The 132,484-nt window shown below is 52.7% G+C and overlaps 3 protein-coding genes across 10 annotated transcripts; 2 read left to right on the top strand and 1 right to left on the bottom strand.

Moving 5' to 3' along the window:
- The first annotated feature begins 10,794 nt into the window (after positions 1-10,794).
- NUMBL (NUMB like endocytic adaptor protein) lies at positions 10,795-43,633 on the top strand. Of its 2 annotated transcripts, XM_033158525.1 has the most exons (9): positions 10,795-11,042; positions 25,781-25,923; positions 28,424-28,498; positions 32,691-32,765; positions 33,061-33,201; positions 34,232-34,436; positions 35,768-36,040; positions 40,401-40,571; positions 42,983-43,633. In XM_033158525.1, the coding sequence occupies exons 2-9, from the start codon at positions 25,798-25,800 to the stop codon at positions 43,582-43,584; spliced, it is 1,668 nt and encodes a 555-aa protein (XP_033014416.1). In that variant the 5' UTR covers positions 10,795-11,042; positions 25,781-25,797; the 3' UTR covers positions 43,585-43,633. The 2 variants fall into 2 exon arrangements, with proteins under 2 accessions (XP_033014416.1, XP_033014415.1); XM_033158524.1 differs by lacking the exon at positions 25,781-25,923 and having other exon boundaries at positions 10,911-11,042.
- A 6,431-nt stretch (positions 43,634-50,064) lies between these two features.
- Positions 50,065-73,893, top strand: DPF1 (double PHD fingers 1). 7 transcript variants are annotated; one of them, XM_033158522.1, is made up of 12 exons: positions 50,065-50,341; positions 54,224-54,384; positions 55,319-55,426; positions 59,074-59,201; positions 59,899-59,988; positions 62,114-62,192; positions 63,440-63,571; positions 69,368-69,418; positions 70,321-70,440; positions 72,564-72,676; positions 73,601-73,682; positions 73,798-73,893. In XM_033158522.1, the coding sequence occupies exons 1-12, from the start codon at positions 50,310-50,312 to the stop codon at positions 73,866-73,868; spliced, it is 1,167 nt and encodes a 388-aa protein (XP_033014413.1). In that variant the 5' UTR covers positions 50,065-50,309; the 3' UTR covers positions 73,869-73,893. The 7 variants fall into 7 exon arrangements, with proteins under 7 accessions (XP_033014413.1, XP_033014410.1, XP_033014408.1 ...); XM_033158519.1 differs by lacking the exon at positions 69,368-69,418 and having other exon boundaries at positions 50,068-50,341; positions 55,319-55,411; XM_033158517.1 differs by lacking the exon at positions 69,368-69,418 and having other exon boundaries at positions 50,068-50,341.
- Positions 73,894-76,979: 3,086 nt separating this feature from the next.
- Positions 76,980-117,898, bottom strand: SIPA1L3 (signal induced proliferation associated 1 like 3). The gene is given in 25 exon segments (XM_033158515.1): positions 76,980-77,618; positions 78,580-78,661; positions 79,658-79,790; positions 84,933-85,076; positions 85,798-85,987; positions 87,479-87,641; positions 89,176-89,400; positions 91,336-91,727; positions 91,824-91,933; positions 92,816-92,967; positions 94,406-94,567; positions 94,932-95,162; positions 100,888-101,162; positions 102,916-103,492; positions 104,534-104,691; positions 107,062-107,165; positions 107,911-108,085; positions 109,105-109,293; positions 112,357-112,413; positions 112,415-112,474; positions 112,476-112,489; positions 116,239-116,673; positions 116,676-117,161; positions 117,164-117,205; positions 117,208-117,898. Coding segments are annotated over 25 exon segments (5,139 nt in total). The 5' UTR covers positions 117,641-117,898; the 3' UTR covers positions 76,980-77,468.
- Positions 117,899-132,484: the final 14,586 nt, after the last annotated feature.

Genomic DNA, 132,484 nt, shown 5'->3' with positions numbered 1-132,484 from the left:
ACCTTTGTCGGCAAGGAAATGTCTCTGCTTTTTAAGATGCTGTCTAGGTTTGTCATTGCTTTCCTCCCAAGAAGCAGGCGTCGTTTAGCTATGTCACTAGCATGTCACAAATGGGGAGGGGCACACAAGTTCAACATTAGGTCGCTTGATCAGACACCTTTCCCAGCACCTCTTATTTGTTGTTGTTGTTGTTCAGTCGTGTCCGACTCTTCGTGACCCCATGGACCAGAGCACGCCAGGCATGCCTATCCTTCACTGCCTCTCGCAGTTTGGCCAAACTCATGTTAGTAGCTTCAAGAACACTGTCCAACCATCTCATCCTCTGTCGTCCCCTTCTCCTTGTGCCCTCCATCTTTCCCAGCATCAGGGTCTTTTCCAGGGAGTCTTCCCTTCTCAATAAAACTCTTTACATCTCCTTGCCCGCAGGACTTGTCTGGAGATGGGCTTTCAGAACACCCGGCTTGCTCAACTGCCTCTGCAGGTGTCTAGTGTTGCCCCCTTGGTCACTCCCTGGTTGGGGGGGGGGTGCCCTGTATGTGCTCTCACGCTTGGTCTCATTATGGCGGGATGCCCTGTTCCTGCTGCCCACGTGATTTCCCGCTTCTTGGTCCATGGAGGGAGGTGGAGCCCAAATTCACCTTTCTTTAAGGGTTAAAACGGCATCGGAATGAGGGGAGTCGGTTAAAGTATGGATTTCCTACAAATTTATAAAGCTAGGTACCTGAGCTGTCAAGTCGAAAGGATACGTTCAGGCATAATATTTGTAACACTGTAACAACTTTAAAGATGTGCCCCCCCCCTTGATATTTCCATAACATTTCTCAGAGAGAGAATCCACCTTGGCAGCTCTGTGGAGGGGTGAGCTGACCTCCAGGCAGAATTAAGAAGGCCAACAGAAGGACATTGTGGTCGTCATTGCAGGGGGTTGGACTAGATGACCCGTGGGGTCCCTTCCAAACACTACAGTTCTACGATACGTTGCTTATTTGTGTGCCACCTTTCCATGGTCAAATCCATGCTCAAGGCGGCTTGCAGCATGAAAAGATTCAAATCGTTGCAAAAATGCAACAAAGGGAGTCATCACGAGCAGTAAATAAAAACCAGACAACCCCCCACTTAAGTCATAATAAGATCTAAAAGTTGTGATACCAAAACACACACACACAACACCCCCCCCCCAAAAAAAAATCAATAGTAGCAAAATTAATATCTCCCAAATTGAAATAATCTGATAATGCTGATAGACCTTACTTGGGCTTTGTTATTTTAACCAACCTACAGCTGTGCTCATTCTGCGTGAATATCTTTTAGTTTAGTTTTTCGTCTTTTAATTTTCATGTGTTTTTATAACTGTTGCGCCTGTTTTAAATACGTTATAACATGAAATTTCTCTCTCTCTCTTACACACACACACACACACACACACACACACAAATTGAATATTGACTCCAACGAAAACCCATAAACGATACCCTGGCCCATGAAATTTCTCTTTCTCTCTCTCTCTCTCTTACACACACACACACACACACACACACACACACACACAATTGAATATTGACTCAAACGAAAACCCATAAACGATACATCTCTCTCTCTCTCTCTCTCTCTCTCTCTCTCTCTCTCTCTCTCTCTCTCTCTCTTACACACACACACACACACACACACAAAAAAAAAAATTGAATATTGACTCAAACGAAAACCCATAAACGATACACCTCTCTCTCTCTCTCTCTCTCTCTCTCTCTCTCTCTCTCTCTCTCTCTCTCTCTCTCTCTTATACACACACACACACAATTGAATATTGGCTCCAGCGAAAACCCATAAACGATACCCTGGCCCGAGAGAAGCTTTGTCTAAAGGACCCACAGCCAAGATGGTCGGGGAAAGTGCTTGCAGCTGGATCAAGCTAAAGGCCCCTCTCCTTTGCTCTGCCAGTCAGATGCCTTTGGAAGTCCACAAGCAGGGCAGGATCACAATAGATCCCCCCCCCAACCAAGCCCCTCTCCATCTGTGTTTCCCAGCAACTGGTATTTGGTGGCATTTTATCCTGGAATCAGCCCATGAAGCCCCCCCAGAGAAGCTCCTGTGAGTCAACACTGCTCAGGAATAATGATAAAAAGCAAATCTCTCACTGCTCTCTAACCAAGGGATCTACATTGCTTCCTCCCCGCTAAGCCCTCGCGAGGAATAAGGGCTCCCACTCCACACCAGCCACTATTTAGTTATTTCATGAAATAACTGATTGCAAAAAAAAGAAGCCCCAAAAGCTCAAAGCAGGGGTCAGCAAACCTTTTTCAGCAGGGGTCCGGTCCACTGTCCCTCAGACCTTGTGGGGGGCCAGACTATATTTTGAAGGGGAAAAAATGAACGAATTCCTATGCACCACAAATAACCCAGAGATGCATTTTAAATAAAAGCACACGTTCCACTCATGTAAAAACATCAGGCAGACCCCACAAATAACCCAGAAATGCATTTTAAATAAAAGCACACATTCTACTCATGTAAAAACACACTGATTCCCAGACCGTCCGCGGGCCAGATTTAGAAGGCGATTGGGCCGGATCCGGCCCCGAGGGCCTTAGATTGCCTATTTTACAAAAAAAGAATAAAACAAGAAAATCAGGGGGGGGGGTGGAATGCAAGAATACATTTAGAAGCCAGTGTGGTGTAGTGGTTAAGAGCGGTAGATTCGTAATCTGGTGAACTGGGTTCGCTTCCCCGCTCCTCCACATGCAGCTGCTGGGTGACCTTGGGCTAGTCACACTTCTTTGAAGTCTCTCAGCCCCACTCACCTCACAGAGGGAAAGGAGAATGTGAGCCGCTTTGAGACTCCTTCGGGTAGTGATAAAGCGGGATATCAAATCCAATTCTAGAAGATACAAAAAGACTAAAAAAAACTCAAACAGGTTAAAAGTCGGACCAGCATTTCTCAGCGTCTTGCGCAAACGAGAGTGTTTTTAGCAGGCGGTGAAAAAGAGTGCAGCGAAGACGCCTGTTTGATATCAAGAGGCAGGGAGTTCCAAAGTGCCACACTAAATGGCCAAGTTCTTACAAGCAACCAGGAGTCAGGCAATCTCGTAGGTAAACTGGTCCGAAGCTTGTTAACGGCTTTATATGCTCATTGTAACACCTTGAACCCGGCGCAGTAGTAAATGGGGAACCAGGGCAGATTTGAAGATAAGGCCTCCCTCCTGCCAGCAATCGTTCTGCAGCCTCCTGCGCTGATCTTGGCTTCTGGGTCAAGTGGGAGGGAAGCCCCGCAAAGGGGTCTCCGGGGTCATCCAGTCCTTGTGCTAGGAGGAGGAAGACTTAAAGGGGCTTGTGGTGGGCCCTGGCTTGGCATGGAACTGGCACACAGGCCTTTTCCTCTCTCCCCGGCAAACCAGTCACTGAACAATATAGGAGGGTTGGCAGGAGATGTGCAGTGCCTGAGCTCAGATCAATTGGGAATGCATTTAAGGCAAGAGCTTTTAATGCCAGATAATCAATAGACCGATGCTGAGCACCCGGTTCTCTTCCAATTGCTGGGTAGAAGGAGCAGCAGGGGCTGGGGCGTTGGCACACGCCAGCAAGGAAGCTTAGCCAACCGGAGGGGGGAGGACTTTTGCTTCCTTTGTGCCTTGCAGACACCCTCTCCTGTGGGTGGGCAGACGGGGGGGGGGGCATGGCAGGAAAACCATAGAATTGTAAAGTTGGAAGGGACACCCAAGGGTCATCTAGTTCAACCCCCTGCAATGCAGGGATCGCAGCTCAAGAATCCCTGGCAGATAATAATAATAATAATAATAATAATAATAATAATAATAATAATAATAATAATAATATATTATTATTATTATTTATACCCCACCCATCTGGCTGGGTTTCCCCAGCCACTCTGGGCAGCTCCCAACAGAATGCTAAAAACACGATAAAACATCAAACATTAAAAACTCCTTCATACAGGGCTGCCTTCAGATGTCTTCTAAAAGTCAGATACAGGTGAAACTCGAAAAATTAGAATATCGTGGAAAAGTCCATTTATGTAAGCAATTGTTTTCATTAGCTACCGGAGTTTAATATATGAGATAGACTCGTGACATGCAAAGCGAGATATGTCAAGCCTTTGCTTGTTATAATTGTGATGATTATGGCACACAGCTGATGAAAACCCCAAAGTTGAAATTGTTAATTTGGGGTTCTCATCAGCTGTACGCCATAACCATCACAATTATAACAAAGGCTTGACATATCTCGCTTTGCATGTCATGAGTCTATCTCATGTATTAATTTCACCTTTTACGTTGAATTACTGAAAGAAACGAACCTTTCCACGATATTCTAATTTTTCGAGTTTTACCTGTAGTTGTTTATTTCCTTGACACCTGATGGGAGGGCATTTCACAGGGCGGGTGCCACTCCTGAGAAGGCCCTCTGCTTGGTTCCCTGTAACCTCGCTTCTCGCAGTGAGGGAACCGCCAGAAGGCCCTCGGAGCTGGACCTCAGTGTCCGGGACTCCGGGCCGAACGATGGGGGTGGAGATGCTCTTTTGGGTATGGCCATCCAACATGAATTACAGAATTGTAGAGTTGCAAGGGATGCAACGGAATTGTAAGGGATGCAACAGAATTGTAGAGTTGCAAGAGTCTGCTGGAAGATACTGTAAAAGAAGGTCCTTCTTCATGCAGCAGGTAGCTGAAGTATGGAACTCCTTCCCACAGGAGGAAGTGTTGGTAATAATAATAATAATAATAATAATAATAATAATAATAATAATAATAATTTATTATTTGTACCCCAGCCACTCTGGGCGGCTTCCACCAAACATTAAAATACATTTAAATTAAAATACATCCTGCTTGCTGGCTTCCCACAGGCAACTGTGAGAACAAGAGGCTCAACGAGATGGTCCTTGGACTTATCCAGCAGGCTCCTATGTTGTTATCTAGCCCACAATGCAGGAATCACAGCCAAAGAATACCGGACAGATAACATTCCAGCCTCTGTTTGGTCTAGAAGCTCCTTCGGACACCAGCGTTCCTTTCCTCTGCCTTCCTCCAACCTTGCGCCTATTCGGCCACTTCCCAGGTCACGGCCGTCTCTTTCCTTCCACGTCCCTCACCCGCAGACCCTTGGACATTCCTCGGATTTTGGGTGCAGGCTCTCATCCGCCCAGCCCAAGCGTGCATGCAGACGTCTCCCACGGCCATATCAAATCTGAGTCACCTTGGCTGGGAGGGTCCCAGCTCTGCCTGGGCTGGAGAAATCTGTCGTCGTTGGCACCTGTCCATCCATCTTGGGAGTCAACGGAGGAGGAGTATAGGCCAAGAGAGCCGGCGTTTGTCCGCACACAGCTTCCGGGTCATGTGGCCAGCATGACTAAGCCGCTTCTGGCGAACCAGAGCAGCTCACGGAAACGGCGTTTACCTTCCCGCCGGAGCGGTACCTATTTATCTACTCGCACTTTGACGTGCGATAGCAGGGGGTTCCACACTGCAGACCACCCCCTCCCCCTTTTCTTGGGCATTGACAGGAGGGAGGAAGTTCTGTCTTCAATTTTCTGAGAGCCCCACTAGGAAAGGAGGTTGACACAAAACGGGCGGAAGTTAATGGGGTTTTTCCTCGTAAGCGAAAGGATGCTTCTGTGTGGGATAAAAGGTAAAGGTAAAGGGACCCCTGACCATTAGGACCAGTCGCAGACGACTCTGGGGTTGTGGTGCTCATCTCACGTTACTGGCCAAGGGAGCCGGCGTACAGCTTCCGGGTCATGTGGCCAGCATGACTAAGCCGCTTCTGGCGAACCAGAGCAGCGCACAGAAGCGCCGTTTACCTTCCCGCCGGAGTGGTACCTATTTATCTGCTTGCACTTTTGAGGTGCTTTTGAACTGCTAGGTGGGCAGGAGCTGGGACAGAGCAATGGGAGCTCACCCCGTCGCGGGGATTCGAACCGCCGACCTTCTGATCAGCAAGCCCTAGGCTCAGTGGTTTAGACCACAGCGCCACCCGCGCTGCTGCTGTAGGGACCCATAAAGAGAAATATTTTAAAAAGGGAAAGTGGGCGTCAAATGAACCGGCCATCAGGTTCAGGGCTTGGCAAAGGAGCAGGAGGGAGACAACAGCTACGACTGCCTCAGAAGGTGGTGACTCTCTTTCATTTCAAGCAGAGGTTGGATGGCCCTTCCAGTGGTTTTTTAGATGCACTGCAGGGGTTCAACTAGGTGGTCCCTGGGGGTCCCTCGCAACAATACATTTCTCTGACTTTACTATTCCAAACCATCTTTTCAGAGTTGTTTTAAAGTGCTTTGAGAAGCAGTCCTTGTTAAGATACCATAAAGCTCTTTAAAAAGTGCCATGGCTGCCCTGGTCCACACGCTTATTTGCAGTTCTTTGCTGGGATTTCGTGCCTGACCCCTTTCCCTCCCCAAGAAGCTCAACAAGTGTGGCTCCCCCCCCCAAAAATAGCTCAATATTTTTGCCCCGGACTCCTAAAAAACATGGCTTTCCCCTCCCTAAAAAAGCTCAACAAGAAGCAAAAAGGTTCACCAACTTTCACCTGAACCCCCCAAAAGGGGGTAGATCACTGCCAGTTTTTAACTCAGTGAGTAGATCACTCTCTCTTGGAAGCTGGCCACCCCTGTTCTAGGAGATCTCTATTCTGCAGTGCTTAAAGCGGGGCCAGAGAAAGTGGAAGGCTTTTCATTCCCCACCCCGACTTTTCCTCCAAGGAGCTGAAGGCGTGCAGAGCTCCCCCCCATATTTAATCCCCAAGCCACAACCACCCTGTGAGGTTGATTTGGCCGAGAGGCAGTGGCCGGCGCCCCCAAGGTCACACACACCCCATGGAGCTTCATGGCTGAGTGGGGATTCGAACCCTGGTCCCACAAGTCCTCTAACCACTACTCCACACTGCCTCTCACAGGTTCTCCTCCACAGCTCTGCTTCCTCGCCTGGCCTTGCACTTCCTTGCCCCTACACTGCCTTGGAGGGAGGAACCGGACGGACCCTTGGGCAAATTCTGCCCCGCGCCCCCCACCCCATGCCTGGGGGGGCTTTCCCTCGCTGTGTTTGATCTCGCCGGGCTTTTCCCTTTGAGTGCTTTCGGACCTTAATCCTCGCCGGATCCTCCATTCACAAACTAATCCCATGATCTGGGCAAGTGTTGCTCCAGGATTTAGGATTTTAAGCGTCCAGCTGTTCGGAAGGGAGGCTGCGAGCTGCTTTGCAGGGCCGCCAACACTTTAGGATATTATTTATCGCGTGTCACTGATGTGCACCATCGCGTTTCCCCAACCTAGTGCCCTCTGGGGATGTTTTGGACTACGACTCCCATCAGCCCCTGGAGCAACATGGCTGTGCTGCCTGGCTGGGAGCAGCGGTGCAAAACATCTGGCCGACTCCAGGCTGGAGAAGGGGGGGGGCTTTGAGGAGCAGCCTAAGAAGCATGGCAGATCCCTGCCCCGAAGAAGAGATTACTGCAATGTGCTCAATGTGGGGCTTCCCCCCTGTTTGATCTGGAAGCTATGGTTAGTGCAGGATGCTGCAGCGCAATTGCTGACAGGAGCGGGAGACCTTGTCAGCGTGCAACACCTGTTCTCAGAGATCAGAGCTGGTTGCTGATTTGCTACGGGGCCAAGTTCAAGGTGTTACGTTCCTGCTGCATTGCAGGGGGTTAGACTGGATGACCTTTGGGGATCCTTTTCCAGCTCTACGAATCTGATTCCACACATACTTCTTGGCTAAGGAAGGAAGGAACGCCAGCCAGTTCGCTGGCCCATCGCTCCTCGGCCATACCGGAAGGCGTGGTTCCCCGGCGCAGCAGCCTTGGGTTCAAATCCTAAACCCAGGCCAAGAGCTCCCTTTTGCGCTAGGAAAACCTGCGGGGTGGTCCCCGCCACATCCACGGGGCTCCCCCAGAAACAGGCTCCCCCCCCCCTCCGTCTACAGCTGCTCCTCTTTCCAGACGAATGTCCTTGAGCCATTCTGCAGCGGCTCCAACCCCCTGGCAGGGTTGGACCAGGCAACGGGCGCCTGAAGTGGGCAGCCAAGTTGTGGTGTGATTGTGAATCGACTTCAGATTCAGCCTGGAAGTGAGCTCAGCTCCCTTTGCACCTTTCGCTCGATCCAGAAACTTTTCTGCTGAGCAGACCTGCCTGGGACATCTTCTGCAACCGGACGCCCCTCTTTCCACGGCAGAAATGGAGGGGACGGAATAGGATGTTCCTATTTTCCAAAATATGGTCTGAAGCTCAACATAAAAAAAACTAAGATCATGGCCACTGGTCCCATCACCTCCTGGCAAATAGAAGGGGAAGAAATGGAGGCAGTGAGAGATTTCACTTTCTTGGGTTCCATGATCACTGCAAATGGTGACAGCAGTCACGAAATTAGAAGGCGCCTGCTTCTTGGGAGAAAAGCAATGACAAACCTAGACAGCATCTTAAAAAGCAAAGACATCACCTTGCCGACAAAGGTCCGTATAGTTAAAGCTATGGTTTTCCCAGTAGTAATGTACGGAAGTGAGAGCTGGACCATAAAGAAGGCTGATCGCCGTAGAATTGATGCTTTTGAATTATGGTGCTAGAGGAGACTCTTGAGAGTCCCATGGACTGCAAAAAGATCAAACCTATCCATTCTCAAAGAAATCAGCCTTGAGTGCTCACTAGAAGGACAGATCCTGAAGTTGAGGCTCCAGTACTTTGGCCACCTCATGAGAAGAGAAGACTCCCTGGAAAAGACCCTGATGTTGGGAAAGATGGAGGGCACAAGGAGAAGGGGACGACAAAGGATGAGATGGTTGGACAGTGTTCTAGAAGCTGCCAACATGAGTTTGGCCAAACTGCGAGAGGCAGTGGAGGATAGGCGTGCCTGGCGTGCTCTGGTCCATGGGGTCACGAAGAGTCGGACACGACTGAACGACTGAACAATTTTCCTAGGAGGGAGTGGAATAGGAGAAACTTTGGAGGGGATGGACGTAGGACGTCCCTCTTCTCATCAGAGAAACCCTGGAGGGAATGTGGAACACGGATCCTGCCCAAACTTCCTCTCTTTGCAGTTTTGGCTCCCCAGGTGCAGCCAGCCAGCTTCCCCCCCTCCCTTCCCCGCCAGTACACAGCTGGATTCAATGTAAGCATCCTCTTCCGGAAAAAGGAACCGCAGCTCCCAAAAAGAGAGGCGCATTTTTCCACTGCAGAGACGCTTGAAAACGCCAGGGCTGCCAACGGCTCCCTTTCTCCTCTTTCCCTCCCAGAAAAAAAGCGTTTTTGGGACAGTGGAACGGAAGAAACCCTTTTGCACTTTTTCATTTCTTTTCACTTTTCATTCGTATGCAGTCTTTCTATAACGCTACACGCGAGGCGGTTTGCAAGCTGGGGAAACCACGGAACGTGCGTCAAAGAGTGTTGGGGCTGGACGGGAGAGGCAGATGGACGGGCCCCAGGGTTGCAGAGTCTGCCCTAGTGGCAGCTGGAGAGGGCCAGGCCCTTCCTAGCCTTTGCCCCCCCCCTCCTGGCCTGGCACGGGTGGGGCTGGCGCAGCCTGTTTGTTTTGAGAGCAAACAATTCCTTCCCTTCCATCCTTTGTGGGACCCGCCCTGGCCGACAACAGCGGGCAACACCCAGGGGTGGGTGCCCTGCCCAGGCACAGTGTGGGAGGCTGCACATCTGGGGACGAAGCTCGGGGGAGGGATTACACCCATCCTTCCGCCTGCTCTGGCCTGGCATCTTTTTAAGGGTACCCGGTTTCTGCCCAAGGGCAGGCGAGCAGAGCCTATGCTGAAGAACCCCACAGAATGGACCTTCCTTGTCTCCTTTTTTTAACCCTCTCCCCCCAGCTGCCAGATTTATTTGTTTTTATCTCATGAAATTTATACACCGCACGATTTTTATTTTTTTAAACCTCAAAGCGGTTTACAAAAAAAGGATACAAGAATAAAGTTACCAATAAGAAGCATTTAAGGCCTTCGGGATGTTAGAACAGCGATAGATGAAAAAACAGACCCAAACTCGCATCCGCTTTTTAAGCTGCTGGGGCGCTCATCCAAGCGAGAATGTTTTAAGTAGGCGCTGTATCAAGAGGCAGGGAGTTCCAAAGGTTCTGGTTCCGGCAAACACTAAAAAAATAAGGGTTCGGAAAAGGGCGATACGCCCATGAGGGTCACTCTAGGCGCGTTGTCCACAAGGCAAGTACAGAGCTTGGCTCCAAGGAAGCACCAAGGTGGGGTTCATTGCACCCCCTTTGCCCATCCAGATCCAGGCAAGAATCAGGAAAAAGCGGCGGGGCAGAGAGGATACAGGCGTCGTCCGCTGCGTTTTGCTGTGAAAGGGCTTCTGCGAGCATGTGCAGAGTGCCTCCCTTGGACCAGCCTTAAGAAGGAAGCCGGCGGGGCTTGCAAACGGGGTCAGGGAGCCTTGAACCCCGGGCACCACTCCGCTTTCCCTTTCATGATGCGGGGCGGAGGGCGGGGCTTAAGGCAGGCAGAGGATTTGCATAGTCGCATCACGACGAGGTGGGCGGGCTAGCGGAGGGACTAATTTGCATGCGGGTACGCGCGCGGACCAATAGCCTGCCTCGGTGGGTGGGGTCGGCAGAACTTTGTAAATAACACCGGGCGGGGAAGGGAAGGAAGGAGAGCGAGAGAGCGCGGCGGTGACGTTTTTACTTTTGCATATTCAGGAACGCGGAGCCAATAAAAATCAGCGGAAGGGTGGGAGGCGGAGTTTTGCGGCGAGAAAAGAGCGCCGGCGAGGAAGGGGGCGTGTCCTCATTTGCATATCGAAGAGCCATGGGGCGGGGCCGAGGCCAGCTGGACTCAAGGCGCGTGCGCGGAGGAGCCGAGGCAGCGGTGAGACGAGACGGGGCGTCCGCAGCGGAGAGAAGAGGCGGATCGGGAGGATCGGGCGGGGGGCTGGCGGAGGAGCAGCAGCAGCAGCAGCAGCAGCAGCCGGGGAGGGGCGGCCCAGGGCGGCAGCAGCGGAGGAGGAGGACCCGCGCCGGGCTCACCGTGGATGCGGAGCCGGGAAGAGGCGGCGGTGGAGGCGTCGGAGCCCCGCCGCACCCGGGTAAGGCGAAGTGGGCAGGGATGGGGATGCAGGGATGGATGGGATGGGGCGGGGGCTGGGAGGGGAGTCTCCCCTTCTCTCTCCCTCTTCTTTTTCCGCGCACCAACGACGCCCCCCTCCTCCCGCGACGCCTCTTTCCGGGGAACCCCGCCGCCCCCGCCATTCCGCATCCCTCTCCCGCGCCCCCTCCCCTCCAAGAGATCCCTCCCTCCCTCCCTCCGCCTCCCACCCCGCGTCGAATGACAGCTGCGAAGGGCACAGGCCCTCCTCTTGCTGCCCCCCTGGAGAAAAAAAAGCAGCCCTGCTCGGAAATCAAAGCGGACGGAGGGGAGGGATCGCATCTCTCCGCCGCCCCCTCCTCCTCCGGGGTCCGCTCCTTCCGTCGGCAGGCAGCGGCGCCCCCGGCTGAGCAGGGCCGTTCCCCTTCTGCCTCGCCGGCCCCCCGATCGGGCCTCGCGGGATCGTGGTCGGGGAGGGGGTTGGGAGCAGTTGCCCCACCCAGTACCACTGGGCCGGGAGACGGAAGAATGGGGCTCCCCCCTCGCCAATACTTCAGGATCGACGTAACTGGGTGGGTGGGGTTAAGAGGGATTGCGCAGGGCCAGTCGTTTGGGGAGGGGGCCTTCTGGAAACCTTGCAAGCGCCGACCGTCCCCTCCCCGTTGTTACAGAGAGATTCGGAATGCATTTCCCCCGCGGATGCCAAGAAAAGGCCCATGGGGACATTTGGGGGGGGCTCTCCCCCCCTTGAGAAGTGCACAGGTTGGGTAACGGAAGAGGTGGTTTGTTGGGGGGGGGTGTCAAAGTCAATGAACCTTAAGGGGGAGAGTCGTAGGGAGTTGGTTTCCCCTTTGGAAAAAAAAAATGATGTGATGTGTCCTGCAAATAAGTTGGGGAGCATCCATCACCCCCAAATGGCTAGTAGCATCGGGTGGAGCCCCTCAATTTCTCCGTTCTTGGCTGAAGGGAACAGATTGTTTTAATTCTGTATCCATATATATATATATATATATATATATATATACACATACATACATGCCTGGGAGCCTGTTTGCACCCTTGGCAGGCATGTATTTAAAGGAAGAGGTTCTGGGGTCTCCCCCCCCCCCATGACTCCTTCGGGGCCTGTTGATGACTGCAGGTGACTCCTGGTGCGAGAAAGTGAGTCCTGCCTTCCTGCCTGGCAGAATGAACATCTGGGTCTGATCTCCACCCCAACAGCTGTATTCGGAGGAGGCACGTGATTCGGAGTGGGGAGCTCCCTCTGCCCTCCAAGGCTTGACTTTTGAAAGGATCTGCAGTGTAGAGCAGGTGATACCCGGCCCTTGCAGTGGGCAAAGGGTTCTGGGTGCTAATGATGCTTCAGTGTTCCCTGGGCAGAGCACCAATGCAGATCCTGCCCTCTTCCCCTGGGTGCCGGGTGCCCAGGGCTTGGGGGAGATTCTGCCTTGGCTATTTTGAGCCATTCTAGAGCCCCACCCACCCCTGGTTTTATTTTCCAGCTTCTCAACTTGCTCCCCCCCCCCCCAAGATAAGCTTTGAGGTCATCTTGTCCCTAGCCCCTCTGTGCCCGGGACGTGCTTTGTTTAAAATGCTGTGCCTCAGGTTAGATGGCAAGATAAGAGCATGGCCACATCTGAACATGTGCAAAGTGAATTTCTAATGCCCACCGACCCTGGTGCACCTGGGACTTCCGAGTGTCTTACTTCCAGGTGTTCCTTCTTGAGCCTCAGCGTTCCCCGCTCCGCCCCACCGCAGAGACCATCTCTCCTTAAAGGCCAGCTCAGGTTTGGATGTTCATGTCAGAGGTGGAGAGCAGCTGCTGCTGCTGCTGCGAGTCGGTGTAGACAACACTGCTTTGTATGGAACAGGGGCCTGGCTGGGTTTAAGGAATCTTCCAGCCTGCCTCTCATTTTTCTGTAAAATCTTAGCCAGGGGAAAGAGAGACTTGGAGTGGATTTGGAGAGCTCAGTAGCTTCTCGAGCAGAGCCTCGAGAAATGACAAGCACTCGTCAAGAGTGCCTCTGAGCACATTCAGCGCTCTTTTCCTTTCTCCGCTAAACATCTCCTTGGGCTCTGCTTGGAGGACGTTCTTCCTGTGGCACTTCCAACTCAACATGCTGCTTTTTAGAAGAGGAAAAAACTCTCTGAGAATCTGCCTCTCCGTTCCACCCCAACCAGTCATTTCAGACTCTCTGGCTTCGCTCACTTCCAGATGCAGACAGACATTTGTGCTGCATTGTGTGTGTGTGGGGGGGGGTGCTGCTGCTCCCCACATTAGAATATAGGACGAGCCCGCTGGATCAGTTCAAAGGGTCTAGTCCAGGATCCTGTGCTCAGAGTGGCCAAGAGTCCTCTCCCTTCCTGTGGCTTCCAGCAACTGAGATTCAGAAGCATTGGAGACAGAGCAGAGCCACCGAGAGGCCTCTCTTCCTCCTCCATGAATTTGTCCAGTCCTCTTTTAAAGCTACTTAGGCAGGAGGCCACCCCTGCCTCTTGTGGGAGGGAGTTCCACAGTTTAACTCTGTCCTGCATTGAAGGAGGACTCCTTTTAATCCGTCCTGAGTCTTCCAACGTTTCTGCTTTGCTGGCTGTCCACAACTTCTGGCCCTATGAGAGTGTGATTTAAAATCTTTCTGCTTTCTTTGAGCCATGCATCATTTCCTGCTGAGTCCTGCCCCCGATGGCTTTGTTGGGGATAGCTCTAGATTCCAGGAGGTATCTAGTCATAATCCAGCAGATCCCTGCCTTCTTGGGGTTGGAAGGATCTCCCTAAGGTGGTGTTGGTGTGTGTGTGTTTGGGGGTGTTCCAGTGGAGGTCAACATCTGTCCCCAGCCCCCAGGATCCCTCTGCCCCATGGAGAGGGGGAAACGTCACTGCCAGAGCAAGTTGCCTGAATCCTGCCCCACTTGGGCATGCCATGCCTGGGCAGTGCCAAAGGTGGACCACCTTGGGGATGTGACATACCTGGGACCACCGAGTGCCTTTTTCTTGAAATAGGCATAGCCTGCCTGTGGGAGAATGTCCCCATAGACCAGGAGGACGTTCCCTTAAGGCCAGGTGTTTGTGGGGCATTACCATAGGGTGCTGCCTCACCCCATTGTCACCCCATTGATCCACCCAGCTCAACATTGTCTGCAGGAGGAGCGAAGGGGTTCCTTTGCCTCTCCAGAGGTTGATGGCTTCCCAGCCTGGTGTGACCATGGATGTGGCACCCAGGAATTTCTGCAGTGGTCTCCACAGGTACCCCAGCCCTGGTCTGCCCTGGCTGGCAGGGGCCCCCTTGAGTTCCCGGGCAGGGAGATTCTCATCCCGACTCGGACGTGATGTTGGGCATTGAGTCTGCGCCCTGCACTCAGGCGCTCGGTTGCTTCGCTATGGACCTCTTCCCGAACGGAGAGGGAGAAGCATTTTGCACATGCCCAGAGGTACCCCAACAAGCCCTGGCACTGAACATGAAGGGGGCTCCTGAGCTGCATTGGAGCACCCCGAAAAAGGCACTTTCCCTCCTTGCAAAGATGCTCTTACTGTTTGGGGAAGGAAAAGGGAATGAGCAGAACAGACTGCGATTGATCCAGGCAGGGCTTGTCTAAGGGAGGTCCCAGGTGTGGCCTTGGGTTGCGGGGGGAGGCCTTTTATCACCGTGCGAAGCTACTCTTGAGTAGACTGGAGCAGCCCAAGGCCCTATGGCAAGAGCTTCCCAAGACCCTTTTTCCAGAGGGCCAAAAACTGCATAAGAGCCAGGTGTGGCTTTGCTGCTTATGGGGCAGTTCCGAAAGGACCCCCCTGCCTTGGTTGGCAGCTGATGGGTTTTTTTTGGGGGGGCGGGACATCTGAGACTTGCCATTCAGGTTACTCAGAAGCCTGACCTTGTGATGGGTGGATACTGGCTGTGATTTTCCTGTGCTCTGGCAGGGCCAGGCGCCTGGCTCAGCTGTGTGTACATCATCCTGCCAGAGTCGGGGACCCTCCTCTTCCAGGGGGCAGGGGATTGTTTCCCTGCCCCTCCCATGTCTGGAAGCAGAAGGGCAGCTGAGTTCATGGCTTCCCAGACCACGGGGCAGAGGAGGAGCCGTCAGGAAACTGGGAAATAAGCCGCAATTATTGCTGCCCATTAAGGAGGCCCAATTAGCTCCGGAGAGGCGCAGCTGCTGTTTCCTTGCTGCTTTCCTCCGCAGGGGGAGCGGAAGGACTCCTGGGGTCTCCCCTGGTGACGCGAGGGGAGACGGGAGCTAGGATTCCTGGGTTCTCTGCTGAGGGGGGGGGGTGCGGTGTTTGGACAGGCCAAGGCTGCAGCGCAAGGGCGGGGAATTCGGCTCCTGAGATTTGCTGGGTCTGTTTGGAGCAGACACAGTGGGCGGGTGGGGAAGAGGAGTCTGTTCCAGTTTGGCAGACAGTGCATGTGAGTCATTGGGCATCTGTTTTGCAATTATTATTTTTTTGAAGGGGGGGTGGGTGGGGGAATTGTCCTCTCCCTAACCCTGTGGGGCTGGTCAGTCTTGTTCCCATTTTGCAGACGGGGGTGATGAGGACTGTCGTGGCTTCTCCCTTTGGGGGCACGGCCCGTTAAGAGCCTGGTGGATCAGGCCAAACAGAACTGTCCAGCGTCCTGTTCTCAAGGGGGGGGGGGCTCTGCCAGGCGCCCCTTTTGGGAAACCCGCAAGCAGGAATTCAGCACGGAAGCGGCCAGCCTTCCTGTGCTTTCCAGCAACTAATATTCAGAAGTATTGCTTCCTCTGGCTGGGAAGGCAGAGCACAGCCACGGTGGGTAATAAAATCGCCGTCTCCCCTTCCGTGAATTGGTCTCACCCTCTTTTAAAGCCATATAGTTTGTTCAGGGCCATCACTTCCTCTTGTGGCAAGGAGTTCCACAGTTTAACCCTGTGCTGCATGGAGAAGGACATTCTAAACGTCCATTGTGTTGCTTCTCCCTCGGTATTTCCCTTAACCCAACAACCCCAAATGCTGCAACCTTTTTTTCCTGGGGGGGGGGGATCCCTCTGTCTCCCCCATCGCCTTGTTCCATTTGGCCGCTCCTGTCTTCATTTGCAGCCCCCACCCACCCGCTTCCATGCCGGGGGAGGGGAAGCTTCCTGTAATGGGCAGCCTTTTGTGTGCCAGGCTGGGTGGGGATCCCTGCAGATCTTGCACGCCTGGTCAGATGTGGGGCTGAGTCCCCATGTCATCCTCCTGAAAGTGGAGAGGAAGCTAAGGCAGACTGAGACTCTCCCCCACCTTGTCCTAACTGGGGGTCTCGTATGGGAGAGAATCTCCCTGCCATGGGGCCTGCGTGTCTGCCACCCTCTTCCAGCTGACTCAGCTTGGCTCCAGGAGCCCTTCCATGGGTCTGTGATGGCTCTAAGTGGCTCAGAGGTGATGACCCTCCGGGTCTCCATGGGTGGCAGGGAGCCTTGTGCAATTGGGTATAACATGGGTGGGTGGGATGAGAGACCGTTTCTGGGGCAGGCTGGGGTAAGGCGCGGCGCCCCTGGTGAGTTGGGAGGTGCCCAGGTTGCAGGGTGTGTGTGTGTGTGTGTGTGTTGCTGGTCTGTGCCAGCCCAGAGTCACCACCGAGTTGCCTTGATCCAACGGGGTGTGGGGTTCCTCTGATCCACAGTGGCGGAGGGGCTCAGTCGCCAGAGCATGAGACTCTTAATCTCAGAGTCGTGGGTTCAAGCCTCGCATTGGACAAAAGATTCCTGCGTTGCAGTGGGTTGGACTAGATGACCCTCCTGGGTCCCTCCCAGCTCTGCAATTCCAGGATTCTGCCCTTCACTTGTGCTGCTGTGAATGGAAGCTGGAATCTATCCCTGACCTGAGGGAGCTGTGGCCTTTGCCCAAGGCAGTGTCTCTGGTCTGGCTGCCAAAAGGCGAAGGCTGGAAATCCCAGGCGTGGATCTAGAGGGCGGGGGGCCACTGCCCCCACAAGAGGGTGACGATGCTGAGAGGGGAAGCAGCGAGCTCAGAAACAGAACAGCTGCTCTGCTTGCAGAAGGTGTCGGGTTCAGTACCTAGCAGCCTTGCCAGGTACGGCCAGGGATTGCTCCCTTGTCTGAAACTGTTGCTGCAAGTCAGAGTAGGGAATACTGAGCTGCATGGGCCGATTGCCTGGCTCTGTAGAAGGAAACTTCATGCGTTGATCCTTCTCCACCTCGTTACACTCCAAAGAGCGCAAAAGAGAAACAGTTGGCCTCAGAGTTCCTGGATTTTAAGAAGTTTTTTTTTTTTTTGAGGCTGGGTTCTGCCAGGGAACTGAGCAAATATTCTACGTTTCCGAGCACAATTCAAAGTGTTGGTGCTGACCTTTAAAGCCCTAAACGGCCTCGGTCCTGTATACCTGAAGGAGCATCTCCACCCCCATCATTCAGCCCGGACACTGAGATCCAGCGCCGAGGGCCTTCTGGCAGTTCCCTCACTGCAAGAAGCAAAGCTACAGGGAACCAGGCAGAGGGCCTTCTCGGTAGTGGCACCCGCCCTGTGGAACGCCCTCCCATCAGAAGTCAAGGGAATAAACAACTACCTGACATTCAGAAAAAACCTGAAGGCAGCCCTTTTTAGGGAAGTTTTTAAACTGTGATATTTTAAATGTATTTTAATGTTTGGTGGAAGCCGCCCAGAGTGGCTGGGGGGACCCAGCCAGATGGGCGGGGTACAAATAAATTATTATTATTATTATTATTATTATTATTATTATTATTATTATTATTATTATTATTATATTGTGGAAAGGTTCATTTCTTTCAGTAATTCAACTTAAAAGGTGAAACTTATATATGAGATAGACTCATGACATGCAAAGTGAGATATGTCAAGCCTTTATTTGTTATAATTGTGATGATTATGGCGTACAGCTGATGAGAACCCCAAATTAACAATTTCAACTTTGGGGTTCTCATCAGCTGTGCGCAATAATCATCACAATTATAACAAGCAAAGGCTTGACATATCTCGCTTTGCATGTCACGAGTCTATCTCATATATTAAACTCCAGTAGCTAATGAAAACAATTGCTTACATAAATGGACTTTTCCACGATATTCTGATTTTTTCGAGTTTCACCTGTAATAGCTTTGCTTCAGCCCAGGTCCCCTCCCTCCTGGGCTGCAGGGATCATAAAGTCACAGAACCTTAGAGCTGGAAGGGACCCAAGGGTCATCTAGTCCAACCCCATGCAATGCAGGAATCTCAGCTGAAGCATCCATGGCAGGTGGCCATCCAACCTCTGCTTTAAAACCTCCAAGGATGGAGAGTCCACCACCTCTCGTGGGAGTCTGTTCTACAGCTCTTACTGTCAGAAAGTTATTTCCCCTGAATGTTTAGTCGGAATCTCCTTCCTTGTAACTTGAAGCCACTGGTTCGAGTCTTACCCTCCAGAGCAGGAGAAAACAAGCCTGCCCTCTCTTCTTCCATGTGACAGCCCTTAAGATATCTGAAGATGGCTATCCTTATCTCCTCTCAGTCTCTTTTTCTCCAGGCTAAACATACCCACCTCCTTCAACCATTCCTCATCAGGCTTGGTGAGAGATTTCACTTTCTTGGGTTCTATGATCACTGCAGATGGTGACAGCAGTCACGAAATTAGAAGACGCCTGCTTCTTGGGAGAAAAGCAATGACAAACCTAGACAGCATCTTAAAAAGCAAAGACATCACCTTGCCGACAAAGGTCCGTATAGTTAAAGCTATGGTTTTCCCAGTAGTAATGTATGGAAGTGAGAGCTGGACCATAAAGAAGGCTGATCACCGAAGAATGGATGCTTTTGAATTCTGGTGCTGGAGGAGACTCTTGAGAGTCCCATGGACTGCAAGAAGATCAAACCTATCCATTCTCAAAGAAATCAGCCCTGAATGCTCACTAGAAGGACAGATCCTGAAGTTGAGGCTCCAGTACTTTGGCCACCTCATGAGAAGAGAAGACTCCCTGGAAAAGACCCTGATGTTGGGAAAGACGGCGGGCACAAGGAGAAGGGGACGACAGAGGGTGAGATGGTTGGACAGTGTTCTCGAAGCTACTAACATGAGTTTGGCCAAACTGCGGGAGGCAGTGAAGGATAGGTGTGCCTGGCGTGCTCTGGTCCATGGGGTCACGAAGAGTCGGACACGACTGAACGACTGAACAACAACAATTCCTGTGATTGGGACACTAGACTTCTGTTAATGCAGCCTAGAAAAGCACTAGCCTTTCTTTGCTGCAGCTTCACTCTGTTGTGTCAGTGGGAGGGAGGTGGCAACACCCACCGACAGCACTGCAGGGTTGTTGTGTTGCAATGGGGGCAAGGAAGCTGAGCGGGAGCCTGGGCTGGGCTGAAGGGGGAGAGCAGGAGAGGACACAGCTGATCTCCGCGTCTCCAGGAAAACTCTCCAGCGGAGACATGGATAATGGTGGCGCTTCTCTCCCTCTCCACCCCCCACCTCACCCCCCCTGCTTTCTCCTAGAAGGCTGAGTGATGTGCAGAGAGGATGAAAGCCGATAAAAGCTGTTCCGTTAATGGGCTAGGGCGGAGGAGGCAGGCAGGAAGCCAGGAGAGAGGAGCTGGTGTGGTGCAGGTACCAAATGCAGGAAGTGGCCGGCTTGGAAGAGCATCTGCTTCCACGATCATGTTGTTGTTTAGTCGTTCAGTCATGTCCGACTCTTCGTGACCCCCTGGACCAGAGCACGCCAGGCACTCCTGTCTTCCACTGCCTCCCGCAGTTTGGTCAGACTCATGCCAGTCGCTTCGAGAACACTATCCAACCATCTCGTCCTCTGTCGTCCCCTTCTCCTTGTGCCCTCCATCTTTCCCAACATCAGGGTCTTTTCCAGGGAGTCTTCTCTTCTCATGAGGTGGCCAAAGTACTGGAGCCTCAACTTCAGGATCTGCCCTTCCAGTGAGCACTCAGGGCTGATTTCTTTAAGGATGGATATGTTTGATCTTCTTGCAGTCCATGGGACTCTCAAGAGTCTCCTCCAGCACCATAATTCAAAAGCATCAATTCTTCGGCGATCAGCCTTCTTTATGGTCCAGCTCTCACATCCATACATTACTACTGGGAAAACCATAGCTTTAACTATATGGACCTTTGTCGGCAAGGTGATGTCTCTGCTTTTTAAGATGCTGTCTAGGTTTGTCATTGCTTTCCTCCCAAGAAGCAGGCGTCTTTTAATTTCTTGACTGCTGTCACCATCTGCAGTGATCATGGAGCCCAAGAAAGTAAAATCTCTCACTGCCTCCATTTCTTACCCTTCTATTTGCCAGGAGGTGATGGGACCAGTGGCCATGACCTTAGTTTTTTTGATGTTGAGCTTCAGACCATATTTTTCGCTCTCCTCTTTCACCCTCATTAAAACGTTCTTTAATTCCTCCACGATCATAGGAGAATAGAATCGGAAGGGGCCCCCAAGGGTCCTCTAGTCCAACCCCTCTGCAATGCAGGAATCACAACGGAAGAATTCCTGACAGGTGGCCGTCCAACCTCTACTTGAAAGCCTCCCAGGAAGCCACCAGGAAGCTCTTCCTAATGTTTAGTCGGAATCTCCTTTCCTGCAGTTCGAACCCATCGTTTTGGCTCCTCCGCCCTGGAGCCACAGAAAGCGAGCTTTGCTCCAACTTCTTCCCCATGCGGCTCCTTCAAGTATGTCACCTCTCCTTCCTGTACCTGCGAGGATCTGCATGGACCATCCTTCCTGGGGCTCCTGCAGCACCAGATGTCAGGATTTGGCCCCAGGAAAGACTGGCAAAATCTCAAGCATAACAGCAAGCATGCACAGAGTGCCGGGCAGGTGTGGAGGACTCCCTGGTCCTGAATGGGGTAACTGTACCCCTGAAGGACCAGGTGCGCAGCCTGGGAGTCATTTTGGACTCACAACTGTCCATGGAGGCACAGGTCAATTCTGTGTCCAGGGCAGCTGTCTACCAGCTCCATCTGGTACGCAGGCTGAGACCCTACCTGCCCACGGACTGTCTCACCTGAGTGGTGCATGCTGTACTTATCTCTTGCTTGGACTACTGCCATGCGCTCTACATGGGGCTACATTTGAAGGTGACTCGGAAACTACAACTCATCCAGAATGCGACATCTAGACTGGTGACTGGGAGTGGCCTCCAGGACCATATAACACCGGTCCTGAAAGACCTACATTGGCTCCCAATATGTTTCCGAGCACAATTCAAAGTGTTGGTGCTGACCTTTCAAGCCCTAAACGGTCTCGGCCCAGTATACCTGAAGGAGCATCTCCACCCCCATCGTCCAGCCCGGACACTGAGGTCCAGCTCCAAGGGCCTTATGGCGGTTCCCTGCCTGTGAGATGTGAGGTTGCAGGGAACCAGTCAGAGGGCCTTCTCAGTAGTGGCACCCACCCTGTGGAACGCCCTCCCAGCAGGTGTCAAAGAAATAAACAACTACCTGACTTTTAGAAGACATCTGAAGGCAGCCCTGTTTAGGGAAGTTTTTCATGTTTGAATTTTTATTTTATTTTTACTGTTCTGCTGGGAGCTGCCCAGAGTGGCTGGGGTATAAATATTATTACAGGTGGGTAGCCGTGTTGGTCTGCCATAGTCAAAACAAAATAAAAATTTCTTTCCAGTAGCACCTTAGAGACCAACTAAGTTTGTTCTTGGTATGAGCTTTCGTGTGCATGCACGAAAGTATCTGAAGCAGTGTGCATGCACACGAAAGCTCATACCAAGAACAAACTTAGTTGGTCTCTAAGGTGCTACTGGAAAGAAATTATTATTATTATTATTATTATTATTATTATTATTATTATTACTACAGTGGACACTCGCGTTACGGACGTAATCCGTGATGGAGGCATGTCCGCAACCCGCAGCGTTCATATCCTGCATCACCATGTCTCCGCACATGCGTGACACAATCTGGCGCTTCTGCGCATGCGCGAAACACAATTTTTGGGGGTGGTGTGAGGTTTGTGTGTGACCCTCCGCAGAAAGTTCTGAGTCTTGCTGTTGACTCCTGAAGAGGCAAGCTTGAGCCCCCGCACGTATTCCACCTCACTCTAGCTTCTCCACCACCTCTTTGGTTTTGTCCTGGGCTTGAAGGTCCCTGGAGGAGGAGAACCTCCCCCCCCCTTTAGAGGGGGCACATCTGAGGACCCCCCCTCTCCCGGCCCACCCTCTTTGCTTGTCTGGGACTGGCTCCCATCTGCTGAGCCAGCGGCTGGTGGCAGCTGAGGAAACAATCCCGCCATCCCCCCCACCCCACCCCACTCCGCCTTTTGGCCAAATGTTTGCCCAGCCCCAGTACAGCTGGTGTGCTTGGATGGGGGCAAAGAAACCGGGGAGGGGGCTTGTGAGGACACACACACAGCTGTTGGCTCCCCAAACCCATTCAGGGGCAGCTGTCTTGCCCGACAACGGGTTTGCGGGGGGGGGGGCCCTCTGCAGGATGCTCTTTTGTTTCAAACAGGTCTGCTGCAGCTGTTGCAAGGGAAAGTTTGACTTTGCAAAGAGAGAGAGAGAGAGAGAGAGGTGGGGGGCTGCCTTTAAACCAGCCCCCCTCCCCATTCCCTGTAGAATCTGCTTGGGGGGTATCCATTCATTTTCTCTGCTCCTCGGCGCACCCCTTCCCCACCCCCCATCTGCACAAGAGGGGTCAGAGTTACGGGGGGGGGGGAGCTGTACCAGCCCAGTGTCTGTACCCCTTTTGTGTCTCTCCGCAGCCGGCCGTCTGGTGGGGGTTGGGGGGAAAAGATTGGCTTTGTGGCCATTGTGTGGGGCACACGCGCATCACACAAAAGAGCACACTCGCCTCCCCCACTCCCCCCCCGCTTGTCCTCTTCTGTTGTCTTCGTCTGTGCTGGCTATTTGGGTGGGTGGGGGGTGCGTTTAACAGCTGGCCGGGGCCATCTGTGAGATGAGAGGAGCCGTGGGGTGGCACCGGTGGGGAGGGAGGTATCTGCAAGCTGCAGAGAGGCTGCTGCAGCAGGCAAAAGGGGCCTCTGTGAACTTCCCCTGCAGCTCAAGAGGAAGAGTGAGGATCCGTGGTTTCCCTCTGCTGTCGGGGATGGACTGGATGACCCCCCGGGGTCCCTTCCAACTCTGCAGTTCTGTGAACAATCATTTTCTGGGATTCCTGCTAGATGGCGAGACGACCCATCTAGTGTGATGCAGCAGCTAAAAAAGCCAATGCAATTCTGGGCTGCATCAATAGGAGTATAGCATCTAGATCAAGGGAAGTAATAGTACCACTGTATTCCGCTCTGGTCAGACCTCACCTGGAATACTGTGTCCAGTTCTGGGCACCCCAGTTCAAGAAGGATACTGACAAGCTGGAACGTGTCCAGAGGAGGGCAACCAAAATGGTCAAAGGCCTGGAAACGATGCCTTATGAGGAACGGCTTAGGGAGCTGGGTATGTTTAGCCTGGAGAAGAGAAGGTTAAGGGGTGATATGATAGCCATGTTCAAATATATAAAAGGATGTCATATAGAGGAGGGAGAAAGGTTGTTTTCTGCTGCTCCAGAGAAGCAGACACGGGGCAATGGATTCAAACTACAAGAAAGAAGATTCCACCTAAACATTAGGAAGAACCTCCTGACAGTGAGAGCTGTTGGACAGTGGAATTTGCTGCCAAGGAGTGTGGTGGAGTCTCCATCTTTGGAGGTCTTGAAGCGGAGGCTTGACAGCCACCTGTCAGGAATGCTTTGATGGTGTTTCCTGCTTGGCAGGGGGTTGGACTGGATGGCCCTTGTGGTCTCTATGATTCTATGACCCTTGGGGAACCTCCTGACTCCACAATTCAATGACTTGAGAAGGAGCCTTGGCAGTTAGTGGAGTTGGTGATAACGCACGGGTCATGGGTTTGAGCCCCGTGTGGGTGCATTTTCCTTCATTGCAGGGGGTTGGGCTAGATGACCCATGGAGCCCCTTCCAGCTCCCAGGATTCTGTCATTCTAAACGGGAGCTCGCAACCCCGTCGGATTTGGGGTCCCTCCAGGCAGCAGCAATGCTCCGACATCGCGAGCCGGCTGAGACCCGTGAACTTACAGCGCGCAGAGAAAAAAGCAAGTGAGAGAAAGCGGAAAGAGAAAAGTTGCTCTCCCTCCCTCCTTCCTTCTTCACGCAGTGCAAACTGTGGAACTCCCTGCCACAGGAGGCAGAGATAGCCACCAACGTGGGACTAGGCAAATTCATGGAACGATGCTTCTGAATCCCAGTTGCTGGAAACCGCAGGAGGGGAGAGAACTCTTGTGTTCGGATCCTGCGTGTGGGTTTCCCTTTGAGGCCCCTGGAAGAAGAGGTCGCTGGGCCAGAGGTGCCTCCTTGGGCCCGATCCAGCTGTCCTTCTGTCCAAGGCCTCTTGCTCAACTCCTGAGTGATGGCTCTTTTCGGCTTCATGGCCTCTCCCCACCTCCACAGGAAATCCTACCCTCGATCCACCCCAGGGGATGCAGGCTGCGGCTTGGAGCCCTTTGTGGAGAATGTGGGGAAGGAGCTGACCCCTTTCCGGGGGGGGGGGAGTAGCTGGTGGCACCCAGCCCCTTTCGTTGCAAAGATGGCTGCTTTCCCCACTTTGGTGGGGCTCCTATGTGCTTAGCAGCCGTGCTGCAGGCAGAAATTTGCTGCCGGGGCAGCAGAGCCCCCTCCAGGAGGAAAAGGGGCAACCCTTTCCCCCTCTCCCTGCAAAGTTTAATATTTGCAGGTTTAATGCTCAACTGTGGCAGGGGGCTTAAGCACATCAGGAGTTCAGTGCTAGGACTTGGCCTTGTGAGACTGCTCCTGAGCACATGGGAAGTGCCTTTCCGCCAGTGTATTTGAAATTTGTCGGGCACATTTTATGCCCGGCTACCGGCCACTTGCGACCGAGCGAAGGTGCCCAGGTGTCAGGATGTCACCTGACACCTCCACCACCTGGAGGTGCCTGCCTGGGGATTCTACGATCCCAGGCCGTTTTCTCACACCAGCGACGCACCCCGTCGAATTCGGTCCGTGATACTTCATCTGCGCCTTCTGAACGGATTTCAGGAACCCAAAAGTCATATGGAAAAGTTCGGCTTTCGGGCCGAATGGCAACTAGCCATTCCGTTTTGGCGACTGGAAATCCTGATTTAAGAAGCCACTTTGGGACCTGCATTAAATACCTGAGTTTCTAACCGTCTCCCCGCCTCTGTCTGTGCATCTCTGGGTCTTCCAGGGTCCTAGGTCTCCCCCTAGCAGCTCCCGCCTGGGCTGCAAGGACACTCTCTCTCTCTCTCTCTCTCTCTCTCTCTCTCTCTCTCTCTCTCTGTGGTTTTTCCCATTTCCTCTGCCTGCGTTTGAGGCGTCCCAGTTAAATCAGCCAGGACAAGATCCGGGGGGGGGGGGCGCAGCATGCTCAGAGATGGTTATAAAAGCCCCGGCCTCCTCCTCCCTGCCTCCTGATGCTCCTTTGATCTTAGGGAGGTGAAATTTGCTGCAGATTCCCCCCCCACACATTGCCGTGTTTCAGTTCCTGCTCCTCTTTCTTCCCTTGAGCATGTAGGATATTCTTTGTGGGCTTAGAGACGGCGGCCGGGTGGGTGGTTGGGTCCACCCCCACCCACCCCTCACCTCCCATCTGCCCGTGAGACGTGGGACACACGGTACGGGACCCCTGGGGTTATGATCCCTTGCTCTGCTTGGGTCTCCTGCGATTTTGGTGAGCTGCATTCTGGGGGGTCGTGGCAGCAGCCCCCTCCCTGCTGTGATTCCTGCCTCCCTCTCTCCTCTGGGGTCCTCAGGGATGCTGAGCCCGGCCTTTTCCCTCCCTGCCCCCTTTTGCAGGCCCAGGGGGGTCAGCGATGAACAAGCTGCGGCAGAGCCTCAGGCGGAAGAAGCCAGCCTACGTGCCGGAGGCCAGTCGCCCCCACCAGTGGCAAGCTGATGAGGAAGCCGTCCGGAAGGGGCGATGTAGCTTCCCAGTGCGGGTGAGTCTGGCGAGGGGCGCCCGGCGGGGGGGGGGGGCAGCTGGAGGGAGCCCAAGGAAGGGGGTGCCTGTGTTTCAGCTTATTTCGTGAGATCTATACGCCGCTTGTTTCGAAGGCGGCAGCTCAAAAGCCGTTTACAGGAAGAATGAAACGATCTGTACAAATACCTGTATTCGGCAGGTGAAATTGGGCAATGAATGGAAAACGGATTAAAATAAGTATCGGGAAGGCTTTTCCCAAACGGAAATTGTTTTTATGTGTGTGTGTGTGTGTGTGTTTTGCCAAGCGCTGCTAATTGTATGGCAAAGGCTCCCTCCCTGATATCAAGGGGCAGGGAGTTCCACAGGGTTGCGCTGCCACACTCAGGATCAAGTACTGTTAGTTACCCTTTGAATCTGGTCCTGTGGCAGATCAGGAACCAGCGTGGATCTCTGGGCAGCAATGCTTTGACGTGAGTGACAGGGACTTGCCCCCCGTCAGCAATTGTGCTGCAGTATTCTGCACTGCCTGCAGCTTCCAGGTCCGGCGCAAGGGAAGCCCCACAGAGAGGGTTCTGTGGCAGTCCAGTCATGAAGAAACCCGTGCATGAACTTTTGTGCTCAGGCTTTCCTGGTCCTGGAATGGTTTCGGGTCCCTTTGGGGAACTTTCATCGCTTTGTCGGGTCTGGATCCCAGCTCAGCCTGGGATTTCCCGAGAGCAGCTGCCCAGGCTGTCTACCAGACCCAGCGTCTTTCCTATCTGTGAAATGGAAATATCAGTGGCGACCCTGAGTGATGGTCAGGGAGGTCAGTCCAGCCGCCTGGACTCTGCTCTAGGAGCATGTGTATGTGTGTGCTTGGGGAGGAGAATATAAAGAAGTGTGCCTCTGAGCATGTGCAGAGTGCCCATTCCTCCACTGTGAATTGCCAGAGTTTGGTTTTCAAAGCAGGTGGGAGCTCCGTTATGGGCCATTCCATGAAAAATGAGCCTGATAAGAATGCTAGATGAGCGCTGGACTTTGGTGAGGAAGATTCCAAACGTGCAGCCTAACCATTTTTTTAAAAGCTAAAGACAAAAGAAGTTTATTTTATGGACCTTCTTTTCAAAAGTCCACCCACGTCGTCTTCACAGAAGTGTTCAAGTTAAAAGTTTTCTGATGATTGTCCCACCCGTGACAGCATTTTTTCCTTTATTTTGTATGGTTAAACTTAACTTCTTAAACTTAATTCCTGATTGCATAGTTGTAACCAATAAACATTGATTTAAACCGATATGCTGTTTATAATTGATTCACTTCCCAACTCACAGAGTTTTCCCATAAATCAAACTTATCTCAAGCTCCATGTCCTTTTTTTGTCCCACCCGTGACAACACTTTTAACATTTAATAAAATTGTCAAAAATATCCATTAAAAATAATAAAAAATTAGTAAAATGTTCAGTATCTTATTATGAACATAGTTTAAATTTTGGTTGTTAATTTTTATGTATATTTACATTGTTACATATGTGTGAATACCAAAAAACATGGCCAAAGTGTCCCACCCGTGACAATGGAATGGCCCTTATCCAAATATCCATCATGGATGTTATTTGGGGTGTATGTGGGTGGGGGTGTGTGTGTGATGCTCACGCCTGTCTTCTCGGCCTTTGACTAGGGGGGTGGGGGGTGTTTGGAGCAGGAAGCGACAGCCGTGCTTCTTAATTTATTTCATAAATTTTTACGCTGCTTGATTGTTTTGAAAAAAATGGAGCGGTTTGCAAAAATAAAATAAAATAAGATAAAGCGACAGAATTATCAGTAAGAAGGATGAATAACAGTTTAAGACTTTTGAAAAGTTTTAAATACCCTTAGACCAGGGGTGGCCAACTCACAAGAGATTGCGATCCACTCACAGAGTTAAAAACTGGCAGTGATCTACCCCATTTTTTTTGGCGGGGGGGGGGTTTCAGGTCAAAGTTGTTGAGCTTTCTTTTAGGAGGGGAAGCCCTGTTTTGGGGGGGGTCAAGGTCAAAGTTGTTGAGCTTCCTTGAGGGGAGCCAGTGATCTATCACAGATGTCCAGTGATCTACCGATATATTTCGATCTACCTGTTGGAATGCCTGCCTTAGACTAAAAGCAGGTTGAAGCTCTCGTCAACCTTGGCAGGTTGTCTAAACAAAAATGGGTTTAAGCAGGTGCTGAAAGGAATACAGTAAATTATTATTATTATTATTAGTTAGTTAGTTAGTTTGTTTATTAGCACCCCGCTCATCTGACTGGGTTTGCCCCAGCCGCTCTACGCAACTTGTTGTCAAGTGGCAGGGAGTTCCAAAGTGTAGGTTCAACCAGAGGAAAAGATGGATTTCTTGGAGCAGGTTTCACGTGGGCCCTGTAACAGGGCCAGCTCTGCCGATCCGGGGTCGCATGTGGGGGAAGGAGATTTCACGGGTGAACTGTTCCCAGGTTTAAAGGGCTTTATACCCTAATGGCGGCACCTTGACCCCGGTCCTTGTCCTGAGTCCCTCCTTTCTCCCGTAGTACCTGGGTCACGCCGAAGTAGCGGAGTCTCGGGGGATGCACGTTTGCGAAGAGGCCGTGAAGAAGCTGAAAGCGGTGAGTTGCTGGGGGGTCTCGCAGGGGTGGGTGGGTGGGGGTGGGTCTGTGCTGCCTCTGGGGCTCTCCAGGAAACGCATGGGGAGGGGGCAGAGAAGAGACCTGGGATGCGGAATCGTGGAATTGGAAGGGACCCCCAAAGGTCCTCTAGTCCAACCCCCTGCAATGTGGGGAATGGCTCATGCGTGTTTCGTGGCGGGGGGTGGGTGGGTCTGGTCGCTGGCCTGGGAAGCAGGACCTGGACCATTTGTGCCGAAAGGGTCACAGCAGATCTGTGCAGGGGTTGCCAAATGAACTCGTCATCATCAAGCAGATGTTTCAAAAGGGAAATTAAAAAACAAACAAACAGGGAGAATGCTTAAAAATTAGCTCGGTGCATGTTTTTTAATTTTTGCGATTTGAAGGTTTCTATCTAGAACAGTGTTTTTCAACCTTTTTTGGGCAAGGGCACACTTGTTTTATGAAAAAAATCACGAGGCACACCACCATTAGAAAATGTTAAAAAATTTAACTCTGTGCCTATATTGACTATATATAAAGTAATTCTCTTGAATAGGAATCAAATAAACACATTTTTTCCCACGGCACACCAGGCAACATCTCGTGGCACACTAGTGTGCCGCGGAACAGTGGTTGAAAAACACTGATCTAGAAAGCAGAGTTTGCCCTCCTTGTCCTTCTGGACGGAGAGTTGGGCAGGGATGGGGAGACTCCTGTGCCCTCGTTAATTAGAAGATTGAATTTTGCTCTGATTTTACATTTCTATCCTACCTTTCCAGCAACAAACGTTGAGCTCAGAGTGGCTCCCAATGATCATGAAAGCATTGAAGAAACAGCCAACATTGCAATCACTGTGCTATCAAACACAATAACACAATAACCAGGCAGAGGGCCTTCTCGGTAGTGGCACCCGCCCTGTGGAACTCCCTCCCACCAGATGTCAAAGAGAAAACCAACTACCAGACTTTTAGGAGACATCTGAAGGCAGCCCTGTTTAGGGAAGCTTTCAATGTTTAATAGATTATTGTATTTTAACATTCTGTTGGAAGCCGCCCAGAGTGGCTGGGGAAACCCAGTCAGATGGGTGGGGTATAAATAAATAATAATAATTATTATTATTATTATTATTATTATTATTATTATTTATATATATATAAATACAGCAAACAGCAAGCAATTCATTGAAATGATTTTTGCAGTTCAATACAGTCTTAGCCATTTGAAATATCAGAAAGCCTCAAAAACCATTCATCGAAACGATTAACACAGAGCTAAAGAAACCAGAGTGAGTTGAGCAGAGGAGCTTTAACCATTTGCGTTAGTTAAATCTTCCAAAATGTAGAGGCAGTGTCGCGTAGTGGTTAGTGTCGGGCAAGGACCTGGGAGACCAGGGTTCGAATCCCCCACTCGGCCACGAAGCTCACTGGGCGTGGCCTTGGTAGGCCAGTCCCTGCCTCTCAGACTAGCCTACCTCGCAGGGGGGTTGTGGGGATTAGATGAGGACAGGGAAGACCATGTCTGCAGCCTTGAGCTCCTTGGAGAAAAAGGTGGGATGTAAACACAGGTGGTGCTGTGGGTTAAACCACAGAGCCTAGGGCTTGCTGATCAGAAGGTCGGTGGTTCGAAACCCCGTGACAGGGTGAGCTCCTGTTGCTTGGTCCAAGCTCCTGCCCACCTAGCAGTTCGAAAGCACGTCAAAGTGCAAGTAGATAAATAGGTACCGCTCTGGCAGGAAGGTGGAACGGCGTTTCTGTGCGCTGCTCTGGTTCGCCAGAAGCAGCTTTGTCATGCTAGCCACATGACCCGGAAGCTGTCTGCGGACAAACGCCGGCTCCCTCGGCCTATAGAGCGAGATGAGCGCCGCAACCCCAGAGTCGTCCACGACTGGACCTAATGGTCAGGGGTCCCTTTACCTTTACCTTTTAAACACAGTAAATTGAGAAAACCTCACAGGACGAAATCCATAGTATTATTGAAGAAGGGAGAGAGAGGTTGGGGGGTTATGGAGGCAGCGGCAGGAGGGGCCACCCTGTGCAGGTGGAGGTGGGGGCTGCCCTCCTGCCTGAGAGTGATGGTGGTGCAAGGCCTCTGCTGCCCCCTGCAGCTTTTTAAAAGTAATAAGAAAGGAACAAGCATTTTAAAGGTAAAGGGACCCCTGACCATCAGGTCCAGTCGCGGACGACTCTGGGGTTGCGGCGCTCATCTCGCTTTACTGGCCGAGGGAGCCGGGGTACAGCTTCTGGGTCATGTGGCCAGCATGACTAAGCCACTTCTGGCGAACCAGAGCAGCGCACGGAAACGCCGTTTACCTTCCCGCTGGAGCGGTCCCTATTTATCTACTTGCACTTTGACGTGCTTTCGAACTGCTAGGTGGGCAGGAGCAGGGACCAAGCAACGGGAGCTCACCCCCTGGCAGGGATTCGAACTGCCGACCTTCTGATCAGCAAGTCCTAGGCTCTGTGGTTTACACCACAGCGCCATCTGCGTCCCCTGCTGCCCCCTGCAGCTTTTAAAAGTAATAACAAAGCAACAAGCATTTTACTGTATTTTAATTTTAAAGAGTGGATCAATTTTTAAATTGGGAGATGCCTTCTTAGTTAAGATCTAAGCAGAGTCAAGCCAACCGGCTTCTTTTAAACCCAGTACTTTGTGTTTTAAAACCTCCATTCTGTTTCAAACCCTTTCCCTCTCCCTCTCTACCCCCCCCCCATAAATGTACAGTGGTTCCTTGGTTCCCAAACTTAATCCGTTTCGGAAGTCCAGTTCCAAAACCAAAGCGTTCCAAAACCAAGGCGCGCTTTCCCATAGAAAGTACCGCAAAACGGATTAATCCGTGCCAGACTTTTAAAAACAACCCCCTAAACAGCAATTGAACATGAATTTTACTATCTAACGAGACCATTGATCCATAAAATGAAAGCAAGAATCAATGTACTGTACTATAAAACAAATGAGACAGTATTGTAGATGATAAAAATTAAAATTAATTTTCCCCCCCTTACCTGTATTGATTTCCGCAGTCACACAATCAATTAATCAATCAATCAGTAGCTGAACTGGGTTCCACACAGTCACAAAAACGAATTGATCGAAAATCTTCAAAAAGAAAAACGCGAAATAAACAGCAAAGACAGAAGCGCCAAACCGAATCAGTTCTGGAAGTCCATTTGACTTCTGAAATGTCCAAAAACCAAGGCGCAGCTTCTGATTGGTGCAGGTGCCCCAGAAACAATAGCGGACAGCCACATCAGATGTTCGGCTTCTGCAAAACGTTTGAAAACCAGAACACTTACTTCTGGGTTTTCGGAGTTTGAGAACCAAGGCATTTGAGAACCAAGGTACCAATGTATACCCAAAGGGCCTTTTCACACATGCTATGGGGCACAGGCTAGTTTTGCCCTTGAATGTGTGCTCAGCCAGGGGGGAAGGAGCAGTTTGCTGTCCTGGGATCAGCAAGACAGACATGTTTATGTGCATCTAAACCTCAGGTGAGGGACGCGGGTGGCGCTGTGGGTTAAACCACAGAGCCTAGGGCTTGCCGATCAGAAGGTCGGCGGTTCGAATCCCCATGATGGGGTGAGCTCCCGTTGCTCGATCCCTGCTCCTGCCCACCTAGTAGTTCAAAAGCACATCAAAGTAGATAAATAGGTACCACTCCGGCGGGAAGGTAAACGGCGTTTCCGTGCGCTGCTTTGGTTCGCCAGAAGCAGCTTAGTCATGCTGGCCACATGACCCGGAAGCTGTACACCAGTTCCCTCGGCCAATAAAGTGAGATGAGCACCACAACCCCAGAGCCGTCCGTGACTGAACCTAACGGTCAGGGGTCCCTTTACCTTTACACCTCCGGTTGGCATATTGTGCCACGCCCTTTCCCCAACATCTGGTGCCCTCCAGATGTTGCCATCCACTCCTCCCTTTGGCCCATGACCTTCTGCCCCGCTGGCTGAGGCTGTTGGGAATTGTCGTCCAGAACAGCTTTGTGGGTGGGGGGAGATTGTGACCTCTGTTTGCAGCCAGCGGGCAACAACCGGTGCCATCTCCGAAGCCCAGGAGGGCAGAAGCAAAGAAATGCATTCTATCCTCCCTGCACCCAAAAAAGGGAACCAGAGAGCCTGAGGGGCTGTAGCAAGACTGGCGAGGTGGAGTTCTGTTAACTGTCCTGCCCTCCCTCTCGTTGCCCCCCCCCCAATAGAGCGGCCGCAAATCGGTGAAGTCCGTGCTTTGGGTCTCGGCGGATGGCCTGAGAGTTGTGGACGACAAGACCAAGGTACGTAGTTGCTGTGGCTCAGCAGCAGAGCGCCTGCTCTGGATACGGAAGGTTCTGGGTTCGAGTGAGGCTCTTTTCGGCTTCCCGGGGGAGCCCCGGAAGCTGCCTTCCGCTGGCCCGAGGGCTCCTTGCGCTCCAGCATCAAAGCGGTGATGTGGAGGAGCTTTTGCCTTGGCGTGGGGGGGGGGGAGAGAACAACCCCTGGGCATGCGCAGAGAGCGCCTTCCACTCGCATGATGCAAACTCTCCCTTCTGCAATGTCACGGCTGCCCCTTTCCCTTTTCCCTCCCGCCAGGATCTGATCGTGGACCAGACGATAGAGAAGGTCTCCTTCTGCGCCCCGGACCGCAACTTCGACAAGGCCTTCTCCTACATCTGCCGGGACGGAACCACGCGGCGCTGGATCTGCCACTGCTTCCTGGCGCTGAAGGACTCGGTGGGTGGCGCCGGGGGGGGCCATCGGGCAGGCGGGGCGGGCTCACACGCAGCTCTTAACGGTTTCTGATTTTATTGCATTGGTACCCCACCTTTCCCCCCCATGGGGCTCACGGTGTGGTTTGGTTTCGTTCTCGCTTTATTACGCATTTTGTGTTCTCACTTTGCATTTTTAGGTTGTGAAATATAAACTTAATACATGACAACAACAATAATAATCACAGAATCACAGAATTGGAGAGCTGGAAGGGACCCCAAGGGGTCATCTAATGCAGCTCCCTGCAGCAACAGCAATAATAATAATAATAATAATAATAATAATAATAATAATAAAAATGTACATGGTTATCTTCCTTCCTCATTTAACCCTCACAGCAACCCCGTGAGGTAGGTCAGCCCAAGAGGCAGGGACCGGCCCCCAAGGTCAATCCGTGAGCTTCATGGGTGGGTGCGGGGATTCGAACCCAGGTCCCAGTCTGGCACTCTAACCACTGCACCACCGCTGCCACTCCCCCCCCCCGACCGGCACCGCCAGAATCATAGGTGCTGTTCTGGGTGTCCTCCTGCAATGGGCGAAGCCTCAAGAATCACTTCGCTGCCCCTTGGCCACCCCCAAAGTGCCTGCTCGCCCCCCGAGGGCAACCCTAGAGCTGTGCGGATGCCGTGGGATCCCCTTCCCCTGTGAGACCCATCTTGTCATTTGGTGAAAAGGACCAGCTTCTCTTCTCTGAAGAGAGTCGCCATCTCTCTCATCCCAACCCACCTCACAGGGGATTAAATAGGGGGGGGGGCGTTCTTCAGCAAATGTCCCATAAATTTGCCTAGCCCTTTCTCAAAACTGTCTAAGTGAGCGGCTGTTTCTGCGTCTTGTGGCAGGGAGTTTCGCAGGTTATCCACAGCCCAGCATTTGGCGTGGTACGTGGGCACAGGTCGCAGGGGCCCGCCTTCCTCCTCTGCCGGTGCGAGGGCCGCCCCCCGCCGCCTTCCCTCTGGGCTGCTCTGACTGCCTCGTCCGCCTCTTCCCCTCGCAGGGAGAGCGCTTGAGCCACGCCGTGGGATGTGCCTTTGCCGCTTGCCTGGAGCGCAAGCAGAAGCGGGAGAAGGAGTGTGGCGTCACGGCCTCCTTCGACGCCACCCGCACCAGCTTCGCCCGCGAAGGCTCCTTCCGCCTGCCGGGACCCCCTGCCTCCGCCAGCCGACCCTCGGGAGCAAGGCCCCCTCAGGACAGGAAGAAAGGTAAAACCCCGGCCTAAGAGCAGGATCAGGCCAAGAGCAGCCCATCCAGTCCAGCATCTTCTTCTCACACTGGCCAAATACCCCCAAAGAACCGAGGAATCTAGATAGACTGCCTCTGCAGCTGGGGGTTCCATAGGAGCATCAGAAGAGCCTGGCTTGCTGGATCAGGCCCATGTACCATCGAATCCAGCCTCCCGCTCTCACAGTGGCCAACCAGATGCCCATTATGAGAAACCTTGCAAGCAGGATTCGAACACAAGCCCTCTTCCCTTCTTTTGGTTTCCAGCAATTGTCGTTCGGAAGCATTGGCCGTATTTTTCGCTCCATAAGACGCACTTTTTTCCTCCTAAAAATTAAGGGGAAATATCTGTGCTTCTTATGGAGCAAATGGTGGTCCCTGGAGCCGAATTGCCCAGGGGCCAAAAGCAGATAGTGCTTTTTATTTTACAAAGAGAAAAAGGGGTGTTTAAAGGACCCTGCTCAGTAGCTGATCAGCAAGAGATCGGGAGAGAGATAAGAGTCCCGGCTCCCTTTTAGCCCCGCCCTCCATTGTTGAATGTGCTGAAGAGGGAGGTTGTTTGTTTCCCCAGCGACATGTGACTAGCTGATTAGATTATCTGTCTGGAAACTGTAGAAATGGCTCCCTTTCCTTCAGAAGCTGCAGAAATGTGAGTTGAACCCCATTAAAAATTTTCCCCCTTTGCAAAAGGAGCTTTGCTTTTCTCCCTTTGCAAAAAAAGCTGCAAAACGTTTAGCTGATCCTCAGAAAAACAGGACTTTTCCCTTTGCAAAAAAAGCTGCAAAACTTTTAGCTGATCCTCAAAAAAAACAGGGCTTTTAGAGGATGAAAACCAGAAAAATATTTTTTTTTCCCCTTGTTTCCTCCTCTAAAAACGAGGTGCGCCCTATGGTCCGGTGCGCCCTATGGAGTGAAAAATGCGGTACTGCCCCCAACTGTAGAAGCAGAGCCGAGCCCTTGAAAGGCCTCTCCTCCTCCGTGACCTCCTCCAGTCCTCTTTCAAAGCCATCCCTGCCTCTTGTGGGAGGGAGTTCCACAGTTTAACTCGCCACTGGGTGGAAAAAAGCCTTCTCGTTTATCTGTCCAACCATCAGGTTCATGGCAGAAGTTCCAGTCTTAGGAGATGGCGGAGGGGAATAAAAAGCTCCCTCCCCAAGACCCCAAAATGTGGGCACTTCAGGGGCGGGGGGAGGAGGTGGCAACCAGGGAAAGCTGTGCCAAGACTCCTTTGCAAGAGAAGCGCGAGGTCCTGGATTCGAATCCTCTCCACCCCGGAGACTCCTCTAAATCTTTGCTTCCCCCCCCCCTTCAGCCGAAGCTGCGACGGTGCCTGCGCCCCCCTCCCCAGCTCCCGCCCAGCCGGGCAGCGCCTCCCCCCCGCAGGGGGCCACGTCTCCGGAGGAGAAGGCCGAGGTGGGGGGCGCCCACGCCATCCCACGGCGGCATGCGCCCCTGGAGCAGCTGGTGCGTCAAGGCTCCTTCCGGGGCTTCCCCACCCTGAGCCAGAAAAACTCTCCCTTCAAGAGGCAGCTCTCCTTGCGGCTAAACGAGCTGCCCTCTACCCTGCAGCGCAGGGGGGACGCAGGTGAGGAACGGGGGGGGGGGGCGGGCGGCAGAGGGAGGTGAAGCGCGCCTCGAGAGACCCTTTGGGTGCAAGGGTGTCATTCCATGGAGGTTTTCAAATGCGCTTCCTAAATGGAGCTTCCACATGCCATGGCAGTCTACCCTGTGGTTACCCTGGTGGGATAAACGATGCCAGGGGCGGGGGGCAGGTGTAAAACAGTTGTTGTTGTTGTTTTTGTTTCGTTTTTGGAAATAATTCTTTTCTGTTTCATTTTGTACCGTATATCAGGGGGGTGGCCAACTCTCAAGAGGCTGAGATCTGCTTTCAGATTTAAAAACTGGCAGCTTAAAGTTGTTGAGCTTTTTTTAGGGAGGGGGAAAGCCCCATTTTTTTAGGGTACGAAGGGGTAAAGGCACTCACAAAAAGATGTAAGTTACAGGTAGGTAGCCGTGTTGGTCTGCTGTAGTCGGAACAAAATAGAAAATAAAAAATTCCTTCCAGTAGCACCTTAGAGACGAACTAAGTTTGTTTTTGGTATGAGCCTTTATGTGCAATCACACTTCTTCAGATACACTGAAACAGAAGTCACCAGACCCTTAACATGGACACTGGTACCAGAGCCTGCAATAAATCCAGATGCCAACTTTGCTGCCACATAAACCCGGACAACACCATCACTGGCCCCAACAACATCAAACATACCATCTCAGGACTATTTAATTGCTCATCTTCCAACATTGTGTATGCAATCAAATGCCCACAGTGCCCTTCAGCTCTCTATATTGGACAAACAGGCCAAACCCTACGCTGAAGGATAAACGGACATAAATCTGACATCGGGAATCACAAGGCAGAGAAACCAGTAGGAGAACACATCAATCTCCCAGGACATTCTATACAAGATCTCAAAGTAGCTGTCTTATTACAAAAGAATCTCAGAAATAGACTGGAAAGAGAAGTTGCTGAATTGCAACTCATTTCAGACCTAAAACCATGGAGAGACCTGGTCTGAATAGGGACATTGGATTCTTATCTCATTATACATGATACATTACACATCTCACCCCTTGCTTTTTCCTGTAAGACCAATTGCAGTCGTTAACGGTCGTCAACATGTTTTCCACACCCATCAGCCAATCACCCATTCCCACCACCCTTCTGAGTAATACCCTTCCCCACCCTCTCACTATATATAAGGGTCTGGTGACTTCTGTTTCAGTGTATCTAAAGAAGTGTGCATGCACACAAAATCTCATACCAAGAACAAACTTAGTTGGTCTCTAAGGTGCTACTGGAAGGAATTTTTTAAATTTTGTTTCACAAAAAGATCGCTGTGGATGAAAACAGCAACACAGAGAAAGCTCCGCCTTCCAGAGAAAGGGAAAGGTAGCCAGAGATCGACCGCGATCTACCAAAAACTAGCGGGGATCCATCAGTAGATTGCAATTGACCTGTTGGACGTCCCTGCCATATCCAGGGGCGTAGCAAGGTAAATTGGTACCCGGGGGCAAAAAAAAATTTGTCGTCCCCCCCCCAGGCATGGGAAGGTCAGGTGGTACCCGGTGTGGAAAATTTCTTGTCAACCCCCCATTGATTTCCCCCCCCCACAAAAATGGTTTTACGTTATTTCATATTTTCTTACAAAGGAATAATAACAAGTAATAATAATAAAAAACTTTTATTTATATCCCGCCCTCCCCGGCCGAAGTCGGGCTCAGGGTGGCTAACATCAGATACATAACATTGGTATAAAACCAAACGATAATTAAATTACCTCCTAAAAAGATCTCAGAATCAAATTAAAGTCTAATTAGATGGCTTTCCGCAGGGTTAGGGTTGGGAATAGTAAGTGCTCCACTGAACGGAAATTTCAGCCTTCACAACATAGGAAAACAGCCAAGTAAACAGCTATTTTGGTGGAGGAGGGTCAAGATACTAACCGATATTGCATGAAATTTCATATATAGCTATATAATCCCTTGTATAGTAAGGGAGCAGGCATTTTCAAAAAAAAATATCAAAAAAATTGTTTCTTGATAATTTGTCACCCCCTCCATTATGAAACCCGGGGCGGCCCGCCCCCCTTGCTACGCCCCTGGCCGTATCTAAAGCAAGAGGGAACCGTTATAACAACAGATCAAACTTAGCCATGCCCCTCCGCGCTTCGGGGTATATTACTTGCAAGATTCACAACAGATAAACATATTTTTTTTTTGCTTTAAAAAGAGGGAGAAAATTAAAAGATGGGGGGGGGGAAACTAAACTATAAAACAGGAACGTAAACTGAGTGCGGCTGCTCGGGGGTTAAAATAAAGTCCAGGTCGTGAAAGATGAAAGCAAGAATAAATATCTTCCGATAAAGAATATCGGTGCTACAGGGTCATTCAGTCTAGTTTCCCAATTTGCCGGGATTTTGAGAAGGATTGGCTTGAAAATGGTGCTTCCCTTGTATGCGTATAATAAGAGAAATGAAAATAATATAAAAAGGCCCTGGAGGTTCTAGTCCCTGTCAAAATCTCAAAAGAATGCATAATTTTTTCTGTTCCAGGGCAAGTGGCCCTAAACGTCCAGCATTTTCCATAGAGCTGCAATGACTGTTTGAGCTTCCTGTGTCACACATAAGACCAATTATTTTGACAATACATCTCCATTAATTAATGCCAAAAAATTAAAATCCTGAGTTAGCATTTCTCATTTATACTTGCTGTCTTTCTGCCGGCAGGTGAAGTCCTTTTTATTCCGACAGGGATTTAGGAACTGCCTGGTTTTTTTTTTGCTGTGATGTTTAAATTGCTCTCATAAGCTGCATTTTTAACAGATGTTTAAAATTTATATTGCTTTAATTCTGTTAGTTTTCAATTACTTTTTTAATGGTGATCTGTGTTTTTAGCTTTTTTCTACCTTGGTTTTTGTTTTTTTTTACCTGTAAGCTGTCTTGGCAAAAAAACAAAAACAAAAAAAGGGTATGAATTTGGTTTTTTTTATTTCATAAAAGGTATGCACCGCTCGATGGTAGAAAGACAACCTCGGCACGGTTTACAAAAAGCGATACAATTATCGATCTGATTTCCCCCCCCCTGACAGCCGTAATTAAAAACATACAAAAAGTTAAGACTTAAAACATGCATCAAACATCTACAGGTGAAACTCGAAAAATGAGAATATCGTGGAAAAGTCCATTTATGTAAGCAATTGTTTTCATTAGCTACAGGAGTTTAATATATGAGATAGACTCATGACATGCAAAGCGAGATATGTCAAGCCTTTGTTTGTTATAATTGTGATGATTATGGTGTACAGCTGATGAAAACCCCAAAGTTGAGATTGTTAATTTGGGGTTCTCATCAGCTGTACGCCATAATCATCACAATTATAACAAATTAGTAGACATGAAGCCCGTTAAATTAAGGGGCTCTAGAACATATGTGGACTTCAACAGATGGACAGAGTATGCCGCCCCCTCCTTCTTTAAGCGGAGCTCGGGGGGGGGGTCCGTCGCCTCCTTCGGTCTCCCCCCTCCCCACTGAGGGGAGGCTGAGCGCGCCTGTTTCTTCCTATCTCTCCCCCCTCCCCACGGCCCAATATATCAACCCCCCCCCCGTCTGACTGTCTCTTTCTTTCCCCCTGTAAAGGGATGGGAGCCTGCCGAATCCTCCTCTCCCCGGCCGTGGTCGCGCGCTCGTTACCTGCCAATGTGCTCACAAAGCGGCCGCAGCGCCCACCCCTGTCACGTGACTCCTCATCTCTGCCCTCCCCTCGCCTCGTTCCCACGCGTGTGCACTCTATCCCGCCGTCTCTCCCTTGTGGCCTGCACAGCCCCGCCCTCACCATTCTGCGCTCTGCGGGGTGGGCTGTTCTGGGCTGCTCCCGGGCCGCTAGGCCTCGGGGCTCTGGTTGTAGCAGCGGGAGCGGCAGCGTGGTGTCCATTCTCGGCCTCTCCTTGGCCTCTGGAGCGCCGGCGCACACCCGCCGCTTCAACAGTTTCGCCCATCTCTGCGTTCCAAGTCCCAACGGCTGTCCATGGGGCACATGCGCAGTAGCGCAAACCCACAGACACAGGGACTGGACGCAGAGACACTTGGACTTTATTATATAGGATAAAGGCTTGACATATCTTGCTTTGCATGTCATGAGTCTATCTCATACATTAGTTTCACCTTTTAAGTTGAATTACTGAAAGAAATGAACCTTTCCACGATATTCAAATTTTTCGAGTTTCACCTGTAGGTAAGGCTTGTGGGGAGACCGAGGTCCGGGGGTTTGTGTGTATTGTCGGAGGTGGGGGCCCTCTTGATGGGGATGCTAGATGGGAAATGTGGGGCGCAAGCTGATTTTGGGATTTCTGAAATCCCTTCCTCCCTCCCACCCTCCCTCCCTCCAGTCATTGAGCTCGACTCGACTCCCAACGGCGACTCCGACAGCATCACTGCCCTCTGCAGCCAGATCGATTCCTCGCTCACCCAGCCGGCCGGGGAGCCCCCCAATGTTACCCCACTTAACGGCACCCTTGGACCCACGGCAGCCGCAATGCCCATGGAAGGGGGCAGCACAGGTATGTTGCCACCGCCCCTCCCCAGAAAGGCCTCTGCCCGACAGACTGGGAGGTGCAAAACCTGGCTTGACTAGCAGCACGGGGCGAAAGGATCTTAGGGGTTTTAAGAGACCACAAGCCAGTCGTGAGATGCAGCTGCAAAAAAGACAAATTCTATTCCAGGCTGTATCGAGTGTCCTGATCAAGGGAAGTCAGAGTCCCACTCTCTTCTGCCTTGGTCAGACCACACCTGGAATACTCTGTCCATTTCTGGGCACCACAATTTAAGGATATTGACAAGCTGGAAGGTGTGCAGAGGAGGGCAACCAAGATGATCAAGGTCCTGGAAATAGGGTTGCCAGGTCTGCTTCCAAAAAATAGCGGACAAGCGGGTGTTTTTTTAAATAAATAAATAAATTAAATTATATATTTTCTTACAAACATTTTAACACATATTAAAATACCATTTCATCATAAAGCATTTGAATAAAAATATGTCCACTATTTTGTGGGGGGGGAATAGTGAACATGATGTGAAAAAGTGGACTGTCCACTCAAATAGTGGACACCTGGCAACCCTACCTGGAAACTAAGCCTGATGAAGAACGGTTGAAGGACTTGGGCATGCTTAGCCCGGGAAAGAGGAGACTGAGAGGAGAGATGAGAGCCATCTTCAAATATCTTGAGGATATGGAAGAGGGAACAAGCTTGTTTTCTCCCACTTCGGGGAAGGGGAGGGCGCTATCCTGTGGCTTCAAGTTGCAAGAAAATATTGCAGATATTAATAGTTTGCAGCGCGGATGCATGAAAACCGACTCCTTTTGCGCAGACCCATCCGTTTGTTCAAAGCTTTGCTTGCAGAACTTGCTTCAAAACTGCACGACAACGAAAGACTAACACAGACAAACCCAAAGGGTGCTCATCAATGGCTCCTCTTCACCCTGGAGAGAAGTGACTAGTGGGGTGCCACAGGGTTCTGTCTTGGGCCCAGTCTTATTCAACATCTTCATCAATGACTTGGATGATGGGCTTGAGGGCATCCTGATCAAGTTTGCAGATGACACCAAATTGGGAGGGGTGGCTAATACCGCAGAGGACAGGATCACACTTCAAAATGACCTTAACAGATTAGAGAACTGGGCCAGAGCAAACAAGATGAATTTTAACAGGGAGAAATGTAAAGTACTACACTTGGGCAAAAAAATGAAAGGCACAGATACAGGATGGGTGACACCTGGCTTGAGAGCAGTACATGTGAAAAGGATGAGTCAACAGTGTGATGCAGCAGCTAAAAAAGCCAATGCAATTCTGGGCTGCATCAATAGGAGTATAGCATCTAGATCAAGGGAAGTAATAGTACCACTGTATTCTGCTCTGGTCAGACCTCACCTGGAATACTGTGTCCAGTTCTGGGCACCACAGTTCAAGAAGGATACTGACAAGCTGGAACGTGTCCAGAGGAGGGCAACCAAAATGGTCCAAGGCCTGGAAACGATGCCTTATGAGGAACGGCTTAGGGAGCTGGGTATGTTTAGCCTGGAGAAGAGAAGGTTAAGGGGGGGATAGGATAGCCGTGTTCAAATATATCAACGGATGTCATATAGAGGAGGGAGAAAGGTTGTTTCCTGCTGCTCCAGAGAAGCGGACACGGGGCAATGGACTCAAACTACAAGAAAGAAGATTCCACCTAAACATTGGGTAGAACTTCCTGACAGTGAGATCTGTTTGACAGTGGGATTTGCTGCCAAGGAGTGTGGTGGAGTCTCCTTCTTTGGAGGTCTTGAAGCGGAGGCTTGACAGCCATCTGTCAGGAATGCTTTGATAGTTTTTCCTGCTTGGCAGGGGGTTGGACTGGATGGCCCCTGTGGTCTCTTCCAACTCGATGATTCTATGATTCTAGGGCTTCCGAAACTTGGGTGTCCTGCTGTTTTCAGACTACAGCTCTCATCATCCCTGACTGGTGGTCTTGCTTGCTAGGGATGATGGGAGTTGTAGTCCAAAAAAACAGCTGGGCGCCCAAGTTTGTGGAAAACACTGTACTAAAGGCAGCTCCTTTTCAAAATGGAGGTTTGCAACCAAATAGCTTTCGTCACATGTTCAAGGGTTTGAGAGCGGAGACAGCTAATTATGCGCCAGCTAAACGCCGGTGGGATTTCCCCAGAGTTAGCAAGCAACACACGAGCCAGGCACTCTCCAATTCAGTGTCGATACCACGCTCGGCAGAAAGGAGATGTCCAACCAAACATTCGACGTCCTTGGAGCTTTTAAAGCGCAGGTTGGGTGGTCATCTGCCATTGAGATTCCTGCCTGCCCAGGGGGTTGGGCTAGATGACCCCTGGGGGACCCACCCCCCCAACCCTACGACTCTTCCTCCTCCTCTCCCGTCCTCCTGGACTCAGCTGCTTTTCTCTTCTCCCTCTTGCCCTCTGCAGGTCCCTCTGCCGGAGCCCCCGTCACCCCCCCGTTCCAGCCGGGCCACAAGCGGACACCCTCCGAAGCCGAGCGCTGGCTGCAGGAAGTGGCCAAGGCTGCGAAGGCCCAGCAGCAGCAGCAGCAGCAGCAGGTGCCCATGGCTCTGCCCCCTCCGCTGCCCGCCTTCCCCCTCAGCTACGACCTGGGCATGTTTGTGCCGCCCCCTCCTCAAATGCCGACAGCTTTCCTCCCCATGGGCTTGCCCTACCCCCCGGGGATGCCCTACGCTGCTGCCGCCGCCGCGCCCGGCATGCCCGTGGTGGGCATCACCCCCTCCCAGATGGTGGCCAACGCCTTCTGTTCTGCCACGCAGGCGCCCGCCACAACCTTGGGGGCCAAGGCCAGCCCCTTCCCGCAGAACCTGCTGGGCCCGGCCCGGCCCAGACCCAACAGCGGCTCCTGGCCCCCCGAGCAGAGCCTGCCGGCGCCCCCCGCCCCCCACCAGGACCCCCCCACAGACCCCTTTGAAGCACAGTGGGCAGCGCTGGAGTCCCGGGCTCCTTCTGCCACCCCGAACCCCTTCTCCGGCGACCAGCAGAAAACCTTCGAGATCGAGCTGTGACCGCCGCGTTTTAGCAATTGGACTGCCGGGGGGAGGGGGGGCCGCCCTGCTCTCCTTTCCGGCCCCCTCCCCGCCACAAAGTCTCTCCTGCGGGTTTGGGGTGGGGGTGGCCAGCGTTCTCGGGCTCCGTTTCCCATAAGCCCCAGGGGCTGGCATCGCCAACGGCCCGGGGATTTTGGGAGCCCCCCCTGTAGGCTTTTTGTTGCTTGTAGCGGCTCTGGAGGGATGTCCCTCCTTGTCTGGTTGCGGGGGGGCTTGGTTTATTTCTCTCTTCCTCCCCAGAGGAAACAAAAGAGGGGGCCAAGGTGCGGGTGCAGGGGGGGGCCCTTCTCTTGCCATAACGTCCGGAGTTTTTGCCCTGCCCCTGGGCATTTGGGGCGACGGTGGATCCAGCTGGCCTGGGGGCCGCCTCCCTCTCTCTCTGTGCTTCCTTTTCTCCCCTTCTGTTGAGCAGCCCAAAGACTCTCTTCCCTGGCTTCTCCCCACCCGGCTGCCTTCTGCAGAGCCCCCCCCGCCCCCGCCCCCCTATATAATCCATTCCTCAGGCAGCACCTTGCAGGCAATGGAGTCATTCTTTGGAGGGCTCGAATCCCTGCAGCGGGGAGTTCCCCAGCTCTCTGAGCCACATTAAAAACGCCTCTCCTCGCAGCCCAATGGCAGCAAATGCCCTGAAGCAGAATCCTTCCTGGGCAGCGGCAGAGACACCGTGCGAGTGGCAGAGTCGTGACCCATTTTGGGTGGTGCTCAGGTGGGAGTCAAGGCCCCCCAGTGGCTGGAGTGGGGGGCGGGTGTGGGAACCCTGCTTCTTCCTCCCTTACTGCTTAGTAGGCTTCTGTGCATTGCAAGGGGGGGGTGCCAATCTCACCTGGCACAATATTTAGAGCTGATCGTGCCCAAGCCAAACGGTTTTAAACTCACCTTTGTCTGGTGGAAACTTGCGGTGCTTTTTAAACGACATTCCCAGCTACGAATGGCGCTCGGATTACAGGGAATCCGTGGGGCGAGGCGACTGATTTTTTTCGAAGCTGCCGATTTTTAGAAATCTGCCCGATCGACAATGACTTGGATAAAATTGGTGGGAGATTTGGGCTGGGCTGGATTCATAGCTGTCAACCTTTCCTGTTTTTTAAGGGAAATTCCCTTATTCTGAATTGGATTCCTTGCATGAAAAGGGTAAAGTTGACAGCCATGGCTGGACTTGTGGGTTTCCTACCTTCCCCCCCCTTAATAATTGGATCTCCGCTGGATTTTATTTTGGAATGGGGGGGGGGACGAGGATAAAAGCCCCCTAGGATGTCAAATTATATTGAAATTGGCAAGGGAACCGTGTTAATTTTTTATTTATTTTTTTAACCGTGCCTCAAAGTCAAATTCCAGTACTGGAACTGAACCGTTTCAAAACGTGGTTTGCAGCAACCCTCCCACCCCCACTGCCCCCCCAGTGGTTGTGCTGCAGGAAAAGTGTGAATGTTGAGAGAGGGAGTGGCGGGGGGGGGGGCGGATTTTGGCTCTGCAGCTGCAGAGAGCCAGGCATTTGGGGGTGGGGGTGGGAGAGAGGAAGTACGATGGAGCTGGACTGCCTCCCCCCCCCAAAGAAAACCAGATGTTGGACTGCAGGTTCAGTTTAAGAAGAATCCAGCCACGCTTCTGCCGTTTGGGGTCTGTGGCACCCCCCCCCCTTCCCAAGGCTGCGATGGAGCTGGTGAGCCTGGTGCCATTTGCATGGGGTGGGGGGGCACACATCACGCTTGATGCCCCCCCCCCAACTGAGTAGGCATTCCTTCCTCTGCCCCCTCCCACCTAGAGAGCACCTGGGTCACATACAGGGTGGGTGGGTGGGTGGGTGGAAGGGGGCTCTGGTTCTCCTTGCCCCCCCCCAACTGCCTGGACACAGAAAATCCCTTCCCTCCTCCCGCTTTCTATTTTCTATCTTATTTCCAAATGTTTTGTATCTAAGAATTCCACATATTTGTATTATATAATAAATTGCAAAATAAAGCCAGTAATATAATATCCCTATTTTGAGCGTTGTATGTTTATGTGGGGTGGGGGTTGTCATCGTCGCCCCCGCCCCGCCCCCAGGGAGCAGCGGGAGGAACTTGGAGGGGCGCTGGACGTTTTGTAGAATTAATGCTGTTTTTTCCCCATTTCCAAAATAAGGAACTTGTACAGGTGAAACTCGAAAAATTAGAATATCGTGGGAAAGTCCATTTATGTAAGCAATTGTTTTCATTAGCTACTGGAGTTTAATATATGAGATAGACTCATGACATGCAAAGTGAGATATGTCAAGCCTTTGTTATAATTGTGATGATTATGGCACACAGCTGATGAAAACCCCCAAAGTTGAAATTGTTAATTTGGGGTTCTCATAGAATCATAGAATCCTAGAGTTGGAAGAGACCCCAAGGGCCATCCAGTCCAACCCCCTGCCAAGCAGGAAACACCATCAAAGCATTCCTGACAGATGGCTGTCAAGCCTCCGCTTCAAGACCTCCAAAGAAGGAGACTCCACCACACTCCTTGGCAGCAAATCCCACTGTCCAACAGCTCTCACTGTCAGGAAGTTCTTCCTAATGTTTAGTTGGAATATTCTTTCTTGTAAGAATGAGCTCTGGCAGGGAAGGTGTCAGGAGGTTCCCCAAGGGTCATAGAATCATAGAGACCACAAGGGCCATCCAGTCCAACCCCCTGCCAAGCAGGAAACACCATCAAAGCATTCCTGACAGGTGGCTGTCAAGCCTCCGCTTAAAGACCTCCAAAGAAGGAGACTCCACCACACTCCTTGGCAGCAAATTCCACTGTCCAACAGCTCTCACTGTCAGGAAGTTCTTCCTCATGTTTAGGTGGAATCTTCTTTCTTGTAGTTTGAATCCATTGCCCAGTGTCCGCTTCTCTGGAGCAGCAGAAAACAACCTTTCACCCTCCTCTATATGACATCCTTTTATATATTTGAACATGGCTATCTCATCAGCTGTATGCCACAATCATCACAATTATAACAAATAAAGGCTTGACATATCTCGCTTTGAGAAGAGAAGACTCCCTGGAAAAGACCCTGATGCTGGGAAAGATGGAGGGCACAAGGAGAAGGGGACGATAGAGGATGAGATGGTTGGACAGTGTTCTCGAAGCGACTGGCATGAGTTTGGCCAAACTGTGAGAGGCAGTGGAGGATAGGGGTGCCTGGCGTGCTCTGGTCCTTGGGGTCACGAAGAGTCGGACACGACTGAACGACTGAATAACAAATATCTCGCTTTGCATGCGATGAGTCTATCTCATATATTAGTTTCACCTTTTAAGTTGAGTTACTGAAAGAAATGAACCTTTCCACGATATTCTAATTTTTTGAGTTTCACCTGTAGGTGAGCTTGTAATTTTTTGCTTTTCAAAAAGCTTCTGGGCATTTTGGAAGAGGAGAGCAGCTGGACACACACACACACACACACACACACACACACACAGTTGCACAAACACACCGCTTTTCGTTTTTATCCTGCAGCATGAAATGGGTAACGAATCGCAACAGTTCCCACAAAAATTCACGTGAGCCTTTTAAAAGCCATGATGGAAGGGGCAAATGAGCTTCTCGTCCCCTGCGTTGGGTATCCTGTGTACATTTCTGGCCGCTTCTCTGCCAAGAAAAAAGAAAAAAGGATGTCGTAGGAGTTGGGAAAAGTTAAAAAAACGGCAAATGTCCCTGCACGACTCCCTGTGAGGAAAGGTTGCAGCGTTTGAGACTTTTTGAAGATAAGGCAATTAAGGCAACGGGTCAGTAGTATATCAAATTATGCCTGGAATGGAAAAAGTAGAGAAGAGTTTTTTCTTCTTTCTCTCAAAGCATCCGTACTTCTGAGCAAGCAATGGAACTGAAGGCTGGAAGATTCGGGAAAGATGGAAGTTAAAACTGTGGAACTCCTTCCCACAAGAGTCCCAATAACTAGGATGGCCTTAACAGAGGATTGGGCAAATTCATGGAGGGCTTGGGGGGGGCTACAGGCCAGGATGGCTCTGCTCTGCCTCCACGGTTGGAACAAAATAAAAATTTAAAAATCCTTCCAGTAGCACCCTAGAGGTCAACTAAGTTTGTTCTTGGTATGAGCTTTCGTGTGCAGCCATGCTTCTGAATCCCAGTTGCTGGGGGCCTCAGGAAGGCTGAATGTCTTCCTTCTCTAACCCTCCTCTCAGGTTTCCAATAACGGACATCGGGCTGGACACTGGGAGAAGAGGATGCAGGCCTGATCCTGCTGCAGACACTTCTTAGGTTCTTAAGCACAAAGTTCCTTGGAAGGAAGTGTGCCGCTTATTGGTTTATTTTACGGCTTGGTTGTAAGGGAAACCTCAAAGCAGTTTGCAAAAAGACATTAAAATCAATTTTTGAACATATGAAAGCAAAAATACTAAAACGAGTTGAAGTGACCTCAACCTGGGGCTCTAGAGGGACGGAAAGCTAGCTCTAGAACTCCTTTTCCTTTCTCTCCCCCCCCCCTTAAATCTTTTTATTTATTGATCTTTACATTGCAATTTTTAGATTTAAACGTCAACACCATCATTTAGTATTCCCAGAATCCTTTGACTCCCCTCCACCCCTCCACCCTTCCATGCTTACCATTATCAATCTCTTTTCAACTGCTTCACTTATTTTCTCCGTTTTTAAAAAAATAAATAATCCATTTCCCCCATAATTTTTAGTACATTACAAGCGTCACTCAAATCCTGCCAAAGTTTTTAGCTGTTTACAGTGTTCCCTTAAAAACATTGTAAATTTCCCCCATTCTTTCTTAAAGTAGTTCTCTTCCTGGTTTCTGATTTTCCCGGTCATTTTTGCCATTTCGGCATATTCCATCTTCATCAACCATTTGTCTCTGGTCAGGACTTTTTATCTTCTTTGCCTCTCTGGGCCAGTAGTATCCAAGCTGCTGTCATTGCATAAAATAAATAGTATTTTCTGCTCCTTAGGTATCTGTGCACCCAAAATTCCTAATAAAAAAGCCTCAGGTCTGGAACTCATTTTCCATGCCAGCAGCTTGCCTCTGAGGATATGCAGAGTGCCCACAGGCAGAACCAGGCAACCTTGGACGTCTCTCTTCAAGGCTTTTATGTCTCCTTTTGGGTGGTCTTGCCCCTAGTCCCCACATTGGCATCCTGCAGCCCCCTACCCCATAATGTGGGGCTCCCCACCTAGCAGGGGCCTATGTGGGCAGTGGGAGAGGCTCAGCTGACCCTGAAACAGGAGTGGAAGGACGCTGGCAAGGACTCTGAGCATGTACAGAGTGCTGGACCCTGAGCAGCTCTTAAATTTGCATTTGGAGCACACACAGGTTGGCTTGAGCTGCGGGACTTCTGTTTTAGAAATTTGACAGTGGGATGGCATGTGCCCCCTCACCTTCAGAGTGACCCCAAAAGAATATATGAAGCGGCTGCATACACACAAATATGACCCCCTCCATTAAATTCCTTCTCCCCACGCAGCAGAATCTAGTTCTCGAAGGAGGCTGAAGATGGCAGCGGGCGGGTTGGGGGGACGGTTTCTCCTGCAGCCCTCCTGATGTTGCTACTGCTCCCAGAATCACCCCTGACCTTTGACCCTGCTGGCTGATGGGGGGGTCCAATTACCTATCTAGGGCCACAGGATTCTGTAGGGAAATGCCCTCATCACCTTGGGGTGGGGGTGCTAAGGAATTATCCATGCACAGGCACGCCCCCCCCCATCTGTAGGCAAATTGGGCAGTGTGTGATGGTTTCAGGAGGTCCTGCCCCCAACCCCAGCTCCTGCTGCTTCTGTGCCTGGGCTCTGAACTGGGGAGGGAAAATGCACTCTGCACTCGATTAGGAGCACCCTCGTCTTCAGCGCAGCTTCCCCATTTCCTGGGTTGGGCACTCCAGAGAGGTTGGTGGGGCTGGGGTGGGGTGGGGCGCGGGCGCTAAGCCTGGGCATGGAATTAAGGCGAGATTCCAGAATCCCCTTCGAGATACCAGCACACACACACACCCCAGAAATAATAATAACCCCACACAGAGAGGGCTTCTAGCTTGGAGATTCCTTCCATCCCTCCTACATCCCAGTAATTGATGATAAGAAGCCCGGCCCCACATCTGTTTCTGACCCCCGCACCTGCTCTGAGGACGGGGGAGAGATGCTTCTTGCAACCGCTTCCCTTGAAACGCAATTGCACAAAAGTGCGCGCTAACCAGATGCAAACTGCATTTTTATTTATTTATTTCAGTGCAATTTATACGGGGAGCTGCCACCCCTCCTCTCTCCTTCCCCCCCTTTTTTTTTTGCATCCCGCACCCAACCTCCCTCTCAGCTGTCAAACGCAAGGCCCTCTGGGAGCTGTAGTCCCCTGGTGGCAGCCGCCTGGCATTCTCCCCCCCCCCCGCCGCGGCTTGCAAAGGAAGGAGAGAAAAAATAATAATGCAAAACAGAAAAAAGAAAAAGAAGTAGGGTGGGGGGGGGAAGAGGAGAGGAAGGTTTCTGTGCAACCCTGGGACTACATTCCCCATGGTGCACCGGGGCTCAAAGGAGCTGGGCTGTGATTGGGCCCCCCCTTCCTGCAGGCTGCTGGAGAATGAATAAAATTGTACAGTATATTCTGATGTGAGAGGTTTAAAAAAAAAAAAACCAAAAGAAAGAAAGAAAGAAAAGGAGAGAAAAAAAAATTCTCTCTGCTCCTCCAACCCGCCAGCCCTGGAAAGCAGAGACACCTCCGCACCCTCCCAAAATGGCTACAGCTGTGCACAAGCCTATCAAATGGTGAGTGGGTGCCCCACATCTGGGGGGTGGCAGGTCCCCCCTCCCCCAGGCATGGGGGGCAGGCGAGCAGGGAGGAGAGGGATGGATGGCTCGCCTTCCCCGTCTCCCCTCGGCGCGGATGGCTTTGCATGGAGAGCGGCGGGCAGCCGAGGGGCTCAGGCGTCGCGGCTCCTGGTCCTTGCGAGGGAGGGAGGGAGGGAGGGAGAGAGGGAGGGCGAAGGGGGGCGGAGTGGGGGTGGGTGAGGGGCTCTGGATGGGAGAGGCCGGCCGGGCTTCCATTGCAGCCACACGGTGCAGGTGGGGGGCGGCTGCCGATGCTGCCGCCGCCAGAGGGGCACGTCGGAGATGGGCGCACCGGGAGAGGGTGCCAGCCTGCGCGCGCCCCTGTACAAAGCGCCCGGCGGTTGTGGTGGCGGGGGCGCCTTGGGGAGAGACTCCCCGGGGGGCAGCAGCGCGAGGATCCTGAGCGTGCAGGGTGCCCTCCGCGCGTGTTTGTGTCTGGGCGCCCTCCGCGCGTGCCAAAAGGGTCTTGCACAACCGGCAGCTGGGCATGCACGGGCTCCAAGGGAACAGGTGTGCGGAGGTGGGGTGGGGTGGAGGGGTACACCTCGGCCGCCGCCCACCACCTCTGCGCCCCTTCCCGACTGCCCCTGTTGTCAGAGGGTCTGTGTGCAAAGCATCTGGGGTGGGGTTTGTTTTTCTTCCCTCCCTCGGTCCCCCACCCCCCAACCGTCCAGGATGCAGGAGCTAAAGGCCAGAGCCCCTTGGGCTCCCAGTCCCGGTGTGTGTTGAACAATTGCTAACATTTTAATGTGAAGGTCTGGTTTCCAAAATAATAATAATAATAATAATAATAATAATAATAATAATAATAATAATAATAATAGTAATGGGGCAGACCTGGGTGCCAAGGCTGTGCCCAGAGCGCACCCCTCTGGATTGGAAAGCCAGCCTGCTCCTCTGAGGCGCTTGTGGGATGGCAGGGATTGGTCATTGGCGAGGGGAAGGCCCTCTGTGTATGGGCAGAGACACTCTTATCATTACTGTGAGCTGTCCTGAAGCCTTGTCTTGAAAGAAGGGGGAGCTCTCACACAAATCCACCCCTTGGGGTACCAACCAGTCTGCTCTTCCTGGACCCCTTGCTTTGCGTTTTGTCATAGAATTGTAGAGTTGGAAGGGACCCACAAAGCACATCTAGTCCAACCCCCTGCAATGCAGGAATCTCGGCTAAAGAACCCCCTGACCTCTGTTTAAAAACCTCAAATGAAGGAGGGTCCACCACCGCCTTCCTAGGGAGTCAAATGGCTCTTACCAACAGAAAGTTCTTCCTAACGCTTCATCGGAATCTCCTTTCTTGTAACTCGAATCTATTGATTCTGGTCCTCTGGAGCAGGAGAAAACAAGCTGGCTTCCCTCTTCCGTGGGATAGCGCTTCAGATATTTCAAGATGCCTACCCTACCCACTCTGTGGGTTAAACCACAGAGCCTAGGACTCGCTGATCAGAAGGTCGGCGGTTTGAATCCCCGCGACGGGGTGAGCTCCCGTTGCTCGGTCCCAGCTCCTGCCAACCTAGCAGTTCGAAAGCACGTCAAGTGCAAGTAGATAAATAGGTACCACTCCGGTGGGAAGGTAAACGGTGTTTCCGTGCGCTGTTCTGGTTCGCCAGAAGTGGCTTAGTCATGCTGGCCACATGACCCGGAAGCTGTACGCCAGCTCCCATGGCCAATAAAGCGAGATGAGCACCGCAACCCCAGAGTCAGACACGACTGGACCTAATGGTCAGGGGTCCCTTTACCTTTTTACCCTACCCGCTCTCAGCCTTCTCTTTTCCAGGCTACACATCCCCAACTCCCTCAACCGCTCCTCATAAGGCTTGACACCTTCCCTGCCAGAGCTCATTCTTACAAGAAAGAATATTCCAACTAAACATTAGGAAGAACTTCCTGACAGTGAGAGCTGTTGGACAGTGGGATTTGCTGCCAAGGAGTGTGGTGGAGTCTCCTTCTTTGGAGGTCTTGAAGCGGAGGCTTGACAGCCATTTGTCAGGAATGCTTTGATGGTGTTTCCTGCTTGGCAGCGGGTTGGACTGGATGGCCCTTTGGCTCTCTTCCAACTCTAGGATTCTATGATTCATTCTGTACCCCTGTCCTCAATTTGTGGCAAGTGGTTCCACAGGTGAAACTGCCTCTCCCCCTCACCTGCCTTGCCTTCCTGCAGTACGGAGAGGGATGCTCCTCAGACACCCCCATACACCCCAGGCCCGCTATTTCCTGATGGCTCCATCAAGGCACTTCTTCTGATGCAGTGCAGAGTTAGACTATGGAACTCCTTCCCACAGGAGGCAGGGACGGCCACCAGCCTGGATGTCTTTAGAAGAGGATTGGCCAGGATGGCTCTGCCCTGCCTCCAGTAAACGCTTCTGCAAACCGCAGGAGGGGAGAGGGCTCTTGTGGTCAAATCCTGCTTTGTGGGCTTACTACAGGCATCTGGTTGGCCACTGCGAGAACAGGATGCTGGACTCAGTAGGCCACTGGCCCCATCCTGCAGGCTCTTCTCAAGGGCGCATATGAGGCTTAGTGGTGTGGGCCCCGGGGCACACATTTGCATGATGTTTGCATATGAGAAGTTATACATATAGATGCAATTTCCGGCTGACTTTCGGGGGGCGGGGGACAAATTCTGGCTGGCAGGGCATCCTCTGTGCTATGGGATGGTGTCCACAGGTTTTTCTGAGCCTGGGACTCTGAATGTGGTGGATTGGGCCCTCCTCTGCTCCACCCACGATCTGTGGCTTGTGTGCCCTGGAAAACCGAGAGGCCTCTGTACGGATTAAGATGGCTTTTTGGGGGAGAGGGGAGCTGCCTCTCTGGCCCTGGGCTTTAAAAAAAATGTTGCTTATAGGGCATTTTATTTTGGAAAAAAAGAGGGAACTGAAGAGGAGATCTGGGCCCCTTGCAAAAGGCCAGAGTTTCAGGTCTCCTGAGCTACCCCCTCCACAACATCCCTAGGCCCCCACATGTTCTTTGTTACTGCCCTAGAACCAAAAAGGGATGTGGGTCGCCTCCCCTCCACCCATATCTATGTTTGCAGTTGTTTATTCGGAGAGAGTCTGCCTTGGGATTGAGCATCTCGCTGCAGTGGCGCAGCCAGCTAGGCTCTTTGGGCTTTTCAGTGTTTTGCAACCAGATTCTTGCTGGTTTGCGCTTGATCTTCCCTGAGGCTTCTTTTGGTAGATTTCCAGGTCAAAGACGTCTCCAGGTTTTGCTGCTTTGCCTCTTTGTCAGCAAACGTGTGAGGGGTTTGGGGTTGAGTTTCTGTTGCTTCATACGTTTGGCCTTTAAGTAGGGCAAGAGAAAAACGTTCAAGAATGGAGCAGCCGGTTCGGCCCAGAACTTTTTGCCGGAGCTCAGCTGCAGTTTAATCGGCATGAGCTTTGCAAGAGCTCAGCTGCAGTTTAATCGGCATGAGCTTTGCAAGAGCTCAGCTGCAGTTTAATCAGCATGAGCTTTGCAAGAGCTCAGCTGCAGTTTAATCAGCATGAGCTTTGCAAGAGCTCAGCTGCAGTTTAATCAGCATGAGCTTTGCAAGAGCTCAGCTGCAGTTTAATCAGCATGAGCTTTGCAAGAGCTCAGCTGCAGTTTAATCAGCATGAGCTTTGCAAGAGCTCAGCTGCAGTTTAATCAGCATGAGCTTTGCAAGAGCTCAGCTGCAGCTCTGCTTGAGCTTGCCAAGCAGAAAACACTTACGCCTTGTAAGGTGTAAATATGACAACAACAACAACAACAACACCATCATCATCAACAACAACAACAAGAAGACAACTGTCCCAGTGATCTTGGCTCTTAAGAGAGGTGTAGAAACGCGGGCCTTTCTCCTTACAGTTTAGGCGAAGATTTCTACCGGGAAGCCATTGAGCACTGCCGCAGCTACAATGCCCGGCTATGCGCAGAGCGGAGCATGCGCCTGCCTTTCCTCGACTCGCAGACGGGGGTCGCCCAGAACAACTGCTACATCTGGATGGAGAAGACTCACCGGGGACCAGGTACGGGGTCTAGGGGCTGCGGGTGCTCTCTGAGGAGGAGGGCACCCTGTGCTGGGCGTTGTACATAGAGCAGACCCTTCTCTGGAGGCCTGGGGGGGGGGGGGTCCGCATGTGTGTCCAGAGGAGGGGGGGGGAGAGGGAAAAAGGAATGTGCAGCTGCCACGAAAAAGGCAAATTCCATGCAAGGGATACTTAGGCAAGCAATTTAAAATAAAACTGCAGGTATCGTAACAAATCTATTGTGTGGAGTAATGCATTTGGAATACAGTAACCAGATCCAGTTCTGGTCGCCTTGACTCGAAGAGGATATTGCAGAGTTGGAAAAGGTTCGGGAAAGGGCCACCGAAATGTTCAAAGGGGCGGAGTGTTTGGGACTCCAAGAAAGGTGGCAACGTTTGGGCCTTTAGTTGGGAGAAAAGTAAACTTGTCATGCTATGGAGTTTTCCTCCCTCTCTCCTAATGCTGGAACTCCAGCGGAGGTGAATGTTGGAAGATTCAGGGCGAATAAAAGAAAGTCTTTCTTCACGCAGGACAAAGCTAACCTGTGGAACTCCCTCCCACAAGAGGCAGGGATGGAGGGCCATTGAGGACTTCCATCCAGGATGGCTCTGCTCTGCCTCCCCAGTCGGAGGCAGCCATGCTTCTGAATCCTAGTTACTGGAAACCGCAGAAAGGGAGAGTGTTTCTCTTGAGTTCAAATCCTGCTTGCGGGTTTCCCCCTGTTCAGCCTGGGCTAGATGGGCCCTTGGCCAGATCCAGTAATCCATTCTCATGTTCTTAAGGAACTGCGTGAAGGGGAGGCAAAATGCAGCCAGGAAGCTGAGAGACAGAGAGAGAGCTTTGACCTCATATGGACTAGAGGCTTGAAGGTGGCATTGGAGAGATGCAAAGTTTTGTGGGTGGGTATTTTGCCGCTAACCTGCCCCTCCCTTAGGGCTGGCTCCGGGCCAGATCTACACTTACCCAGCTCGCTGTTGGCGGAAGAAGCGGAGGCTCAACATCCTGGAGGATCCTCGCCTGCGGCCTTGTGAGTTCAAGATTGGTAAGGAGGGGGTGGGCGGGCGGGGTGGGGTGGGGGTGTGCCAGGGGCAAGTGTGGCCTCTGCGCCGTGGGCCTGTAGATCCCGAAGGGGTCCCAAGGGTCATCTAGCCCAACCCCCGGCAGGGCAGGAGTCAAGGGGGATGGGGTGTGTGTGTTTGTGTGTGTGTTTGGAGAGGGGGTGTCCGGGTGCCCCACCAGGAAAGTAAGAGGCCAGCGCTCCTCCCACACTACGGTTTAAACTAGGCTTCAGACTCATAATTCAGAGGGTCAGGACAAGGAGGCTGCAGTCCAAGTTGGGGTGCATCTGAAAATGTAAGGTTGTTGCAGATCGGAAGCGGAGCAGGGGAAATTGTAGCTAAAATACAGTGCCAGAAGGTTCTCGCCATTATTTTGGGCCTTTTAGCAAAGATTCGGGAAGCCTATGGCTTCTCTCCATTCCCCAGACGCTCAGTTAATTCCGCAGCGTCTCTTGGGCATGCGAAAGGTCTGGGAGGAAGGCGCCTCTCCGAGACCCTGGGTAGCCTGCCATGTCCGTGTCCAGCAGGGGGACTTGGGGGTCCTCAGCCCCAGAAGGAAGCGCAAGAGCGGCCCTTGAGACCCCTTCCCTAGGCTGCACACTCTCTGGCCCCCCGGCCACACCCCTCTGTGCTTTACCTTCAGCCTGGCTGGGATGTGTCCTTCACCTGAGACTTTGGAACTCCCTGCCTCTTGACATCAGGCAGGTGCCTTTGCTCTATTCTCTTTGGCGCCTGATTTTTTTTTTTAATTGTTTAGGCTTGCCTACCCAGATATCTAGAAGTTACCCGAGTTTTATTTCTTTTTGGCAACCCGTCTTCCTGCGTTTTTATTTATGATCTCAATGTTTCGTTTTATATTTTGGTAGAGGTTTTCTCGCAAGTAAGCGGCAAATCTAAATGTTGTTAAATGAAATGAATAAACGATGCATTTTGCTTGCCTAGATGGATGCTGGAAACGCAGTGGGGGGTTTTTTGGGGGGGGCAGCCTGCTTGTAGAAAACTGATTGTACCTTGGAAAGAGCTCCTCCCACTTTTGCCTCTGGCTCCGCCCACCAGGAGTACATGCCTCCCTGGAAGATTTCCCCAGAGGAAATGCATCCATTGCCTGTTCTACTCAAATGGGCTCCTCACCCCTGGTGTAGGCAATGGGGTCTCCCCTGGTGGATCGGGGCACACAACTTGCCTGCAAGCTGACCCAAAGGCAGGTGTCAATTGAGCTGTGCAATGTGGAGCAGGAAACGGGGAAGGGGTCGGTGGGCTTCCAGCACATGCCTGGCTGCAAGAGGGGTCTGCAAAGGCCGACTTGGTCCAAGGCAGCTCCCATACACGCAGATGTTCTCTGCAGCCTCAGGGAGGATTTTTACCAAGGCACCGAAAGTCAATTTGGACCTTTGGTTCCTAAACTTTTCTGGGCCTACTTCGTTCCATGAACTCATCTCCAGTGCCCTCCACCCTAGAGGGGAAAAAAACCTATTTGGAAGATCAGATTCAAAACAGCCACGATTAATTGCACACTTATTCAAAATGCGCTTGCAGTCGGTCCGACAAAGCTGGTGAAATTGAGACAGCGATAAAGGTAAAGGGACCCCTGGCCGTTAGGTCCAGTCACGGACGACTCTGGGGTTGCGGCGCTCATCTCGCTCTATAGGCCGAGGGAGCCGGCGTTTTTCCGCAGACAGCTTCCGGGTCATGTGGCCAGCATGACTAAGCCGCTTCTGTCGAACCAGAGCAGCGCACGGAAACGCCGTTTAGCTTCCCGCCGGAGCGGTACCTATTTATCTACTTGCACTTTGAGGTGCTTTTGAACTGCTAGGTTGGCAGGAGCAGGGACCGAGCAACGGGAGCTCACCCCGTCGCGGGGATTCAAACCGCCGACCTTCGGATCGGCAAGCCCTAGGCTCTGTGGTTTAACCCACAGCGCCACCCGCGTCCCTTTGAGACAGCGATATTCGCTTTTTAAAACTTTGCATTGCAGGGGGTTGGACTAGATGAGCCTCGGGGGTCCCTTCCAACTTTACAGTTATATGCTTCTATGGTTTTATGTTAAATTAACTGTAGAACTTTTAGAAGACACCTGAAGGCAGCCCCGGATCGGGAAGTTTTGAATGGCTGATGTTTTATGATGTTTTTATATCTGTTGGAAAGTGCCCTGAGTGGCGGGGGCAACCCAGTTGGATATCAGGAGTACAAATAATAAAATGAAGAAGAAGAAAATGATTAAATTTTACTTCTCCAGCCCCTGTTTGCCTCCCCCTTGCCTCTAAGCGTCCCTCTAGGTAATAATAGAATTGTAGGATTGCAGAGCTGGAAGGGACCCCCAAGAGTCATCTAGTCCAACCCCCTGCAGTGCAGAAATCAGCTCCACCCCAGGGGTGGTCTAGACCCTTCCCCGAGCTGATGGCCTGCATGAGATTAGGATGACCGCTTCCCCCAGCCGGCCCCCAGGTGGCCACTGGCTAGCTGTGGGCTAGTGGGAGTTGTAGTTTGCCACCTGGGGGGGCGCCCAGGTTGGCCGGAAGCCAGCCTGGAGAGTCGGGGGTCTGCATATGTGTGATTGTGTGTAGAGCATGGGTAGGCAAACTAAGGCCCAGGGCCTGGATCCGACCCAATTGCCTTCTGAATCCGGCCTGCAGACGGTCCAGTAATCAGCGTGTTTTTACATGAGTAGAATTTTATTTAAAATGCATCTCTGGGTTATTTGTGGGGCATAGGAATTCGTTCTTTTTAAGATAGATAGATAGATAGATAGATAGATAGATAGATGATAGATAGATAGATAGATAGATAGATAGATAGATAGATAGATGATAGATAGATAGATGATAGATGATAGATAGATAGATGATAGATAGATAGATAGATTGATAGATGATAGATGATAGATGATAGAGATAGATAGATAGATAGATAGATAGATAGATAGATAGATAGATAGATGATAGATAGATAGATGATAGATAGATAGATAGATGATAGATAGATAGATAGATAGATAGATAGATGATAGATTGATAGATGATAGATGATAGATGATAGATGATAGAGATAGATAGATAGATAGATAGATAGATGATAGATAGATAGATGATAGATAGATAGATAGATAGATAGATGATAGATAGATAGATAGATAGATAGATGATAGATAGATAGATAGATAGATGATAGATGATAGATGATAGATGATAGATAGATAGATTGATAGATGATAGATGATAGATGATAGATGATAGATGATAGAGATAGATAGATGATAGATAGATAGATAGATAGATAGATAGATGATAGATAGATAGATGATAGATAGATAGATAGATAGATAGATAGATAGATAGATGATAGATAGATAGATAGATAGATAGATAGATAGATAGATAGATGATAGATAGATAGATAGATAGATAGATGATAGATGATAGATGATAGATGATAGATGATAGAGATAGATAGATAGATAGATAGATAGATAGATAGATAGATAGATAGATAGATAGTCCGGCCCCCCACAAGGTCTGAGGGACAGTTGACCGGCCCCCTGCTGAAAAAGTTTGCTGGCCCCTGGTGTAGAGGGTCTGTGTGTTGATCAGATCCACGCAGAAAGGATGAATTGGGGATTTCTCTCCTCCCCCAGACTGTGAGCCCCCCTTGAAGAAGGAGGGGGGGCTTCCCGAAGGTCCCGTCCTGGAAGCCTTGTTGTGCGCCGAGACGGGAGACAAGAAGCCGGAGCTGAAGGAGGAAGAGCTCATGCTAGACTGTCCGGTGAGAGAAGCAAGAGCCCCCCCCCACCCCCCACCCCAACCGCCAGACCCATGGCTCAGCCCTAAGCATGCCTAGTCGAACTGTGGAACCCCCTCCCACATGAGGCAGGGGTGGGTTTAGAAGACGATTGGGCAAAGTCGTGGAGGGGGAGAGGGCTGTGGGTGGCTCCTAGCCAAGATGGTTAGATGCTTTGCCACCGCAGATGGAGGCAGCAATGCTTCCGAATGTCAGTCGCTGGGAACCACAGGAGGAGGCAGCGCTCTTGTGTTCAAATCCTGCTTGCAGGTTTCCCACATAACAGTCATCTGGTTGGCCAGTGTGAGAACAGGATGCTGGACTACAGATGGTCCAGTCACCAGGATCGTATTATGTTGTCGTGGAACCTCCAGCTCCAGAGGCAGTCTACCTGGATTCCTAGGTTCTTCGGGGGCATTTGGTCCCTGGGAGGACTTTCTGGATCAGGCCAAAGGGGGGGCCCCATCTAGTCCAGCCTCCTGTCCTCTCAGGGACCAAATGCCCCAAAGAACCTAGGAATCTAGGTAGACTGCCTCCTTGGGTGCTCATGAAGAATCCAGTCAGCGCCAGCGGTCATTGGGTGGCCTGCCCCCTGGGGCTGTTGTGCTGTTGACTGCGAGAGTAGGGGTCCCCCCACCCCTCTCACTTCTCTCTCTCTCTCTCACACACACACACTTTGCAGAAGGCGCCGATTGGGGAATTTCTCCACGACTTGGATACGGATGACCTGGAAGACGACGTCCCTCGCCGGAAGAACAAGGCCAAGAGCAAGGTGGGGCAAGGAAAGCGGCCAGGCGGCGGCGGGGGGGGGGGAGCTTGTAACCTTCTCGAGTCCCAGCCTGAAGAGCCAGCAAGACCCTTCACTGTTAAAGCAATGACGGCTCAGCGAAGCCTCCAGAGACAGGGGCAGTCTACCTGCAAGTGCCCAAGGCAGGGCCTCAGCAGCAGGGAAAGGCCAAGGTTTGCTTGGGGGCTTCTCAGAAGCAAATTGCCGGCCCCTGTCAGGAAAAGGAAGCTGGGGCAACTGGCCTTGCTTCTGTCCCACTCCTGCTTTATGGTCGCGGGGATCATTGACAATTGGATCGTGTGAGGATGCAGGCCCAAGTGCCCCAGAGCGCATGCAGAGTGCTGCCGTCTCCCCTCACCCTCTTCCCGGAGCAGAGGGCAGGGCAGAGAGCAGAAAGCACCTGCTCTGCAATGCAGGCGGCATTGGGATCGACCCCCGCCGGCCTCTCCAAGGCTGGGAAAGGGTCCCTCTCTGAAGCCCCTGGGAGCCTGCTGCTGCCGGTCAGAGTAGATGACCCAGAGTCGGAGGGAACAGTGTCGTGGCTCAGTGTAGGGCGCTTTGGGTGAGAATCATAGATTCGCAGAGCTGCAGGAGGCCCCATGGGGTCATCTAGCCCAACCCCCTGCAATGCACGCTGGGCCGGGGGCAACCTTGGGAGGGGGGCACCTGAGGATTTCCGCCCTCCCCAAAGACAGGCCTGCAAAGCAGCTGCCAGCTGTGCTGGGACAACAGGTGCAAAGCTCCTGCCAGGCGGATGCACGCCCCTCTCCTTTCTCCTCTTGGCTCCAGAAATTTGGGGCCCTCAAGCACAGTGCATGTTGTGGGGGGGGCCCTGACTAAGGCAGCCCCCTGTGAAAATGAGGCTCCTCATCCGCCGCCACTGAGCCTCTGGCCCTTTTTTTGTGCAAAGTGGGCCTGGGAGGCACCCTAATCCCCCCACTCCTCCTCCTCTTGCAAAACCAGCCAAAGTAGGTCAGCCTCTTTTAGGATTGGCGTCTGCTCAAATCACATTCCTTAATCTGTGTTTAAAGCTGGAAACCACAGAGGCATGTTTTTGGATTTCCACAAGATCAGGCTGAATTTGCCTTTTGTTCTGACCCCCACACACCCACCCCACCCCGGCCGCCTTGTTATTTTGCTCGACTTCTGCATTTCGACCTTAAACCAACTTGCAGTTCGGCTCTTGCAAAGCTCAGGCTGCTTTATCTCGTTTCACCTGAAGCTCAGGGAATTCGGGGCCGCCTGCTTCTGCAGCTCAGCTCTTAGAATCCTAGAGTTGGAAGAGACCCCCAAGGGCCATCCAGTCCAACCCCCTGCCAAGCAGGAAACACCATCCAAGCATTCCTGACAGATGGCTGTCAAGCCTCCGCTTAAAGACTTCCAAAGAAGGAGACTCCACCACACTCCTTGGCAGCAAATTCCACTGTCCAACAGCTCTCACTGTCAGGAAGTTCTTCCAAATGTTTAGGTGGAATCTTCTTTCTTGTGGCTTGAATCCATTGCCCCGTGTCCGCTTCTCTGGAGCAGCAGAAAACAACCTTTCTCCCTCCTCTAGATGACATCCTTTCATATATTTGAACATGGCTATCATATCCCCCCTTAACCTTCTCTTCTCCAGGCTAAACATACCCAGCTCCCTAAGCCCTTCCTCATAAGGCATTGTTTCCAGGCCTTGGACCATTTTGGTTGCCCGCCTCTGGACACGTTCCAGCTGTTGCCGAGTTGGTTGGGATAATTGCCGGGGAAACTTTGCAATGAACCATTGAAGCTGGGTGCTGAACCGTCTGAAAGACCCTTCTTAGGTTCTTATGGAGCCTCCAAGCCCAGACGCAGTCTATCTGGATTCTGAGGCTCTATGGGATATTTGGCCAGTGTGAGAACAGGAGGCTGGACTAGATGGGCCTGAACCAGCCGGGTAATTTCATGTCCCCATGAGCTCAATGCAGACAAAAATGGCCGATCCGGGCGCAAGGCGGAACCCCCCTCCCCTCCGAGACCAAGCTCCCCCTCTCCCTGTCCGCCATGCCCATGAGGTCTAGGAGCTTGCTTTTTATTTAAAAACAGAATGTGTCAGCACTGAGACCAGCCTGTCTCTCTTCCCCACGCCCAGGCCTACGGCATCGGGGGTCTGCGGAAGAGGCAGGACGCGGCGCTGCTGGAGGACCGAGACAAGCCCTATGTCTGCGACAGTGAGTGCCCCTCTGATGGCGGTTTTGGGCAAGGGGGTGGAGGTGGGTCACAGTGGGGCCGGGTGAGCGTTCCTGCTGCCGCTTCCTGGCTCAGGAGAAGCAGCCACCAGGGATTAGAGGAGGGGGCTGGCTCAGATGGCAGGAGGCTGGCGTGGCAAACCCGCTTTTGAGCCTGGGGCAGAGCATGGGGGGCTGAATGGGCAGCTCTGTGGGTCTGGGGGACTTTGGGGTGGAAGCAGGGGGTGGGGGAGCTGTGCCCAAGAGCCAGGGATGATATGGAGGATGTGGGGAAGCTGCTGAGTGGAGACAGGTCTTGTCCGCATGTAGCTCAGAGATCTGTCCTGGTTGCCAATTTGCTCCTGGGCCGAGTTCCAGGAGTTACTCTTAGTATATTGGTTGTAAGTTGCTTTGGGCTAACAAATTTAATAAACATATAACTGTAAATAAATAAGACCCCCCTTAGTACATACTTGGGACCAGTTTCCTGTGAGACTGAATTGGCCCTGCCACAAAAAAACCCCTTCTGCATTTGGAAGGACTCCATCATTTAGTGTGGCAGCACCTACACTTTGGAACTCCCTGCCTCTTGATATCGACCAGGCGCAATCTTTGCAAACCTGTCTGCATTTTATTGTTTTTATCCTTTAGTAAAGCACTTATAGAGGTTTCTTTTCGCAATCGAGTGGTACATGAATTTTATGAAATAAAGAGATAAATAAGTTGTCGTCCAGGAAAACCTGGAGTAGACCCCTTACTGGGAGATGGGAGTGGGGTGGGGAGGGGAATTGGGGACAGGGCTGCATTAGAGGCAGGGGGTGGGTTGATGGGTGACCCTCTTCCAGGGGGTTAAGGGCGGGGGTTGCCTCTGCCAGGGGATGGGACCCCACCCCACCCCATCCCGGTTTACCCATTTTGAGAAAGTCCCCTGGGTGCCATCTCAGTGGCAGAGCACATGCTTTGGATGCAGAGGGTTCCGGGTTCAATTCCTGCCGGCATCTCCAGTTACAGATGGGAGAGAGAGCCCAAAGTTCTGGAGAGTTGCTGCCGGCCAGTGTAGGCAGCACTGAACTAGATGGACCAGTGGCATAAGGGAGCTTCCTACGTTCCTGTGTGCCCGGTGGGTTCTTTTCACCGGCCGGGGGTTCTTGAGCCGGGACTCCTGCATGGCGGGGCAGGGGGGTTGGGCTGGATGACCCTCAGGGGTCCCCTTCCAGCTCCACAATCCTACGCTTCTTCTTCCTTTTCAGTCTGTGGGAAGCGCTACAAGAACCGCCCGGGACTGAGCTACCACTACACACACACGCACCTGGCAGAGGAGGAGGGCGAGGAGGGGCCTGAACGCCACACCCTCCCCTTCCATCGCAAGAACAACCACAAACGTGAGTGACCCTCCCTGGCCACCTCTCCTTTGGCCGCAGTTCATCCTCACATTAGATGCCTTTGCATTTTTTGGGGGGTGGGTGCAGGGAAGGACCCCCAACTGCCTCGCTAGGCTGCAAAGGACAGAAGGACAAGGAGGATTATAAAGATAATTAATGAATTCCGCTAGAAATTAGCATTTAGCCTGCAGCTCAGCAGCAGAATATCCGCTTTGCATAGCTTTGAGAGTGTGGGGCAGTGGTTAGAGTGTGCAACTAGGACCTGGGAGGGATCAGGGTTCGAATCCCCACTCGTTGGCCATGAAACTCCCCGGGTGACTAGAGCAGTCACTGCCTCGCTCGGCCAAACCTGCCTCGCAGGGTTGTTGTTGCTGCGGAGATTAATAGGACTTGGGAAAGACCATGGTTCAAGTCCCCCCCCCCATCGGCCATGAAGCTCCCTGGGTGACCTTGGGCTAGTCACGGTCCCGCTCGGCCTAACCTACTTTGCAGGGTTGTCGTGAAGGTGAAACGGGGAGGAGGAGAACCCTTGGAGAAGAGAGTGGGGTATAAATGCAACGAAGGAACGAATGAGCAGGCCTCCAGCATCTCCATCTAAGGAAAGGGCTTTGGTCTGAAACCAGGAGAGCTGCCACAGGACTACATCTCCCATCCGTCTCAGCTGCGGTGGCTGTGGAGGATGGGAATTGTGGTCCACAGCATCTCAAGATGTTCAAGAAGGATACTGACAAGCTGGAACGTGTCCAGAGGAGGGCAACCAAAATGGTCCAAGGCCTGGAAACGATGCCTTATGAGGAACGGCTTAGGGAGCTGGGTATGTTTAGCCTGGAGAAGAGAAGGTTAAGGGGTGATATGATAGCCATGTTCAAATATATCAAAGGATGTCATATAGAGGAGGGAGAAAGGTTGTTTTCTGCTGCTCCAGAGAAGCGGACACGGGGCAACGGATTCAAACTACAAGAAAGAAGATTCCACCTAAACACGAGGAAGAACTTCCTGACAGTAAGAGCTGTTCGGCAGTGGAATCTGCTGCCAAGGAGTGTGGTGGAGTCTCCTTCTTTGGAGGTCTTTAAGCGGAGGCTTGACAGCCATCTGTCAGGAATGCTTGGATGGTGTTTCCTGCTTGGCAGGGGGTTGGACTGGATGGCCCTTGGGGGTCTCTTCCAACTCTATGATTCAAGGGCACCAGGTGGGCAGAGGTTGCTGAGAATGCCCAGCCGGATGGACCAACACGCACGAGCCTGTCTGAGAAGCGAGCCAAGAGACACTGCTGCCTCTAAATGGTGCCAAAAGGGGAATATTTTATCCCTATGGGATATGCCTTGGAGGACTTGTGGTTTTGATGCCAGCCTCGGGGGCAGTGGGTGTTCCTGAGGCTGTTTCCTGAGCAGGAAGCTTTTGCCCCCTCTTGCTGGCATGACCCGAAGGCCTCTTCCTCTCTCCCTGTGATGCAGGAGACCGGGGCAGCCTTGCTCAAGGCGTGCCCCAGTTCGATGCCAAGCCCCCTCGGGCGCAGGAGAGGTCCGCCTTAACCATGGCAAGGCGTTGCCAGCTGGTCTGGCTCAGCAGCAGAAGCCCTCAGCTAAGTGGGTGCCTGCTGGATGCCAGGCAGCTTCCGATCTTTCTTCCACGCCAGAGATCCTTAGGAAAGGAGCTGAAAGCAATGCAGCCCATTTCACAACGCCGCCCGTTATGCAATGCTCCGGCGTGAAAACGTTTGGGATGTCCCGTGTACGGTCCTGGTTGCTTTGCCTCCAAAGCGGAGCCGGAATAGATTAGGAAAAGGGCAGCTGAAAGAGGGTGGAGCGACTCCCCTGCGAGGAAAGGGTGCCACGTTTTGTGCTTTTCTGGTTTCAGAAAACTGTGATAAGTTTAAACAAAATAAAAAATAAAATAAAAATCCTTCCAGTAGGACCTAGAGACCAACTAAGTTTGTTCTTGGTATGAGCTTTCGTGTGCATGCATACTTCTTCAGATACACTGAAACAGAAGTCACCAGACCCTTATACCGTATTTTTCGCTCCATAGGGCGCACCTCGTTTATAGAGGAGGAAACAAGATAAAAAATATTTTTTTCCAGTTTTCCTCCTCTTAAAAGCCCTGTTTTTTTTGAGCATCCGTTAAAAGTTTTGCAGCTTTTTGTGCAAGGGGGAAAGCCCTGTTTTTTTGAGGATCAGCTAAAAGTTTTGCAGCTTTTTTGCAAAGGGAAAAGCCCTGTTTTTTTGAGGATCAGCTAAAAGTTTTGCAGCTTTTTTGCAAAGGGAAAAGCCCTGGTTTTTTTGAGGATCAGCTAAAAGTTTTTCAGCTTTTTTTGCAAAGGGAAAAGCCCTGTTTTTTTGAGGATCAGCTAAATGTTTTGCAGCTTTTTTTGCAAAGGGGAAAAGCAAAGAGCAAAAGCCCCGTTTTTATGGGGTTCAATTCACATTTCTGCAGCTTCTAAAGGAAAGGGAGCCTTTTCTACAGTTTCCAGACAGATAATCTAATCAGCCAGTCACATGTCGCTGGGGAAACAAACAACCTCCTTCTGCAGCACATTCAACAAAGGAGGGCGGGGCTGAAAGGGAGCCGGGACTCTTATCTCTCTCCTGATCTCTTGCTGATCAGCTGCTGAGCGGGGTCCTTTCAACACCCCCTTTTCTCTTTGTAAAATAAAAGGCATGATCCTCTTTTGGCCCCTGGGCAATTCAGCTCCAGGGACCACCATTTGCTCCATAAGACGCACAGATATTTCCCCTTACTTTTTAGGAGGAAAAAAGTGCGTATTATGGAGCGAAAAATACGGTATATAGTGAGAGAGTGAGGAGGGGTATTACCGGTATTCAGAAGGGTGGTGGGAATGGGTGATTGGCTGATGGGTGTGGGAAACCTGTTGATGACTGTTAACGGCTGCAATTAGTCCTAAAGGAAAAAGCAAGGGGTGAGATGGCTAAAGATAGCTTTGTCATGTATAATGAGATAAGATTCCAATGTCTTTGTTCAGACCAGGTCTCTCCGTGGTTTTGAGTTTGGTCATGAGTTGCAAACTGTGATAAGTTTATTACTTTTATTATTAGTTCATAAAATTATGCACAGCCTGGAGGCAGCAGATACAGAAAAGTTTCTCTCCCTCTCTCATAACACTTGAACTTCTGGGCATGCAAGGAAGCGGAAGGTGGGAAGGTTCGCGACAGGCTTCTTCTTCATGCAGCACAGAGTGAAGCTGTGGAACTCTCTTCCACTGGAAGCAGGAATGACCACCAATTTCTGCCCTCCACAGTCGGAGGAAGCAATGTTCCCGGGTGCCAGTTTCTGGAGACCGAAGGAGGGGAGAGTTGCTCTTGTGCTCGGATCCTGTTTGCGGGTTTCCCATAATGAGCATCTGTTTGGCTGCTGTGAGAACAGGATCCCGGACTGGCTGAGCCTATGCAAGGCTCTTCTGATGTTCCAAACACAGCTGCATCCAAAATGGCAACAGTCTTTTAGAAACACAAGCTGCCATCTCAGCTCCTTGGCTCCCTGCTTCTTGCAGAAGCTCCACCTCTGCTAGGCTGTTGCATGTTAAGATTTTACATACATTTGGTTGAATTAGCATATGCAAAGTGCAAGTGCTGGGTGTCTTCACACACACATCGATGCCTTGAGATGTTGGCTGCACTGCTCCTTTCCCTTCCTCTTCCTTGCTCCTCCCCCCACACTGAGTGAGGGTCTTCATTTTTAATACCCCCCACCCACCTGCCGATGATGAGGTTGCCACGGCAACCTGGTGGGTGGAGTTGGCAGGTATAATATTTCCCCCGTTTGGTCTGATTTATCATTTCAATTAAGTTGGAGACGCTTGGAGGAGCCTTGCCGTTGGTGGGGGTTGTTGTGAGGAGGGGGCCTGGGGTGGGGGTGGGGGAGATAGCCCTGAGGGAGGGAGCAGCTGATCTGCAAACAGGGGAGAGGCAGAGGAGGTCATGTCTGGTGCTGGTGCTTCTGATGGGTGTGTGTGTGTTGGGGGGCACTAAGCTGCCCCCTGAAGGTAGACTGAATGCACATCCTGGAGCCAGCTCCAGGGGGCTGTGGGTGCTTTGCCACCCACAATGATATATTTGTGGGGACTGCCCCCCCAAGTCAATGGGCAAAGCTGAAGCCCTTCTTTGCAGGCACCCACAATCTGCAGCATGAGGGGGCGGCTATGCCGGGGTGGGGGTGCCTTTGTGTGAATGCACACAGAGGTCCGGCTTCCAAAGGCTCAATTTGTGTGCAGGCACACAAAGGCCTCTTGATTCTGAAAAGTCTCATGTGTATGTTTGTGTGAGAGAGAGTGAAAATCCTTCCTTGGAGGTCAGAAATGAAAAACAAGGGGCATAGGTGTTTATAGACACAGAGAAGGCCTTTGACAATGTTTCATGGACTTTTATGAAGAAGACAATAGAAATGATGTACCTTGGGGAGGTATTTGGCAGAGGTATTGAGGCAATCGATTCAGAACAACAGCCCATGCTGATTGTGAGCAATGTGATAACTGAAAAGTGTAAAATGACATAAGGATGTCCCCTGTCACCGTTATTATTTATTTTGCCCACCTGTCAGTGGTCCTTCAGCTGCGATCCCTGCATTTCAGGGGGTTGGTGTGGATGACCCTTGGGGGCATCTTCCAACTGTACAATTCTATGATGCCATGAAAACTCTGTGCAGCTTTCTGAATATCCAACGCTCTCTGTGTTGTGTGTTGTGTTGTGTTGTGTTGTGCTGTGTTGTGTTCTGTGTGAGAATCTTTGTCCCATCGGCTGAGTCCCATCTCTGTGAATCATGAGATTGAAGCAGTGTGCTCTGTGTGTTGTGTGTTATACATGTGATGGAAGGGAAGTTTGTTTTCGGGGAGGGGACGGACAGGCGCATAACACACCCCAGCAACTACCTAGGAATCTGCTGTCTATTGGGCCATTTAAAATTGCTGTGTGTGAGAGAGCACTGAGGCAGTGTGTGTGTGTGTGTGTGTGTGTGTGTGTGTGTGTGTGTGTGTGTGGTGCATTGCTAAGGGAGACTGAATGGAAGTGATTTTTCCCCTCCCCCCTTTTTTTGAGGAGGGGGGAACATCATGATGGGGGCATGAACCGCACAAGGAAACAGGGTGTGGTTGGCGGAAGTCTAGCTTTCTAAGCTTGGGGTGGAGAGAGAGAGAGAGAGAGAGAGAGGAGTTCTCTCCTGCCCCCCCCCCCAACTAACATGCATCCCATCCTTTTTTTTTCTAGACAGTTGCCATGGCGACCACCAGTGCATACTGATGTAGTTGGATCTGCACAAAGAGCAGGAGATTGGGGGAAGGGACTCTGGTTAGCACCACAATCTCTGGAGAAAGGGGGCCAGGATGCCTGGGTCCCCCCCTCCCCCCCTCGGATGGTTGGAGGGTGGGCAGGAAGTTGGCCCATTCTGACCCAGAGGGCTGTGCCTGCTTCTCTCTGGGCCTTGGAGACTCAATCCTAGAACGGATTTTGCCTGTTTCTTAGCTGCCAGTGCCTCTTGCACACACACACACACACCCCAATTACGGTGCCAAAGGCTCACTTCCGTGCTCCTCCACCCCCAAACCCCTCCATCCTTTCACAAAGCTACCCCCCTTTTTTACATATTCATTTATTTGCTTGTCGAATCCAAAGATGCAGATATATATATATTATTTTTTTTAAAAACCAACAGATTCCTTTAATGGAAACCCGACTGGCTTCTTCTCACGCGGCTGGTTTTGATGAGCTCCATTTTTATTTGCTTTCCCCTCCTGCTTATTTCCATTTATATATATATATATCTTTTTGCATGTCTGGCTTCCTCCAGAGTTTTACAAAGAGCTGAACTGGGTCCCCGAGAACCAGCGCAGGCACACAGGTAAAACCATCCCTGTGAGGCGGGGAGGCAGGAGGCCGTGGCAAGTGTGCCTGGGTGCAGCTGAGGCGTCCAGGTTCCAATCCTGGGGGGGGGCACCCTTTTCTTGCCTCGGTTCCCCCTTCCTCACCCTGCCAGCAGCTTCTCCAGGGTTGTGGTGAGCCACCTGCGGGGGGGGCTCTTGTTTGAGAGAGCCCCCCCCCCCGGAACCCAAACCCAAAGGCTTCCTCCTTCTGCAACCAGGAGAGATGAAATTCCTCTGTCTGGGGGGTGGCCACTCCCTGCTCTGCTGAATTCATTCCGCTCCTGCGATTCTGGTGCATTTCAAATTAATTTGGGCCAAAGATGGGTTGCAGGGCAAGGGGGGAAGGGGGCCTTGGGATAGCTCGGCCTTGAGGACTAGACACTTAGGGGGCACAGGTGACAAAACTGAATCTTGCATGGGCTGTACAATCCTTTGTGATGGATGCATGTGTTCATGGGCTTTGCTGCCCCTGCATGTACCTGGGGCGGGGCAGAAGCCCACACCTGCCGGCTTGCTGACAGTCTCCGTGTGAGGGTGATGATGGCGCAGTGGGGCGTTTGTCATGTGTGACAGGAAGCGTCGGCCCCCTTTCCCCAGCTGCATGTGGACCAGGTGCCAGCAAAAGTCCTGCATCGCAGGGGGTTGGACTAGATGACCCCGGGGACCCCTCCCAGCTGTACTATTCTGTGATGCTGCGAAAACTCTCCATGCACTGGGAGGAGGAGGCGAATGTGTGTGCAAGCAGGCAGGCAGGCAGGAGTGGGACTCCCCCTCTCCTGCCTGGGGGTGGCTGGGGGAGGGAGGGGGATGCTGGGGTGCACAGGGGGGCCTGTGTGGCTCCCCCCCTTGATTTTGGCCTCTCCTTGCTGTTGTCTTACAGCTAAGAAAGCACCGGACGGCACAGTCATACCAAACGGTTATTGTGATTTCTGTCTAGGCGGCTCCAAGAAGACCGGCTGCCCCGAGGATCTCATCTCCTGCGCGGATTGTGGCCGTTCAGGTGAGGCCGTGGCGGCTGGTGGGCGAAGTAGGGGGGGGAAGGGCTTGGCCCATGCGGGGCGGAGCGGTGGGGGAACCTGCCTCCAGGGTATAAACGAGGAACGAGTTGGAAGGGACACTCAAGAGCCATCTAGTCCAGCCCCCTGCAAATGCAGGAATCGCAGCTAAAGAATCCTTGACACTCTAACCTCTGCTCTGAAACCTCCCAAGAAGAATGGTCCACCAGGACGCAGAGCGTTTCTCAAGCCACAGGTCTCACCCGCAATCAGGAGGCAGAAAGAAGATCCCTGAGCACGTGCAGAGTGCCATGGTGGGTGGGCGTGTTCTTTGAGGTGTGTAGCTTTGCTAGAGACAAGCAACGTGGCCCAACACAGCTCTGGCACAAAGGGCATTTGTCAGCTTGGAAAGAAGCGACCCACTTCTGGTGATCTGTGCTTAGCCAAAGTGGACTGGCTACTGCTGTGTTTTATACATTGGGCTTCCCTTGAAGAGTGTCTGGAAACTTTGAGTGGTGCAGCTGAGGGCAGTTAGGTTAACTGGGACATGAGGTCAGCAAGCATCTCCCTCCAGCATTCAGGAGCCATTGCTTGACCCCACACGATAATTTGGGGAGGTAAAACTGTTAGAGATTTCAGAGTTGCCTACGTGCAGAAATTCATCTGTCTATCTCCAAGCAATTAACTAGTTGGCAGAAAGCCCAGATCTGCTCTCTCTCAGACCCTTGGCAACGACCTGTGATTGGTCAATGAGTTCCTTAAGAGTGAGCTCTGTGTGAGAGCTTGTTTGTGTGTGGTTAGTGTGTGGTCAGGTGTTGGTGTAGAGAAAGTGGTCCGTATAGAGAGAGAGAGACAGAGAGGAAAAGATTTTATGTTTTGTTTCTTTTATTTGTAAAGTCTGTACATAGTAGCTTATATAAATGCTGTATATAGTTATCCAGTGAGTTGCTGAGTTCCTGCGTTGTGCTGTCCAGTTAATTACACAACAGCCAGAAGCTTACAGAAAAGTCTGCGTCTAACTCTGCGGTGTCCAGGAATACGTTATACTCCTGACACTAAATCTTAAGAAAAACCACTGCCGGCCTGGAGCCTCTGGATCGGGACAAAGGAGGTCCATCCAGTCCAGCGAGGTGCCCCTTATGGGAAACCTGCAAGCAGGACCTGAGCACAAGAACCTGGTCCTTCATGAAGGAGCCTAGTCCTCTTTTTAGAGCCCTCCGAGCTGGTGAGCATCACTGCCTCCTGCAGCAGAGAGTTCCATAGTTGGATTCTGAAGAAAGGCTTTATTTTATCTGAATCAGGCAGAAAAAACTTCTCTCGCTCTCTCCACGTTATCCAAGTCATGCCTGATTTTATCTGCCTCCATCATGTCGCCTCATACTTTCCTCTCAACTAAAAAGCCCGAGACGCTGCAGGTTTTCTGGAGGAGTTGCTCCCTCCGTTTTCTGAACCATTCCCACCTATGCAACATCCTTCTTGAGTGCGACTAGAAATGCACGCTTTCGGACAATAGGCATTAGACCTGGGAGTGTGGACTCCCTCAGAAGGTGGTAGACTCTCCTTCGCGGGAGGTTTTGAAGCAGAGGCTTTTTGGGCATCTGTCAGGAAGGCTTGGAAGTCTTAAAGAGCTTTTAGGGAAGTTTTTAAACTGTGACTTTGTATTGTATTTTGGTATTTGTTGGAGGCCGCCCAGAGTGGCTGGGGAGACCTGGCCAGATGGGCGGGGTATAAATAATAAATTATTATTATTATTATTATTATTATTATTATTATTATTATTATTATTATTATTATTATTATTATTATATTTCCTGCAATGGACAGCTGGCCCATTCCTTCCATTTATAGTCTACCTTTACCCCCCCAGAAGCCCCTTCCCCTCCTCATTTACTCATATGATCCCCCCCAACAACCCCCCTGCAAGGGAGGTGAGGCCGAGAGGGGCAGTGACCAGCGCAAGGTCACCCCCCCAGTGAGCCTCACTCAGAGCCGAGTGGCGGGATTTGAACCCTGGTCTCTCCCACGTCTTAGTCTTGACGCTCCAACCGCTGCACCCGCTGGCTGGCTGGCTGCTCCTGCGTGGACTCACCCGCTGCTCTCTCTCTGTCTGTCTCTCTCTCCCGCGCAGGGCACCCATCCTGCCTGCAGTTCACCGTCAACATGACAGCTGCCGTGCGGACTTACCGGTGGCAGTGCATCGAGTGCAAGAGCTGCAGCCTTTGCGGCACCTCCGAGAACGACGTACGTGAGTCGGCCGGGCCTGGATCTGACCGCCTCCCCCCACCCCACCTCCCCCCACCCTTCCAGGAGCTCAGCAAATGCCGGGACTCCCCTCCCCATCACCTCCCCAGCCCCTGCCTTCCCGTCCTCCAGAATGCCTTTTTGGAACAAACTTAGTTGGTCTCCATAAGGTGCTACTGGAAGGATTATTATTATTATTTAATTGGGATTGATCGCCTGCCCTTAAGGAGAGCCTGCGGGACCAGGCCAGGGGCTTCTCTAAGCCAACACCCTCTGACCACCCAGGTGACCCTTATGGGAAGCCTGCAAGAAAGCTTTGGGTGCAAGAAAACGCTGTCACTGGTTTCCCCGCAACTGAGATGCAGCAGTACTGCTGCCTCCAGCTGTGCAGGGCAAGGGCAGAACTTCGCGGCTCACAGCCTTCCAGGTCCATCTCTGCCAGGAATTTGTCTCCGCCTCTTTTAAAGCCAGCCAGGTGGGGTGTGTGTGTGTGTGTGACACCCTTGCCTCCTGCGGAAGAGAGTTCCGCAGTTTTAACTCTGCGCTGTGCAAAGGACTTTTTTTTTAAAATTATCTGAATCTTTTCCCTTGTTCCTTTGGGGAAGAAGTACAGTTTAGGGGGATGGAGACCCCCCCTTTGCCTGCAGAAGCGCCCCCCCTCCCCGCTCCCCCCCCCCGGTGGAATCATGGAATTGTAGAGTTGGAAGGGGCCACTCGGCGGGTCATCTGGCCCAACTCCCTGCAAGGCAGGAATTCTTTTGCCCAAGGTGGGGCTTGAACCCGCAACCCTGAAGATGAAGAATCTGATGCTCCTCTAACTAGCTGAGCTCTGCCGGGAGATTTGCGTTTGCGGAAGACCCGATTCTGCCTGAAATGAGCCTTGCGGAGCATTGTTTCCCATGCCCTCCTCTCTCCCTGCTGCAGGACCAGCTGCTGTTCTGCGACGACTGCGACCGGGGCTACCACATGTACTGCCTGAGCCCACCCATGGCTGAGCCCCCCGAAGGTGAGGAGGGACCCCGCCCTAGGCGAGGCGGCTTGGTGGGGAGGGGGCAGGGGGAGCTCCTCGGAAAATGCACCAACCCACCCCCAAATCTGATGCTTCTCTGCCTTTCTTCCAGGAACCTGGAGCTGCCACCTGTGCTTGCGGCAGCTGAAGGAGAAAGCGTCTGCCTACATCACCCTGACCTAGGCTGGGGGGCCCGTTGCCCACCCCCTTTCCCATCCTCGCTCCCCCCTCCCCTCCTCCGTGCCCTTAGCCGCGATGGTGCTGAGCCCTGCCAGGCCTCCTCGGGGCGTTTGTTGCCCTCTCGCCTGCCACAAGAACCTTTTCTTCTCCCCCCCCATCTCCTCCCCCCCCCCCACCCAGCGGGGACCAAACCCTGCCTGCGTCTCCTTTTGCCGGCTGTCACCAAAACTCGACTCAAAAGCCATACAAGCCGGGGGTAGGCAGCTGGCAGCCGCTCCTGGCCCTTTGATCCCCCCCCCCTCTTCGGCTGCCTGGGATGGGAAGCCCTTTGCCCACCCTCTAGATGCATGTGGAAGTGGGCAGGTCCCCCCCCACCCCGCAAGACAAGCCCCTGGGAGGATGAAGCCCCCTCCTCCCTCATTTGGGCTGCGACCCAGTTCTCTGCTCCCGTCTCTTTCGGACCTGGCACAACCTCCGAAAGGAAGTCAGGCGGCAGGAGGAGTTAAGCTTTTCAAAGGCCAGTGGAGTGGAGGGGGGGCAGGATGAAGAGCAATGGTTTTGGGGGGGGCGGGCAGGGGGTGACTGGCTGCAGCAATGGGAGGAGAGAGGGTCACAGCTCGAGCTGGCAGGGCTAAGGGGAGGGGGGTCGTAAGGGGTGGGTGGGTGATGCTCAGCTGTCACGAGGCAGGATTTTTTTTTCAGTGTTGCTGGATTTTACAAATGGGGGGGGGGGAATGAAAACTTGAAGGGGGGGGGGAAATACCCCCGGAAAAGGGGGTTAGGGTGGGGGAAAACTACAGTTCCCCCAAAATAAATAAAAAAATGTGTCTGGGTTGGGAAGAGGCAGCCTCAGGGGCCACTAGAGGGGCTGTTCCCACTAAGCCCCCCCCCCTTGTGTACATGGTGTTGTTCTGTTGCCTGCATCTGCTAATGTGCTTGGATCGTTCTGTGCATTAAATGTGGTCTGAATTACAGCTCCTGCGGCCGTTGCTCCTTCTTTTGCCTCCTCCCCTAAGTCATGGTGTCAAGTTCCAGGTGTGTCTAGACTGATGTCATTGGGGGGGGGGGGTGGAGAGAGAAAAAGATGGAGGGGCAGCCCCCCCCCATCCCACAAGGCGCTGCCATCATCCTCATCCTTGCACCTGGCAAGGTTGGTGCCTTCTAGCAAGAGCTGTTGCCATGACAACAGGACAGGAAGAGGAGGGTGTTTGGGTACCAGGCTGAAAATGCTGTCCCCCCCCCGCCCCCCTTTGCCTTGACACTCAGGCAAAATCTGGGGACTCCGTGCAAGAGAGAGAGAAGAAGAAAAAGGAAGGAAAAGAGAAAGGAGGGGGGTGCTCAAGGAATCACACAGGGTTTTCTATGAAATGTTTGTTTTATTTCTCTCCTTCCCCACCCCAATACCCAGAGGTGTTTCCCCCCCCCCTCCAAAGAAACTATCATTGAGGATTCCAGAGAATTATACTGGGGGATTTATTCCTTTTTTTTTCTTTTTACAAAAGGCTGGTTGTTGTTCTTTCCTATCAGCAATTTTTAAGACGAAAAAAATAATAATTAAATAAGACAAGATCTGATCCCAAAAAGATTCTTATAAAATTAACACAAGAAACAACTCACACAACACGACTGACAAAAAAAATAAAAAATATGAAGGCAAGCCTCCCCACTCCTCCCAACCACCCTGGAGGGGGGGGGGGGAGGCCCTCCCATGTCACAGAGAGGAACGCTAAAGGATAGATTTATTCTTTTTTAAAGTGGGAACGGGGGAAGACAATAATCCGTACAAATTGCAGTGAGATACTGGTACAAAAGTAAGGAAGAGTTTTGGAGAAGGGGGGTGCTGCCTGGAGGAGCCTCGTGGTGATGTGGAGCCGGGGGGGGGGGGCTGGGCTTTGCCACTTCTGGCTGGGACTCGCCCTGGCATCTGCACCCCTAAGTTGGCTCTGGAGAAGGTGGAGAAGACTTCTCTCTCCGCCAGGCTCTATGGCTCTATGGGTGGGGGGCAGGGGGGGCAGGCTCCTCAAAAGGCTGAGCTGGGAGTGCAAAACGGGTAGCACCCCGGGGAGTTAAGACGACCACGGTGCAGGTTCCTGGGATGCTTCGTCGTGTTGGCAACACGCAGCTCGGAGATTCTCTCCCACTTTCCTGGCTACCCTGCCCTGCCCCTGAAAATTTTTTTTTGCCCCTTGCAGCAATTCCAACGGACCTTGGCCCACCCCGCACGGAAGGGCAGGTAGTGGAAGGCCTTGTCGTCGTCAGGGGAGGAACACGGCCTGAGCCAGGAAGCCCCCACCCCCTACCCCTGGGTGGGTCTGGGGTTTGCATAGTTCAGACGCTGGCTTGGCAACTTGGCGAGGGGTGCACAACATCACAGTTCGGGGCGTCCCGGGACCCTGCGCCCTACGCTAGCAGCCAGAAGTGCCCCCCCTCAGGCTTCCCTTTCTCAGGCTGGAAGAAGTCGCAGCCCTGCTGGCCCCCGCCAGGCCTCCAGGACACCAAGCCCAGCCGGAAAAAGGGGTCTTGTTCCTCCTGCAATGGACCCCTCCTGCTCAAAGCACCCCCAAAATGGCTCTGCTGGTCCAGACCATGTGCTTTTAACACACAACAACAACAACAACAACAGCAGCAGCAGCAACCCTGCAAACAAAGAGAAGCTGCAACAGGGTCTGTGTTTCAGAACCACGACGTACCAACTGCCCGCAAGCACTTCCTTATTGCTGAAGAGTTGCTCAGGCACAGGGGTGCCGGGGGGGACGGGGACGGCGGCACCAGAGGTGGGAAACGTGGGAGGCCCCGATTCCCAGGCGGAGCTGGAGGGAAGGGTGGCCCCCCAATGGCAGGACTGTCCGTTGCCACACAAGGGAGGCAAGCGCCCCCCAGGCCAGTGGGGCAGGGGCACCACTCCTGCCCCGATGCCCGGGACCATCCATGTCCCCCGGCCTCCTCCCCACCTCTGCTGCCGCTGTGCAACCGTGGGGGCAGTGTGTGTGCGTGTGTGTGTGAGTTCAGAGGCATGCACAGAGTTCTCCAGAGGGCGGGTGAGTGGAATTACAAACAGTACCATTTATACAAATATAGTGTTTTATAAAGAACATATACATTTAAACTTTTTAAAACTTTTTTTTAAACTTCCTGAGCCACTCCCATCCTTGCGTTCTCTAGAAAATAATTTAGTCGTGAGAAAGTGCTCTTTTGAGATTCTCGGTGGTCTCGCTTGAGGGGCCCCCCCCTCCGCCAACGCCCCGAGTCCGTCGAGCGCAAAGGCGCCCCCCTGGTGGCGAGCCAGGATGGGCAGAGGCGGCCCCCTTCCCTGCTCGGAGTGGGTGAGCCCAGGTGCCCATAATCGCAGTTCTCTTGGCAAACGGCCAAGGAAGCACCTGAGAGTAGACGGTGGCAAGAGGTGCCCTGGGCCCCGAGCACCACGCCTGGCGCCAGTTTGGGAAGCGGGCACTCAGGAGGGCAGTGGGAGGAGAGGGGGCTCTGCTCCCTAAGGAAGAAGGGGAGAGGCTGGCCAGGGCGCTGTTGGGGTCCCGCACCAGAGGAGCCACCGCCGGCAGGCCCCCCCCACCTCTCGCTTCCAAGCAGCCCCCCCTCTCCGGCTGCTCACAGCTCCTTCTTCTCCACCGCGCTGGAGAAGATCTCGGCGAACTTCCGCAGCTGCTCGTTGGCCGTCTGGGACTCCTCCTGCAGGCGCTGGTTGTTGTGGCGCAAGTTGGCCACCTCTGCCTGCAGGACCACCTTGTCCTGCTTCTCCTGGGAAGAGAGAGGAAGGTGGGAATCGGGGCAGCTGGAGGGGTTTGTGCGCAGGAACAGCCTGCGGGATCAGGCCAGGGGTCCACCTCGTCCAGCATCCTCTTCTCAACAGGGCCCAAATACCCCCCCCAGAAAACTTAGGAACGCAGATAGACTGCCTCTGCAGCTGGAGGCCCCATAAGAGCCTAAGAAGAGCTTGGCTGCTGGATCAGGCCATCTATATCCAGCATCCTGTACTCACAGAGGCTAACTTGATGCCTTCAGTGGGAACCCCGCTAGCAGGATCCGAGCACAGGAGCAATCTCCTGGGGTTTCTAGCCCCTGGGATTCAGAAGCATGGTTGCCTCTGGCTGTGAAGGCAGAGCAGAGCCATCCTGGCTAGGAGTCACCCAAAGCCCTCTCTTCCTCTGTGAATTTGCCCAATCCCCAGTTCCACAGTGTAACTAAACACGGTGTGAATATGTCTTTCATTTCGTCCTGAATCTTCCGTGAGTTCTGGGGAGAAGCCCCCTTCCTCTCCACAGAGATCAGGAGGCACAAGAGGCTCCCTCGGAAGGTGGGGGGGGGCCCTCTCCATTGCTGGAGCTTCGATGGCCATCTGTCGTGGACACTTTGGCTGCGACGACTGCGTTCCAGGGGGGTCAGACTAGATGACCCCTGGGGTGCCTCCCAACTCTATTCTATGAAGCAGGATGCAAGCATGGCGGCTCAGAGTCCAGCCGCACCACCGGATGAGAAGAGAACCCAGGAGTCCGGGCTCCCTCCTTGTCCCTTGACTTTCTGGGGGTTCTTCTGCTGTCCCCCACCCCCAAGTAAGTATCACAACCAAACATCCCTTGAAATGAGGAGGGCATTTCAGGTGGGGCGGCTTCGCCCCAGGCAGTCCCAGGGCCTGGTGGGAAGAGAGCCCCCCACCCCTTTGAGCCATCCCCTGGGAGTGGGGGGGGGGTGGCAATCTTACTTTCTGGAGGTCGCAGTGGAGCTGCTTCAACATGGCCTCCAGCTGGTAGACTTTGCCTGTCAGGTCCGCAGAGGGCTCCTCGCTGCGGAGGGAGGGAGGGGAGAGCAGAGCGTCAAGAGGCAGCGTTGCGCAGTGGTTAGAGCATCGTACCAGGGGCCTGGGAGAAACCAAGGGTCCAAATCTCCCTCACTTGGCCATCGCCAAGCTCAACTTTTCTCAGCCCATCCTACCTTGCAGAGTGGTTGTTGTGTGTGTATTGGGGGGGGGGTGTTAAATGAGAAGGGAGAGGTCACCTTGAGCTCTTTGGAGGAAAAGGCAGAATATAAAGGGAGCAAATTAATGGATGAAATAATTGGGGAAAACGGGGGCATAGATCCCTCCTCGGACGACAGGAGCAAAAGGGGCCGCACAGCCACTTCACATAGTTTGGGGGGGGGACGTACGGCTGGAATCCAGATTGGAAGAGGCCCTTCCTGGCAGCTCTCCAGGCTCTGTGGAAGGACCCCCACCCCCTTCTTCCTGGAAGGGCCCAGATGCATTTGGAGGGGAGGGCAAGGCAGCTGGGATGGAGAAGGTAGGAAGAGGGAGCAGGCCAGGAGGGAAGACGGCAAGCGAGTGAAGGCATCTCAGACCCCCCCCCCCCCCGGTGTGAGAACAGAACCCCCTTGCCAAGACCCCCAGCCACACAGCCGGTGCCCTGAACCCAAAATGTCCAGAAGCAGGTTGAGATGGAAGCGCTCCCCTCCCCCAAAAACAAAAAAACAGAGCTGTGCAAAAAGGGCAGCCCATCATTTTAGTTTGATTCCCCTCTACCCTGGGCATCCAGAGAAAGTGTACCTGCAGCTCCCCCCCACACACATTTTTTGCCCTCCCCCCCCAAGACCTTGCTCCCCCAGTGCCACAAGGAGAAGCAGGAGAGGAAGCCCAGCATACCCCCCCTTGCCCCCAGACCTCCAAAGGGCCCCAAGTTCAGTGCCAGAAACACTGCTCCTGGCTGGGCGATCGGAGGCCTTCCCCAAACATAAAAGCGAGGGGTTGGAGGAAGGGGCTTCTGCCGGGAGGGGGGGGTCTCTCTCACCTCATGGTGGGTGTCGTGCGGGGCGTCAGCTGCCTCTCCAGGCTCAGGTGCCCCAGGACGGGGCTGTGGGCAGAGGGCACGTCCGGGCTCAGCGTGGCGTCATGCAGGGAGAAGAGGGAGACAGCTCTTTGCACTGCAGGAGGAACAGGAGAAGGGTTTTGCAGCGCGGCCAAAGTAACAGCCCCCCTACCCCTTCCTGGCAGAGCCCATCACACCTTTTTTTCTGCAGGCACAGGTGCTGCCAGGGCTATGGGGCAGAGAGTCCCCCTGGCCCCTGCCTTTGCATGCAGCAAACAGCGGAACTCTCCAAAGGCCGCGCTCTGCCCTCCTGGAAACGGCAGGAGGAGCGGGGGACTCTTGCGCTCAAATCCTGCTTGCAAGTTCCCCACTGGGAGAACGGGATGGAGGATGAAACGGACCATTGGCCTGATCCAGCCGCGCTAATCTTATAGACCTATGGAACCTCCAGGTCCAGAGGCAGTCTATCTAGAATAACGTTTGAAGCTTTCTTATGTTTTTATATGTGTTGGAAGCTGCCCAGAGTGCCCAGATGGGCGGGGAATAATAATAATAATAATAATAATAAGAAGAAGAAGAAGAAGAAGAAGAATAAAATTCACAGGTTCTTAGGGCCAGGTGATAACCCACCTGGTGCCGCTGCCGGAGCGGAGAATGGACTCCCAGCCCATTTTCCGAGGCTGCAGTGCTGGGGCTGCAGGTGCAGTTGGCCCAGCCTTGCGGGGCTCAAACCGGCCGGGCGACACACTGAGCCCGGCCCTTACCTGGCAGGCAGCCACTGGGATTTGTTGCTGCCGCTTCAACGGGCAACTTGGGATTCGGGTTCTGCAACAGCTCTGGGCCTGGAGGAGTCAGGGCGTTTGCACCCTCCGAGCTCAGGGCAAAGGCCGGGGCTCCCGTGCCCTGGTGATCACAGCGCCGCCTGCCTGGAACCTGCTGCCACCACCAGTGAGCATCAAAGAGGCTTGTAGGGAGGGCTCCCCCCCCCAGCGCTTGCCCTCCCCTCTCACCCAATTAGCCGCTTCTTCAGCAAAGCCTCTCGCCACCCCAATTCAACACGCTCCCCCCCCCCCCAGCAACTGCCGAGCTCTCCCACTCCCCCAGCGCTGTGGTCAACCCCTCCCTTCTGCCTTTCCCTCAATTAAAACAGCCAAGTGCTAATTAAGGCAGAGACGCTGAACTTCCAAGGCACAAGAGCCTAAATATAGAGAGCCTGAAATGTCAAGAGGCAGGGAGTTGCCGGGGTGCGTGGAATGGCGGCCATCGGCCAGCGAAGCCTCGGCTGAGATTCCTGGGTTGGACTAGATGGCCCTTGGGGTCCCCCTTCCAGGGGGAAATGCTGGGGGGAGGCAGGCGGGGGTCCCTGCTCCCCAAAGCACCAGATAATGCTGGGGAGAGCCCAGCAGTGGGGGAACAGAGCACTCGTTGATGGCGCCCCCCCCGGCACCTGGCCAGCTTTAAAATCTCTCTCCCCACGGCCTTTGTATGCCCCACACCCATGGGTGCTGTGCGATGCCAGGCCCCCAGGACCAGGCGCAGATGCCACTAGCTTTGTGCCCGCAGACCCCTGGGCTGTCAAAGCAGCATCGCCCTGAAACGCTTTCAGCTGCCCGTCTCCTGCCAGGCCCTGAAATGATGGGTCAACACCCTCTCCGTTTTCCAAGCCACAGGGCAGAAGGGCAAGGGTCTGCTGCAAAGGGCAACAAGAGAAAGGGCCCCTCTCACCCTCAGTGGCCGCAGGGCACCCGAGGGAGACCGGGGTGCTTCCTGGAGGGCTCTGCCCGCTCCTACCTTTCCCCGCCGGGCTGCCGGGCACCAGAACAGAGCTGGAGGCACAGGGTGGGCTGAGCAGCGTGCGGCCGACTCCGGAAGCCGAGGGCCCGTCTCCCTCCTCTGTGCTCGGCCGAGTGGCGGCTCCGCTCTGGTGTCGGGAGGCAGGCAGGCAGGGAGGGAGGGAGGGAGGGAGGGTGGGGCCGGCGTTGTGACGCAGATGGCAGGCCTGAGCAGATTGCCGAACCCCCTCCCTACCCCCCACCCCCCTGGCCGGCAGGGAGGTGGCTGATCCTCCTTGCTGCCAAGGGAGATCCCTGCCGGGAGCCGGGCCTTGCCTGGGCACGCAACCGCCCTCCGCCCCCCCCCCCTGCCCTACTTTCAGCTCAAGCAGAGCCTCTCGAGCCGCTCTGCTCCTCCTCCAGCCCAAAGGAAAGCAGGTCACGGAGGCAGGCAGCTTTCCCAAGGGCAGAAACCGCAGCCAGATCCTCATTAGCTTGCCTGGCTGCAAAATGGAAGCAGCCGTGCGAGGGCCCAGAGAGGGAGCGGGCTCAGGGTGCCCCAAGCTGCTCACCCGGGTCACTCACGACCCACGGCGGCATTTTACGTATTGCGACTTGGCTGTTACTCCTCTACCGGTTGTAATTTTGCAAGCAAATTTCTGATATCTGGGTATTCGAAAGGAACGTGGAATATTGCTCCATTTGATGTTGTTTATTTGAAAATTATACACACACATACACCATCAAATGGAGCAATATTCCACAATATATATGACTTCATGTGCACCAGATCGGAAGCTACAAGGCGCGCCACCCTCGCTGTACGTTTCATTGTGCTTCCCAGCTTGTGCATTATGGAGAGGAAGTGTGCAAATTTAAACTGAAATGGAAGCGCTGGGGCTTTGCAGACAAGAGGCTCAGCCGAGAGGCCAGCAGGGGTGGGGGCTAATCCAGGGGTGTGGGGGCTAATCCAGGATGCTGGCGACCAGGAAGGAAGGGGCGAGTGTCTGGGGAGGCTAAGACCAGGGCAGACGGCAAGCGGAGACCCCCGAGGCACAGAGTGCCTGGGATTTTTCTTTCATTTTTTTTCCAAGGGGGAAACTGACTCTCTCTCTCTCTCTCTCCCGCCCCCCCCCCAAATCCATTACAAATGCAGTGCCTCTTTCCCAGATCCAAGCACGTTTATTCATTCGGGGTTTTTTTTTTCCTTTTCATTTCAGGAAATTTACACACGGCTTGATCGTAAAACAAAAAGCCCTCAAAGCGGTTTTTACAAAAAGAGAAGGAAAGATAGAAGCGTAAAACCGAGAAGAGATTGAAACGGAAACAGACTAAAAACAGGTCAAAACTCACGCCAGGTTTCTAAGCATCTGAGTGAGGATTGTCTAAACAAAGATGTGTTTTAAGCAGGCACCCGAAAGGAAGGGCACTGCTTGACATCAAAAGGCAGGGAGTTCCAAAGTGCAGGTGCGGTCAGACTAGAAACGACCGAGCTCTTACAAAGGTGGAGCTGGTGTTACCTGGCACCTGTAGCAGCGCCCGTTCTGCAGATCCAAGTGGTTGAGTGGGCATGGACGGGCGAAGGCCACCTCGTAGGTAAACTGGTCCCAATTTGTCGAGGGGTTTCTATACAGACAGTTAACACCTTGAACTCGAGCCAGGAGCAAATGGGCAGGGGCGTAGCAAGGGGGGGGGACGGGCCGCCCAGAGTTCCAGGGGAGGGGGGGTGATACTTTGCCCCCCCCGCCCCACCGGGCGAGCCCCGAACGGGGGCATGTCACCTTTTCCCCCTTCCAGCGGCTATTTTTGGCGCGAGGGGCGGGCCGGCGAGGAGGGGGCGTCACGCTTGTTGCTGGCATGACACCCCCTCCTCGCTGGCCCGCCCCTCGCACAGAAAAAAAAAAAGCCGCTGGAAGGGGGAAAGGGGGAGGAAAAGCAGGCGCTTGAACGCCTCCTCGCTGGCCCGCCCCTCGCGCCGGAAAAAAGCCGTGGGAAGGGGGAAATTCATCAGCAACTGCGCCGCAACATTCTGCGCTGACTGCCGCTTCCAGGAATGACTTAAGACAGGGGCGTCCAACTTCCAAGAGACTGCAATCTACTCCCACTATAAATAAACTGGCACTGATCTACCCATTGGATTGACCAGAGTTGTTGAGCTTTTTTTGGGGGGGAGGATTGGGGTCATGCGATCGACCGGGGACGCCCCGCGATCGACCGGTAGATCGCGGTCAACCTGACTTAAGAGATCCCTAGAGCTGCCCTGGCAGGCCCTGAGGGGTCTGGAGAGCTCAGTCTCCATCCACCTTGGCCCTCCGTTTCGACTTTGCAGACGAGCCTCCTTCTCCAAGCAACGGCTTCAGGCCTGCGCCGCCAAGAAGGCGGCAAGGGCACCAGGAGAGGGTGGGGGGGGGAAGGAAACTCCCCGCTAAGCAAAACTGGGGCTGCAGCAGCAGTTTCCTGGGACTTGGGGACACCCCTTCTTCCCCTCCCAGGCTCTCAAAATGATGTGAGTGAGGCGCCCAGGAAGAGCCACAAGCCTCCTAGTTCAGCTGATGGAATCACAGAATTGCAGAGTTGGAAGGGAACCCCAAGGGCCATCTAGTCCAACCCCCTGCAAGGCAGGAAGCAGGCAGCTGTTCATACTTAACAACACGAGGCCAGTTTAGCTGCAAAATCTTCCTCGCCCCCTGTGCACCCACTCGACCGCTTCCATGGGTGCAACTGGCCCTGCGATGGGGCCCACATAATTCACCCCCAACCCTCACTTTGAGACCCGAAGGAGTCTCAAAGCGGCTAACATTCTCCTTTCCCTTCCTCCCCCACAACAAACCCTCTGTGAGGTGAGAGGGGCTGAGAGACTTGAAAGAAGTATGACTAGCCCAAGGTCACCCAGCAGCTGCATGTGGAGGAGCGGAGACACGAACCCGGTTCCCCAGATTACCAGTCTACCACTCTTAACTCCCTGCCTTTTGATGCCAGGCAGGTGCCTTCACTGCACTGTTTTCAGCTAAAACCGTATTTCTGCTTAGCCAAGTCTGTCTGGATGCTTGGAAAGTTCTCGTGCGTCTTTTAGACTATTGTCATTCAAACTTTTTGAAAGTTTGCTCTTTAAAAGAAAAGCTCTTAGTGTAAGCGACAATCTTATACTTTCATCTCTTCTGTAAACGGCTTTGATAACAATCAAGCAGCGCATAAATTTTAGGAGTAATCCACGAAAGAAGGTGCTCAGGTGCAGCCAGGAGCCTCGCAAGGCCACAAGCCGCTACCAGAAGAGAACCCAGGAACCGGCTTGGAGACTAGAGACCCTGCGCCAGCCAAGCACAGGCCCCCCGGAAAACCTCTGCCCCAGTGCAGGGAGGGTCAAGCCCCCTGGCAACCACTTCCACATGCAGGCATCTGGCCACGCTCCCTAGGGAGGCGGAGGGGTTAGTGGGGGGGGGGCAGGAGGGAGGGGCTCCGGCCCTTTCACCACCGGCCTTCCCTACCTTCATATGCCTTGGCTGCGTTGACCAAGCTGGACCACTCCAGGCCGGCGGCTGTGTCTGGAAGGGGCATCAGACCCGGGTCAATGCGCCGCAGAGGCTTCTCCCGCACGTCCGTCAAGGAGAGCTCAGAGGCCGAAATGGCGCCTGCAGGGAGAGCAACGGCCTCGTCAGACGGCTGACAACACCTCCCCAGACAAGAGCACCCCCTCCATGCCAAGCGTGCCCGGTTTGGAGGCCCTCCGTCGGCCCCGGCCAAGTGGAACCAGAGCCAAGACACAGCCTCTCCGGTCAGCAGTGGAGGCTGGGGTTTTGGGGAGCTAGTGGGGGGCAGTGTCAACTAGGCCCCGGGAGAGACCAGGGTTCAAATCCTGCCACATGGCCAGGAAGCTCTTCGGGGGGGAGGGGGCTTTGGGGCCAGTCGCTGCCTCTCTCGGCTCAGGCTACCTCCCAGGGTTGTTGTTGTTGTTGTGATTAGAGGAGGGGTGAACCATACACACCACCTCGCCTCTGGGGGGGGGGTTCCCTCTTTGGCTCACAATAGACGGGGGAAGGTTTAAAAGGATGCTTGGCCTGGAGAAAGTGGACAGAGAAAAGCTTTTCTCCCTCTCACAGTGCTCGAACTCGTGACATCGACGTAGCACAGTGTTAAACTGTGGAACTCCCTCCCACAGGAGGCAATTAAGGCCACCCACTTGGATGCCTTTAAAAAAGAGGGTTGGGGCAAATTCACCGAGGAGGAGAGGCCTTTGGAGGGCTCCCAACCAGGATGGCTCCGTTCTGCCCTCCACGGCCGGAGGCAGTGAATGCTCCCGAAACCCCGGGAGGGGGAGCGCTGCTCTTGCGCTCCCCAGAAAGCAGAACTCACCCTTCCTCTCCGAGAGGCCCCCGTTGCTGGGGTGCTGCTTCCGCACGGGGAGGGTGCTGAAGGTGCTGGTGAAGAGCACGTCCCCCGGCAGGGGCTGCTCGAAGCCGTAGGCGCTGGCATAGCTGGGGTCCCGCCTGCCACTGCACAGGCTCTCGTCCGACAGCGTCCTCTGCAGGGTCTTCTGGGGGGACTGAGGGCAGGAGGAGAGACACGGTAGTCAGAGGAGGCTCGGGAGAGGAAAGACGCGCCGAGACCGGGGACTCTCTTTCTCCTACAGGGGCCAGAGAGACGCTCCTGGGAGGCCCCATGAGCAAAGAGGATGGAGAGCAATTATAGAGCGGAAAGGGACCCCTGGGGGCAATCTAGTCCAGCCCCCTGAAATAACGCAGGAATTACAATGGACAGAGGGCTTAGAAAGGAGAGTCCCGCACCTTCCAAGGGAGTCCGTTCCACTGTCAAAACGGCTCAGAAAAGTCTTCCCAAAGAATTCCCTTTCCTGTCACTGGAACCCCTTGGTTCGGATCCCAACCTCTGGAGCCGCGGAAAACAAGCTTGTTCCCTCTCCCATGGGACAGCCCTTCGGGTATTTGAAGAGGGCTGTCACCTCTCTGTAATCTCAACTAAAGCATCTGTGCCAGGTGGCCATCCCTCACGAGGATTAAGTTTCCAGTCCCTTGATCCTCTTGGTCACCCTCCTCTGCACACCTCCCAGTTGCCAACATCCTCCTTAAATTGTGGGACCGGCGCTAGGGCTTCTTGTGCCCTAGGCGAACCACCTTCTGGCACCCCCCGCCCTCCCCCCTCCGCCAAATCCTGCTTTAGTGGGAGGTGGGGGGTGGTGGAGAGGCAAGCAGCATTTTCTCTGCTGTAGCAGAGAAGCTCTTGAGAGTCCCATGGACTGCAAGAAGATCAAACCTATCCATTCTCAAAGAAATCAGCCCTGAGTGCTCACTGGAAGGACAGATCCTGAAGTTGAAGCTCCAGTACTTTGGCCACCTCATGAGAAGAGAAGACTCCCTAGAAAAGACCCTGATGTTGGGAAAGATGGAGGGCACAAGGAGAAGGGGGCGACAGAGGATGAGATGGTTGGACAGTGTTCTCGAAGCTACTAACATGAGTTTGGCCAAACTGTGGGAGGCAGGGGAAGACAGGAGTGCCTGGCGTGCTCTGGTCCATGGGGTCACGAAGAGTCGGACACGACTGAACGACTGAACAACAACAACAACAGCAGCGGAGAAGCTGCTGCTCGCCCGCCCCGCCCAAGCCTGGCCAGCGCCCCCTCCATTTTGGCGCCCTAGGCAATTGCCTAGTTCGCCTAAATGGGCGCGCCGGCCCTGCCCAGAACTGGACACAGTATTCCAAGTGTGGCCTGACCAAGGCAAAATAGAGAGGGACTACGACTTCCCTTGTTCCGGACACTAGACTTCTGTGGATGCAGCCTGGAATATAGCATTCGCTTGTTTTGCTGCAGCATCACGCGGGTGACTCGTGCCAAGAGCTCCGCCTTGCTTCCTAGCCTCTGGGAAGGTGGCACGAAATAGCGGCTGGGCCCTCCCCCCCCCCAGCTCTCCATTTATTCATTTCCCTGCAACGTTGCAAGGGCGCTGAGCAAACCACGCAGCGTGTTTCGTGTCTGCTGGACTCTGCATGCCGCCAGCCCCCTCCTTCCTCCCAAACTCACCAAATCTCTTTCCTGCTCGGCGGAGCCGCCGTCCATGATTATCAGCTTCTTCAGGTCGTCCTCAATGGTGGACTTGTAGGTCTTGCGTGGGGAGCGCAGGTCGCGCAGGGAGGCCCTCAGCCGCGGCTGCCCAAAGACGTTCTTGGTGTTCAGGTCCACTTGCCTGGGTTTGGGGGGGGAGAAAAGGGGGTGATGGAGAGGAGAGGCTGCGGCATTCGGGGCTTTTTCACTTACGGGAGAGGCAGCATGGCAGGGGGCAAGTTTTTCTCCTAACAGTCAGTCAGTTTTGTTATGGCAAAAGCCAGCAGCACAGAAAATCATAAATCCAAACACTGAAAAATCGGCGACGCCACCACCAGAGATAAAACAATTACACAAAGGAACTTTACAATGTGTTATTCAATAAAGGAGATTTACGCTTCTCAATAGCTAAAGTGCAGAATTTAGCCACATCATAGGATACTAGACTTGAAGAATCCTCCAGAAGATATTTCGGGGAAGGATTCCAAATAGTGTTGTAAGGGCGTAAACTTTGTTTAAAAGGGGTAAAATAAACCGAGCACGTTCTTCACTATAGAATTCGCAAAATGAAAGGATGTGAGTAACGGATTCTACCTTGTTAGACATGCAGGGAAAGAGACGCGCATGCATTGGAAACTTCATGAATTTGCCATACAGCACTGCTGAAGGCATTGCTCCTAACAGTAGAACTCAGGGAACGCTCTGGGAGACTTAGCACAGGTGAAAGGAAGCCCTCCTTCAAGCCGAGTTAATCTGTGGAACTCCCTGCCACAGGAGGCAGCGATGGTCACCGGCCTGGGTGGCTTTAAAAGAGGAAGGGACAGATTCGAGGAGGAGGAGGAGGAGAGGGCTATCAAAGGCTCCTAGCCAGGATGGCTCTGCCCTGCCTCCACAGTCGGAGGCAGTAAATTGCTCCCAAACACCAGTCGCTGGAAACCACAAGGGAGAAGAGTTTCTGTTGTGCTCAGATCCTGCTTGAGGGTTTCTCCAAATAGGCAACTGGTTGGCCCCTGTGAGAACAGGATGCCCCATTTGGTCTGATCCAGTACATCCTCCTCCGCAAAGGCTCCCCCCCCCCGGACTTCACTGGCCTTTCAGAAGCACACCTCAGGAGCATAGCTATCACCTTTCCCCTTTTTTTGCAGGAAATTCCCTTATTCCAGTGCCGTTTCCCATTGCAAAAAAAGGGAAAGTTGACAGCTATGGCTGTTTCCCAATGCAAAAAAAAAAAAAAAGGTTGACAGCTCTGTTTAGTAGCCACCTGGTTGACCATGGTGGGGAGGGCTCCCTTCCCCCCCCAGCAGCCCCCCCCCACCCCAGATGCAGTCCAAACTGCAGAGCAGCAGGACTGCCTTCATCCGTCCAACAGGAGCTGATCCATTGAAGGGCTGCTATGCTGATCTGTCTCCCTGCCCCCCAACCCCAGGCAGGAGGGCTGGCGAAGGTGCTGCACATGCTCAGAGGCCCTCTCCTCTTCAGCTCTGCCTTGCACGCTCCAGGGGCGAGTCCTAAACAGACCTCAAAAATCAAGCCCAGCCAAAACAGCTTCGGATGTGCCTCCCTCTCCCTCCCCCCCCCCCCAGCAGAAGGAGAAGGCAACAGGAGAGAGAAACAAGAGCCAAACCAGAGTGGAGGGTTTCCCCCCCCCTTCCGCTTGTACCAGGCCCCCTACTCACTTCTTGGGGTCTGCAAAGGCCGTGGGCCTGGCGGGGGTCTCCTCGCCCCTCTTCCACCCGGCCGGGAGGAGCTTGCTCCTGCTGCTCTGCTTGGAGAAGAAGGACTTGGGCACGGAGGCCGAGAGCTGGAAGGAGCTGGACTGTGGCATGTGGGGGGCCCGTGGGGCGTCAGCCGTGGGTGCCTTGTACACCTGGGCGGGGTACGTGGCCCTGCCGCTGCTGTGGCTGAAAAACGGAGGAGGCTCAGTTCACCATGGGGAGGTGGGGTAGGGGGACACAGGCATAGAATTACAGAGTTGGAAGAGACCCCAATGGCCATCCAGTCCAACCCCCTGCCAAGCAGGAAACACCATCAAAGCATTCCTGACAGATGGCTGTCAAGCCTCCACTTCAAGACCTCCAAAGAAGGAGACTCCACCACACTCCTGGGCAGCAAATTCCACTGTCCAACAGCTCTCACTGTCAGGAAGTTCTTCCTAATGTTTAGGTGGGATCTTCTTTCTTGTAGTTTGAATCCATTGCCCCGTGTCCGCTTCTCTGGAGCAGCAGAAAACAACCTTTCTCCCTCCTCTACATGACATCCCTTTATATATTTGAACATGGCTATCATATCACCCCTTAACCTTCTCTTCTCCAGGCTAAACATACCCAGCTCCCTAAGCCATTCCTCATAGGGCATCGTTTCCAGGCCTTTGACCAATTGGGTTGCCCTCCTCTGGACACGTTCCAGCTTGTCAGTATCCTTCTTGAACTGGGGTGCCCAGAACTGGACACAGTATTCCAGGTGAGGTCTGACCAGAGCGGAATACAGTGGTACTATTACTTCCCTTGATCTAGATGCTATACTCCTATTAATGCAGCCCAGAATTGCATTGGATTTTTTAGCTGCTGCATCACACTGTTGACTCATGTCAAGTTTGTGGTCTACGAAGACTCCTAGATCCTTTACACACATACTCCTCTCAAGCCAGGTGTCACCCATCCTGTATTTGTGCCTTTCATTTTTTTTGCCCAAGTGTAGTACTTTACATTTCTCCCCGTTACATTTCTCCCTGTTCTCTAATCTGTTAAGGTCATTTTGATTGCCAGACACACAGCTCCCTTGCAAGAGGGCAGCTCTGTGGGGAGACGCCATCTAACCAAAGGGGTCTTGCTTGTTCAGCTGCTACCTGGGACCTGGCGTGCTTGTGGGGAATGGCCACCAGGGGGCAGGAGGGGCTGCTGTTTTAGGGCGCCCATTTGGGGGTGATTTAGGGGATGAGGTTGGGTGGCGCAGGGTTAAAAAACGTGATTTCCATGGTGCATGTTTTAGCATCATCATTACTATATTTGTTTACAGCTAAAGTAAGAACAGCCACAAAAGCAATAGTTGAAAACAATTAAACGTTAACAGAATAGCTGTATCTGTATAAAAACATGCAGAAATCATGACAATGAAAACATCATCCCCCTGCTTAATGCCCCCCCTCTAAGATGTCAAGGGAATAAATAAATATTTGACTTTTAGAAGACACCTGAAGGCAGCCCTGTATAGGGAACTCCTTAATGCAGTGTTTTTCAACCACTGTTCCACGGCACACTAGTGTGCCGCGAGATGTTGCCTGGTGTGCCGTGGGAAAATTACTTTATATATAGTGAATATAGGCACAGAGTTAATTTTTTTAACATTTTCTAATGGTGGTGTGCCTCGTGATTTTTTTCATGAAACAAGTGTGCCTTTGCCCAAAAAAGGTTGAAAAACACTGCCTTAATGATTGATGCTTTCTTGTGTTTGGATTGGGTATTATTATTATTATTATTATTATTATTATTAATAACAACAACAACAATAAAATTAAAGGGGAGAAGGGAAGTCCAGGAGATTCTTTGGAATCTTGTTTCTGTTTTGTATGTTGGATATGTGACTGTAAAAGTTTGATCTGAAAAACCAAATCAATAATAATAATAATAATAATAACATTGAATAAATAATAATAATAATATTATGATTGTCGTCACCATTATCACAGCACCAGCCTTTCCGTTATCCGAGAGGGGCAAGAAGGCCTTGCAGAGGGTTGGACTAGATGAAACCTGGGTTCCCTTCCAACTCTACAATTCTACGGTTCTAGCAGGAGCACCTGGGAGAGAGGGGGCCAGCCCCAGAGAGGCCCCGCTCACCTTGGCTGCTTGAAGTGGTGGTTCCCGCTGCCGCCCCGGGCAGCCCCTCCGGAGCCCACCCCAAAGGCCTTGGGGCCATGGTAGCCCCAGCTCTGCCCGCCAGAACCGACGGCCGGAGACGCGTCCCTGCGCTTGCCGCTGCCCGCAGCCTCGTGCAGGGCGCCGCCGAAGGGAGGAGGCGGGGCCTTGGTGGCGGGCTTGTCCCTGCGCGAGGAGGACTTGGCGCTGGTGGCGTCGATGCCGCTGTCGCTGGAGCCCCCCTTGGCCAGGGGGTCCGGGTCGGCCTCGGCGGGGTCGGGCGTGTCGAACCAGCGCTCGTCGCTGTGGCTGCTGGAGGCGTTGCTGGAGAGGGTGTTGCTGCTGGAGTGGCTGCTGGAGTACTGGCCCTCGCCCTGGAAGCGGGGAGAGGAAGGGCGTCAGGCGCGGGCCTGCAGAGGGAGGGAGGCCTCTGCGGGGAGGGGGTCCCCCCCGGAGCCCACCCAGCTCACCTTGGAGTGCCGGTTGGGAGAGTCCTTGCCCGCCAACTCCTGCCTGCTCGGCCGCTTGCCGCCCGACGGTGCCGATGCCCTGGGCTGTGCCGGCACGTGCCAAAGAGGCTCTGCCAAGGTCAAGGGAGTCACACCTTCAGAAAGAGCCCCTTGTTGCACACACACAAACACACACACACACACACCAGCCTGCCACCCTCAGGGGATCAAGGATTCCCCCCCCCCCAGCAGCCACATGCCCCAGCGACTTCCAAGAATGGATTTCTGGCTGCTAGATCAGGCCAAGGGGACCCATGCAGCCTAAGGGGAAGTCCCCAAGCAGCATTCGAACGCAAAACCCTCTGCCCTCCTGCAGCTTCCAGAAGCTGGCATTTGTGAGAGGGGCACCCTTCAGCCTTGTCCAAGGCGTGAGAGGAGGGGCTGAGGCTCGCCGGTGGGGGTGGGGGGGGGGCACGACTGGCCTGGGCTTCTCTCTTGAAGCCTCCTTTCCTTGCCCAGAGGATAGGGCAAGCGCTGCCGACTCGACCTCATGGGATGGGCTGCTCCTAGGCCAGCATAGAGCTAGGAATGACCATTTATCACATTGGGACCCCACCTTTCCCTTCCCCTTTATCCCCACAACAACCCTGTGAGGTTGGTTACATCCCCAAATCACTCACATGGGAGCATAGTCTCAGCCTGCAGGTGACCGGGGGCGGGGGGGGCAGGCAAGTGAACACCCCCTTCCTCCCAGCATCCTTAGATGAACCACCAGAAGCCTGACCCAAATACCTCCCGCCTGCCCGCCCCATGGCTGCGTCCTCAGAAGCCCCAGGGAACAGTGTCTCTGGGTGCACCAAAGGCAGCTATGAGACACCCGCCGGGGTTTCTTGAGTTGCGATTCCTGCAACTCAAGGGGCTGGGCTAGATGACTCCTGGGGGTCCCAATTTTACGATTCTATAAACTCAGTCCCACAACCCGCCGCCCCCCTGGAAGCCCCGCTCCCGCTTACCAGGCTTGGGCCTCTCCATGGTGCTCTCCTGGCTGGCCACCCCGCCGGAGGAGGAGCAGGAGTCCCCGTTGGAGGCTGCCTCGTGGGCATAGGGGGGGTCGATGGGCATCAGGGGCCGCTGCGTTTGCGGAGCTGCATACCTGTGTGTGGAACTGGGAGAGAGAGGAGAGAGGGAATGAGGCAGGCGGCAGCTCAAGATGGCAAACTGAGGCTGGGGGGGGAGGTAACACCACCCAGCCTGCCTCCCATTCATTAGCAGGTTTTAAAAATACCAAATTTGTGGCGGGGGGGGGGGGAAGAGGGAAGGAGGGGAATGAAGACGCACAGCTCCTCAGTTCGGTGGCAACGGAGGCACAGCCCAGAAGGTGGGGGGGGGGGGGGAAGAGATGCAGAAGGGACAAGGGGAGGCCCGGCACACAGCCCCCCCAACCACTGTTCTCCAGCCCCTCCATACCCCCAGAGCAGCAACGCTCCACGGCCAGACCTCTTGGGGCAGGAGCTCCAGTAGAAGACTCAAGTCCCAAGAGGAAGAAGATGCCCTCTTCCCTAGTCAGGTGGGCAGGGGGCAGCAAGGGCACCCCCCCTCCAGACCCTCCCTCCTCTCTCCAGCTCCAGAGGAAGAGAGAGCAAGGAGAGGTTGCGGCAGGGCCAGGTTGCTGAGGCCCTGACGGGTGCCCTGCGAGGGTCACCACTGCACCAAGTGTGCCAGCTGAAGGCTAATGCCAACCAGGTTGGATGGAGTGGCACCAACGGCCCCCTGGGGAAAGGGAGAGGATGCTCCGCCGGGAGCTCCTCTTGGGCACCATGCCAGGATGCCAGCCCAGTGCCACAAGCTCAGCCTGCTGGGCCTTTGCCTTGCCCTTCCTGGCTCAACCCCTTCTCTGCCCTCTCCGAAGCAGCCCAGGCCAACCCATCGCTCCTCCACACGCCAAGCGCTGCCCGTCTGGCTAATGCCCCCCCCACCCATCGGCAGGAGCTGCGTCCCTCGTGCTCAGGGTGGGGCCTGGCACCGAAGCGCCCGAGTGGTTCTGCAGCGGGCACCGTTTGCACGGAGTCGCCACGAAGGGGAATAAAGAGGGGGGGAAAGGAGAAGGAGGGTAGAAAACGCCCATTCCCGGCTGAGGCCCAAACACCTCCACCCGCCCGCTTCGCAGGGTATCACAAGGTGCCAGCCAAACCTTCTCTGCCACTCGGCACCTTTTGTCACACGCTGCAGTGCTAAGAAAAACCTGCGTCAACCAAGGAAGTCGCAGGAAACAGGTAGGGGCCTCTGCACCTCTGCTGCTTCTTGTCCAGATTTCTTTCACAGCCGCTGGCCATGCAGGGTGGAGGGTGCTGCCCCCTGCCCTGCTGCCCCCCACCCCACCTGGCGAGATGCCCCTGCTGCGGGGGGGTGGGGGTGGGATCTCCAGCAGCCTGGGAACGAAGGCCAGAGCTCCCAGGACTGGGGCCCCAATCTCTCTGCGCTGAGAACCGAACCCTCCGCCTTTCCCCACTCCCCGCAGGGCCTTGCCCGGTTGCCCCCTGAGAAACGGGCGTGCAGAGACCCCCCCTCGGGGTTGCGCCCACCCCCCCCACCCCCGTGCGTACCTTTCTGGAGATGGCTTGTAGCGGGCGTAGGCCGCCCCTGCCGCTGCCCCCGAGGAGCCTGGCATGGAGAAGCTGCCCGAGGGCTGCCGGTAGGACAGGATCCTCTCTGCTCCAGGCTGGGAGGAAGAGAGCGCCTGGGGGGTCTCCGGGAAGCTCACTGGCCTGGAGAGAGAGAGAGAGAGAGAGAGAGAGAGAGATGCATCAAGAGGAGGAACTCCAGCGCTCTCCTGGGTGCCCAGCAGCGCCCCGGCAGGCAGCTCCGTGGAGCCACACATGCGCCTGACACCGGAGCCTCTTCTGAACGTCCTCAGCCGAGAGATAATGGAGCAATTAGCTGGGAGAGCCTGAGTCATGACCCACAGGGCACATGCGCTCTCTGCGGCAGGACCGTCCAAAGGGCACCGGCGGGCGGAGGTTGGATGCAGCAGCAACAGGAGGGAGAGGCTCTTCCTTGGGCTGCCAGAGGGGCAGAAAAGGAGCAAGCCAAGCGCCCCCCACCCCCGACCCTCCTCCTCCTCCTCCTTACCTCTTGCCATGCAGGGGCTGGGGCTCTCGGTAAGGGGCCACGGCGCTCTGCTTCGGGGTCCTGGTCAAGGACTGGGACTGACCGTGGCTCGGCTGCGAGGTGCATTGGGTGGCAGAGCTGCCCCACTGCCAGGCGGAGTTGCTGCGGTAGGGGGGCCGGTAGCCCACCGGCAGGCTCTCCTGCTCCCCCTTGGTCTCCAGGGTGCTCATCTTGAAGGACTCGGCCCAGCCCCTGCAGAGGGAGACAGCAGAGCAGAGGGGCGGTGAGCAAAGCTCTCCGCCATCTGCACGGCACGGGGGCTGGGCTAGATGACCCTCCGGATCCCTTCCGACTCTTCCTTTAGAGCCATCAAAAGTCGGCCCTCACGGCCTCCACCAGGCCAGAGGCAACGTAAGCAGATCCAAAGAGGGCCCGTCCAGCCCCGCATCCTGACCTCGTGGTGACCAGATACTCCTAAGAACCCAGGAATCGTGATAGACTGCCTCTGGAACTGGAGGCTCCACAATAACGTAATAAGAAGAGCTCGGCTGCTGGATCAGGACCAGACTCCTATTTTCACAGGGGCCAACCAGATAACGGCAAGTTAAACCGGCAAGGTAAATCCGAGCACAAGAGCCCTCTCCCCTCCTCCTGTGACTTCCAGCAACTAGCAGTCAGGAGCATCGCTGCCTCCAAATGTGAAGGCAGAGCACAGTCATCCTAGCTAAGTGCCATCGACAGCCCTCCCCGCCCCCCATGGATTTGTCTCGTCCTCTTTTAAAGGCTGGTGGCCATCCCTGCCTCCTGCGGGAGGGAGTTCCACAGTTCAGCACTGAGCTGCATGAGGAAGGACTTTCTGTTATCTGAGCCAATACACATGGCAGGGACTGCCAAGACGTGTGGCTTATGAAACAAAGAGAGATGTGCTTAGAGAGATGGTGGGGGGCTGTGCTCATTGGCACCCCCCCAAACACACACCCGCCTGATGTAAGAACTTCCATGCAATTCTCGGAAGCAAAGAATCATCATGCTGAGTCAACCTTTGCAAAGACCTCTTGCCGTTACTCACGCTCCACTCCCCCCCCATCTCTGGGCTGCCCTCCAACTCCAAAAGGAGCCCCCCCCCTCTTTTCTGGATCTCTCTTGGGAGACCCCAGGAGGGTTCGAGGCCAGCGGACACCTCTGCATCCAAACCAGAACTTCCAGCGCGGCGGGGAAGGCTGGATTTCAGAACGGGAGAGACGGCCTCGAGGGCCAGGCTCCGTCGGAGGATGGAGACACCCTCCCGCCTCGTGGTGGGCTTCCCCCGGCCAAATGGGTCAGCACCCATCCCTCTGGGGTGCTACAGTTTGCTCCGGGGGGGGGGGCACAGCACATGGAGCTGCCGACTTCACTCACCCACGCAAGTCTCTAGCAAAAGCGAGCATCTGATTCCTCCCTCCGCCAAGCTACGCAGCTGGATCTCCAAAAAGCAGGATGAAGTCACCGGCAGCAAGCCTTGGCAGGGAGAGGCCCCCCCCCCCGGCAACACCTAGCGCCGGAGCCTGCTTCAAGGGCCCGACAGGACCAACCCGCTCAAATTTCAAGGCCGCCAATACCTGCCTCTGCTGGGGGAGCCCCGATGCCTACCCCCTTGGCTCCGCGGAGAGGAAGGAAAAGCCGCAGCCTCGGGGTCAGTCCAGCCATTCTGCTCTTGCGCACAATTTGCGCACAACCGGCAATTTGGTTGGGAAGGCGGGAGGAGGGCGGACTTTGCCGGCGAGCCGAGGGGTGCCTCAACTTGCTCTCCCAACCACACCTGGCGAATTAAGACAGGAAGCTGGAGAGGCCAAGGGCACAGCTGGGGCTCGCGAGGATGCCACTTAACTCTTTGCAGGCTGCGGCAGATGCATCCGCCTCCTCTAGAGGAGGTGAGTAACGGCAGCCCACTCGTGGGCGGGAGCGGAAAGGGGCCGCGCAGGGCGGAGAACTCTCCCCCCAAAAAAGGGGTGTCTGGGAAAAGCCAGCATGAAACGCTCGCTCTCGCTGTCCTCACCCCGGCAGCCCCGCTCTCTGCAAACGCAGCTTTCCGCACCCAAAGTGCCTTAGGAGGGGCTTAAAAAAACAGGAACCGCAGAGCTCGCCTTCACCCCTTGCTGCGGAATTCCCTCCCCACAGCTTCCGGCCGGATGCTGAAGTCACACCTGAGATGCGTGCTTGCAAGGACGCACCCTCTTCCCATGGCCATTATTATTTGTTCTGGCTGCTTTTAATTCTGGATTTTAAAATGCCGTAAGCTGCCCTGGGGACGTGCCGGTGAAGGGCAGGGAATAAACCTACGAACAACCACAACCACAACAACAACAACAACACTAATGTTACAGATGGGAGACCGAGTTGGCGACGTGCCTGTGGTCAGATGTGGCAAAGGTGACATGCAACCCAGAAACACCCCCCCCACACACCCTCACCCCCAAAAAAGGTCCATGTGTAAAACTCTTCCGCACCGCTTGGCAATAAGCGTTCAGATGCTGTTTAGCGCAAGATCAATGTCACAAGAACCAGAAGTAACTCAATCTCTACCCCCCCCCCCCGCTGACTTTGGGACGTCTCGCTCACCAGAATAAGAGTGGGTTCAGTAAGAAACAGGACAACCACCACCAGTGTTGCAACGACCCCCCCCCCAAAAAGCAGCCACGGAAGAGATCCTGGGAGAGATGATGCGCCCCAGGGGCCGGGCTCTGTGCTGCCCCCCCACACCCTGCACTTGAGCCGGGGACTGTTCCCTCCTGCTCTGGCGACTGGGAGGCCAGAAGCGGATCTGAATCCTGAACCGACATCTGAAACGGCTCCTCGCTCTCCTTCCCCCAGACTCCTCCGGCGCAAAACAGCTGTAAGTCAGCATGGTTACGTTCCAGCGATGCAGGGCGCGGTCCAGATTCCACCCCCCACCCACCCACCGGGATCCCTCATTCCTGAGCAATGCAGTCAGTCCTGAGTAGGGTGTCAGCACACCCGTCCTCGCTCTCTATTAGCCTCTGCTCCTGGGAAACGGGCGGGAAGCATCGTCCCAAGACGGAATGGCCGAGCCTTTGGAAGAACAAGCCTTGTTGGAGCAGGACCAGCAAGGCTTCTGCAGGGTCGAGTCACGGAATCCTAGAAGTGTAGAGTTGGAAGGGAACCTTACAGCCATCTAGTCCAACCCCCTGCAGTGACTAACCACTGAAGGAGCGTCTCCACCCTCATCGTTCAGCGCGGACGCTGAGGTCCAGCTCCGAGGGCCTTCTGGCGGTTCCCTCACTGCGAGAAGCGAGGTTACAGGGAACCAGGAAGAGGGCTTTCTCGGTAGTGGCACCCGCCCTGTGGAACACCCTCCCTTCAGGTGTCAAAGAGATAAACAACTACCTGACATTTAGAAAATACACGAAGGCAGCCCTGTTTAGGGAAGCTTTTAATATTTGATGTTTTATTCTGTTTTTCAGAGTGGCTGGGGAAACTCAGCCAGATGGGCGGGGTATTAATAAATAAATAAATTATTGTTGTTGTTGTTGTTATTATTATTAGGTTCTGTAAGCATATGGAATGGGGTGATGCAGGAAGTACTGCATGCTTAAGACTCTCCAAAAGCCACTGATCAAGTCCCTCACCAAAGACTCTTGAGCAAGCGTAGCAAACACAGATTAACAGGAGAGGGCCTGTCATGGGACTCAGCTCTACAGCTGCAAATAAAACGTTGTAAGTGTGTTGCAAAGTGCAATAAACAAATGCAACACTAGTTGGCGACTGTTAGCCTTATGGCAAATTCAATACATTTTTCAATATGTTTTTTTAAAAAAGCATTTCCACAGTGTTTTTTTACATGTGTTTTTTACCATGGGACGCAGGTGGCGCTGTGGGTTAAACCACAGAGCCTAGGGCTTGCTGATCAGAAGGTCGGCGGTTCGAATCCCCGCAATGGGGTGAGCTCCTGTTGCTCGGTCCCTGCTCCTGCCCACCTAGCAGTTCGAAAGCACGTCAAAGTGCAAGTAGATAAATAGGTACCGCTCCGGCGGGAAGGTAAATGGCGTTTCCGTGAGCTGCTCTGGTTTGCCAGAAGCGGCGTTGTCATGCCGGCCACATGACCCGGAAGCTGTACGCTGGCTCTCTCAGCCAGTAAAGCGAGATGAGCGCCGCAACCCCAGAGTTGTCCATGACTGGACCTAATGGTCAGGGGTCCCTTTACCCTTTACCTAGATTCCACCATGGACTGGTAACTGGTTAAGGAACAGGAGAAGCAGAGAACACGATGGAGGTATGTGGAAAGTGGAGTTCCTCAAGGATTGCTTGGGCCTCTGCTTGCTAACTTGTTCACAAATGACCTGGAGTTGTTGGAGGAGAGCAGCAAGGGGGCCAGATTTACAGATCACCTACCGGAACAAAAAGGTATCACGAGGAATTGGAACTAGAGGAATGTGAAGCCCATTGGCTCAAAATATTTCCTCACTTGACATGTGTGTAGGTAAGGGAGCTGGAACTGGGAGTGACTGACCAGGAATGAGATTGTGGGGTTGTACTGAATTAGCAAAATCCAAACGTCGACCCAGCCATTCTGACTTCCTCCCACGAAGCTTATAGCAGAGATTAGATGATAGTCTTTACTGAGTCTTTATCTTCACCGAGTATACGTTCTGATTGGTTTATGGGGCACTTAGACAACACTGAGCCTCCATCCTGCTTCTTTCCTGATTTCCAGGTTCCACCACCACCCCATCGCTCATCCACCCCCCCCCCCAATTTCTCAGTCACTTTCCAAACTGCAAGAAGTCTCTTTTGAAACATGGATCTGTTGCGCCAGGGAGACAAAGGCCACAAGACTCCCCTCTCCCTGCTGCTCCACCACTTTAGTCAAGGGGTGAGGTCAAGCGACTACCTCCCCACACACCCTGAGACCTCCTGGGCCTGAGGCAACTGGGACCTCAGGGCAGGGGTAGGCAACCTAAGGCCCGTGGGCCGGATGCGGCCCAATCGCCTTCTCAATCCGGCCCATGGACGGTCCGGGAATCAGTGTGTTTTTACAAGAGTAGAATGTGTCCTTTTTATTTAAAATGCATCTCTGGGTTATTTGTGGGGCCTGCCTGGTGTTTTGACATGAGTAGAATGTGTCCTTTTTATTTAAAATGCATCTCTGGGTTATTTGTGGGGCCTGCCTGGTGTTTTTACATGAGTAGAATGTGTCCTTTTTATTTAAAATGCATCTCTGGGTTATTTGTGGGGCCTGCCTGGTGTTTCTACATGAGTAGAATGTGTCCTTTTTATTTAAAATGCATCTCTGGGTTATTTGTGGGGCATAGGAATTCATTCATTCCCCCTCCCCCCAAAAAATATAGTCCGGCCCACCACATGGTCTGAGGGACGGTGGACCGGCCCACGGCTGAAGAAAGGTTGTTGACCCCTGCCTTAAGAGTGAAGGCTGGGCAATTAATATTAACAGTAGTAGCAAACAGTTACCCAAGCCTAAATGGATATGTTGCTTCAGGCAGAATTGAGCGTCCACCGCAAAATCAGCCACAAGCCTTGCCCATCACCCACGGGGACAGTAATGGAGACCCGGGCACAAACCCAATTGATGCTGGGACTCCAACTCCCATCAGTCCCAGCTGGCATGGCCAATACGGGAGCTGTAGTCTAACTGAACTTCAGGACGGCCACAGCCCATTGGCTCCTTGGGAGCAGACGGGCTCTCCTCCACCGGAGGCTGCACAAGCTGTTTGCCAGGGACCCCATACCAGCCTCCTGCCTTGCAGATCAGGCACTGACAACACGGCTTCCACGGCCCCTGCCAGCTCTGCGATGAGCAGCAGGAGCAAAAGCGTGCAAAGTGGGGTCCATGCGAGGCCACTCGATGGGCATGGCTGCGTCCTCTTGGCACAGCACAATGGTTTGGTACAGAAAAGACAGCTGTGTGGAGCTACAGGAGTAATTTTGCCAGGTGTTGGACGCAAAGCCAAGCCGGCGTTACCTGCGAGGGACGCCGTCCTCGTGCGGAGGGACGATGACCACCTTCACCGTCACGGAGGTGCGCAGCCAGTCGATCATCTGGTCGTGGCTGAGCGTGACCACGGCCACCTTGCAGATCTCCACCAGCCGGCTGCCCTGGCGCAGCCCTGCCTGCCAGGCAAAGCCGTAGTCCTCCACCTCGGCCACCGTCCCATCAAACTTCACGTGGAAGCCCAGCTGCCCCAGACCGTTCCTCCGCAGCGTCATCTCCACCGTCTCGCAGCCGGAGGTCATGACCTAGGGAAAGAGGCGGAAACGGACAAAGAGGCGCGGAACCGTAAGGGACGCCGGGGCTCATCTGGTCCAACCCCCCCCCCAAAATTGCAGGGATCACAGGGAAAGAATCCCCAACAGGTGGCCGGTCAACCTCTGCTTAAGAAACTCCAATGAAGGATAGCCCCCATCTTCCAGCAGCAGGGGGTGAAATTTTTCGTAGGGGAACAGTTACGGCCAGAGGCGCCGGTTTGCGAGGACGATGGGGGGGACGATGGGATGGGAAGGAGACACCGGGCTTTAACACTTTAATTTACTGGGTAATTTACTGGGAACAATTAGGGGATCAGCCTAGCCCCCCCCCACCAACTGCATGCCTCTGCCGCCTTCCGAAGGAGTCCCGTTCCACTCTGACCATCGCAAAGTTATTCCTAAATTTTACTCGCAATCTCCTTTCCTCCCCCCCCACCTTAAATTTATTTATATTTTCCAGGTTTATACATTTCATTAATTTTACAATCATTTTAACAATTCAAAGCTTGACTTCCTTCCCCCTCTCTCTGCGGTTCCTTAATTTTTTTTAAAAAAAATCTTCTGCATATCCAAATTCATTAAATTTGCTCGTTTAATTACCTACTTTAAATATATATACCCTTATGAAAAACTGCAGGTATATTACAATAACCCTGCCGATGTTTTTTTTTTTTTTGCCTGCTTGCAATTTGTCTGTAAATATTCAACAGACCATTTCCATTCTTTCATAAAACGTTCATTGTCTTGATTTCTCTTTTAACGGCTCTGACCGCCAGGAAGTTATCCCTAAACTTTAGTCGCAATCTCCTTTCCTGTCATTTGAATACGCTGGCTCAAGTCCTGCCCTCTGGAGCAGGACAAAAATCGCACTTCCTTTCAGATATTTGAAGAGGGCTCTCTCTCTCACACACACACACACACACCAGGGTGGATTTGATTTAAATCAAACTGATTTAAATCACGATTTAAATCACTAGTTAGTAAGGCTCAGGGTGGATTTAAATAAATTTAAAAAATCAGATTTTTAAAATTTAAATCGGATTTTTTTTTTAATTTAAATCCGCCCTGAGCCTTACTGACTAGTGATTTAAATCGTGATTTAAATCAGTTTGATTTTGGAAGAAATTCAAAGACTATTTGAAACGACGTGAAAAGATAGACATTTGAAATTGAAATCAGAAAGACATTTTAGGCTACGGTATTGTTAGGAGATAATTGAAAATAGGATATAAGAAGTAGTTATAATTATGTTATGTGGATTTTATTAGGATTATAATAGAGTTAATTGTTGATTAAGGTTTTTAATGATAAGATTAGGTGAGAAAGAGGGTTTTATAATGTTACAAAGTTACTAAAGAAGATTAGAAATGAACGCAGAAGAGAGGACGTGAGGAGGTCCCAATAGTATGTTATGATCAAGATAATTTAGTTAGAATTTTTGTATTTTTTGTATTTTTGTAGTTTTTGTTTTGTTTGTGATTGTTGTAGTTTGTTTTATTGTATTTTGTATTGTTTGTTTTATTGGAAAATTGAATAAATTCTCTTTTAAAAAAAATCAGTTTGATTTAAATGAAATCCACCCTGTCACACACACAGTCCTCTTTCCCCCAACTCCCTCTACCACTCCTCCTAAATAAGGCTTGGTTTCCAGACTTGGTTTCGAACTCCCCTCCGCTCCACGCAAGCAAGCAAAGGGCCCAAGGATCCAAGGGTGCTACCCTGACTCAATGCGGCCATCACTGACCTTCAGCCGCTGCACAATCTCCTTGATGTCCTCCGGGTTTCCCTCCAGGGCCCGGATGAAAATGTGGTCCCCGCGGCCGTAGAAGATCTTGATGCTGAACGTGTCCGGAGTCCACCCGATTACATCTGCGCAAAAGCAGTTGAAGACCACCTCCTTGGTGCCCAGGTCCAAGAGGACGACAAACTCGTTGGAGATGCCCAGGATGCACTCGATCTCCAGCCCCTGGGTGTAATCCTGCGCCTGCACGTGCCACGCAATGGCCCCGTCGCTGTGCTGCTCGGCCCCCGGCCGGGCTTTCGTCTTCTCCTTCTTCTTGGAGGCCAGCGAGATGAGGTTGAACTTCCCCGTGGAGTCGATGGGCGTGCTGGTGACGCAGTTCTCCGCCAGGTCCTTCAGGTACTCCTGCCGCGTCCGCGTGGCCATCGTGTGGAACTTGTCCGACTTGTGGGCCGCGTTCTCGGCGTTGATCACCTTGGCCAGCAGGAAGTCCCGGAAGACGTCGGATTTGTGGAAGGCGGCCCGGCTGGGGATGGCCGGCCCAAAGGGAGGGACGTCTTTGGAGCGGGTCACCGCCACGCTGGGGACACGGAAGGAGAGATGGGGGGAAGAAGAGAAGAAGAAGAAGAGGAGTTTGGATTGGACATGCCGCTTTATCACTACCCGAATGAGTCTCAAAGCGGCTAACATTCTCCTTTCCCTTCCTCCCCCACAACAAACACTATTTGGTGGTGAGTGGGGCTGAGAGACTTCAAAGAAGTGTGACTAGCCCAAGGTCACCCAGCAGCTGCATGTGGAGGAGAGGAGACGCGAACCCGGTTCCCCAGATTACGAGTCTACCGCTCTTAACCACTACACCACACTGGCTCTCAGCTTGGAACAAGCAGAAGGCAGGAGCCAGCAGGCAGTAAATCACACCATGGGAGTTAACTCGCTATTAGCAAAAACGCACACAGGCTTGTGATTCCTGGGCTGGACGTTGGGGTCCCTTCCAATGCTATGATTCTATGACTTGGCTGAGGGTCATGCCTCATGAGCCCAGCAGTTTATCCCTCGTAGGTCTTGCCCCATGGATCAGTTGCCCAGACTGAAAGTTCCCACCTCCTCACAGCCGTCTCAGTCTCCACCTCTCCAGCGTTCTCCCCCAAGCAATCAGAGGCTTAGCCTGCATGAAGCCAACCTCCTCTCCGCCCTTTTAATGCCTCTCCTGGTTCTGGGGGACCAGGGAGGTCACAGCAGGAGGGGGAGACACCCGGGGCACTTCACCAGCCGAACTCATCTCTGCATATTCTCTTGCCTCTGAATCTGGACCTCTTGCTGCCACAGACCCTTCCTGTTCCAGCTGAATGATGTCGTGATGACCTCATGTGACGGGCGGAAGGGAGGCCCCGCCCACGCGTCAAATTTGGCCCTGGTCACTTCAAAAGCTCACTTGGCCCATAGGATAAGCATTCCTCCTGACTAGCCTCAGCTCTGCCCCCCCCCGGCTTCCTCCCTCCTGCCAGAACCTTCTAGAAAGACTGTTGCAGGGGGTTGGACTAGATGACCCTGGGACCCATTCCAACTACACCAGAGAGTCTGTGGGATGAGCCTGGGACCCCTTTCGGGGAAGGGGTGTTACCTGTAGCAAACGTTCTCTGTGCAGGGATTCTGGGCCCGGACGATGATGAAGACATGCTGGAAATGGGACCGGATGTTCTGGGGGGTAAAGGGCAGAGCCCCCGGCTCCTGGAAGATGATGGTGACAATGTCGTTCCCAATGTGCCTCTTCCTGAGCAGCTGGCGGAGGAAGGAGGAGACGGACAGTTATTCATTTGAAGTGTTCCTCAAACGCATTTTCATCCAGACCCGGGGCCACGTGTGCAAGCAACGCAGTCCGATCGCATCCTGCATGGAGGTTTGTGCCCAAGGGTTACACATATGCGGATGAATGCACACACTCAAACTACCCCTGTGCCAGCGTCCCCGAGCTTCTATCTGGAGCAGGCCTTGCCCCCAAAAGCAAGGCAGAGAGCTTAAAAGCTCGCCTTGCACCATGTGCTCCAAGCACAAATAGCGCTTTTAAGCAAACTCTGCCTTGCTTGCATTCATAGAATCCAACCCCCTGCCAAGCAGGAAACTGTCCAACTGTCCAACAGCTCTTACTGTCAGGAAGTTCTTCCCAATGTTTAGGTGGAATCTTCTTTCTTGTAGTTTGAATCCATTGCCCCGTGTCCGCTTCTCTGGAGCAGCAGAAAGCAAACTTTCTCCATCCTCTATATGACATCCTTTGATATATTTGAACATGGCTATCATATCCCCCCTTAACCTTCTCTTCTCCAGGCTAAACATGCCCAGCTCCCTAAGCCGTTCCTCATAAGGCATCGTTTCCAGGCATTGGACCAATTTGGTTGCCCTCCTCTGGACACGTTCCAGCTTGTCAGTATCCTTCTTGAACTGTGGTGCCCAGAACTGTACACAGTATTCCAGGTGAGGTCTGACCAGAGCGGAATACAGTGGTACTATTACTTCCCTTGATCTAGATGCTATATTCCTATTGATGCAGCCCAGAATTGCATTGGCTTTTTTGGCTTCTGCATCACACTGTTGACTCATGTCAAGTTTGTGGTCTACAAAGACTCCTAGATCCTTTTCACATGTACTGCTCTCAAGCCAGGTGTCACCCATCCTGTATTTGTGCCTTTCATTATTATTTTTTGCCCAAGTGTAGTACTTTACATTTCTCCCTCTTAAAATTCATCTTGTTTGCTTTGGCCCAGTTGTCTAATCTGTTAAGGTCATTTTGAAGTGTGATCCTGTCCTCTGGGGTATTAGCCACCCCTCCCAATTTGGTGTCATCTGCAAACTTGATCAGGATTCCCTCAAGCCCATCATCCAAGTCATTGATGAAGATGTTGAATAAGACTGGGCCCAAGACAGAACCCTGTGGCTCCCCACTAGTCACTTCTCTCCAGGATGAAGAGGAGCCATTGATGAGCACCCTTTGGGTTCGGTCAGTCAGCCAGTTACAAATCCACTGAATGGTAGCATTGTCTAGCCCACATTTTACCATTCAACCATCTGGCCTCCGTTCGTGTAAGGCTCACATTGCACAAGTAAACTAACAAGCTCCCAACAAAACATTAAAAACGCAGTATTGAAAATACAATGAAACACCAGACATTAAAAACTTCCCTAAACACGTAAGGTACTGTACTAGGACAGTAAGAAAGCAACACGTAATGGAAGCCGAGAACAACGCCCCAAATCGCAATAGACCTCTTTGTCCAGATGTGCCGGTGGGAGGGAAGAAGAGAGCAGAAACGCTCGAGGGGTCTCAGGCGGTGGGCAGGGCAGCAGCAACACGGAGGGCATCCCTGAACGCAAGAACACATTTGGGCACCCAGCCAAGGGGAGCTGGGTATGCGACAAAGGGGGTGGGATTGCTAGGACCCCCCGGAAGTCCACAGCCACCTCCTCAGAACATGTTCAGCATTCAGGGGGACCCAACGTTTTCATTTCAGTTCAAGAAGGATACTGACAAGCTGGAACGTGTCCAGAGGAGGGCAACCAAAATGGTCAAAGGCCTGGAAACGATGCCTTATGAGGAACGGCTTAGGGAGCTGGGTATGTTTAGCCTGGAGAAGAGAAGGTTAAGGGGGGATATGATAGCCACGTTCAAATGTATAAAAGGATGTCCTATAGAGGAGGGAGAAAGGTTGTTTTCTGCTGCTCCAGAGAAGCGGACACGGGGCAATGGATTGAAACTACAAGAAAGAAGATTCCACCTAAACATTAGGAAGAACTTCCTGACAGTGAGAGCTGTTGGACAGTGGAATTTGCTGCCAAGGAGTGTGGTGGAGTCTCCTTCTTTGGAGGTCTTTAAGCAGAGGCTTGACAGCCACCTGTCAGGAATGCTTTGATGGTGTTTCCTGCTTGGCAGGGGGTTGGACTGGATGGCCCTTGGGGTCTCTTCCAACTCTAGGATTCTATGATTTCATTTCCTGTTTTAATTTGCACACCGCTTTTCTTCTACGTTGCTAGAACGCAAGGCGGTTTTTGCAAGCTGCAGAACCGACAAAATAGCGAAGATCCTACATAACAATCTGATCAAATAAGTCATTTAAAAAAACATCCGCAACCCCCGCTTGCGTGGAGCCTATCCCTTACCTGCTGCCTATTGTTGGGGGTGTAAGGAAGCATTGTGGAGACGTGGAACATGATCTCGTAGCCCTGGTAGGTGGTGTAGAGAGAGTGGGTGCCCGTGGAGTCGGCTGCAAGGCAAAAGCAGTAGAAACAACAACAGACAGTCACCTCAGATACATGGTGAGTACATGAATTTTTTATTGTATAATTGAATTTTTATTGCATAATTGAATTTATATCTGTAGTGAAGTTGATGGTTTGTATTGTTGTTACCAAAGAAAAGTCCAGACCTTGAAGAAACCGTTGGTGAAACGGGAAGTTTGAGCCACCCGTCGGGAGAACACACCCACACGTTGGAGGGATTCTGAATAACCTTCCCCAACATTGTGAGGGTGGACCTACGTGTCTGATAAGACATTGCTATACCATCTTCATCATTATATCGAACATTATATGGCACTTTGTATTTTTGCACTTTGTAAATTGCACTTTGTACTAGCACTTTGATGATTAAAGCATATATAGGTTTGCCTCTGATGAAATATTTATAAATGCCCTTTGCATTGTGATATTGTCAGTTTAGTTTCATATTTATGCAATTCTTCCAGTGATATACACGGTTTTGTATTTTTTTCTGAGGAAGGCAAAAGCAAGCAGGAGGGAGGCTCAGGAGGGACTGGCAGCGGGGACCAGTGGGTGGATAGGAGGAATGGGCTGGGCGGCTTCCTGGTAGCCTTCACAGCCTCTCCCCACCCCCCACCCCCACCCCCAAGCAGCCAGAGAGAGTTGGGGAACGGGAGGTTTCAGGGGAACAGAGAGCAGCCGGCCTTCTGCCTGCCCCCCCCACCCCAGCAAATGGCCGGAGAGACCTACTTTTGGTGTCCAGCTGGGCGGCATACTTGTCGAAGCCCCTGAGGCACACCTTCTCCCCCAGCAGCGCCAGGAACTCCTCAAAGGCAGGCCCGGCCTCTTCGTTGTTGTACATCTCCTCCTCGGAGCTCTGGTCGGCTTTGCAGTACAGGACGCCCACCTTGTGTTTGCGGCAGAGCTGAGGGGGCAGGAGAGAGAGAGGGAGAGGGAGGGAGAGACAGCCGGGTGAGAAGCGCCAAGCAGGGGGAGCCCACTGGGCAGAGGCATCTCGCTGGAGACACTTCCCGTGCCACGAGTCGCAGGATCCGGCCACGACGTTGCCAGCCTCCTTCTTCCCAGACTGGCAGAAGGGCAGTAGCAGGGAAGGGGAGCAAGCGTGTCCTCAGAGGAACGCCGCAAGGTGTCCACCTGAATCTACCTGTACATGTTCAGAGCACTGAGACCACACTGAGACCGTAGCTGGAACAGGCCACAAAGGGGTGTCCAGCACCCCCCTTCTCAAAGTGGCCAGCCAGCGGCCCGAATGCTAATCCTGCAAGCAGGACCAGAGCAGAACGGCAGCGGAGGGAGAACACGGCCCCTGCGGCTCACAGTCCTTGACAGCCATCTCCTCTGCCATCGATTTGTCTATCTGTGCCACCCAAGTCGAGGCCACCCCTGCCTCCCAGGGAATGGAGTTTCAGAGTTTGCGCCTGCTGCCCGAAGAAGAAGGAATTTCTTTCGGATCTTCTCACACTCAGCTTCTGTCCTGCAGCCAACTGGAAGCTGCGTCGGACGTTCGGCTTCCAAAAAATCGCTCAAAAACCAGAACACTCACTTCCGGGTTTCGATTGTTCAGGAGCCGATTTGTTCGGGAGCCAAGGCGTTTCGAGATCCAAGGTATGACTGTACATCCTTTCGGAGGTGAGGCAACCGGAGCTGCAGGCAGTAGGATGGCTGCCTCCGAATCCGGCGGATCTCTCCTGCTCCCCGAATCCGCCTCACCCACTTTCAGAGCCCTCAATGCCCATCCCATTTTGCATCAGATAATCCCGTCAGATTTCTTCTGTCTGATACCCCCAAGTTCTAGTATTATTTGGCACATGCATGTTTCTCTCCACCCCGTCTCTTGCTCCTCACCCCACTGACCAAGGAGGAAGAGGGGCCAATGCCCACCCCTTGCCATCCCACCCCCCACCTCCCCCCCGGCTCGCTCACCCCTTGCTCGTCCAGCTTCCGCAGCTGCTCCGTGACTTTGGGGACGCTCAAGGCGAGGCGGAGGCAGTGGATGTTCAGCTCGGGGACCACGTGCTCCAGCACGTCCTTGAGGGGGAGCCCGCGGACAGTGCCGTGCTTGGTGGAGGTGGGCGTGGCATCCTCGAGGATGGAGCCGCGGAGGGTGGTCAGCTGCAAGGAGAGACAGTCTGGTCAGAGGAGGCGGGGAGGGGGAGCCACGTGGGTTGAGCTAACCGACGTGGATCGCTTTGTGGTGGCTCCCGCCCCCAGAGGAGCGGAAAGCCAGCGGGTGAAACCGGCCCAACAGGGCAGGCTGGCTGCCAGGCACCTGGGAAGAGAGGCTGCCCACATGGCTCGGGAACAGGGTCCCCTGGAGACAATGCTTTCCTCCTGGCACTAAAGCAAGCTGGCATCGTGGTGGCCTCAGGACCAGAACTCACAGGGCCAGGATTGCATCATGGTTGTATGGGGGGCATTGGAAAGGAAGCGGCAGGGTCTGGGTGGCATGTCAAGGGCCCCAGCTAAGCAAGCATGGCCAATGAAGCTACATAAAAGGGTCATCGCAGGCACTTTCTGGATGAAGCCTTTTAGAATGGCCACTTTTAGAATCACAGAAACGTCGAGTTGGAAGGGACCCCCAGGGTCATCCAGTCCACCCCCTGCAATGCAGGAATCTCAGCTGAAGTATCCACGAAAGATGACCTCCAATGAAGGAGAGCCCACCACTTTCCAAGGGAGTCTGTATCACGCAAGCACAAATCCTGGGAAAGCAAACTCAGCTTGCTCAAGAGCCTGGGACAAAGAGATCTGGGGCAGACCCAGGTTCAAATCCCAGGACGTTTCTGCATTTCAGGGGGTTGGCCTAGATGACCCTTGGAGTCCCCTTCCAACCCTACAATTCTATGATTCCCGGTCATTCTCTCAGCCTCAGTTCCCAGTCTGAGAAATGGGTATGGTGCCACAGGGAAGTTGCCGTTCGCACAAGAGGGCTCTTGCGGAGAGGATGGGGGACCCAACACAAGCATCTCCGACCGGAGGCCTCCACAAGCGAAGCTAGGGAAGGCCCTGGAGGGGGAAGATTTGTGGGCGTTGGACCCCCTGAGCTAGGTGGGTCCAGGAGGAGCTGTCAGCGTTTGAGGCAGCGGGGAAAGCTCACACCAAGAACAAACTTAGTTGGTCTCTTAAGGTGCTACTGGAAGGAGTTTTTTAATTTTTTTATTTTGTTTTGACTATGGTAGACCAACACGGCTACCTACCTATAGCAAAAACACTTATTGCAGTGTCTGGATGGCTGGACGGGGTGGGGTGGGGGGGAGGCAGAAAGGCCAGGGAGAGAGGGCGAAACTCTGGGGCTTGCTGCTGAACCCGTGAGGTTGGCACCCTGCCCCAGTTTGGTCTCAGAGCGAGGGAAGAGAGAGGCAAAACTCGAGACACACCTCAGGGCCAGCCACACAAATGCCCAATTCTGAACATTTAAAGGTTTCACTTTGCAAATTTCAAAGCTTTGCGAATAGCGATTGAGAACAGAGAGCTGGAAGGGGTGTGTGTGTGTGTGTTTGGGCTCCAGTTTTCAAACAGGCCCCTAAGCAAGGTGACTTCTTGCAGGGAAGACCGTTCACATTCCCCTAGATAACGGAAATGTGTATCTTGAAAAGGGCAGTCAATTCAAACAGTGTGTTGTTGGAAGCTCTCGCAGATAAATGGTCTGGAGAGCTGCAGAACGGATTCTGAGAGCATCGCTCTGAGGTTGCAAAAATAAAATAAAAAACCCCAAAGGACCCCTGGGAAGGCGGGGGGCCAGCCTATGAGCCCCATGGAGACCCCCCAGCCTCAGAGCATCAAGGCCTGCTCTCCCCTTTTATTCACGAGGCCCACTGCTGGTGTGCAAACAGCAAGGCAGGCTCTGCGCTGAGCTGCAATGCCCTCTGCTGGGCTCTGGGGAGCTCCTCACAGCTCAGAGACAGGAGGCGAGAGCAATGGCTGCTTAGGACGGCTTTATTTTTTTATTTTGTTTCGGCTATGGCAGACCAACACGGCTACCTACCTGTAACTTAAAATCTAGTGAGGGTTTTGAAAGATATGAAACCGCTTCTGCTGGCGTTCAGAGTGCTGCACCTTGAGCTCCTTAAGAAGAGGCAGTGTCTTCTCCAAACACACAGGCAGCCAACGGCAACATCCCTCCTGGCAGAGGAGGGCACTGAATTCTGCAGGAGTGCTCCTCCTTGATGCCACAGAAGTTGTAGAGTTGGAGGGGGCCCCAAAGGGACATCTAGCCCAACCCCCTGCAATGCAGAAATCTCTGCTAAAATATCAGAGCCCCCGCCCCTCTGTCATACAGAGCAGGGTCTTCAGTGCGGCTTCCCCCTCTGGTGGAACAGCATCCCAGTCGAGATACGAGAGGCGCCCACATCTATGGAAACCAGGCAAGAAACAGTGGTCCCTGGTTACAACCATAATCCGTTTCCGGAGGTCCTTTGTAAACCAAAACAGGTTGTTAACCCAAGGCGCGCTTTCGCCAATGGGGCCTCCCCAAATTTTTTGTTCGCAATCCAAAATGAAAAATAAAATATGGGTTGCAATCCAAAAAAAGGTTGCAAACCGGGACAACGCACTTCCGGGTTTGACGTGTTTGTAATAGGGACACGGGTGGCGCTGTGGGTTAAACCACAGAGCCTAGGGATTGCTGATCAGAAGGTCGGCGGTTCGAATCCCCGCGGCGGGGTGAGCTCCCGTTGCTCGGGTCCCTGCTCCTGCCCACCTAGCAGTTTGAAAGCACGTAAAAGTGCAAGTAGATAAATAGGGGACTGCTCCGGCAGGGAGGTAACGGCGTTTCCGTGTGCTGCTCTGGTTCGCCAGAAGCGGCTTTGTCATGCTGGCCACATGACCCGGAAGCTGTACACCGGCTCCCTCGGCCAGTAAAGCGAGATGAGCGCCACAACCCCAGAGTTGGCCACGACTGGACCTAATGGCCTTTACCTTACTTAATCCAAAACATATGCAAACCAAGACATATGCAAACCAAGGTACCACTGTACATTTGTCTCGACAAGCTTTTCCAGTTTGGGTGAAAAGGCCTCGCCCCAGGTTTCATAACAATACAGGCTTTTTAAAGCCCTTATCATTAGATGCTTTTGTTTTCAAAACTATCTTTAAGCTGCTCTTCTGTGAACCGCCTTGAGACCACGGGGAGGAGATCCGTAGAAGAATGAAGCAGCACACCCGCAAGCAACCTACCTCGCTGGTTCGGAAGATGATCCTGTACTGGTACTGAGGCCCGTGCTCTCGGTGGTCTCTCCAGCTTCTCTCGCCGGATGCTGACGGCCACCGGGCCCAGCTTCTCGTCCACTCCAAAAGTAGTTGGCATGCTCTGCAGAGAGAATGAGAGGGAGGGGGGTATTCATCCACAACAGCAGCAGGGGCTCCCTGTATCAAGACAGACACATAGAGCATGCTGGAAAACACAGGAGACAAATTTTGGCTGAACCCAGCGTGGCCCAAAGTGGGCAGAACCAACCCCTGGGGTGCTTTGGGATTACCTAGTGGGGGTGCTAAGAGGCAAGGAGGCGATTGAGGGGAGCATGGGAGGCTGAACCCCCCAAGTGCATGTATCACTTGTTCCTGCCTTGCAGCGGGTTGGACTAGAATCATAGAATCATAGAGTTGGAAGAGACCCCAAGGGCCATCCAGTCCAACCCCCTGCCAGCAGGAAACACCATCAAAGCATTCCTGACAGATGGCTGTCAAGCCTCCGCTTCAAGACCTCCAAAGAAGGAGACTCCACCACACTCTTTGGCAGCAAATTCCACTGTCAAACAGCTCTTACTGTCAGGAAGTTCTTCCTAATGTTTAGGTGGAATCTTCTTTCTTGTAGTTTGAATCCATTGCCCCGTGTCCGCTTCTCTGGAGCAGCAGAAAACAACCTTTCTCCCTCCTCTAGATGACATCCTTTGATATATTTGAACATGGCTATCATATCACCCCTTAACCTTCTCTTCTCCAGGCTAAACATACCCAGCTGCCTAAGCCGTTCCTCATAAGGCATCGTTTCCATGCCTTTGACCATTTGGTTGCCCTCCTCTGGACACCTTCCAGCTTGTCAGTATCCTTCTTGAACTGGGGTGCCCAGAACTGGACACAGTATTCCAGGTGAGGTCTGACCAGAGCGGAATACAGTGGTACTATTACTTCCCTTGATCTAGAACGCTATACTCCTATTGATGCAGCCCAGAATTGCATTGGCTTTTTAGCTGCTGCATCACACTGTTGACTCATGTCAAGTTTATGGTCTACAAGACTCCTAGATCCTTTTCACATGTACTGCTCTCAAGCCAGGTGGCATCCATCCTGTATTTGTGCCTTTCAAATTTTTTGCCCAAGTGTAGTACTTTACATTTCCTCCCTGTTTAAAATTCATCTTGTTTGCTTTGGGCCCAAGTTCTCTAATCTGTTAAGGTCATAAAATTAAAATTAAATATTTGGGGGCAGCAGCTCTAGCACTAGTGAGTTTGGGGGGCTCAAGAAGCCAGAAGCTTAATTCAGAAGACCCATCTTGCCCAGGCTATTTTCAGGGGTCGAAAGAGGACGCAGAGATGCACTTTGCTAAAGGTGACATGGAAAAGCTCCCAGGAGAGACCTGCCTTTTTCACAGGATTGGAGGTCCTGAGAGAAGGAATTGGCAGGAGCTCTCTCTCTGCTATTAAACAACCTTGTTCCTGCAGCCTGGCACTTAATTAAGATCTCCTTTTATCTTCAGCACACTGCTTGCTACATTCCTGGAACTCACCATCGCAGGCTGCCTGCTAATGTGGACGTTGGCCCAGTTCTCTAATCTGTTAAGGTCATTTTGAAGTGTGATCCTGTCCTCTGGGGTATTAGCCACCCCTCCCAATTTGGTGTCATCTGCAAACTTGATCAGGATGCCCTCAAGCCCATCATCCAAGTCATTGATAAAGATGTTGAATAAGACTGGGCCCAAGACAGAACCCTGGGGTCCCCTCCAACTCGGCAACTCTAGGACAAAACACCTTCCTCGCTTCATATTTGAAGTTCTCCTGCTCTCGTTGCTTTCAAACCTATTTCCTTTGTACAGCGTACACTACCTCGGGTTAAGAACTTAATTCGTTCTGGAGGTCCGTTCTTAATCTGAAACGGTTCTTAACCTGAGGTACCACTTTAGTTAATGGGTCTCCTGCTGCTGCCGCCACACCGCGGTCACGCAATTTCTGTTCTCATCCTGAGACAAAGTTCTTAACCCGAGGTACTATTTCTGGGTTAGCGTAGTCTGTAACCTGAAGCGTCTGTAACCCGAGGTACCACTGTACTTACAATGCCGAGTTGTCACAAGAGAGCCCGTCACTGGTAATAACAGTTGATTAACTTACTAATTAGTTATTGTACATCTGTGGCAGGTGAAGGTTTTTTTATGTTTGCCAAGTAGCTATATATCAAGATTTCACGCTATGGATTTTTTCCCCACCCTTGTGCTTTTAGTTCGGAATGCCTAACAATATTTTTCATGCAATACTCTTTGCTGAACATTCTTTTCATTTTTAGCTAAGAATATCAGATCAGGCCACCGTTTAAAAAGTCTGCCATAGTCCAAAGTTAATTCCATTTTCACTGTGAACTGTTGCTAGAGCAAGCTACAGTCCAGCGATGCAGTTGCGATCATAGAACTGTAGCGTTGCAAGGCACCCCGGGGGTCATCTAGTCCAACCCCCCCCCCGTAACCTAGATTTAAGGTGCCAGGTGCCACCTAGCTTATACAGGTGAAACTCGAAAAATTAGAATATCGTGGAAAGGTTCATTTCTTTCAGTAATTCAACATAAAAGGTGAAACTAATATATGAGATAGATTCATGAAATGCAAAGCGAGATATGTCAAGCCTTTGCTTGTTATAATTGTGATGATTATGGCGCACAGCTGATGAAAACCCCAAAGTTGAAATGGTTAATTTGGGGTTCTCATCAGCTGTACACCATAATCACCACAATTATAACAAATAAAGGCTTGACATATCTCGCTTTGTATGTCACGAGTCTATCTCATATACTAAACTCCAGTAGCTAATGAAAACTATTGCTTACATAAATGGACTTTTCCATGATATTCTATTTTTTGAGTTTCACCTGGATATCTGAGTTTCTAACACTGCTGTCAAGGATTCTTAAAGAGAGCCATCCAAGCTTTGCTTAAAAACCTCCGAGGAAGGAGAGTCCCCTGCCTTCCAAGTTCACAGAACTCTAGAGCTGTCAAGGAAATAAACAACTATCTGTATCTGAAGAAGTGTGCATGCACACGAAAGCTCATACCAAGAACAAACTTAGTTGGTCTCTAAGGTGCTACTGGAAGTAATTTTTTTATTTTTTGTTTTGTTTTGACTTTTAGAAGACATCCGAAGGCAGCCTTGTATTGGGAAGTTTTTCCATGTTTGACTGTGCTTAATGTTTTTAATCTGTTGGAAGCTGCTCAGAGAGGCTGGTATAACCCACCCAGATGGGCAACATATAATAAACAATTATTATTATTATTATTGCTATTATTATCATTATTTATTAACCCCAAGGATCATCTAGTCCAACCCCCTGGAGAAGAGACATTCCGTTGTGCCTGGCTTCTATATCTGCCTTTCCAACACTGCACATAAATCCACCATAAATCCACTTTTAGAAGACATCTGAAGGCCACCCTGTGTAGGGAAATTTTTAATGTCTAATGTTTTACAATTTTTAATGTGCTGGAAGCCACCCAGAGAGGCTGGGGAAACCCAGCAGGATGTGCAGGATATAAATAATTAACAACAACAACAACAATAATAATTCTGTTGGGAGCAACCCAGAGTGAATGGGGAAACCCAGCAGGATGGACGGGGTATTATTATTATTATTAATATTTCTGTTGGGAGCCACTCAGAGTGAACGAGGAAACCCAGCAGGATGGACGGGGTTTAAATAATAAAATCATCATCATCATCATCATCATCATCATCATCATCAAAAAGAAGTTAAGCAATATCCTGAGCACTGTCTGGTTGCCACAGGGGCAGTGCAAGACCTTCCTCCTCCTCCTCTTCCCCCTGGCCCACCCTGCCAGGGCAACCCCGGAGCGGCACCCACCTTTGCCGCAGAAGTGCTCCTGGTAGTAGCGGGCGCCCAGGTCAACGTGCTCTATGCTGTAGTGCTTCAGCCTCGCCACGTTGCGCTGCAGCTCCTTGGGCACCTCCAGGACGGAGATGCTGGCGTTGGTGCAGCACGGGGCGGGGGACGCCTCCGCCACGCCGCCCTCCTGCCCCTGCCGCCTCCCCCCAGGAGAGCCGAGGGAGGCGGGCGAGGCCCGCGAGAAGCTGACGTCGCGCTCGCGCTCCCCGCCCACCTCGTTGCGGAAGTGCGGGCAGCTGAGCAGGAGCCCGTTGCTGCGGCTGTCCCCGGGGTCGTGCCCCAGGTGCTCCTTGAAGTTCGGGTCCTCGGAGCCGAGGAAGGGGGCCGCCGCCAGCTCCGGGGGGCCGCAGGCCCGCGAGGTGGAGGAGACGGCTGAAGCGGCCGAGGCCCCCTGGCAGTGTTCCTCCTTTGCGCCACGTAGGCCCGCCGCGCTACCACCTCGTTGAGGTCGAAGAGCATGCTCTGGACGTCGTAGTGCGCAAATCTCTTCTGGCACAGCCAGGGCCGCCCGCCTGCGTCCTCGGGGTCCGGAGGGCCGCCCTTGCCGCCTTCGGGGTCCCCCCGGCCGCTCCGCAGCTTCCGGAAGATGGAGTCCCCGCCGCCCACATCGCCCCGGGGTCCCTTCTTGCGGGACTTCTCCTTGGGCTGCAGGGGGAACTCGTCCACACCCAGGATGGAGAGTGCCTGCTGCTCACTCCGGGCCTCGGCTTTGCTGCCGCTGCTCCTCCGCGCCGCGCGGAAAGACCCCGCCTGATCCTTCCGCCGCGCCGCCTTCCCACTGCGGAACTCATCGAGCATTTCGTAGAAGCTTTGCTCTGAGACACCCTGAACGTCGATGGAGGAAGTGCTCCCGTACTCGCGGAAAATGGGCAGCTTGGCGCCAGCCCCCGGGGCTCAAACGCCTCCTGTGGGTCACACTCACTAGTGTGACTTCGCTGCTGCTCCGGTTCCGGAGAGGCAGGAAGCCCCGGGCCGGGGACCGCGGCCAGCCGTCAGGGAACTCCGCGTCCTTCGATCGCCGCCGGGCCAGCGCTGGAAGCCCCGGGATGTCCCGGGGTAGGCGGCCCCATTCTGGAAGCCCCGGGAGCCCGTGGTTGGCGTCTCCAGGTCTCTTGAAGTGCTGCTGGCGGCAGCGGTGGGATCTTCAGCCCTTCTCTCTTTGGGGCCAGTCGGCAATCCTGGCCCGCACGCCCATTTTGGGCATGGCCGGGGTGGCCGTTGCCGGCCGCGAGGAAACGGGCGCCTCGGCCTGTGCGGCACAGCCATTCTGGGCCCAGAACCCCGGGGAGTAATAGTCGCCGCCTTTCAATCCGGGGCCCCCCACGTCGCCGCTCTCGTGAACAGGCCGGTACGATGTCATAGTCCAAGGGAAGTGAGGAATCCGACTCCCTGTTTGAAGGGGCCACTCATCCCCATCGGGGAATGCAGACGTCAGCCGTGACTGGGGGGCGTGGCGCCATGGGACGCCAGCCCTCGAGAACCCCCCTCGGGGCTCCCTGGTGGGGGACCGGCCCCTGCGGCCATCGCACTGGCGGGAAATCCTCAAGGCGCCCCGGCATTTGCAGGAGGAGGCAGCTGGGAAGGAGGGCCGTCAGAGCTTCTTCTAGCAAACCCCAGGCTAATCGGGTGATTAACCGCAGGAACATTTCACTCTGGGCCATCCCTGCAGGAGAGGAGGAAAGAAAGAAAGAGAGGTTAGTGAGGGAGCCCCTGCTCATGTCACCGGCAGCTTCAGATTCACAGAATTATAGAATTGTGGAGTTGGAAGGGACCCCCAAGGGCCATCTAGCCCAACCCCCTAAAATGCAGGAACCACAGGTCAAGAATCCCTGACGGCAGCCATCCAACCTCTGTGTAAAACCTCCGGTGAAGGAGAGTCCGCCACCTTCCGAGAATGTCCGACCTTCCGTCAAACAGCTCCTATCCTCAGAAAGTTCCTCCTAATGTTTAGCCGGAGTCACACGCTGGCAAGCTCAAACTCCACAACCACGAGGGACTCGCAACTCCACCCCACCCCTCCGCTCTTCCCGGGAACATGATGCGCAAAGCAGACTCAGGAGAAGTCCGGACAGAGTGTAGGCGGCAGCGGCTCCAAAGGACGTTTGAGCACTTTCCTGCTCTTCGCAGTGAGCCAGTAGATGCCGTTGTCCATGGATGCCGGACGAGTCGCAGCACATCGGCATCTGGGAAACCCTATTGGAGCACCTGAAATATGTCCCAACCATTTCACGCCCTCTCCTGAGAACGTAAGGCAAGTCTGCTGGATCAGGCCCAAGGGGGCCCAATAGAGTCCAGCATCCTGTTCTCACAGCAGCCAACCAGATGCCCCATGGGAAGGAGCCCTCTCCCCTTCCGTGGTTTCCAGCAACCAGCATTTGGGAGCATCGCTGTGTTTCACGGCAGAGCAGAGGCATAACTGCTGTTATTATTTAATACATTTGGGTTAAACCACAGAGCCTAGGGCTTGCTGATCAGAAGGTCGGCGGTTCGAATCCCCGCCACGGGGAGCTCCCGTTGCTCGGTCCCTGCTCCTGCCCACCTAGCAGTTCGAAACCACGTCAAGTGCAAGTATATAAACAGGTACCACTCTGGCGGGAAGTAAAGGCATTTCCGTGCTGCTCTGTTCGCCAGAAGCGGCTTTGTCATGCTGGCCACATGACCCAGCTGTACGCCGGCTCCCTCGGCCAATAAAGCGAGATGAGCGCCGCAACCCCAGAGTCGTCCGCACTGACTTAACGGTCAGGGTCCCTTTACTTTACCCCGCCCTATCCCCGTGATCTCGGGGCAGTTCACAACATAAAAGCCCACTCCTCCATGAATGTGCCTGGGAGAGGCTGTGGGGCTGGCAGCATCAGGGGCTGGAGTCCCCTGCAAAGCCTGGGGCTGAAACCACAAGCCCGCCTGCACAGGAAAGCAGGAAGTTGGCACTTTACACAGAGTCAGGCCCTGCCTACACTGGCTGACATCGACAGTCCTCCTGGGTCTCACGCAGGGAATCTTCCCCCCACCTAGAGATGCTGTCACCAAACGTCACCCCGTCCCCATAAGCAAGAAGATAAATGAAAGGACACATTCACGCAGTGCCTATTAAACCTCGATGGCTTTGAAAAAGGACTAGGCAAATTCACGGGGGGGGGGGCTACTAGCCACGAGGGCTAGGCTCTGCCTCGCATGCTTCCGAATCCCCGCTGCTGGAAACAGCGCAGGAGGGGAGAGAGCTCTCGCACTCGGATCCTGCTTGCATGTTTCCCCACAGAGGCAACTGTTCAGCCCCCTGTGAGAACAGGAGCCTGCGCTAGATAGGTTCTTAAAAGGGGGTGGGAAGGTACATGCTTTGCCCGTGTCCTGCCTGCAACCCTCCGGGACAGAAATCCCCGCCCCAGCCCCATCGTTCCCACAAAGCAAAGCCTCAACTGCGCCCCTTCCACGCCCCTCCCTCCCTTTTCCCATACAACACAAGCTGCTCTTTAGAAATGTCAGGCTGGGGTGTGTGTGTGTGGCCCACCTTCCTCATCCCAGCAGCTGGTGAAAGAGGCTCCTACCCAGAGGATGGCAGCGTTTTCTCACCCAGGAGGCACAGATCTGTTCTTTCGCACCCTGCCACCAACCTGCTGGGGGGTGGGGGGAATGGCAGGAGGCCTCGCAGAGCCAAACCCCCAGCCCTGCGCTGTGTGTGTGTGTTTGGGGGCTCCTCTTAATTCTATTCCACCAGCCCCCCTCAAATGCTCCCACCCAGGTGAGTGGGTGGCTGTCTCCGGTGATGGCAGCAGCCTCCGCTTAGAGGGCAGTGCTGGCAAGGAGGCTCCCCACCCACACAAAGCCCCTTTGTCCGGCTCTGGGAACCTTGGCAGTGCCACCGCTACCCTCCTTGGCAGCCTCACCGGGTCTCCCTCGGCTCGGGCGCCCAGGGCCCGCGAAACGGAGGCAGCTTGGGTGACGCCACCCTCGCAGGTGGGGAGTTTCCTTCCGTGGCGCAGGGGCGCCCCGAGGCCAGGTAGAGGCGGCCTTCAACCAGGTTCCCTCTCGGCCTGCTGGGGCTTGCTAGGTTCAACAAGGGCAGAGGAAGCTCTTCCGCCACGTTGGCCCAGGCAAGCGGCACCGGGAGAAGAGCCTGCAGGATGAGGCCACATCTAGTCCAGCGGCTCTCCCGGGGGCCAAACAGTTGCCTGTGGGGAGACAGAAACTCTCCCCCGTGCGGTTTCCAGCAATGGGATTCAGAAGCATTGCTGCTCAGAGCTGCAGAGGGGAACAGAGTTATTATCCTGGCTAGCAGACACTGATAGCCTTGTCTACCAAAAATTTGCCTAGTCCTAATTTATAGCGGCCTATGTTGGTGGCCTTATCACGTCCGGCAGCCATCAGCAGCCATCTCCTCCGTGAACTTGCCTGATCTTCTTTCCAAGTTATCCAAGTCGGTGGCCATCGCTGCCTCCTGTGGCAGGGAGTTCCACGGTTTGCGCTGCCTACATACGCTCTTTATTTAATCCGCCCTGACTCTCCCAACGTTCAGCTTCGGGGTTCTGGCGTTATGAGAGAGGGAGAAAACCTTTCCCCTCCCTGCACCTCTTCCTCGCCTCTTCTCTGAAGGCCAGAGAGGGTCGGGTGTCCGCGAGGAAGGGGATGTTCGCTGCCTGAGCAGGAAGCGCACTTTGAAGTGCCGGAGAGGCCGCCTCTACTCCACAACGGCATCGCCTGCCTCTTTCGAGAAAACCTGACCCGCTTCCAAGCCGCATATTTGTCAAGGGCGCAGTGCTCTGAGCGAACAACCCTGGGCTGCCGGAAGTTCAGGTCCCACAAGCCGCTTCAGTTCAATTCAATAGCTGTATTGTTCTAGCCCAAGGCCATGACAACTTCGTAGCAATAGTATTGATGAAATAACGCAGAACAGACATCCATGAGACAAACAGACATCCGGGCATGAGAGAGAAAGAAGATACCAGATGCAGCAGCGAGTTTAAATTACAAATTAGACCTCCAAAGCACCAAAACAGCTTACGGAGATTTTATCTAACTCATTTTTTCCTGGGCTTTTTCTTGCGGTCAATGCATAAAAGAGCCGCTTTACGCGCTACAAAGCTATTACCGTCCCTCAGAAGGAAGGGAACTGTTTTCAGCCGGGCGAAACTGCTTTCTTTTGCGGGCAAAGGTTCCCGAAAGCGATCTCTTGGGTCTCCATGTAAGGGGGGTGGGGATAGGCTAACAGGTGGCAAGAGGTGTCTTCCACCTGAGGCTGCCCACAAACTCAAAAGCCTGTCTGCGTGTGGGACTGTGTTGCAGGGGCCAAAACACAAGCCATGTGCAAGCACTCTGCACAAAGCTGGGAGCAACGAGGTCTTGGAGCTCCGTTGAAAGGAGAGCATCCCTACTTGAGAGACACAGCAGAAGCCTGCAGGCCAGAGGTTCTCAGCATGGTGCCCTGCAGATGTGCTCGGGCAACAAGTCCCATCACCCCCCTGCCCGCAGGACAAGGTGCTCGGGGATGGTGGAAGCTGTAGCACAGCGACATCCGCAGGCCAACGTCTTCATGATAAAGTTCTATCTCTGGTAGGGCAAAGCCTCCCTTCTCCATTGGGTCTGTAAATATCTGATGTTTGATTCTTGGTTTTCTTCCATCCCAAATAAATCTAGCGATGTCTTTCCTCCAGCTTTTAAAGCATTTCATACCTCCAAATACTGGAATGGTTTGGAACAGAAAGAAAAAAACATTTTTGGTAGAATGTTCATTCCGACTACAGAAATCCTGCCCCAAAGGGAGTTGTTGTTGTTGTTGTTCAGTCGTTCAGTTGTGTCCGACTCTTCGTGACCCCATGGACCAGAGCATGCCAGGCACCCCTATCCTCCACTGCCTCCCCCAGTTTGGCCAAACTCAGGCTAGTCGCTTCGAGAACACGGTCCAACTATCTCATCCTCTGTCGTCCCCTTCTCCTTGTGCCCTCCATCTTTCCCAATATCAGGGTCTTTTCCAGGGAAAAGACCAAAGGGAGAGGCGGAGTCTATTGCAGAGCAATGCCTTCTCCACCTGCTTCTGCAGGCATTCTCTGCGCAGAGACGATTCCCCAAACCTCCACGCGGCTCACGCGTAGAGGGGAGCAAACAGTACACCCCGAGTTTCTGTTGAGCGGGCAGAGATGTGCCCACAGCAGGCAGGTGCTGCAGCTGCAATCTCCGAGCTCTGTGACGAGCCTGCCTCCGTTGCCCAAACCCCTGCCTGGCACAGCTGGCACCCAGTGCATGCCACCGGTCTTCCAGGAAAACAAGATGCAGCACTGCTACTTCTGGGAGTCAAGCCCAAAGGCAGGCAGAAACCCACGTGGAGAACGCCTGGGCTCCCAAATTCGGCTGCCTCTGCTGTCCCCCCACAAGACACAGGTATACTTCTGGTGGGTTTGTTTTCCTTTTTTTGCAAGGGGGGGGGCAGAAATCCACTTGCACCCTTGCTTAACAGAACTGCGATCCCTCCGTGCTGCATTTCATGTTTTGTGATTAGGCTTACGCTAGAAACATATGCTGATGACACAACCTTGATGGCAGAAAGTGAGGAGGAATTAAAGAACCTTTTAATGAGGGTGAAAGAGGAGAGCGCAAAATATGGTCTGAAGCTCAACATCAAAAAAACTAAGATCATGGCCACTGGTCCCATCACCTCCTGGCAAATAGAAGGGGAAGAAATGGAGGCAGTGAGAGATTTCACCTTCTTGGGTTCCATGACCACTGCAGATGGTGACAGCAGTCACGAAATTAGAAGACGCCTGCTTCTTGGGAGGAAAGCAATGACAAACCTAGACAGCATCTTAAAAAGCAGAGACCTCACCTTGCCGACAAAGGTCCATATAGTTAAAGCTATGGTTTTCCCAGTAGTAATGGAAGTGAGAGGTGGACCATAAAGAAGGCTGATCGCCGAAGGATGGATGCTTTGAATTATGGTGCTGGAGGAGACTCTTGAGAGTCCCATGGACTGCAAGAAGATCAAACCTATCCATTCTCAAAGAAATCAGCCCTGAGTGCTCACTAGAAGGACAGATCCTGAAGTTGAGGCTCCAGTACTTTGGCCACCTCATGAGAAGAGAAGACTCCCTGGAAAAGACCCTGATGTTGGGAAAGATGGGGGCACAAGGAGAAGGGGGCAACAGAGGATGAGATGGTTGGACAGTGTTCTCGAAGCTACTAACATGAGTTTGGCCAAACTGCGAGAGGCAGTGAAGGATAGGCGTGCCTGGCGTGCTCTGGTCCATGGGGTCACAAAGAGTCGGACACGACTGAACGACTGAACAACAACTATAAAATAAAGAAGACAGAATTGTAGATGATAAAAAAAAATCTTACATGCACTGAATTTTCTTATCTGCATTGATGATAGTCATTGTGTGGATGGGGGAGCTTTTATCCATTTCTGCAGCCACACAATCAATCAATCAGTAGCTGATTGTTGATTTTGGGTCATTTTTAATTTACTGACGTGCTCAGTGTTTTATATATTTGTATTTCCAATGTTCTGCATTTCAATGTTTCGAATGTAAGCTCAATCGATCATAGTTAAAGGGTAGTGCTAATAACACCAAGGTTGCAGGTTCAATCCCTGTGTGGGACGCTGCACATTCCTGCATTGCAGGGGGTTGGACTAGATGACCCACGAGGTCCCTTCCAACTCTACGATTCTATGATTTATCAGGGGAACCTCCGGTGCAAAGAGCCACTCGAGACACCCAACCCCAGGGCTCGCCCTATGAAGCCTTCGCAGGACCCTCTTCTGGGGACGAGGGAAATGGCTTGCCGGGAGGCCGGCCACCCTGGGAAACAGCTTTAACTGAAGCGACCCTGGTGGGAGGGAGAGAGGGAGGCAGGTAGCCGAGATAATTCAAGACGACAACCTTCATGCAGAATCATCCCCGGCTGCTGATCCGTTTGCGGCCGCCCCACAAAGAAAATTGCAGTGTCTGATTTCATTTGGGGGAATCGGGGGAGTTGTCAACTCCAAAGCCTCCTCAGGCTCAGCAGGACCCTGGAAAGCACATTTGCTTTCTCTTTCTCTCTCTCCCCCCCCCAAAAACAATACAGCAATGGGAGGATTCCTCAGCCCGCCTTTGCCAGGAAGGAGCAAGCAGCCCGGCTCCAGGCCTCGCTCTGTGGCCTGCGTGCCTCGTTTTGCACCTGGCCATCGGCCACCTGCGACCAAGTGAAGATGCCCAGGTGCCATGTTGTTGCCTGACGTCTCCGCCACCTGGAGGTGCATCCTGGGAATCCTTGGATCTGGACTGTTTTCTCACACTAAGACTACATCCCGTGGAATTCCATCTGTTAGATTTTATCTGCACCATCAGAATGAATTCCAGGGACCAAAAGTCATATTGAAAAATACAACTTCCCAGCCGTCTGGCCCCCAAAACGGCAACGAGGTGCTCCATTTTGGCGACGGTAACCCTGGTTTGGTGGGCGGTAACCATTTGGGGGCGTTCACCCAAGCTTCTAGCACTGCTTCCCCCCATCCCTGAAATGCATCTGCCTTAGACAGCTTCCGCTGCATGCTGAAGACATGCTTCCAGACCCCTCTGAACACCGACAGCGAAGGCTCTTCCTTTTTTAGGGTTAGTCGATTGCATGAAGCCATGTCCTTCATCTATACGAGCAGGAGAGCCAAAAGGAACAACCAACTCCCTTAGACAAATACAGGGTGGGTGACACCCGGCTTGAGAGCAGTACATGTGAAAAGGATCTAGGAGTCTTGGTAGACCACAAACTTGACATGAGTCAACAGTGTGATGCAGCAGCTAAAAAAGCCCATGCAATTCTGGGCTGCATCAATAGGAGTATAGCATCTAGATCAAGGGAAGTAATAGTACCACTGTATTCCGCTCTGGTCAGACCTCACCTGGAATACTGTGTCCAGTTCTGGGCACCACATTTCAAGAAGGATACTGACAGGTTGGAACGTGTCCAGAGGAGGGCAACCAAAATGGTCCAAGGCCTGGAAACGATGCCTTATGAGGAACGGCTTAGGGAGCTGGGTATGTTTACCCTGGAGAAGAGAAGGTTAAGGGGGGATATGATAGCCACGTTCAAATATATCAAAGGATGTCATATGGAGGAGGGAGAAAGGTTGTTTTCTGCTGCTGCAGAGAAGCGGACACGGGGCAATGGATTCAAACTACAAGAAAGATTCCACCTAAACATTAGGAAGAACTTCCTGACAGTAAGAGCTGTCCGACAGTGGAATTTGCTGCCAAGGAGTGTGGTGGAGTCTCCTTCTTTGGAGGTCTTGAAGCGGAGGCTTGACAACCATCTGTCAGGAATGCTTTGATGGTGTTTCCTGCTTGGCAGGGGGTTGGACTGGATGGCCCTTGTGGTCTCTATGATTCTATGACAACCAGCTACAGGAACCTGAACACTCTGTAAACACCTTGGATGAAGATTTTCTTAGTTCCTTTAAGGACCTCCCAAGAGTAGAGCAACAAGTAGTCATAAAGAGGCTTGACCATATGAATCAGATATTGAAAGAGTTCCAAAAATCAGAGGTAGTGACTGATAACAGACCTCATGGCCATAACAGAATGATAACAATAGATCCACCGGAGTACTGGACAAAGATGAGATACCTGGAGGAGGAGGAGGAGGAATCAGGAAGTGAACCTAAGAAATCCCCATGGGTGAGCATGGTGCAAAGAAAAGGGCCGGTAAATACAAATGTGAGTGTTTCAGGGACAATGACCGAAGTAATTGAACAACTGGATCATTATAATAGCACTAGTAGTTCTCTCCTAGCTAATGACCCCCCCACTTTGCAGCACATGCAGCCCTAATTCTTCCAAACGTACAGAAAGATCAAACAGCCCTTCAACCATCTCCATGAACAAGAGAGAGACTGACGGTCAACAGACCAGCATAAGGCCACCCTCTTAACCTGGAATGTAGCTGGATGGGCAGTACTTTCCAAGAACACTCAATTCACTGATTTCCTTTCACAATATCACATCATCTCGATCCAGGAAACTTGGGACCAGGAACGACATAGTATTAAAGGGGTATCATTGCTTTAAAATCGGAGCTGAATCAGGAAAGAGATATACGGCATGCTGCTTCTGGCCAGAAGCACTTTACCTGCTTTTACAGTTGCATGCAAACGGTTCTGCTCCTTTTATTCGCTTATAATTGCACGGCCACAATGCTGTCACCCTCTCTGGGACCTTCCAGAGAAGGGCGGGTAAGAAACCCTGCAAATAACAAAACCATTCAGCAAGAGTCATGCCGGGACAAAAACGGTTGTTGTGGAGACGTTCTTAGCTTTGCATAGCAATGCCGCTCAGGCCACACCCCTCGCATTCCAGATTTTGGACCACGGCTTGCATTTCCCCCTACAGTTATGTGCACCCACACGTGCAGGAGGTGGGGAGAAGAGGCATGACTGAGGTGACCAAGCGTTGTGCCCCCACGACAAATCTGCCAGTCTTCTCAAGGTGCCGCAAAGTGATCTCAAAAAGGCACCTGCTTCATAGGCCCGGGCCGAACTCCCTTAGCCGGCGAGTCACTGGGAGCTCAGCCAGCTTTGGGGGAATTCAATCACAGACGCTTCTCGTCTCTGACATGCGCTAAGGAGCGCAGGAGCGCATGTCAGCGCACCAACAAGCTGGCACCAGCAATTCAAAAGCTGGCAACCACCACATAGCTTAGGGCTGACTCAGAGAACTGCAGAGTTGGAAGGGATCCCAAGGGTCATCCAGTCCAACCCCCTGCAATGGAGGAATCACAACTAAAGCATCCCTGGCAGGTGGCTGCCCAACCTGTGCTTAAAAACCTCCACCAAAGGCACCCTTTGCTAGCCAAGACAGCTGTGCCAGTTGCCCCCCTGCCTTCAGATTAAAGGCATGCTGCAAGAAAAACCTGGCGCTTGAGATCACACTTCTCTTTTGGCATGGCTTGGGAGAACGCACACAACAAGGTCCATTTGATGCACACCCCAGGATGAAATAACAACAACAACAATAATTATTATTTGTTATTTATACTCCGCCCATCGGGCTGGGTTTCCCCAGCCACTCTGGGTGGCTTCCAACCAAATATTTAAAAAGTAAAGGGACCCCTGACCATTAGGTCCAGCCGTGTCCGACTCTGGGGTTGCGGTGCTCATCTTGCTTTACTGGCCGAGGGAGCCGGCGTACAGCTTCCGGGTCATGTGGCCAGCATGACTAAGCCGCTTCTGGCGAACCAGAGCAGCGCACAGAAACGCCGTTTACCTTCCTGCCAGAGCGGTACCTATTTATCTACTTGCACTCTGACGTGCTTTCGAACTGCTAGGTGGGCAGGAGCTGGGACTGAGCAGCGGGTGCTCACCCCGTCGCGGGGATTCGAACCGCCAACCTTATGATCAGCAAGCCCTACGCTCTTTGGTTTAACCCACTCCCATGGAACCAAATATTAAAAATACAATAAAGCATCAGACATTTAAAACTTCCATAAACAGGGCTGCCTGCCTCCCCCAACGCCAAGCCTGGAGACCTGCCCCCCCCCAAGAAAAAATAGGGGTGGCGAGGTTATCCAGAGGCCTTGAGAAAGGAGAAGTAGGAAGAGCGGGCTGCAAAACTGCCCCTGGAGGACTCCGGCATGGATGGATCGCCTATTAAAAATGCTCGCCAGGGTCGATTTTTTCTGGCAGAACGAAAGGAGGGAGGGAGCATCGATTTCAGCAATTTTTCAAACAATGACCCTTTGCAGGGGAAGGCAGAGAACAGGTGCCCCCCTCCCTCCCCAGCCATGGAGTCAGATGGCCAAGCAGCAGCAGCCCGCCGCAGCAATGCCTGGAACACAACAACACGGAAATATGCAAGTTTTCTCCAAAGGCAATTAAAACAGACTGAATTAATCGGGGAAAGAGTAGGAAATGGCTCTGTCTTTCAGAGAGGGGACTCGCAGGCAGGCCAGGCCTCAGAGGGGAAGGGGGGGGTGGGACTCAAGGAATGGAAAAATATACAATGGCCTCTCCAAGTCAAAAGTTCACAGCCCAGAAGCCAAAGGCCCTGAACTAAGGGGCTGAGTGAGCATTTTGGCTTCATCAGCCCAAAGGCAGCGGCTTCCCCTTGCAAACAGCTGCGACACCGGGCAGAGCCGGACAACCTGGTTGCATGAAGGTATATCTGGAATTTTGTGAAATACAGGCTTGCATTGCAATACATTGGGCGTGCTGTTTTTTGACAAGCACCATGAGACGAAGGCTTCCCCTGCAGCAAAGAGAGCTCCCCGGATTTCTTGAAAGAAATCATTGAAACGGCAGGTCTCCTGGCTTGATGGAACGGTTTGCAAAACAACAACAGAGGACAGGATCACACTTCAAAATGACCTTAACAGATTAGAGAACTGGGCCAAAGCAAACAAGATGAATCTTAACAGGGAGAAATGTAAAAAGTACCACACTTGGGCAAATAAAAAATAAAAAATGAAAGGCACAAACAGGATGGGTGACACCTGGCTTGAGAGCAGTACATGTGAAAAGGATCTAGGAGTCTTGGTAGACCACAAACTTGACATGAGTCAACAGTGTGATGCAGCAGCTAAAAAAGCCAATGCAATTCTGGGCTGCATCAATAGGAGTATAGCATCTAGATCAAGGGAAGTAATAGTACCACTGTATTCCGCTCTGGTCAGACCTCACCTGGAAGACTGTGTCCAGTTCTGGGCACCACAGTTCAAGAAGGATATTGACAAGCTGGAAGGTGTCCAGAGGAGGGCAACAAAAAAGGTCCAAGGCCTGGAAACGAGGCCTTATGAGGAATGGCTTAGGGAGCTGGGTATGTTTAGCCTGGAGAAGAGAAGGTTGAGGGGTGATATGATAGCCATGTTCAAATATATAAAGGATGTCATATAGAGGAGGGAGAAAGGTTGTTTTCTGCTGCTCCAGAGAAGCGGACACGGGGCAATGGATTCAAACTACAAGAAAGAAGATTCCACCTAAACATTAGGAAGAACTTCCTGACAGTAAGAGCTGTTGGACAGTGGAATTTGCTGCCAAGGAGTGTGGTGGAGTCTCCTTCTTTGGAGATCTTGAAGCGGAGGCTTGACAGCCATCTGTCAGGAATAATTTGATGGTGTTTCCTGCTTGGCAGGGGGTTGGGCTGGATGGCCCTTGGGGTCTCTTCCAGCTCTACGATTCTATGAACAGCACCCCGATTGCACAGCCACTGCAGTTTCCTCGCACCCCACTATATTGAGATGAAGATGATTTATATTACTTGCCCTTCACCCAAGGGTCCCCAGACGGGGTTGCAAAGATTTAAAATAAAACATTAATTGCTTTAAAAAAACAACAACTTTGCAATTGCAAAAAAACAAACACCACAGTAACACCTAATAAAAAGCGACAAGAGCTCATACCATTGCTTATATTAGATTTACGGTAGATGTGAGTTGGTCTGTGACCGTAAAAATAAATTCATTCATTCATTTACAGGAGATTTCCAATCTTTCTGTGTTAGAAGCCTTCGAGGTTGTTTTCTCAAAGGAGATGACTTTCCCCATGTCAATGATTTGGCAGAGTTTTAGGCTACTTTAACCACACCACCTGCCAAACACCCCCCCCCCCAGGAGTGGATCGCTTGCGCATGCAGCCCATGCTCCCTGATGAACAATTTTCTCCCCCGCCACCCACACACGTATGCTGCATTTATGCTTGCAAATGCAACTTGCTTGCAGACCTGCATTTCATTCCTCATTGCGGGGGGTTGGGCTAGATGGCCCCTGGGGTCCCTTCCGACTCTGCGATTCTACCTTCTAGGTAAGAAGCAACGGATAAAGCAGCGACGGCCACCGACCCGGCTAGCTATTAGAAGAATGAGAAGACAGCTGTCAGTGTCTACTAGCTAGGAAGGCTGAGCCACAGCCTCTGGAAACCAGAGGAGCGGTGAGTGTTGCTCTCGCACTTGGATCCCGCTTGCAGATTTTCCCATAATGGGCATCTGGTCTGCCACTGTGAGAACAGGATGCTGGACTCGGTGGGCCCCTGGCTGGATCCAGCGGGCTCTTCTTTTCCTCTTAATAAATCCTCCTGCCCTCTTATGGACCTTTTTTCACGAAAGGGAAAATGAACTTGGCAAATCTGGATTTGAAAATTGGAAAAAATAATTGGCTTATAGAACAGCTGGATGTTAATGAGTGAATACTATACTTAGCTAACAGAGAACCGCAAGTCTTCTTATCTCCCCCCCCCCATTTTCTTTTCATCCTCTCTCTTTTTCCTTTCTTTACCTTTCCCCCCCTCCTTTCCCCTTCTGTTGCTTTTCAGATTAGATTTTAAAAACATTATTTATTATTATTATTATTATTATTATTATTATTATTATTATTATTCTGTTGCATTACAAAAAGAAACTTTGCATTGGGTGTGGACTTTTGCATATCCTTGGACAAGTTATCAATAAAAACAGGTATGAAAAATAAAAGGGAAATAAACCCCCCTCCCTCCAAGGGGTGCAGGACCACAGCAAACCTGCTCTGGCCACCATGTTCCTTGGCAGACAGGCGTCTCCAAGCAGCTTCTCTGCCTGTCCGCCATCGGGACCCTGGCACCCGTCTGATTCTAGGGACCACCCCAGTCCCAGGAGACTGTTGGACAGAACTACGTTGCCTGGGCCAGAAAGCATTCCTGTATGGCATGGGGTTTGACTAGATGACAGTCAGGGTCCCTTCCAACTCTATGATTCTAAGTTCATGCTTTGGGTCATTTTACATTCAATGGGCTATTTGATTTTTTAAAACAAAACTTGTGTTCTTAAGAGTAACCTGCCGTTGAAATATATTCCATGTTGAGCTCTAAGGCCAACTCTAAGGCAAGTTTTGCTCTATAACCAACCCTTAGCACTTGTTCTTATCCTCTCTTCCGTTTTACTTCTTAACTCCTTTTAGTGCTTCATTTTGTTGTTTTAATTTATTGCTTTATCTCATTGTTCTATTGTTCTAACTCCCCTAAACTGCAAGGCTGCATGAAGCTGGGCTGGGCTGGACTTTTTGCTAGGCAGTGCCAAATGCAAGAGAAGAAGAAGAAGAAGAAGTTTGGATTTGGTATCCCGCTTTATCACTACCCGAAGGAGTCTCAAAGCGGCTAACATTCTCCTTTTCCCTTCCTCCCCCACAACAAACACTCTGTGGGGTGAGTGGGGCTGAGAGACTTCAAAAAAGTGTGACTAGCCCAGGTCACCCAGCAGATGCAGGTGGAGGAGCGGAGACGCAAACCCGGTTCACCAGATTACGAGTCTACCGCTCTTAACCACTACACCACACTGGCTCTCAAGGTCAAGTGAAAGTTTACAAGTTAGTTATAAATTCTCTTTCATGGATCACTGCCATGTCGTGGTGAAAGGACTTGAATAACCCAGGGAAGCTATGAGCTATGCCATGCAGGGCCACCCAAGATGGACAGGTCATAGTGGAGAGTTTAGACTAAATGTGATCCACCTGGAGGAGGAACCGGCAAGCCACTCCAGTATCCCTGCCAAGAAAACTCCATGGACAAATTATGGTCTGAAGCTCAAAAAAACCTAAGATCATGGCCACTGGTCCCATCACCTCCTGGCAAATAGAAGGGGAAGAAATAGAGGCAGTGAGAGATTTTACTTTCTTGGGCTCCATGATCACTGCAGATGGTGCTGGAGGAGACTCTTGAGAGTCCCATGGACTGCAAAAAGGTCAAACTTATCCATCCTTAAAGAAATCAGCCCTGAGCTCACTGGAAGGACAGATCCTGAAGTTGAGGCTCCAATACTTTGGCCACCTCATGAGAAGAAAGACTCCCTAGAAAAGACCCTGATGTTGGGAAAGATGGAGGGCACAAGGAGAAGGGGACGACAGAGGATGAGATGGTTGGACAGTGTTCTCGAAGCGACTAGCATGAGTTTGGCCAAACTGCGGGAGGCAGTGAAAGATAGGCGTGCCTGGTCCATGGGGTCACGAAGAGTCGGACACGACTAAACGACTAAACAACAACAGTTATAAATTAAAGAAAGAAAGCATCTTAATTATCAGAACGGTTGACGAGCGAGCCTAGATGGCAGCTGCAGGGAGTCTCCAAAACACTCCACGTTACAGGCTGGAAGGAGGCAGTGGCAGAGAGAGGGAGCACAGAATACAACAACCCTGCAGTGTAGTCTGGTGATCATTTACCTGCACACAAGCCCACACTAGTTGCAAGGGGTGTGTGTGGTGTGTGTGTGAAGTTTCTCAGAGGAGC

The sequence above is a fragment of the Lacerta agilis genome, chromosome 8, assembly GCF_009819535.1.
Source record: "Lacerta agilis isolate rLacAgi1 chromosome 8, rLacAgi1.pri, whole genome shotgun sequence".
NCBI lineage: Eukaryota > Metazoa > Chordata > Lepidosauria > Squamata > Lacertidae > Lacerta > Lacerta agilis.
Note: the sequence above shows the minus strand (reverse complement) of the source record. Positions and strands in the feature narration are given on the sequence as shown.

Coding starts and splice junctions, on each gene's coding strand:
- NUMBL (XM_033158525.1), top strand. CDS start 25,798: ATGAACAAGCTGCGGCAGAGCCTCAGGCGGAAGAAGCCAGCCTACGTG. Junction 36,041..40,400: donor GCAGCGCAGGGGGGACGCAG/GTGAGGAACGGG, acceptor CCCTCCCTCCAG/TCATTGAGCTCGACTCGACT. Junction 40,572..42,982: donor CATGGAAGGGGGCAGCACAG/GTATGTTGCCAC, acceptor TGCCCTCTGCAG/GTCCCTCTGCCGGAGCCCCC.
- DPF1 (XM_033158522.1), top strand. CDS start 50,310: ATGGCTACAGCTGTGCACAAGCCTATCAAATG. Junction 59,202..59,898: donor AGCTCATGCTAGACTGTCCG/GTGAGAGAAGCA, acceptor CACACTTTGCAG/AAGGCGCCGATTGGGGAATT. Junction 69,419..70,320: donor GAACCAGCGCAGGCACACAG/GTAAAACCATCC, acceptor GTTGTCTTACAG/CTAAGAAAGCACCGGACGGC.